The 144,179-nt window shown below is 52.6% G+C and overlaps 1 protein-coding gene and 1 long non-coding RNA gene across 2 annotated transcripts; both read left to right on the plus strand.

Moving 5' to 3' along the window:
* The first annotated feature begins 4,130 nt into the window (after positions 1 to 4,130).
* On the plus strand, positions 4,131 to 6,264 carry LOC140406133 (uncharacterized). Its single transcript, XR_011939054.1, has 2 exons — positions 4,131 to 4,256; positions 6,051 to 6,264. It is a non-coding gene; the product is annotated as an uncharacterized lncRNA (long non-coding RNA).
* A 7,721-nt stretch (positions 6,265 to 13,985) lies between these two features.
* On the plus strand, positions 13,986 to 98,943 carry LOC140406131 (protein tweety homolog 1-like; the record flags this gene model as incomplete). The annotated part of the gene is made up of 3 exons (XM_072494276.1): positions 13,986 to 14,324; positions 55,899 to 56,071; positions 98,832 to 98,943. Coding segments are annotated over exons 1-3 (624 nt in total), but the record flags the coding sequence as incomplete, so codon positions are not given.
* Positions 98,944 to 144,179: the final 45,236 nt, after the last annotated feature.

The raw sequence follows: 144,179 nt of genomic DNA on the forward strand, positions 1-144,179 counted from the left end.
GGGAGCTTTACTCAGTATCTAACCCCGTGCTGTACCTGTCCTGGGAGTGTTTGATGGAGACAGTGTAGAGGGATCTTTACTCTGTATCTAATCCCGTGCTGTACCTGTCCTGGGAATATTTGATGGGGACAGTGTAGAGGGAGCTTTACTCTGTATCTAACCCCGTGCTGTACCTATCCTGGGAGTGTTTGATGGGGACAGTGTAGAGGGAGCTTTACTCTGTATCTAACCCCGTGCTGTACCTGTCCTGGGAGTGTTTGATGGGGACAGTGTAGGGGGAGCTTTACTCTGTATCTAAACCCATGCTGTACCTGTCCTGGGAGTGTTTGATGGGGACAGTGTAGAGGGAGCTTTACTCTGTATCTAACCCCGTGCTGTACCTGTCCTGGGAGTGTTTGATGTAGACAGTGTAGAGGGAGCTTTACTCTGTATCTAACCCCGTGCTGTACCTGTCCTGGGAGTGTTTGATGGGGAAAGTGTAGAGGGAGCTTTACTCTGTATCTAACCCCGTGCTGTACCTGTCCTGGGAGTGTTTGATGGGGACAGTGTAGAGGGAGCTTTACTCTGTATCTAACCCCGTGCTGTACCTGCCCTGGGAGTGTTTGATGGGGACAGTGTAGAGGCAGCTTTACTCTGTATCTAACCCCGTGCTGTACCTGTCCTGGGAGTGTTTGATGGGGACAGTGTAGAGGGAGCTTTACTCTGTATCTAACCCCGTGCTGTACCTGTCCTGGGAGTGTTTGATGGGGACAGTGTAGAGGGAGTTTTACTCTGTATCTAACCCCGTGCTGTACCTGTCCTGGGAGTGTTTGATGGGGACAGTGTAGAGGGAGCTTTACTCTGTATCTAACCCCGTGCTGTACCTGTGCTGGGAGTGTTTGATGGGGACAGTGTAGAGGGAGCTTTACTCTGTATCTAACCCCGTGCTGTACCTGTCCTGGGAGTGTTTGATGGGGACAGTGTAGAGGGAGCTTTACTCTGTATCTAACCCCGTGCTGTACCTGTCCTGGGAGTGTTTGATGGGGACAGTGTAGAGGGAGCTTTACTCTGTATCTAACCCCGTGCTGTACCTGTCCTGGGAGTGTTTGATGGGGACAGTGTAGAGGGAGCTTTACTCTGTATCTAACCCCGTGCTGTACCTGTCCTGGGAGTGTTTGATGGGGACAGTGTAGAGGGAGCTTTACTCTGCATCTAACCCCGTGCTGTACCTGTCCTGGGAGTGTTTGATGGGGACAGTGTAGAGGGAGCTTTACTCTGTATCTAACCCCGTCCTGTACCTATCCTGGGAGTGTTTGATGGGGACAGTGTAGAGGGAGCTTTACTCTGTATCTAACCCCGTGCTGTACCTGTCCTGGGAGTGTTTGATGGGGACAGTGTAGAGGGAGCTTTACTCTGTATCTAACCCCGTGCTGTACCTGTCCTGGGAGTGTTTGATGGGGACTGTGTAGAGGGAGCTTTACTCTGTATCTAACCCCGTGCTGTACCTGTCCTGGGAGTGTTTGATGGGGACAGTGTAGAGGGAGCTTTACTCTGTATCTAACCCCGTGCTGTACCTGTCCTGGGAGTGTTTGATGGGGGACAGTGTAGAGGGAGCTTTACTCTGTATCTAACACCGTGCTGTACCTGTCCTGGGAGTGATTGATGGGGACAGTGTAGAGGGAGCTTTACTCTGTATCTATCCCCGTGCTGTACCTGTCCTGGGAGTGTTTGATGGGCACAGTGTAGAGGGAGCTTTACTCTGTATCTATCCCCGTGCTGTACCTGTCCTGGGAGTGTTTGATGGGCACAGTATAGGGGGAGCTTTACTCTGTATCTAACCCCGTGCTGTACCTGTCCTGGGAGTGTTTGATGGGGGACAGTGTAGAGGGAGCTTTACTCTGTATCTAACACCGTGCTGTACCTGTCCTGGGAGTGTTTGAGGGGGACAGTGTAGAGAGAGCCCTGCTCGATATCTGACCCCGTGCTGTACCTGTCCTGGGAGTGTTTGATGGGGACAGTGTAGAGGGAGCTTTACTCTGTATCTAACCCCGTGCTGTACCTGTCCTGGGAGTGTTTGATGGGGACAGTGTAGAGGGAGCTTTACTCTGTATCTAACGCCGTGCTGTACCTGTCCTGGGAGTGTTTGATGGGGACAGTGTAGAGGGAGCTTTACTCTGTATCTAACCCCGTGCTGTACATGTCCTGGGAGTGTTTGATGGGGACAGTGTAGAGGGAGCTTTACTCTGTATCTAACCCCGTGCTGTACCTGTCCTGGGAGTGTTTGATGGGGACAGTGTAGAGGGAGCTTTACTCTGTATCTAACCCCGTGCTGTACCTGTCCTGGGAGTGTTTGATGGGGACAGTGTAGAGGGAGCTTCACTCTGTATCTAACCCCGTGCTGTACCTGTACTTGGAATATTTAATGGGGACAGTGTCGAGGGAGCTTTACTCTGTATCTAACCCCGTGCTGTCCCTGTACTTGGAATATTTAATGGGGACAGTGTAGAGGGAGTTTTACTCTGTATCTAACCCCGTGCTGTACCTTTCCTGGGAGTGTTTGATGGGGACAGTGTAGAGGGAGCTTTACTCTGTATCTAACCCCGTGCTGTACCTGGCCTGGGAGTGTTTGATGGGGACAGTGTAGAGGGAGCTTTACTCTGTATCTAACCCCGTGCTGTACCAGTCCTGGGAGTGTTTGATGGGGACAGTGTAGAGGGAGCTTCACTCTTTATCTAACCCCGTGCTGTACCTGCCCTGGGAGTGTTTGATGGGGAGAGTGTAGAGGGAGCTTTACTCTGTATCTAACCCCGTGCTGTACCTGTCATGGGAGTGTTTGATGGGGACAGTGTAGAGGGAGCTTTACTCTGTATCTAACCCCGTGCTGTACCTGTCCTGGGAGTGTTTGATGGGGACAGTGTAGGGGGAGCTTTACTCTGTATCTAACCCCGTGCTGTTCCTGTCCTGGGAGTGTTTGATGGGGACAGTGTAGAGGGAGCTTTACTCTGTATTTAACCCCGTGCTGTACCTGTCCTGGGAGTGTTTGATGTAGACAGTGTAGAGGGAGCTTTACTCAGTATCTAACCCCGTGCTGTACCTGTCCTGGGAGTGTTTGATGGAGACAGTGTAGAGGGATCTTTACTCTGTATCTAATCCCGTGCTGTACCTGTCCTGGGAATATTTGATGGGGACAGTGTAGAGGGAGCTTTACTCTGTATCTAACCCCGTGCTGTACCTATCCTGGGAGTGTTTGATGGGGACAGTGTAGAGGGAGCTTTACTCTGTATCTAACCCCGTGCTGTACCTGTCCTGGGAGTGTTTGATGGGGACAGTGTAGGGGGAGCTTTACTCTGTATCTAACCCCATGCTGTACCTGTCCTGGGAGTGTTTGATGGGGACAGTGTAGAGGGAGCTTTACTCTGTATCTAACCCCGTGCTGTACCTGTCCTGGGAGTGTTTGATGTAGACAGTGTAGAGGGAGCTTTACTCTGTATCTAACCCCGTGCTGTACCTGTCCTGGGAGTGTTTGATGGGGAAAGTGTAGAGGGAGCTTTACTCTGTATCTAACCCCGTGCTGTACCTGTCCTGGGAGTGTTTGATGGGGACAGTGTAGAGGGAGCTTTACTCTGTATCTAACCCCGTGCTGTACCTGCCCTGGGAGTGTTTGATGGGGACAGTGTAGAGGCAGCTTTACTCTGTATCTAACCCCGTGCTGTACCTGTCCTGGGAGTGTTTGATGGGGACAGTGTCGAGGGAGCTTTACTCTGTATCTAACCCCTTGCTGTACCTGTCCTGGGAGTGTTTGATGGGGACAGTGTAGAGGGAGCTTTACTCTGTATCTAACCCCGTGCTGTACCTGCCCTGGGAGTGTTTGATGGGGACAGTGTAGAGGGAGCTTTACTCTGTATCTAACCCCGTACTGTACCTGTCCTGGGAGTGTTTGATGGGGACAGTGTAGAGGGAGCTTTACTCTGTATCTAACCCCGTGCTGTACCTGTGCTGGGAGTGTTTGATGGGGACAGTGTAGAGGGAGCTTTACTCTGTACCTAACCCCGTGCTGTACCTGTCCTGGGAGTGTTTCATGGGGACAGTGTAGAGGGAGCTTTACTCTGTACCTAACCCCGTGCTGTACCTGTCCTGGGAGTGTTTGATGGGGACAGTGTAGAGGGAGCTTTACTCTGTATCTAACACCGTGCTGTACCTGTCCTGGGATGTTTGATGGGGACAGTGTAGAGGGAGCTTTACTCTGTATCTAACCCCGTGCTGTACCTGTCCTGGGAGTGTTTGATGGGGACAGTGTAGAGGGACCTTTACTCTGTATCTAACCCCGTGCTGTAACTGTCCTGGGAGTGTTTGATGAGGATAGTGTAGAGGGAGCTTTACTCTGTACCTAACCCCGTGCTGTATCTGTCCTGGGAGTGTTTGATGGGGACAGTGTAGAGGGAGCTTTACTCTGTATCTAACCCCGTGCTGCACCTGTCCTAGGAGTGTTTGATGGGGACAGTGTAGAGGGAGCGTTACTCTGTATCTAACACCGTGCTGTACCTGTCCTGGGAGTGTTTGATGGGGACAGTGTAGAGGGAGCTTTACTCTGTATCTAACCCCGTGCTGTACCTGTCCTGGGAGTGTTTGATGGCGACAGTGTAGAGGGAGCTTTACTCTCTATCTAACCCCGTGCTGTATCTGTCCTGGGAGTGTTTGATGGGGACAGTGTAGAGGGAGCTTTACTCTGTATCTAACCCTGTGCTGTACCTGTCCTGGGAGTGTTTGATGGGGACAGTGTAGTGGGAGCTTTACTCTGTATCTAACCCTATGCTGTACCTGTCCTGGGAGTGTTTGATGGGGACAGTGTAGAGGGAGCTTTACTCTGTATCTAACCCAGTGCTGTACCTGTCCTGGGAGTGTATGATGGGGACAGTGTCGAGGGAGCTTTACTCTGTACCTAACCCTATGCTGTACCTGTCCTGGGAGTGTTTGATGGGGACAGTGTAGAGGGAGCTTTACTCTGTATCTAACCCAGTGCTGTACCTGTCCTGGGAGTGTTTGATGGGGACAGTGTAGATGGAGCTTTACTCTGTATCTAACCCAGTGCTGTACCTGTCCTGGGAGTGTTTGATGGGGACAGTGTAGAGGGAGCTATACTCTGTATCTAACCCCGTGCTGTACCTGTCCCGGGAGTGTTTGATGGGGACAGTGTAGAGGGAGCTTTACTCTGTATCTAACCCAGTGCTGTACCTGTCCTGGGAGTGTTTGATGGGGACAGTGTAGAGGGAGCTATACTCTGTATCTAACCCCGTGCTGTACCTGTCCTGGGTGTGTTTGATGGGGACAGTGTAGAGTGAGCTTTACTCTGTATCTAACCCAGTGCTGTACCTGTCCTGGGAGTGTTTGATGGGGACAGTGTAGAGGGAGCTTTACTCTGTATCTAACCCCGTGCTGTACCTGTCCTGGGAGTGTTTGATGGGGACAGTGTAGAGGGAGCTTTACTCAGTATCTAACCCAGTGCTGTACCTGTCCTGGGAGTGTTTGATGGGGACAGTGTAGAGGGAGCTTTACTCTGTATCAAACCCCGTGCTGTACCTGTCCTGGGAGTGTTTGATGTGGACAGTGTCGAGGGAGCTTTACTCTGTATCTAACCCCGTGCTGTACCTGTCCTGGGAGTGTTTGATGGGGACAGTGTAGAGGGAGCTTTACTCTGTATCTAACCCTTGCTGTACCTGTCCTGGGAGTGTTTGATGGGGACAGTGTAGAGGGAGCTTTACTCTGTATCTAACCCCGTGCTGTACCTGTCCTGGGAGTGTTTGCTGGGGACAGTGTAGAGGGAGCTTTACTCTGTATCTAACCCTGTGCTGTACCTGTCCTGGGAGTGTTTGCTGGGGACAGTGTAGAGGGAGCTTTACTCTGTATCTAACCCCGTGCTGTACCTGTCCTGGGAGTGTTTGATGGGGGACAGTGTAGAGGGAGCTTTACTCTGTGTCTAACCCCGTGCTGTACCTGTCCTGGGAGTGTTTGATGGGGACAGTGTAGATGGAGCTTTACTCTGTATCTAACCCTTGCTGTACCTGTCCTGGGAGTGTTTGATGGGGACTGTGTCTATTCAGACTATTTTCCAATTCATCGGTTCTTCTGCTTTCTGACTCAGATATTTTTGATATGTTGACGGTTTTTGGAATGTATCTTTTATATATCTGTTCAAATGTGTTTATAATCGCTGTCCTATATATCTTGTATATTAAATGACTGTTTTTTTAAAAGAAAGATAGAATTAAATCCTCAGCAATATTTTAACCAGTGGTTGTTGGATTTGATTCGGTGCCTCTCAGAGAGATTTCAAGTTCCCATCTTTTTATTTTTATTTTGAGCATTTAATTATTTTTAACAATTAAGGGGCAATTTAGCGCGGCCAATCCACCTCGCCTGCACATCTTTGGACTGTGGGGGCGAGGCCCACGCAGACACGGGGAGAATGTGCAAACTCCACACGGACAGTAACCCCGAGCCGGGATCGAATCCGGGACCTCGGCGCCGTGAGGCAGCAGTGCTAACCACCAATTCTAATCTGTAGGTAACCGAGATATTCAACAACGGACGCATCGCAGAACTGTTACACAGGAACAGGCGGAGGCCCATTCAGCCCCTCGAGCCTGTTACACAGGAACAGGAGGAGGCCCATTCAGCCCCCTCCTCGAGCCTGTTACACAGGAACAGGATGAGGCCCATTCAGCCCCTCGAGGCTGTTACACAGGAACAGGAGGAGGCCCATTCAGCCCCTCGAGCCTGTTACACAGGAACAGGAGGTGGACCATTCAGCCCCTCGAGCCTGTTACACGGGAACAGGAGGAGGCCCATTCAGCCCCTCGAGCCTGTTACGCAGGAACAGGAGGAGGCCCATTCAGCCCCTCGAGCCTGTTACGCAGGAACAGGAGGAGGCCCATTCAGCCCCTCGAGCCTGTTACACAGGAACAGGAGGAGGCCCATTCAGCCCCTCGAGCCTGTTACACAGGAACAGGAGGAGGCCCGTTCAGCCCCTCCTCGAGTCTGTTACACAGGAACAGGCGGAGGCCCATTCCGCCCACTCCTCGAGTCTGTTACACAGGAACAGGAGGAGGCCCATTCAGCCCCTCGAGCCAGTTACACTGGAACAGGAGGAGGCCCATTCAGCCCCTCGAGCCTGTTACACAGGAACAGGCGGAGGCCCATTCAGCCCCTCGAGCCTGTTACACAGGAACAGGAGGAGGCCCATTCAGCCCCTCGAGCCTGTTACACGGGAACAGGAGGAGGCCCATTCAGCCCCTCCTCGAGTCTGTTACACAGGAACAGGCGGAGGCCCATTCAGCCCCTCGAGTCTGTTACACAGGAACAGGAGGCCCATTCAGCCCCTCGAGTCTGTTACACAGGAACAAGAGGAGGACCATTCAGCCCCTCCTCGACTCTGTTACACAGGAACAGGAGGAGGCCCATTCCGCCCCCTCCTCGAGCCTGTTACACAGGAACAGGAGGAGGCCCATTCAGCCCCTCGAGTCTGTTACACAGGAACAGGAGGAGGCCCATTCAGCCCCTCCTCGACTCTGTTACACAGGAACAAGAGGAGGACCATTCAGCCCCTCCTCGACTCTGTTACGCAGGAACAGGAGGAGGCCCATTCAGCCCCTCGAGTCTGTTACACAGGAACAGGAGGAGGCCCATTCAGCCCCTCGACTCTGTTACACAGGAACAGGAGTAGGCCCATTCAGCCCCCTCCTCGAGCCTGTTAAACAGGAACAGGAGGGGGCCCATTCAGCCCCCTCCTCGAGTCTGTTACACAGGAACAGGCGGAGGCCCATTCAGCCCCTCCTGGAGTCTGTTACACAGGAACAGGAGGAGGCCCATTCAGCCCCCTCCTCGAGCCTGTTACACAAGAACAGGAGGGGGCCCATTCAGCCCCTCGAGTCTGTTACACAGGAACAGTAGGAGGCCCATTCAGCCCCCTCCTCGAGTCTGTTACGCAGGAACAGGCGGAGGCCCATTCAGCCCCTCCTCGAGTCTGTTACACAGGAACAGGAGGGGGGCCATTCAGCCCCTTGAGCCTGTTACACAGGAACAGGAGGAGGCCCATTCAGCCCCTCGAGCCTGTTAAACAGGAACAGGAGGAGGCCTATTCCGCCCCCTCCTTGAGCCTCTTACACTGGAACAGGAGGAGGCCCATTCAGCCCCTCCTCGAGTCTGTTACACAGGACCAAGCGGAGGAACATGCAGCCCCTCGAGCCTGTTACACAGGAACAGGAGGAGGCTCATTCAGCCCCTCGAGTCTGTTGCACAGGAACAGGAGGAGGCCCATTCAGCCCCTCGAGTCTGTTACACAGGAACAGGAGGGGGCCCATTCAGCCCCTCGAGCCTGTTACACAGGAACAGGTGGAGGCCCATTCAGCCCCTCGAGTCTGTTACACAGGAACAGGAGGAGGCCCATTCAGCCCCTCGTGTCTGTTACACAGGAACAGGAGGTGGCCCATTCAGCCCCTCGAGCCTTTTACACAGAAACACGTGGAGGCCCATTCAGCCCCTCGTGCCTGTTACACAGGAACAGGAGGAGGCCCATTCAGCCCCCTGCTCGAGTCTGTTTCACAGGAACAGGAGGAGGCCCATTCAGCCCCTCGTGTCTGTTACACAGGAACAGGAGGAGGCCCATTCAGCCCCTCGAACCTGTTACACAGGAACAGGAGGAGGCTCATTCAGCCCCCTCCTCGAGCCTGTTACATAGAAACAGGAGGAGGCCCATTCAGCCCCCTCCTCGAGCCTGTTACACAGAAACAGGAGGAGGCCCATTCAGCCCCTCGAGCCTTTTACACAGAAACAGGAGGAGGCTCATTCAGCCCCTCGAGTCTGTTGCACAGGAACAGGAGGAGGCCCATTCAGCCCCTCGAGTCTGTTACACAGGAACAGGAGGGGGCCCATTCAGCCCCTCGAGCCTGTTACACAGGAACAGGTGGAGGCCCATTCAGCCCCTCGAGTCTGTTACACAGGAACAGGAGGAGGCCCATTCAGCCCCCTGCTCGAGTCTGTTACACAGGAACAGGTGGAGGCCCATTCAGCCCCTCGAGTCTGTTACACAGGAACAGGAGGAGGCCCATTCAGCCCCTCGAGCCTGTTACACAGGAACAGGAGGAGGCCCATTCAGCCCCTCGAGCCTGTTTCACAGGAACAGGAGGAGGCCCATTCAGCCCCTCGAGTCTGTTACACAGGAACAGGAGGAGGCCCATTCAGCCCCCTGCTCGAGTCTGTTACACAGGAACAGGTGGAGGCCCATTCAGCCCCTCGAGTCTGTTACACAGGAACAGGAGGAGGCTCATTCCGCCCACTCCTCGAGTCTGTTACACAGGAACAGGAGGAGGCCCATTCAACCCCTCGTGTCTGTTACACAGGAACAGGAGGAGGCCCATTCAGCCCCTCGAGCCTGTTACACAGGAACAGGAGGAGGCCCATTCAGCCCCTCGAGCCTGTTACACAGGAACAGGAGGAGGCCCATTCAGCCCCTCAAGCCTGTTACACAGGAACAGGAGGAGGCCCATTCAGCCCCCTCCTCGAGCCTGTTACACAGAAACAGGAGGAGGCCCATTCAGCCCCTCGAGCCTGTTACACAGGAACAGGAGGAGGCCCATTCAGCCCCTCGAGCCTGTTACACAGGAACAGGAGGAGGCCCATTCAGCCCCTCCTCGAATCTGTTACACAGGAACAGGTGGAGGCCCATTCAGCCCCTCGAGTCTGTTACACAGGAACAGGAGGAGGCCCATTCAGCCCCTCGTGTCTGTTACACAGGAACAGGAGGTGGCCCATTCAGCCCCTCGAGCCTTTTACACAGAAACACGTGGAGGCCCATTCAGCCCCTCGTGCCTGTTACACAGGAACAGGAGGAGGCCCATTCAGCCCCCTGCTCGAGTCTGTTTCACAGGAACAGGAGGAGGCCCATTCAGCCCCTCGTGTCTGTTACACAGGAACAGGAGGAGGCCCATTCAGCCCCTCGAACCTGTTACACAGGAACAGGAGGAGGCTCATTCAGCCCCCTCCTCGAGCCTGTTACATAGAAACAGGAGGAGGCCCATTCAGCCCCCTCCTCGAGCCTGTTACACAGAAACAGGAGGAGGCCCATTCAGCCCCTCGAGCCTTTTACACAGAAACAGGAGGAGGCTCATTCAGCCCCTCGAGTCTGTTGCACAGGAACAGGAGGAGGCCCATTCAGCCCCTCGAGTCTGTTACACAGGAACAGGAGGGGGCCCATTCAGCCCCTCGAGCCTGTTACACAGGAACAGGTGGAGGCCCATTCAGCCCCTCGAGTCTGTTACACAGGAACAGGAGGAGGCCCATTCAGCCCCCTGCTCGAGTCTGTTACACAGGAACAGGTGGAGGCCCATTCAGCCCCTCGAGTCTGTTACACAGGAACAGGAGGAGGCCCATTCAGCCCCTCGAGCCTGTTACACAGGAACAGGAGGAGGCCCATTCAGCCCCTCGAGCCTGTTTCACAGGAACAGGAGGAGGCCCATTCAGCCCCTCGAGTCTGTTACACAGGAACAGGAGGAGGCCCATTCAGCCCCCTGCTCGAGTCTGTTACACAGGAACAGGTGGAGGCCCATTCAGCCCCTCGAGTCTGTTACACAGGAACAGGAGGAGGCTCATTCCGCCCACTCCTCGAGTCTGTTACACAGGAACAGGAGGAGGCCCATTCAACCCCTCGTGTCTGTTACACAGGAACAGGAGGAGGCCCATTCAGCCCCTCGAGCCTGTTACACAGGAACAGGAGGAGGCCCATTCAGCCCCTCGAGCCTGTTACACAGGAACAGGAGGAGGCCCATTCAGCCCCTCGAGTCTGTTACACAGGAACAGGAGGAGGCCCATTCAGCCCCCTGCTCGAGTCTGTTACACAGGAACAGGTGGAGGCCCATTCAGCCCCTCGAGTCTGTTACACAGGAACAGGAGGAGGCCCATTCAGCCCCTCGAGCCTGTTACACAGGAACAGGAGGAGGCCCATTCAGCCCCTCGAGCCTGTTTCACAGGAACAGGAGGAGGCCCATTCAGCCCCTCGAGTCTGTTACACAGGAACAGGAGGAGGCCCATTCAGCCCCCTGCTCGAGTCTGTTACACAGGAACAGGTGGAGGCCCATTCAGCCCCTCGAGTCTGTTACACAGGAACAGGAGGAGGCTCATTCCGCCCACTCCTCGAGTCTGTTACACAGGAACAGGAGGAGGCCCATTCAACCCCTCGTGTCTGTTACACAGGAACAGGAGGAGGCCCATTCAGCCCCTCGAGCCTGTTACACAGGAACAGGAGGAGGCCCATTCAGCCCCTCGAGTCTGTTACACAGGAACAGGAGGAGGCCCATTCAGCCCCTCAAGCCTGTTACACAGGAACAGGAGGAGGCCCATTCAGCCCCTCGAGCCTGTTACACAGGAACAGGAGGAGGCCCATTCAGCCCCTCGAGCCTGTTACACAGGAACAGGAGGCCCATATGGTGGTGTGATGTGATCAGATGTCAGAAGGCTACGGCACTGTTGTCAGTGCGGGAAGTGTGGGGGACGGTGACACATCCATTGAACAATGCAATGAGAGTTAGTGGCAGACAGAAATGGGAAAGAAGAGTTGGGGAAAAGTTTGGAAGAGTGGATTGTCGGTGAACTCTCTGACGGAACTTAACAGCTGCCTTTAGCCACCTTGCTGCAGCTGTTCAGCGAGGAAGTTACTATCACGATAATCCAGTCACTTGCTGATTTATTTTTACTGAAGTATTTCCCCTCAGCTCCTGATATCAGGAGGGGAATATCAGGAACACCGCTTGGTGACATAGAGTCCCAGAACTCCAACCACAGTCTCGCAGAATGAAAATGGAGGAGGAAGGATCGATTCCCGCTTGGGTCACTCTCTGTGCGGAGTCTGCACGTTCTCCCCGTGTCTGCGTGGGTTTCCTCCGGGTGCTCCGGTTTCCTCCCACAGTCCAAAGATGTACAGGTTAGGTGGATTGGCCGTGTTAAATTGTCCCTTAGTGTCCAAAGATGTGCAGGTTAGGTGGAGTGGCCGTGTTAAATTGTCCCTTAGTGTCCAAAGATGTGCAGGTTAGGTGGATTGGCCGTGTTAAATTGTCCCTTAGTGTCCAAAGATGTGCAGGTTAGGTGGATTGGCCGTGTTAAATTGTCCCTTAGTGTCCAAAGATGTGCAGGTTAGGTGGATTGGCCGTGTTAAATTGTCCCTTAGTGTCCAAAGATGTGCAGGTTAGGGGGATTGGCCGTGTTAAATTGTCCCTTAGTGTCCAAAGATGTGCAGGTTAGATGGATTGGCCGTGTTAAATTGTCCCTTAGTGTCCAAAGATGTACAGGTTAGGGGGATTGGCCGTGTTAAATTGTCCCTTAGTGTCCAAAGATGTGCAGGTTAGGTGGATTGGCCGTGTTAAATTGTCCCTTAGTGTCCAAAGATGTGCAGCTTAGGTGGATTGGCCGTGTTAAATTGTCCCTTAGTGCCCAAAGATGTGCAGGTTAGGTGGATTGGCCATGTTAAATTGTCCCTTAGTGTCCAAAGATGTACAGGTTAGGTGGATTGGCCATGTTAAATTGCCCCTTAGTGTCCAAAGATGTGCAGCTTAGGTGGATTGGCCGTGTTAAATTGTCCCTTAGTGTCCAAAGATGTGCAGGTTAGGTGGATTGGCCGTGTTAAATTGTCCCTTAGTGTCCAAAGATGTGCAGGTTAGGTAGATTGGCCGTGTTAAATTGTCCCTTAGTGACCAAAGATGTGCAGGTTAGGTGGATTGGCCGTGTTAAATTGTCCCTTAGTGTCCAAAGATGTACAGGTTAGGTGGATTGGCCGTGTTAAATTGTCCCTTCGTGTCCAAAGATGTGCAGGTTAGGTGGATTGGCCGTGTTAAATTGTCCCTTAGTGTCCAAAGATGTACAGGTTAGGTGGATTGGCCGTGTTAAATTGTCCCTTAGTGTCCAAAGATGTACAGGTTAGGTGGATTGGCCATGTTAAATTGTACCTTAGTGTCCAAAGATGTACAGGTTAGGTGGATTGGCCGTGTTAAATTGTCACTTAGTGTCCAAAGATGTACAGGTTAGGTGGATTGGCCGTGTTAAATTGTCCCTTCGTGTCCAAAGATGTGCAGGTTAGGTGGATTGGCCGTGATAAATTGTCCCATAGTGTCCAAAGATGTGCAGGTTAGGTAGATTGGCCGTGTTAAATTGTCCCTTAGTGACCAAAGATGTGCAGGTTAGGTGGATTGGCCGTGTTAAATTGTCCCTTAGTGTCCAAAGATGTACAGGTTAGGTGGATTGGCCGTGTTAAATTGTCCCTTAGTGACCAAAGATGTGCAGGTTAGGTGGATTGGCCGTGTTAAATTGTCCCTTAGTGACCAAAGATGTGCAGGTTAGGTGGATTGGCCGTGTTAAATTGTCCCATAGTGTCCAAAGATGTGCAGGTTAGGTAGATTGGCCGTGTTAAATTGTCCCTTAGTGACCAAAGATGTACAGGTTAGGTGGATTGGCCGTGTTAAATTGTCCCTTAATGTCCAAAGATGTACAGGTTAGGTGGATTGGCCGTGTTAAATTGTCCCTTAGTGTCCAAAGATGTACAGGTTAGGGGGATTGGCCGTGTTAAACTGTCCCTTAGTGTCCAAAGATGTACAGGTTAGGTGGATTGGCCGTGTTAAATTGTCTCTTAGTGTCCAAAGATGTGCAGGTTAGGTGGATTGGCCGTGTTAAGGGGAGGAGATGCGATGATGGAGCCCTGTGTGAAGGGTTGATGAGGGGGCTGCACAGACAGTGAGCAGACTCAGGGGGTGGGGTAGGTTTTTGAAGATTGACATTGTGTGTTTATTGCTTGTCTCTTTCTGCTGGGCACGGTGCCAAGCATCTCGTCCTTCCATTGGGCACTGAATATCGATACTCACACAAGTATAAAAAGCCCCAGTGTCTGTGTGTTTGTGTGCGGGAGGGAGGGAGGGAGGGAGTGCACTGTTCCACAGGACAATAGTATATTCTGTGTGGGTGACAGCCAGATGCCATCTCCAAGTCGGGGACAGGCACGCTCTCAGGGAGCGAGCGAGTTGGGGGAACGGAGAAAGGCAGCAGATTCGTGGGCACTCGGAGGTGGTCGAGGGGAGCTCTCTGCTACCTCGCAACCTTTCAACCCACGATCAGGCTCCCCCCTGCACCCGCTGGTTGCAGAACCTGAGATCCTAACAGTGCCAACAACCACTGCGCCTCATGCCATGGACAATACCTTGGGATACTCACCCTCGCGCTGGGCACACTTCCTCCACGGGCTCCCCCACGTCAACCTGCACCTCGAGCCTGTCGACAACCGCTTTTCACCTCGGGAGTGGCAGTACCAGCAGGTAAGGAGCGACGGAGAGGGAGGGAGGCGCTCTCTCAGGACTGACCCTCTGACAGTGTGGCACTCTCTCAGAACTGACCCTCTGACAGTGCGGCACTCCCTCAGTACTGACCCTCTGACAGTGCGGCACTCTCTCAGAACTGACCCTCTGACAGTGCAGCACTCCCTCAGTACTGACCCTCTGACAGTGCAGCGCTCTCTCAGGACTGACCCTCTGACAGTGTGGCACTCTCTCAGAACTGACCCTCTGACAGTGCGGCACTCCCTCAGTACTGACCCTCTGACAGTGCAGCACTCCCTCAGTACTGACCCTCTGACAGTGCAGCACTCCCTCAGTACTGACACTCTGACAGTGCGGCACTCCCTCAGTACTGACCCTCTGACAGTGCGGCACTCCCTCAGTACTGACCCTCTGACAGTGCAGCACTCCCTCAGTACTGACCCACTGACAGTGCGGCACTCCCTCAGTACTGACCCTCTGACAGTGCGGGACTCCCTCAGTACTGATCCTCTGACAGTGCAGCTCTCCCTCAGTACTGACCCTCTGACAGTGCGGCACTCCCTCAGTACTGACCCTCAGACAGTGCGGCACTCCCTCAGTACTGACCCTCTGACAGTGCGGGACTCCCTCAGTACTGATCCTCTGACAGTGCGGCACTCCCTCAGTACTGACCCTCTGACAGTGCGGGACTCCCTCAGTACTGACCCTCTGACAGTGCGGGACTCCCTCAGTACTGATCCTCTGACAGTGCAGCACTCCCTCAGGACTGACCCTCTGACAGTGCAGCACTCCCTCAGTACTGACGCCCTGACAGTGCCGCACTCCCTCAGTATTGACCCTCTGACAGTGCAGGAATTCCGCACTGTCGGAGGGTCAGTACTGAGGGAGTGCTGCACTGTCAGAGGGTCAGTACTGAGGGAGTGCCGCACTGTCAGAGGGTCAGTACTGAGGGAGTGCCGCACTGTCAGAGGGTCAGTACTGAGGGAGTGCTGCACTGTCAGAGGGTCAGTACTGAGGGAGTGCCGCACTGTCAGAGGGTCAGTACTGAGGGAGTGCCGCACTATCAGAGGGTCAGCACTGAGAGAGTGCTGCACTGTCAGAGGGTCAGTACTGAGGGAGTGCCGCACTGTCAAAGGGTCAGTACTGAGGGAGTGCTGCACTGTCAGAGGGTCAGTACTGAGGGAGTGCCGCACTGTCAGAGTGTCAGTACTGAGGGAGTGCCGCACTGTCAGAGGGTCAGTACTGAGGGAGTGCTGCACTGCCAGAGGGTCAGTACTGAGGGAGTGCTGCACTGTCAGAGGGTCAGTACTGAGGGAGTGCCGCACTGTCAGAGGGTCAGTACTGAGGGAGTGCCGCACTGTCAGAGGGTCAGTACTGAGGGAATGCTTCACTGTCAGAGGGTCAGTACTGAGGGAGTGCCGCACTGTCAGAGGGTCAGTACTGAGGGAGTGCCGCACTGTCAGAGGGTCAGTACCGAGGGAGCGCTGCACTGTCAGAGGGTCAGTGCTGAGGGAGTGCTGCACTGTCAGAGGGTCAGTGCTGAGGGAGTGCTGCACTGTCAGAGGGTCAGTACTGAGGGAGTGCCGCACTGTCAGAGGGTCAGTACTGAGTGAGTGCCGCACTGTCAGAGGGTCAGTACTGAGGGAGTGCTGCACTGTCAGGGGGTCAGTACTGAGGGAGTGCTGCACTGTCAGAGGGTCAGTACTGAGGGAGTGCCGCACTGTCAGAGGGTCAGTACTGAGGGAGTGCCGCACTGTCAGAGGGTCAGTACTGAGGGAGTGCTGCACTGTCAGTGGGTCAGTACTGAGGGAGTGCCGCACTGTCAGAGGGTCAGTACTGAGGGAGTGCTGCACTGTCAGTGGGTCAGTACTGAGGGAGTGCCGCACTGTCAGAGGGTCAGTACTGAGGGAGTGCCGCACTGTCAGAGGGTCGGTACTGAGGGAGTGCTGCACTGTCGGAGGGTCAGTACTGAGGGAGTGCCGCACTGTCAGAGGGTCAGTACTGAGGGAGTGCTGCACTGTCAGAGGGTCAGTACTGAGGGAGTGCTGCACTGTCAGAGGGTCAGTACTGAGGGAGTGCCGCACTGTCAGAGGGTCAGTACTGAGGGAGCGCCGCACTGTCAGAGGGTCAGTACTGAGGGAGTGCTGCACTGTCAGAGGGTCAGTACTGAGGGAGTGCCGCACTGTCAGAGGGTCAGTACTGAGGGAGTGCCGCACTGTCAGAGGGTCAGTACTGAGGGAGTGCTGCACTGTCAGAGGGTCAGTACTGAGGGAGTGCTGCACGGTCAGAGGGTCAGTACTGAGGGAGCGCCGCACTGTCAGAGGGTCAGTACTGAGGGAGTGCTGCACTGTCAGAGGGTCAGTACTGAGGGAGTGCCGCACTGTCAGAGGGTCAGTACTGAGGGAGCGCTGCACTGTCAGAGGGTCAGTACTGAGGGAGTGCTGCACTGTCAGAGGGTCCGTACTGAGGGAGTGCCGCACTGTCAGAGGGTCAGTACTGAGAGAGTGCTGCACTGTCAGAGGGTCAGTACTGAGGGAGTGCCGCACTGTCAGAGGGTCAGTACTGAGGGAGTGCCGCACTGTCAGAGGGTCAGTACTGAGGGAGTGCCACACTGTCAGAGGGTCAGTACTGAGGGAGTGCTGCACTGTCAGAGGGTCAGTACTGAGGGAGTGCCGCACTGTCAGAGGGTCAGTACTGAGGGAGTGCCACACTGTCAGAGGGTCAGTACTGAGGGAGTGCTGCATTGTCAGTGGGTCAGTACTGAGGGAGTGCCGCACTGTCAGAGGGTCAGTACTGAGGGAGTGCCACACTGTCAGAGGGTCACTACTGAGGGAGCACCGCACTGTCAGAGAGTCAGTACTGAGGGAGCGCTGCACTGTCAGAGGGTCAGTACTGAGGGAGCACCGCACTGTCAGAGGGTCAGTACTGAGGGAATGCCGCACTGTCAGAGGGTCAGTACTGAGGGAGTGCCGCACTGTCAGAGGGTCAGTACTGAGGGAGTGCTGTACTGTCAGCGGGTCAGTACTGAGGGAGTGCTGCACTGTCAGAGGGTCAGTACTGAGGGAGCACCGCACTGTCAGAGTGTCAGTAATGAGGGAGTGCCGCACTGTCAGAGGGTCAGTACTGAGGGAGTGCTGCACTGTCAGAGGGTCAGTACTGAGGGAGCGCCGCACTGTCAGAGGGTCAGTACTGAGGGAGTGCCGCACTGTCAGAGGGTCAGTACAGAGGGAGTGCCGCACTGTCAGAGGGTCAGTACTGAGGGAGTGCTGCACTGTCAGAGGGTCAGTACTGAGGGAGTGCCGCACTGTCAGAGGGTCAGTACTGAGGGAGTGCTGCACTGTCAGAGGGTCAGTACTGAGGGAGTGCCGCACTGTGAGAGGGTCAGTACTGAGGGAGCACCGCACTGTCAGAGGGTCAGTACTGAAGGAGTGCTGCACTGTCAGAGGGTCAGTACTGAGGGAGTGCTGCACTGTCAGAGGGTCAGTACTGAGGGAGTGCCGCACTGTCAGAGGGTCAGTACTGAGGGAGTGCTGCACTGTCAGAGGGTCAGTACTGAGGGAGCGCCGCACTGTCAGAGGGTCAGTACTGAGGGAGTGCCGCACTGTCAGAGGGTCAGTACTGAGGGAGTGCTGCACTGTCAGAGGGTCAGTACTGAGGGAGTGCCGCACTGTCAGAGGGTCAGTACTGAGGGAGTGCCGCACTATCAGAGGGTCAGCACTGAGAGAGTGCTGCACTGTCAGAGGGTCAGTACTGAGGGAGTGCCGCACTGTCAAAGGGTCAGTACTGAGGGAGTGCTGCACTGTCAGAGGGTCAGTACTGAGGGAGTGCCGCACTGTCAGAGGGTCAGTACTGTGGGAATGCTGCACTGTCAGACGGTCAGTACTGAGGGAGTGCTGCACTGCCAGAGGGTCAGTGCTGAGGGAGTGCTGCACTGTCAGAGGGTCAGTACTGAGGGAGTGCCGCACTGTCAGAGGGTCAGTACTGAGGGAGTGCTGCACTGTCAGAGGGTCAGTGCTGAGGGAGTGCTGCACTGTCAGAGGGTCAGTGCTGAGGGAGTGCTGCACTGTCAGAGGGTCAGTACTGAGGGAGTGCCGCACTGTCAGAGGGTCAGTACTGAGTGAGTGCCGCACTGTCAGAGGGTCAGTACTGAGGGAGTGCTGCACTGTCAGGGGGTCAGTACTGAGGGAGTGCTGCACTGTCAGAGGGTCAGTACTGAGTGAGTGCCGCACTGTCAGAGGGTCAGTACTGAGGGAGTGCTGCACTGTCAGAGGGTCAGTACTGAGGGAGTGCTGCACTGTCAGAGGGTCAGTACTGAGGGAGTGCCGCACTGTCAGAGGGTCAGTACTGAGGGAGTGCCGCACTGTCAGAGGGTCAGTACTGAGGGAGTGCCGCACTGTCAGAGGGTCAGTACTGAGGGAGTGCTGCACTGTCAGTGGGTCAGTACTGAGGGAGTGCCGCACTGTCAGAGGGTCAGTACTGAGGGAGTGCTGCACTGTCAGTGGGTCAGTACTGAGGGAGTGCCGCACTGTCAGAGGGTCAGTACTGAGGGAGTGCCGCACTGTCGGAGGGTCGGTACTGAGGGAGTGCTGCACTGTCGGAGGGTCAGTACTGAGGGAGTGCCGCACTGTCAGAGGGTCAGTACTGAGGGAGTGCTGCACTGTCAGAGGGTCAGTACTGAGGGAGTGCTGCACTGTCAGAGGGTCAGTACTGAGGGAGTGCCGCACTGTCAGAGGGTCAGTACTGAGGGAGCGCCGCACTGTCAGAGGGTCAGTACTGAGGGAGTGCTGCACTGTCAGAGGGTCAGTACTGAGGGAGTGCCGCACTGTCAGAGGGTCAGTACTGAGGGAGTGCCGCACTGTCAGAGGGTCAGTACTGAGGGAGTGCTGCACTGTCAGAGGGTCAGTACTGAGGGAGTGCTGCACGGTCAGAGGGTCAGTACTGAGGGAGCGCCGCACTGTCAGAGGGTCAGTACTGAGGGAGTGCTGCACTGTCAGAGGGTCAGTACTGAGGGAGTGCCGCACTGTCAGAGGGTCAGTACTGAGGGAGTGCCGCACTGTCAGAGGGTCAGTACTGAGAGAGTGCTGCACTGTCAGAGGGTCAGTACTGAGGGAGTGCCGCACTGTCAGAGGGTCAGTACTGAGGGAGTGCCGCACTGTCAGAGGGTCAGTACTGAGGGAGTGCCACACTGTCAGAGGGTCAGTACTGAGGGAGTGCTGCACTGTCAGAGGGTCAGTACTGAGGGAGTGCCGCACTGTCAGAGGGTCAGTACTGAGGGAGTGCCACACTGTCAGAGGGTCAGTACTGAGGGAGTGCTGCATTGTCAGTGGGTCAGTACTGAGGGAGTGCCGCACTGTCAGAGGGTCAGTACTGAGGGAGTGCCACACTGTCAGAGGGTCACTACTGAGGGAGCACCGCACTGTCAGAGAGTCAGTACTGAGGGAGCGCTGCACTGTCAGAGGGTCAGTACTGAGGGAGTGCCGCACTGTCAGAGGGTCAGTACTGAGGGAGCACCGCACTGTCAGAGGGTCAGTACTGAGGGAATGCCGCACTGTCAGAGGGTCAGTACTGAGGGAGTGCCGCACTGTCAGAGGGTCAGTACTGAGGGAGTGCTGTACTGTCAGCGGGTCAGTACTGAGGGAGTGCTGCACTGTCAGAGGGTCAGTACTGAGGGAGCACCGCACTGTCAGAGTGTCAGTAATGAGGGAGTGCCGCACTGTCAGAGGGTCAGTACTGAGGGAGTGCTGCACTGTCAGAGGGTCAGTACTGAGGGAGCGCCGCACTGTCAGAGGGTCAGTACTGAGGGAGTGCCGCACTGTCAGAGGGTCAGTACAGAGGGAGTGCCGCACTGTCAGAGGGTCAGTACTGAGGGAGTGCTGCACTGTCAGAGGGTCAGTACTGAGGGAGTGCCGCACTGTCAGAGGGTCAGTACTGAGGGAGTGCTGCACTGTCAGAGGGTCAGTACTGAGGGAGTGCCGCACTGTGAGAGGGTCAGTACTGAGGGAGCACCGCACTGTCAGAGGGTCAGTACTGAAGGAGTGCTGCACTGTCAGAGGGTCAGTACTGAGGGAGTGCTGCACTGTCAGAGGGTCAGTACTGAGGGAGTGCCGCACTGTCAGAGGGTCAGTACTGAGGGAGTGCTGCACTGTCAGAGGGTCAGTACTGAGGGAGCGCCGCACTGTCAGAGGGTCAGTACTGAGGGAGTGCCGCACTGTCAGAGGGTCAGTACTGAGGGAGTGCTGCACTGTCAGAGGGTCAGTACTGAGGGAGTGCCGCACTGTCAGAGGGTCAGTACTGAGGGAATGCCGCACTGTCAGAGTGTCAGTAATGAGGGAGTGCCGCACTGTCAGAGGGTCAGTACTGAGGGAGTGCTGCACTGTCAGAGGGTCAGTACTGAGGGAGTGCCGCACTGTCAGAGGGTCAGTACTGAGGGAGTGCTGCACTGTCAGAGGGTCAGTACTGAGGGAGTGCCGCACTGTGAGAGGGTCAGTACTGAGGGAGCACCGCACTGTCAGAGGGTCAGTACTGAAGGAGTGCTGCACTGTCAGAGGGTCAGTACTGAGGGAGTGCTGCACTGTCAGAGGGTCAGTACTGAGGGAGTGCCGCACTGTCAGAGGGTCAGTACTGAGGGAGCGCCGCACTGTCAGAGGGTCAGTACTGAGGGAGTGCTGCACTGTCAGAGGGTCAGTACTGAGGGATTGCCGCACTGTCAGGGGGTCAGTACTGAGGGAGTGCTGCACTGTCAGATGGTCAGTACTGAGGGAGTGCCGCACTGTCAGAGTGTCAGTACTGAGGGAGTGCCGCACTGTCAGAGGGTCAGTACTGAGGCAGCGCCGCACTGTCAGAGGGTCAGTACTGAGGGGGTGCCGCACTGTCAGAGGGTCAGTACTGAGGGAGTGCCGCACTGTCAGAGGGTCAGTACTGAGGGAGCGCCGCACTGTCAGAGGGTCAGTACTGAGGGAGCGCTGCACTGTCAGAGGGTCAGTACTGAGGGAGTGCTGCACTGTCAGAGGGTCAGTACTGAGGGAGTGCTGCACTGTCAGAGGGTCAGTACTGAGGGAGTGCCGCACTGTCAGAGGGTCAGTACTGAGGGAGTGCCGCACTGTCAGAGGGTCAGTACTGAGGGAGTGCCACACTGTCAGAGGGTCAGTACTGAGGGAGTGCTGCACTGTCAGAGGGTCAGTACTGAGGGAGTGCCGCACTGTCAGAGGGTCAGTACTGAGGGAGTGCCACACTGTCAGAGGGTCAGTACTGAGGGAGTGCTGCATTGTCAGTGGGTCAGTACTGAGGGAGTGCCGCACTGTCAGAGGGTCAGTACTGAGGGAGTGCCACACTGTCAGAGGGTCACTACTGAGGGAGCACCGCACTGTCAGAGAGTCAGTACTGAGGGAGCGCTGCACTGTCAGAGGGTCAGTACTGAGGGAGCACCGCACTGTCAGAGGGTCAGTACTGAGGGAATGCCGCACTGTCAGAGGGTCAGTACTGAGGGAGTGCCGCACTGTCAGAGGGTCAGTACTGAGGGAGTGCTGTACTGTCAGCGGGTCAGTACTGAGGGAGTGCTGCACTGTCAGAGGGTCAGTACTGAGGGAGCACCGCACTGTCAGAGTGTCAGTAATGAGGGAGTGCCGCACTGTCAGAGGGTCAGTACTGAGGGAGTGCTGCACTGTCAGAGGGTCAGTACTGAGGGAGCGCCGCACTGTCAGAGGGTCAGTACTGAGGGAGTGCCGCACTGTCAGAGGGTCAGTACAGAGGGAGTGCCGCACTGTCAGAGGGTCAGTACTGAGGGAGTGCTGCACTGTCAGAGGGTCAGTACTGAGGGAGTGCCGCACTGTCAGAGGGTCAGTACTGAGGGAGTGCTGCACTGTCAGAGGGTCAGTACTGAGGGAGTGCCGCACTGTGAGAGGGTCAGTACTGAGGGAGCACCGCACTGTCAGAGGGTCAGTACTGAAGGAGTGCTGCACTGTCAGAGGGTCAGTACTGAGGGAGTGCTGCACTGTCAGAGGGTCAGTACTGAGGGAGTGCCGCACTGTCAGAGGGTCAGTACTGAGGGAGTGCTGCACTGTCAGAGGGTCAGTACTGAGGGAGCGCCGCACTGTCAGAGGGTCAGTACTGAGGGAGTGCCGCACTGTCAGAGGGTCAGTACTGAGGGAGTGCTGCACTGTCAGAGGGTCAGTACTGAGGGAGTGCCGCACTGTCAGAGGGTCAGTACTGAGGGAGTGCTGCACTGTCAGAGGGTCAGTACTGAGGGAGTGCCGCACTGTCAGAGGGTCAGTACTGAGGGAGTGCCGCACTATCAGAGGGTCAGCACTGAGAGAGTGCTGCACTGTCAGAGGGTCAGTACTGAGGGAGTGCCGCACTGTCAAAGGGTCAGTACTGAGGGAGTGCTGCACTGTCAGAGGGTCAGTACTGAGGGAGTGCCGCACTGTCAGAGGGTCAGTACTGTGGGAATGCTGCACTGTCAGACGGTCAGTACTGAGGGAGTGCTGCACTGCCAGAGGGTCAGTGCTGAGGGAGTGCTGCACTGTCAGAGGGTCAGTACTGAGGGAGTGCCGCACTGTCAGAGGGTCAGTACTGAGGGAGTGCTGCACTGTCAGAGGGTCAGTGCTGAGGGAGTGCTGCACTGTCAGAGGGTCAGTGCTGAGGGAGTGCTGCACTGTCAGAGGGTCAGTACTGAGGGAGTGCCGCACTGTCAGAGGGTCAGTACTGAGTGAGTGCCGCACTGTCAGAGGGTCAGTACTGAGGGAGTGCTGCACTGTCAGGGGGTCAGTACTGAGGGAGTGCTGCACTGTCAGAGGGTCAGTACTGAGTGAGTGCCGCACTGTCAGAGGGTCAGTACTGAGGGAGTGCTGCACTGTCAGAGGGTCAGTACTGAGGGAGTGCTGCACTGTCAGAGGGTCAGTACTGAGGGAGTGCCGCACTGTCAGAGGGTCAGTACTGAGGGAGTGCCGCACTGTCAGAGGGTCAGTACTGAGGGAGTGCCGCACTGTCAGAGGGTCAGTACTGAGGGAGTGCTGCACTGTCAGTGGGTCAGTACTGAGGGAGTGCCGCACTGTCAGAGGGTCAGTACTGAGGGAGTGCTGCACTGTCAGTGGGTCAGTACTGAGGGAGTGCCGCACTGTCAGAGGGTCAGTACTGAGGGAGTGCCGCACTGTCGGAGGGTCGGTACTGAGGGAGTGCTGCACTGTCGGAGGGTCAGTACTGAGGGAGTGCCGCACTGTCAGAGGGTCAGTACTGAGGGAGTGCTGCACTGTCAGAGGGTCAGTACTGAGGGAGTGCTGCACTGTCAGAGGGTCAGTACTGAGGGAGTGCCGCACTGTCAGAGGGTCAGTACTGAGGGAGCGCCGCACTGTCAGAGGGTCAGTACTGAGGGAGTGCTGCACTGTCAGAGGGTCAGTACTGAGGGAGTGCCGCACTGTCAGAGGGTCAGTACTGAGGGAGTGCCGCACTGTCAGAGGGTCAGTACTGAGGGAGTGCTGCACTGTCAGAGGGTCAGTACTGAGGGAGTGCTGCACGGTCAGAGGGTCAGTACTGAGGGAGCGCCGCACTGTCAGAGGGTCAGTACTGAGGGAGTGCTGCACTGTCAGAGGGTCAGTACTGAGGGAGTGCCGCACTGTCAGAGGGTCAGTACTGAGGGAGTGCCGCACTGTCAGAGGGTCAGTACTGAGAGAGTGCTGCACTGTCAGAGGGTCAGTACTGAGGGAGTGCCGCACTGTCAGAGGGTCAGTACTGAGGGAGTGCCGCACTGTCAGAGGGTCAGTACTGAGGGAGTGCCACACTGTCAGAGGGTCAGTACTGAGGGAGTGCTGCACTGTCAGAGGGTCAGTACTGAGGGAGTGCCGCACTGTCAGAGGGTCAGTACTGAGGGAGTGCCACACTGTCAGAGGGTCAGTACTGAGGGAGTGCTGCATTGTCAGTGGGTCAGTACTGAGGGAGTGCCGCACTGTCAGAGGGTCAGTACTGAGGGAGTGCCACACTGTCAGAGGGTCACTACTGAGGGAGCACCGCACTGTCAGAGAGTCAGTACTGAGGGAGCGCTGCACTGTCAGAGGGTCAGTACTGAGGGAGTGCCGCACTGTCAGAGGGTCAGTACTGAGGGAGCACCGCACTGTCAGAGGGTCAGTACTGAGGGAATGCCGCACTGTCAGAGGGTCAGTACTGAGGGAGTGCCGCACTGTCAGAGGGTCAGTACTGAGGGAGTGCTGTACTGTCAGCGGGTCAGTACTGAGGGAGTGCTGCACTGTCAGAGGGTCAGTACTGAGGGAGCACCGCACTGTCAGAGTGTCAGTAATGAGGGAGTGCCGCACTGTCAGAGGGTCAGTACTGAGGGAGTGCTGCACTGTCAGAGGGTCAGTACTGAGGGAGCGCCGCACTGTCAGAGGGTCAGTACTGAGGGAGTGCCGCACTGTCAGAGGGTCAGTACAGAGGGAGTGCCGCACTGTCAGAGGGTCAGTACTGAGGGAGTGCTGCACTGTCAGAGGGTCAGTACTGAGGGAGTGCCGCACTGTCAGAGGGTCAGTACTGAGGGAGTGCTGCACTGTCAGAGGGTCAGTACTGAGGGAGTGCCGCACTGTGAGAGGGTCAGTACTGAGGGAGCACCGCACTGTCAGAGGGTCAGTACTGAAGGAGTGCTGCACTGTCAGAGGGTCAGTACTGAGGGAGTGCTGCACTGTCAGAGGGTCAGTACTGAGGGAGTGCCGCACTGTCAGAGGGTCAGTACTGAGGGAGTGCTGCACTGTCAGAGGGTCAGTACTGAGGGAGCGCCGCACTGTCAGAGGGTCAGTACTGAGGGAGTGCCGCACTGTCAGAGGGTCAGTACTGAGGGAGTGCTGCACTGTCAGAGGGTCAGTACTGAGGGAGTGCCGCACTGTCAGAGGGTCAGTACTGAGGGAATGCCGCACTGTCAGAGTGTCAGTAATGAGGGAGTGCCGCACTGTCAGAGGGTCAGTACTGAGGGAGTGCTGCACTGTCAGAGGGTCAGTACTGAGGGAGTGCCGCACTGTCAGAGGGTCAGTACTGAGGGAGTGCTGCACTGTCAGAGGGTCAGTACTGAGGGAGTGCCGCACTGTGAGAGGGTCAGTACTGAGGGAGCACCGCACTGTCAGAGGGTCAGTACTGAAGGAGTGCTGCACTGTCAGAGGGTCAGTACTGAGGGAGTGCTGCACTGTCAGAGGGTCAGTACTGAGGGAGTGCCGCACTGTCAGAGGGTCAGTACTGAGGGAGCGCCGCACTGTCAGAGGGTCAGTACTGAGGGAGTGCTGCACTGTCAGAGGGTCAGTACTGAGGGATTGCCGCACTGTCAGGGGGTCAGTACTGAGGGAGTGCTGCACTGTCAGATGGTCAGTACTGAGGGAGTGCCGCACTGTCAGAGTGTCAGTACTGAGGGAGTGCCGCACTGTCAGAGGGTCAGTACTGAGGCAGCGCCGCACTGTCAGAGGGTCAGTACTGAGGGGGTGCCGCACTGTCAGAGGGTCAGTACTGAGGGAGTGCCGCACTGTCAGAGGGTCAGTACTGAGGGAGCGCCGCACTGTCAGAGGGTCAGTACTGAGGGAGCGCTGCACTGTCAGAGGGTCAGTACTGAGGGAGTGCTGCACTGTCAGAGGGTCAGTACTGAGGGAGTGCTGCACTGTCAGAGGGTCAGTACTGAGGGAGTGCCGCACTGTCAGAGGGTCAGTACTGAGGGAGCGCTGCACTGTCAGAGGGTCAGTACTGAGGGAGTGCCGCACTGTCAGAGGGTCAATACTGAGGGAGTGCCGCACTGTCAGAGGGTCAGTACTGAGGGAGTGCCGCACTGTCAGAGGGTCAGTACTGAGGGAGTGCCGCACTGTCAGAGGGTCAGTACTGAGGGAGTGCCGCACTGTCAGAGGGTCAGTCCTGAGGGAGTGCTGCACTGTCAGAGGGTCAGCGCTGAGGGAGTGCTGCACTGTCACAGGGTCAGTACTGAGGGAGTGCCGCACTGTCAGAGGCTCAGTACTGAGGGAGTGCCGCACTGTCAGAGGGTCAGTACTGAGGGAATGCCGCACTGTCAGAGGGTCAGTACTGAGAGAGTGCTGCACTATCAGAGGGTCAGTACTGAGGGAGTGCTGCACTGTCAGAGGGTCAGTACTGAGGGAGAGCCGCACTGTCAGAGGGTCAGTACTGAGGGAGTGCCGCACTGTCGGAGGGTCTGTACTGAGGGAGTGCTGCACTGTCAGAGGGTCAGTACTGAGGGAGAGCCGCACTGTCAGAGGGTCAGTACTGAGGGATTGCCGCACTATCAGGGGGTCAGTACTGAGGGAGTGCTGCACTGTCAGAGGGTCAGTACTGAGGGAGTGCCGCACTGTCAGAGGGTCAGTACTGAGGGAGTGCCGCACTGTCAGAGGGTCAGTACTGAGGGATTGCCGCACTATCAGGGGGTCAGTACTGAGGGAGTTCAGCACTGTCAGTGGGTCAGTACTGAGGGAGCGCCGCACTGTCAGAGGGTCAGTACTGAGGGATTGCCGCACTATCAGGGGGTCAGTACTGAGGGAATGCCGCACTGTCAGTGGGTCAGTACTGAGGGAGCGCCGCACTGTCAGAGGGTCAGTACTGAGGGATTGCCGCACTATCAGGGGGTCAGTACTGAGGGAGTGCTGCACTGTCAGAGGGTCAGTACTGAGGGAGTGCTGCACTGTCAGAGGGTCAGTACTGAGGGAGTGCTGCACTGTCAGAGGGTCAGTACTGAGGGAGTGCTGCAGTGTCAGAGGGTCAGTACTGAGGGAGTGCCGCACTGTCAGAGGGTCAGTACTGAGGGAGTGCCGCACTGTCAGAGGGTCAGTACTGAGGGAGTGCTGCACTGTCAGAGGGTCAGTACTGAGGGAGTGCTGCAGTGTCAGAGGGTCAGTACTGAGGGAGTGCCGCACTGTCAGAGGGTCAGTACTGAGGGAGTGCTGCACTGTCAGTGGGTCAGTACTGAGGGAGTGCTGCACTGTCAGTGGGTCAGTACTGAGGGAGTGCTGCACTGTCGGAGGGTCAGTACTGAGGGAGTGCCGCACTGTCAGAGTGTCAGTACTGAGGGAGCCCCGCACTGTCAGAGGGTCAGTACTGAGTGAGTGTGGCACTGTCAGAGGGTCAGTACTGAGGGAGTGCTGCACTGTCAGAGGGTCAGTACTGAGGGAGTGCTGCACTGTCAAAGGGTCAGTACTGAGGGAGCGCCGCACTGTCAGAGGGTCAGTACTGAGGGAGTGCCGCACTGTCAGAGAGTCAGTACTGAGGGAGCGCTGCACTGTCAGAGGGTCAGTACTGAGGGAGTGCTGCACTGTCAGAGGGTCAGTACTGAGGGAGTGCCGCACTGTCAGAGGGTCAGTACTGAGGGAGTGCCGCACTGTCACAGGGTCAGTACTGAGGGAGTGCTGCACTGTCAGAGGGTCAGTACTGAGGGAGTGCTGCACTGTCAGAGGGTCAGTACTGAGGGAGTGCCACACTGTCAGAGGGTCAGAACTGAGGGAGTGCTGCACTGTCAGAGGGTCAGTACTGAGGGAGTGCTGCACTGTCGGAGGGTCAGTACTGAGGGAGCGCTGCACTGTCAGAGGGTCAGTATTGAGGGAGTGTTGCACTGTCAGAGGGTCAGTACTGAGGGAGTGTTGCACTGTCAGAGAGTCAGTACTGAGGGAGTGTTGCACTGTCAGAGGGTCAGTACTGAGGGAGTGCTGCACTGTCAGAGAGTCAGTACTGAGGGAGTGCCGCACTGTCAGAGGGTCAGTACTGAGGGAGTGCTGTACTGTCAGAGGGTCAGTACTGAGGGAGTGCCGCACTGTCAGAGGGTCAGTACTGAGGGAGTGCTGCACTGTAAGAGGGTCAGTACTGAGGGAGTGCTGCACTGTCAGAGGGTCAGTACTGAGGGAGCGCCGCACTGTCAGAGGGTCAGTACTGAGGGAGTGCTGCACTGTCAGAGAGTCAGTACTGAGGGAGTGCCGCACTGTCAGAGGGTCAGTGCTGAGGGAGTGCCGCACTGTCAGAGGGTCAGTACTGAGGGAGTGCCGCACTGTCAGAGGGTCAGTACTGAGGGATTGCCGCACTGTCAGAGGGTCAGTACTGAGGGAGTGCCGCACTGTCAGAGGGTCAGTACTGAGGGAGTGCCGCACTGTCAGAGGGTCAGTACTGAGGGAGGGCGGCACTGTCAGAGGGTCAGTACTGAGGGAGTGCCACACTGTCAGAGGGTCAGCACTGAGGGAGTGCTGTACTGTCAGAGGGTCAGTACTGAGGGAGTGCTGCACTGTCAGAGGGTCAGTACTGAGGGAGTGCCGCACTGTCAGAGGGTCAGTACTGAGGGAGTGCCGCACTGTCAGAGGGTCAGTACTGAGGGAGTGCCGCACTGTCAGAGGGTCAGTACTGAGGGAGTGCTGCACTGTCAGAGGGTCAGTACTGAGGGAGAGCTGCACTGTCAGAGGGTCAGTACTGAGGGAGTGCCACACTGTCAGAGGGTCACTACTGAGGGAGTGCCGCACTGTCAGAGGGTCAGTACTGAGGGAGTGCTGTACTGTCAGCGGGTCAGTACTGAGGGAGTGCTGCACTGTCAGAGGGTCAGTACTGAGGGAGCACCGCACTGTCAGAGTGTCAGTAATGAGGGAGTGCCGCACTGTCAGAGGGTCAGTACTGAGGGAGTGCTGCACTGTCAGAGGGTCAGTACTGAGGGAATGCCGCACTGTCAGAGTGTCAGTAATGAGGGAGTGCCGCACTGTCAGAGGGTCAGTACTGAGGGAGTGCTGCACTGTCAGAGGGTCAGTACTGAGGGAGTGCCGCACTGTCAGAGGGTCAGTACTGAGGGAGTGCTGCACTGTCAGAGGGTCAGTACTGAGGGAGTGCCGCACTGTGAGAGGGTCAGTACTGAGGGAGCACCGCACTGTCAGAGGGTCAGTACTGAAGGAGTGCTGCACTGTCAGAGGGTCAGTACTGAGGGAGTGCTGCACTGTCAGAGGGTCAGTACTGAGGGAGTGCCGCACTGTCAGAGGGTCAGTACTGAGGGAGCGCCGCACTGTCAGAGGGTCAGTACTGAGGGATTGCCGCACTGTCAGGGGGTCAGTACTGAGGGAGTGCTGCACTGTCAGAGGGTCAGTACTGAGGGAGTACTGCACTCTCAGTGGGTCAGTACTGAGGGAGTGCCGCACTGTCAGAGGGTCAGTACTGAGGGAGTGCCGCACTGTCAGAGGGTCAGTACTGAGGGAGTGCCGCACTGTCAGAGGGTCAGTACTGAGGGAGTGCTGCACTGTCAGAGGGTCAGTACTGAGGGAGTGCTGCACTGTCAGAGGGTCAGTACTGAGGGAGCGCTGCACTGTCAGAGGGTCAGTACTGAGGGAGTGCTGCACTGTCAGAGGGTCAGTACTGAGGGAGTGCCGCACTGTCAGAGGGTCAGTACTGAGGGAGTGCTGCACTGTCAGAGGGTCAGTACTGAGTGAGTGCTGCACTGTCAGTGGGTCAGTACTGAGGGAGTGCCGCACTGTCAGAGGGTCAGTACTGAGGGAGTGCTGCACTGTCAGAGGGTCAGTACTGAGGGAGTGCTGCACTGTCAGAGGGTCAGTACTGAGGGAGTGCCGCACTGTCAGAGGGTCAGCACAGAGGGAGTGCCACACTGTCAGAGGGTCAGTACTGAAGGAGTGCTGCACTGTCAGAGGGTCAGTACTGAGGGAGTGCCGCAGTGTCAGAGGGTCAGAACTGAGAGAGTGCCGCACTGTCAGAGGGTCAGTACTGAGGGAGTGCCGCACTGTCAGAGGGTCAGTACTGAGGGAGTGCCGCACTGTCAGAGGGTCAGTCCTGAGGGAGTGCTGCTCTGTCAGAGGGTCAGTACTGAGGGAGTGCCGCACTGTCAGAGGGTCAGTACTGAGGGAGTGCTGCACTGTCAGAGGGTCAGTACTGAGGGAGTGCCGCACTGTCAGAGGGTCAGTACTGAGGGAGCGCTGCACTGTCAGAGGGTCAATACTGAGGGAGGGCTGCACTGTCAGAGGGTCAGTACTGAGGGAGTGCCGCACTGTCAGAGGGTCAGTACTGAGGGAGCGCTGCACTGTCAGAGAGTCAGTACTGAGGGAGTGCCGCACTGTCAGAGGGTCAGTACTGAGGGAGTGCCGCACTGTCAGAGAGTCAGTACTGAGGGAGTGCCGCACTGTCAGAGAGTCAGTACTGAGGGAGTGCTGCACTGTCAGAGGGTCAGTACTGAGGGAGTGCTGCACTGTCAGAGGGTCAGTACTGAGGTAGTGCCGCACTGTCAGTGGGTCAGTACTGAGGGAGCGCCGCACTGTCAGAGGGTCAGTACTGAGGGATTGCCGCACTATCAGGGGGTCAGTACTGAGGGATTGCCGCACTGTCAGGGGGTCAGTACCGAGGGAGTGCTGCACTGTCAGAGGGTCAGTACTGAGGGAGTGCCGCACTGTCAGAGGGTCAGTACTGAGGGAGTGCTGCACTATCAGGGGGTCAGTACTGAGGGAGTGCCGCACTGTCAGAGGGTCAGTACTGAGGGAGCGCCGCACTGTCAGAGGGTCAGTACTGAGGGTGTGCCGCACTGTCAGAGGGTCAGTGCTGAGGGAGTGCTGCACTGTCAGAGGGTCAGTCCTGAGGGAGTGCTGCACTGTCAGAGGGTCAGTACTGAGGGAGTGCTGCACTGTCAGAGGGTCAGTACTGAGGGAGTGCTGCACTGTCCGAGGGTCAGGACTGAGGGAGTGCTGCACTGTCAGAGGGTCAGTACTGAGGGAGTGCTGCACTGTCAGAGGGTCAGTACTGAGGGAGTGCTGCAGTGTCAGAGGGTCAGTACTGAGGGAGTGCCGCACTGTCAGAGGGTCAGTACTGAGGGAGTGCCGCACTGTCAGAGGGTCAGTACTGAGGGAGTGCTGCACTGTCAGAGGGTCAGTACTGAGGGAGTGTTGCAGTGTCAGAGGGTCAGTACTGAGGGAGTGCCGCACTGTCAGAGGGTCAGTACTGAGGGAGTGCTGCACTGTCAGTGGGTCAGTACTGAGGGAGTGCTGCACTGTCAGAGGGTCAGTACTGAGGGAGTGCCGCACTGTCAGAGGGACAGTACTGAGGGAGCGACGCACTGTCAGAGGGTCAGTACTGAGGGAGTGCCGCACTGTCAGAGGGTCAGTACTGAGGGAGTGCTGCACTGTCAGTGGGTCAGTACTGAGGGAGTGCCGCACTGTCAGAGGGTCAGTACTGAGGGAGTGCTGCACTGTCAGAGGGTCAGTACTGAGGGAGCCCCGCACTGTCAGAGGGTCAGTACTGAGGGAGTGCCGCACTGTCAGTGGGTCAGTACTGAGGGAGTGCTGCACTGTCAGAGGGTCAGTACTGAGGGAGTGCCACACTGTCAGAGGGTCAGAACTGAGGGAGTGCTGCACTGTCAGAGGGTCAGTACTGAGGGAGTGTTGCACTGTCAGAGGGTCAGTACTGAGCGAGTGCTGCACTGTCAGAGAGTCAGTACTGAGGGAGTGTTGCACTGTCAGAGGGTCAGTACTGAGGGAGTGCTGCACTGTCAGAGAGTCAGTACTGAGGGAGTGCTGTACTGTCAGAGGGTCAGTACTGAGGGAGTGCCGCACTGTCAGAGGGTCAGTACTGAGGGAGTGCTGCACTGTCAGAGGGTCAGTACTGAGGGAGTGCCGCACTGTCAGAGGGTCAGTGCTGAGGGAGTGCCGCACTGTCAGTGGGTCAGTACTGAGGGAGCGCCGCACTGTCAGAGGGTCAGTACTGAGGGATTGCCGCACTATCAGGGGGTCAGTACTGAGGGAGTGCTGCACTGTCAGAGGGTCAGTACTGAGGGAGTGCTGCACTGTCAGAGGGTCAGTACTGAGGGAGTGCTGCACTGTCAGAGGGTCAGTACTGAGGGAGTGCTGCAGTGTCAGAGGGTCAGTACTGAGGGAGTGCCGCACTGTCAGAGGGTCAGTACTGAGGGAGTGCCGCACTGTCAGAGGGTCAGTACTGAGGGAGTGCTGCACTGTCAGAGGGTCAGTACTGAGGGAGTGCTGCAGTGTCAGAGGGTCAGTACTGAGGGAGTGCCGCACTGTCAGAGGGTCAGTACTGAGGGAGTGCTGCACTGTCAGTGGGTCAGTACTGAGGGAGTGTCGCACTGTCAGAGGGTCAGTACTGAGGGAGTGCCGCACTGTCAGAGGGTCAGTACTGAGGGAGTGCCGCACCTTTAGAGGGTCAGTACTGAGGGAGTGCTGCACTGTGAGAGGGTCAGTACTGAGGGAGCCCCGCACTGTCAGAGGGTCAGTACTGAGTGAGTGTGGCACTGTCAGAGGGTCAGTACTGAGGGAGTGCCGCACTGTCGCAGGGTCAGTACTGAGGGAGTGCCGCACTGTCAGAGGGTCAGTACTGAGGGAGTGCCGCACTGTCAGAGCGTCAGTACTGAGGGAGCGCTGCACTGTCAGAGGGTATGTACTGAGGGAGTGCTGCACTGTCAGAGGGTCAGTACTGAGGGAGTGCCACACTGTCAGAGGGTCAGAACTGAGGGAGTGCTGCACTGTCAGAGGGTCAGTACTGAGGGAGTGTTGCACTGTCAGAGGGTCAGTACTGAGCGAGTGCTGCACTGTCAGAGAGTCAGTACTGAGGGAGTGTTGCACTGTCAGAGGGTCAGTACTGAGGGAGTGCTGCACTGTCAGAGAGTCAGTACTGAGGGAGTGCTGTACTGTCAGAGGGTCAGTACTGAGGGAGTGCCGCACTGTCAGAGGGTCAGTACTGAGGGAGCGTTGCACTGTCAGAGGGTCAGTACTGAGGGAGTGCCGCACTGTCAGAGGGTCAGTACTGAGGGAGTGCCGCACTGTCAGAGGGTCAGTACTGAGGGAGGGCGGCACTGTCAGAGGGTCAGTACTGAGGGAGTGCCGCACTTTCAGAGGGTCAGTACTGAGGGAGTGCTGTACTGTCAGAGGGTCAGTACTGAGGGAGTGCTGCACTGTCAGAGGGTCAGTACTGAGGGAGTGCCGCACTGTCAGAGGGTCAGTACTGAGGGAGTGCTGCACTGTCAGAGGGTCAGTACTGAGGGAGTGCCGCACTGTCAGAGGGTCAGTACTGAGGGAGAGCTGCACTGTCAGAGGGTCAGTACTGAGGGAGTGCTGCACTATCAGAGGGTCAGTACTGAGGGAGCGCTGCACTGTCAGAGAGTCAGTACTGAGGGAGTGCTGCACTGTCAGAGGGTCAGTACTGAGGGAGTGCTGCACTGTCAGAGAGTCAGTACTGAGGGAGTGCTGCACTGTCAGAGGGTCAGTACTGAGGGAGCGCCGCACTGTCAGAGGGTCAGTGCTGAGGGAGTGCCGCACTGTCAGAGGGTCAGTACTGAGGGAGTGCTGCACTGTCAGAGGGTCAGTACTGAGGGAGTGCCGCACTGTCAGAGGGTCAGTACTGAGGGAGCGCCGCACTGTCAGAGTGTCAGTGCTGAGGGAGTGCCGCATTGTCAGAGAGTCAGTACTGGGGGTGTGCTGCACTGTCTGAGGGTCAGTACTGGGGGAGTGCTGCACTGTCAGAGGGTGAGTACTGAGGGAGTGCCGCACTGTCAGAGGGTCAGTACTGAGGGAGCGCTGCACTGTCAGAGGGTCAGTACTGAGGGAGTGCCGCACTGTCAGAGGGTCAGTACTGAGGGAGTGCCGCACTGTCAGAGGGTCAGTACTGAGGGAGTGTCGCACTGTCAGAGGGTCAGTACTGAGGGAGTGCCGCACTGTCAGAGGGTCAGTACTGAGGGAGTGCCGCACCTTTAGAGGGTCAGTACTGAGGGAGTGCCGCACTGTCAGAGGGTCAGTACTGAGGGAGTGCCGCACTGTCAGAGGGTCAGTACTGAGGGAATGCTGCACTGTCAGAGGGTCAGTACTGAGGGAGTGCCGCACTGTCAGAGGGTCAGTACTGAGGGAGTGCCGCACTGTCAGAGAGTCAGTATTGAGGGAGTGCCGCACTGTCAGAGGGTCAGTACTGAGGGAGTGCCGCACTGTCAGAGGGTCAGTACTGAGGGAGTGCCGCACTGTCAGAGAGTCAGTACTGAGGGAGCGCCGCACTGTCAGAGGGTCAGTACTGAGGGAGTGCAGCACTGTCAGAGGGTCAGTACTGAGGGTGTGCTGCACTGTCAGAGGGTCAGTACTGAGGGAGTGCCGCACTGTCAGAGGGTCAGTACTGAGGGAGTGCCGCACTGTCAGGGGGTCAGTACTGAGGGTGTGCTGCACTGTCAGAGGGTCAGTACTGAGGGAGTGCCACACTGTCAGAGGGTCAGTACTGAGGGAGTGCAGCACTGTCAGAGGGTCAGTACTGAGGGAGTGCCGCACTGTCAGAGGGTCAGTACTGAGGGAGTGCTGCACTGTCAGAGGGTCAGTACTGAGGGAGTGCCGCACTGTCAGAGGGTCAGTACTGAGGGAGTGCAGCACTGTCAGAGGGTCAGTACTGAGGGAGTGCCGCACCTTTAGAGGGTCAGTACTGAGGGAGTGCCGCACTGTCAGAGGGTCAGTACTGAGGGAGTGCCGCACTGTCAGAGGGTCAGTACTGAGAGAGTGCTGCACTGTCAGAGGGTCAGTACTGAGGGAGTGCTGCACTGTCAGTGGGTCAGTACTGAGGGAGCGCCGCACTGTCAGAGGGGCAGTACTGAGGGAGTGCCGCACTGTCAGAGGGTCAGTACTGAGGGAGTGCCGCACTGTCAGAGGGTCAGTACTGAGAGACTGCTGCACTGTCAGAGGGTCAGTACTGAGGGAGCGCCGCACTGTCATAGGGTCAGTACTGAGGGAGTGCCGCACTGTCAGAGGGTCAGTACTGAGGGAGTGCCGCACTGTCAGAGGGTCAGTACTGAGGGAGTGCTGCACTGTCAGAGGGTCAGTACTGAGGGAGCGCCGCACTGTCAGAGAGTCAGTACTGAGGGAGCGCCGCACTGTCAGAGGGTCAGTACTGAGGGAGTGCCGCACTGTCAGAGAGTCAGTACTGAGGGAGTGCTGCACTGTCAGAGGGTCAGTACTGAGGGAGTGCTGCACTGTCAGAGGGTCAGTACTGAGGGAGTGCCGCACTGTCATAGGGTCAGTACTGAGGGAGTGCCGCACTGTCAGAGGGTCAGTACTGAGGGAGCACCGCACTGTCAGAGAGTCAGTACTGAGGGAGTGCTGCACTGTCAGAGGGTCAGTACTGAGGGAGCGCCGCACTGTCAGAGGGTCAGTACTGAGGGAGTGCCGCACTGTCAGAGGGTCAGTACTGAGGGAGTGCCGCACTGTCAGAGGGTCAGTACTGAGGGAGAGCTGCACTGTCAGAGGGTCAGTACTGAGGGAGCACCGCACTGTCAGAGGGTCAGTACTGAGGGAGTGCCGCACTGTCAGAGGGTCAGTACTGAGGGAGTGCCGCACTGTCAGAGGGTCAGTACTGAGAGAGTGCTGCACTGTCAGAGGGTCAGTGCTGAGGGAGTGCCGCACTGTCAGAGGGTCAGTACTGAGGGAGTGCTGCACTGTCAGAGGGTCAGTACTGAGGGAGTGCCGCATTGTCAGAGAGTCAGTACTGGGGGAGTGCTGCACTGTCAGAGGGTCAGGACTGGGGGAGTGCTGCACTGTCAGAGGGTGAGTACTGAGGGAGTGCCGCACTGTCAGAGGGTCAGTACTGAGGGAGTGCTGCACTGTCAGAGGGTGAGTACTGAGGGAGTGCCGCACTGTCAGAGGGTCAGTACTGAGGGAGTGCTGCACTGTCAGAGGGTCAGTACTGAGGGAGTGCCGCACTGTCAGAGGGTCAGGACTGAGGGAGTGCTGTACTGTCAGCGGGTCAGTACTGAGGGAGTGCTGCACTGTCAGAGGGTCAGTACTGAGGGAGTGTCGCACTGTCAGAGGGTCAGTACTGAGGGAGTGCCGCACTGTCAGAGGGTCAGTACTGAGGGAGTGCTGCACTGTCAGAGGGTCAGTATTGAGGGAGTGCCGCACCTTTAGAGGGTCAGTACTGAGGGAGTGCCGCACTGTCAGAGGGTCAGTACTGAGGGAGTGCTGCACTGACAGAGGGTCAGTAATGAGGGAGTGCCGCACTGTCATAGGGTCAGTACTGAGGGAGTGCTGCACTGTCAGAGGGTCAGTACTGAGGGAGTGCTGCACTGTCAGAGGGTCAGTACTGAGGGAGCGCCGCACTGTCAGAGGGTCAGTACTGTCAGAGGGTCAGTACTGAGGGAGTGCTGCACTGTCAGAGGGTCAGTATTGAGGGAGTGCCGCACCTTTAGAGGGTCAGTACTGAGGGAGTGCCGCACTGTCAGAGGGTCAGTACTGAGGGAGTGCTGCACTGTCAGAGGGTCAGTACTGAGGGAGCGCCGCACTGTCAGAGGGTCAGTACTGAGGGAGTGCTGCACTGTCAGAGGGTCAGTACTGAGGGAGTGCTGCACTGTCAGAGGGTCAGTACTGAGGGAGTGCTGCACTGTCAGAGGGTCAGTATTGAGGGAGTGCCGCACCTTTAGAGGGTCAGTACTGAGGGAGTGCCGCACTGTCAGAGGGTCAGTACTGAGGGAGTGCTGCACTGTCAGAGGGTCAGTACTGAGGGAGTGCTGCACTGTCATAGGGTCAGTACTGAGGGAGTGCTGCACTGTCAGAGGGTCAGTACTGAGGGAGTGCTGCACTGTCAGAGGGTCAGTACTGAGGGAGCGCCGCACTGTCAGAGGGTCAGTACTGTCAGAGGGTCAGCACTGAGGGAGTGCCGTACTGTCAGAGGGTCAGTACTGAGGGAGTGCTGCACTGTCAGAGGGTCAGTTCTGAGGGAGTGCCGCACTGTCAGAGGGTCAGTACTGAGGGAGTGCCGCACTGTCAGAGGGTCAGTACTGAGGGAGTGCTGCACGGTCAGAGGGTCAGTACTGAGGGAGTGCCGCACTGTCAGAGGGTCAGTACTGAGGGAGTGCCGCACTGTCAGAGGGTCAGTACTGAGGGAGTGCCGCACTGTCAGAGGGTCAGTACTGAGGGAGTGCCGCACTGTCAGAGGGTCAGTACTGAGGGAGTGCCGCACTGTCAGAGGGTCAGTATTGAGGGAGTGCCGCACTGTCAGAGGGTCAGTACTGAGGGAGTGCCGCACTGTCAGAGGGTCAGTACTGAGGGAGTGCAGCACTGTCAGAGGGTCAGTACTGAGGGAGTGCCGCACCTTTAGAGGGTCAGTACTGAGGGAGTGCCGCACTGTCAGAGGGTCAGTACTGAGGGAGTGCTGCACTGACAGAGGGTCAGTAATGAGGGAGTGCCGCACTGTCAGAGGGTCAGTACTGAGGGAGAGCCGCACTGTCATAGGGTCAGTACTGAGGGAGTGCCGCTCTGTCAGAGGGTCAGTACTGAGGGAGAGCCGCACTGTCATAGGGTCAGTACTGAGGGAGTGCCGCACTGTCAGAGGGTCAGTACTGAGGGAGTGCTGCACTGTCAGAGGGTCAGTACTGAGGGAGTGCCGCACTGTCAGAGGGTCAGTACTGAGGGAGTGCTGCACTGTCAGTGGGTCAGTACTGAGGGAGTGCCGCACTGTCAGAGGATCAGTACTGAGGGAGCGCCGCACTGTCAGAGGGTCAGTACTGAGGGAGTGCCGCACTGTCAGAGGGTCAGTACTGAGGGAGTGCCGCACTGTCAGAGGGTCAGTACTGAGGGATTGCCGCACTGTCAGAGGGTCAGTACTGAGGGAGTGCCGCACTGTCAGAGGGTCAGTACTGAGGGAGTGCCGCACTGTCAGAGAGTCAGTACTGAGGGAGCGCCGCACTGTCAGAGGGTCAGTACTGAGGGAGTGCCGCACTGTCAGAGAGTCAGTACTGAGGGAGTGCTGCACTGTCAGAGGGTCAGTACTGAGAGAGCGCCGCACTGTGGTATGGTCAGTACTGAGGGAGTGCTGCACTGTCAGAGGGTCAGTACTGAGGGAGTGCCGCACTGTCAGAGGGTCAGTACTGAGGGAGTGCCGCACTGTCAGAGGGTCAGTACTGAGGGAGTGCTGCACTGTCAGAGGGTCAGTACTGAGGGAGTGCTGCACTGTCAGAGGGTCAGTACTGAGGGAGCGCCGCACTGTCAGAGGGTCAGTACTGAGGGAGTGCCGCACTGTCAGAGGGTCAGTACTGAGGGAGCGCCGCACTGTCAGAGGGTCAGTACTGAGGGAGTGCCGCACTGTCAGAGGGTCAGTACTGAGGGAGTGCCGCACTGTCAGAGGGTCAGTACTGAGGGATTGCCGCACTGTCAGAGGGTCAGTACTGAGGGAGTGCCGCACTGTCAGAGGGTCAGTACTGAGGGAGTGCCGCACTGTCAGAGAGTCAGTACTGAGGGAGCGCCGCACTGTCAGAGGGTCAGTACTGAGGGAGTGCCGCACTGTCAGAGAGTCAGTACTGAGGGAGTGCTGCACTGTCAGAGGGTCAGTACTGAGAGAGCGCCGCACTGTGGTATGGTCAGTACTGAGGGAGTGCTGCACTGTCAGAGGGTCAGTACTGAGGGAGTGCCGCACTGTCAGAGGGTCAGTACTGAGGGAGTGCTGCACTGTCAGAGGGTCAGTACTGAGGGAGTGCTGCACTGTCAGAGGGTCAGTACTGAGGGAGTGCCGCACTGTCAGAGGGTCAGTACTGAGGGAGTGCTGCACTGTCAGAGGGTCAGTACTGAGGGAGTGCCGCACTGTCAGAGGGTCAGTACTGAGGGAGTGCCGCACTGTCAGAGGGTCAGTACTGAGGGAGCACCGCACTGTCAGAGAGTCAGTACTGAGGGAGTGCTGCACTGTCAGAGGGTCAGTACTGAGGGAGCGCCGCACTGTCAGAGGGTCAGTACTGAGGGAGTGCCGCACTGTCAGAGGGTCAGTACTGAGGGAGTGCCGCACTGTCAGAGGGTCAGTACTGAGGGAGAGCTGCACTGTCAGAGGGTCAGTACTGAGGGAGTGCCGCACTGACAGAGGGTCAGTAATGAGGGAGTGCTGTACTGTCAGAGGGTCAGTACTGAGGGAGCGCCGCACTGTCAGAGGGTCAGTACTGAGGGAGTGCTGCACTGTCAGAGGGTCAGTACTGAGGGAGTGCCGCACTGTCAGAGGGTCAGTACTGAGTGAGTGCCGCACTGTCAGAGGGTCAGTACTGAGGGAGTGCCGCACTGTCAGAGGGTCAGTACTGAGGGAGCGCCGCACTGTCAGAGGGTCAGTACTGAGGGAGTGCCGCACTGTCAGAGGGTCAGTACTGAGGGAGTGCCGCACTGTCAGAGGGTCAGTGCTGAGGGAGTGCTGCACTGTCAGAGGGTCAGTACTGAGCGAGTGCCGCACTGTCAGAGGGTCAGTACTGAGGGAGTGCCACACTGTCAGAGGGTCAGTACTGAGGGAGTGCCGCACTGTCATAGGGTCAGTACTGAGGGAGTGCCGCACTGTCAGAGGGTCAGTACTGAGGGAGTGCCGCACTGTCAGAGGGTCAGTACTGAGGGAGTGCCGCACTGTCAGAGGGTCAGTACTGAGGGAGCGCCGCACTGTCAGAGGGTCAGTACTGAGGGAGTGCCGCACTGTCAGAGGGTCAGTACTGAGGGAGTGCCGCACTGTCAGAGGGTCAGTACTGAGGGAGCGCTGCACTGTCAGAGGGTCAGTACTGAGGGAGTGCTGCACTGTCAGAGGGTCAGTACTGAGGGAGCGCCGCACTGTCAGAGGGTCAGTACTGAGGGAGTGCTGCACTGTCAGAGGGTCAGTACTGAGGGAGCGCTGCACTGTCAGAGGGTCAGTACTGAGGGAGAGCCGCACTGTCAGATGGTCAGTACTGAGGGAGTGCTGCACTGTCAGAGGGTCAGTACTGAGGGAGTGCTGCACTGTGGGAGGGTCAGTACTGAGGGAGTGCTTCACTGTCAGAGGGTCAGTACTGAGGGAGTGCTGTACTGTCAGAGGGTCAGTACTGAGGGAGTGCTGCACTGTCAGAGGGTCAGTACTGAGGGAGTGCCGCACTGTCAGAGGGTCAGTACTGAGGGAGTGCTGCTCTGTCAGAGGGTCAGTACTGAGGGAGTGCTGTACTGTCAGAGGGTCAGTACTGAGGGAGTGCTGCACTGTCAGAGGGTCAGTACTGAGGGAGTGCTGTACTGTCAGAGGGTCAGTACTGAGGGAGTGCTGCACTGTCAGAGGGTCAGTACTGAGGGAGTGCCGCACTGTCAGAGGGTCAGTACTGAGGGAGTGCCGCACTGTCAGAGGGTCAGTACTGAGGGAGTGCTGCTCTGTCAGAGGGTCAGTACTGAGGGAGCGCCGCTCTGTCAGAGGGTCAGTACTGAGGGAGTGCTGCACTGTCAGAGGGTCAGTACTGAGGGAGTGCCGCACTGTCAGAGGGTCAGTACTGAGGGAGTGCCTTTGCCGTTAGAAGAAGCCATAAACCTTTGCGAGCCAGCGAGCGAGCCACAAACGTGTGTGCGTAGTACCGAGCTAAAGAATAAAACACAAACTTGCGCAATGTGGTCGCCGCCATCAACCCGGTGTCGCAGTTCAGAGGGCAGTGCGCCACTGATGGCGGCCATTTTGAATGTGACATTAGCAGCGCGAGGCACGTGCGCGCTCCGACGTGCATCCTGACGTGCGCATGATATCAGAATGGGACACAAAGTGCTCGACGGGCCACACGGAAAAAATCTCCTCTCACTCACGGGAGCCACAGTGACGCAAAGCGAGGCCTCCGATCGTTTGGACCGTGTCATGACACACACAGGTATATGACGGTGCACGCACAGGCAGTGATTGACGCACAGGATGACCAGTGAACACACAGCCGCCAACCACCAGACAGGGCACGGCCGCTATAAAGCCAGAGGGTACTAGTTTTCCCGCTCTCTCGGGATGCAGCCTCTGAGACAGTCAGAGCCCGTGAGCAGCAACTGGAACAAGTACCATGTGGTAGTACGATAGTCTGGTCAGGTTAGCCTCAGCTCTCCAGTCAAGAACCTTCTGCACTGTAAATCCTATGAGTCTATGAATGTCAGCATCGTGTCCATAGGATTTACAGTGCAGAAGGAGGCCATTCGGCCCATCGAGTCTGCACCGGCTCTTGGAAAGAGCACCCTACCCAAGGTCAACACCTACACCCTATCCCCATAACCCAGTAACCCCACCCAACACTGGGGGCAATTTTGGACACTAAGGGCAATTAATCATGGCCAATCCACCTAACTTGCACATCTTTGGATTGTGGGAGGAAACCGGAGCACCCGGAGGAAACCCACGCACACACGGGGAGGATGTGCAGACTCCGCACAGACAGTGACCCAAGCCGGAATCGAACCCGGGACCCTGGAGCTGTGAAGCAACTGTGCTATCCACAATGCTCCCGTGTCAACCCACAGTTAAAGTCTGTACGATCGTTAAGAGTTCAATAAAATTGTGTTGCACGTCTTCAAGTGTTGGAAGCCTGTCTCTCTCACTGCTGCAGTAACCGCAGTCCTCGCAGACCCGGCACACCCAATACATCATGGTACCCGTGAGTCATGCTCGAGTTTGACGCTATCCACGTCTCCAACTCCCTCACCTTCGCTGAAGGCGAGGACAAGGCAAAGTTTAAATCAGTCCTGCTGAAGTTCGACGGCCACTGTGACATCGAAGTCACCGAGAGCTTTGAACGCGATGTGTTCCAGCAGAGGCTGTCGGGTGAGGATGAACCTTCCCAGTCCTTATTAACCCATCTCCGTATCCTCGCGCAGTCCTGCAACTACGGCTCCACTTCCGACTCCATGACCCGCGACCAGATCGTTTTCGGGGTCCACTCCGACCTCCTTCGCCAGCAGCGCCTTAAAGTTAAGCAGCTCGCCCCCACCATCGCCATCGAAACCTGCGTCCTCCACGAGCGCGCTAACAACCGGTACTCCCATATCAAGGCGGCTGTCTCCGGTGTGGCGAGCTTGGCCCGCTACGCAGCCCTGTGCAGGTCTGCTCAACTGCCCCATACACAGCGATCCCGGTCGCAGCGCAGGATCGCCCGGTCAGTACAGCCACCCGTTGCAGACTCCGACTCCGAATTGGTTCCAGATTCCGACACCGAGGGGCCTCACATCCCCAGTCCGGGTGGGCACCACCACCAAGCACACGATGCCTCCAGCGAAGAAGGTGAAAGAACCCCCAGCGATGAGCATTGATCCGGACGACGAGCGGTGCGCCACCCTCACGGTCAACGAGGCTCGCATACTGGACACCGGCGCTTCAGCGAACCTCATTTCAAAGTCTGCCCTTGGCACCGTCAATGGTAATGCCAGCTTGCGGTGTTCTTCAAAAGCAACCCTGCGTTTTGAAATTGTCGGAACCAACAAGAGCTTCCCTGCTCGGTGCTCGGGCCTGCAAAACCCTGAATCTTGTGCAGCGGGTTCACTCCATGTCGTCCGCAGAGGCAACGGCCTCGCCAGGTGCCAACTTCCAAGCCCAATTAGAGGACATCATACCACGATACCACAGCGTCTTCGAAGGTATGGGTACTCTACCTTACCCATGTGGAAGCTTTGGAAAAGGTGCAAAGAAGATTTACCAGGATGTTGCCTGGAATGGAGAGTAGGTCTTACGAGGAAAGGTTGAGGGTGCTAGGCCTTTTCTCATTAGAGCGGAGAAGGATGAGGGGCGACTTGATAGAGGTTTATAAGATGATCAGGGGAATAGGTAGAGTAGACAGTCAGAGACTTTTTCCCCGGGTGGAACAAACCATTACAAGGGGACATAAATTTAAGGTGAAAGGTGGAAGATATAGGAGGGATGTCAGAGGTAGGTTCTTTACCCAGAGAGTAGTGGGGGCATGGAATGCACTGCCTGTGGAAGTAGTTGAGTCGGAAACATTAGGGACCTTCAAGCAGCTGTTGGATAGGTACATGGATTACGGTTAAATGATAGAGTGTAGATTTATTTGTTCTTAAGGGCAGCACGGTAGCATTGTGGATAGCACAATTGTTTCACAGCTCCAGGGTCCCAGGTTCGAATCCGGCTTGGGTCACTGTCTGTGCGGAGTCTGCACGTCCTCCCCGTGTCTGCGTGGGTTTCCTCCGGGTGCTCCGGTTTCCTCCCACAGTCCAAAGATGTGCAGGTTAGTTGGATTGGCCAATGATAAATTGCCCTTAGTGTCCAAAATTGCCCTTAGTGTTGGGTGGAGGTGTTGACCTTGGGTAGGGTGCTCTTTCCAAGAGTCGGTGCAGACTCAAAGGGCCGAATGGCCTCCTTCTGCACTGTAAATTCAATGATAATCTATGATTAATTTAGGACAAAGGTTCGGCACAACATCGTGGGCCGAAGGGCCTGTTCTGTGTGGCGGGTGCCGGCGCCCCTTAAGGACCGCCTCAAGCAACAGCTGCAAGACCTCCAGGACCAAGGCCTCATTTCTAAGGTCACTGAACCCACGGACTGGGTTAGCTCCATGGCCTGTGTCAAAAAAACCGTCAGGGGAGCTTCACATTTGTATGGGCCCCAAAAACGTGAACCGTAACATCATGAGGGAACACTACCCTACCCCTAAACGAGAAGAGCTCACCAGCGAAATGGCTCGCGCCAAGCTTTTCACCAAGCTGGATGCCTCCAAGGGGTTTGGGCAAATACAGCTGGACGCGTCCCGTCGAAAGTTGTGCACATTTAACACCCCGTTCGGTCGCTACTGTTACAACCGGATGCCCTTTGGCATCACCTCCGCCTCGGAGGTGTTCCACTGCGTAATGGAGCAAATGATGGAGGGCATCGAGGGGGTGCGAGTGTACGTCGATGATATTATTATCTGGTCCACAACTCCTCAGGGGCACATCGATCGCCTCAAGCGAGTGTTCCACAGGATCCACGAGCCTGGCCTCCGACTCAATAGAGCCAAATGCTCGTTCGGTCGAGCAGAAATAAAGTTCCTTTGGCGACCATATTTCGCAGCTCGGTGAGCGGCCAGACGCAGACAAGGTGGCGGCGACCATCGCCATGAAGACCCCGGAGGACAAGAAGGCGGTCCTCCGCTTCCCGGGGATGGTCAATTTCCTTGGGAAGTTCATCCCCAACCTCGCATCTCACACCACCGCTCTCCGCAATCTTGTCAAAAAAACCACGGACTTCCAGTGGCTCCCCACTCATGAGCGAGAGTGGCGTGAGCTCAGGGCGAAACTCACCAAGGCCCCGGGACTGGCGTTTTTCGACTCCGCCAAGGAGACGGAGATCTCCACCGACGCGAGCCAGGCTGGCATTGGGGCAGTACTCCTCCAGGGGGACGAATCCTCCTCCTGGGCCCCAGTCGCATATACCTCAAGAGCCCTGACGCCTACTGAGCAACAATAGGCTCAGATTGAAAAAGAATGCCTGGGCCTCCTCACAGGGATTGACAAATTCCATGATTACGTGGATGGACTCCCCAAATTCACGGTCGAGACGGACCACAGGCCATTGGTTCACATCGTCCAAAAAGACCTCAACGATATGACGCCACGGCTACAACGTATCCTCCTCAAACTCCGCCGCTACGACTTCGACCTGGTCTACACTCCGAGCAAAGAGCTCATTGTGGCCGACGCACTCTCTATATCCATCACCACGCCGTGTGAGCAGTCGGACTTTGTCTGTCAGATGGACGCTGAGGTGATGTTTTGTGCATCCAACGTTCCGGCCACTGATGAAAGGGTCGTGCAAATTGGTCAGGAGACGGCCAGGGATCCTTTACTCCAGCGGGTAATGCGACATCTCACGGAGGGTTGGCAAAAGGGGCAGTGCCCCCAGTTTTATAATATAAAGGACGATCTAGCCATAGTGGACGGCATATTGATGAAGCTGGACAGGATAGTAACCCACAGAGCATTCGAGAACTGGTCCTCGGCCAGATCCACGAGGGTCACCTGGGGGTCGAAAAGTGTCGCCGTCGAGCCCGAGAGGCAGTATAGTACATAGAACATAGAACGATACAGCGCAGTACAGGCCCTTCGGCCCACGATGTTGCACCGAAACAAAAGCCATCTAACCTACACTGTGCCATTATCATCCATATGTTTATCCAATAAACTTTTAAATGCCCTCAATGTTGGCGAGTTCACTACTGCAGGTAGGGCATTCCACGGCCTCACTACTCTTTGGCAGGCATCAGTCAGGATATCGCCAAAGCGGTCCTCAGTTGCCCGACGTGTCAAAGGTTCCGGCCGGCTCAGCCCAAAGAGACTCTACAGCCGCATGAACTGGTGTCCTCCCCTTGGTCCAAAGTTGGTCTTGGCCTCTTTCGTGCAAAGGGCCGAGACTATGTCCTCCTCGCGGACTACTTTTCCAACTTATCCACGTTCCGGACCTTGAGGATGCAACAGTCTCGGGCTCAATGCAAGTCGGCGTACCACGCCCACGCCACGGATCTCCCCGCTCCGGCTCCTGCCGACCGAGTCCGTGTTCAGCGACCTGACGGTGGCCGGTCGGCCGCGGCTGTGGTGGTCAAGCAAGTGGCCCCCGAGGTCGTTCCTCGTTCGCACGCGTGGTGGCTCCTTTCTTCGGCGTAGTAGGCAGGCACCGCGGCTACTTCCACGCCCGCCAGCTGAACGTGATGTCCCGCCTCGCAAGCTGCTTCCTCAGGACGCGCCCTTCCACCAGGCCACCGATCTGCCAGTTCTTTTACCGCCCTCTACATTGGCGGCACGTCCGCCCGTTCAAGTGCAGGCGACCCCTGACCCACCCTTGAGGCGGTCAACCTGAATTCGCCGCCCGCCACAGAGACTGAGTTTATAGACTGAATGGTGCATTACCTCGCGATCCGTTTACACATCTGTACGTATTGGTTCTTCCGAATTTGTTATCTGCCCTCTATCTGCGCTAGACACCTTCCCATGTGAATACGTCAACCTACTTTGTATATGGTCAGGCTCCACACACACACTCACTATTTATTGACCTACACACATTTTTTAGTAAGTAAAAAAAAAAAAGGGGGGGAGAGATGTCAGAATATACACACAGGTATATGACGGTGCACACACAGGCTGTGATTGACACACAGGATGACCAGTGAACACAGCAGCCAATCACCAGACAGGACACGGCCACTATAAAGCCAGAGGGTACTAGTTTTCCCGCTCTCTCGGGATGCAGCCTCTGAGACAGTCAGAGCCCGTGAGCAGCAACTGGAACAAGTACCATGTGGCAGTACGATAGTCTGGTCAGGTTAGCCTCAGGTCTCCAGTCAAGTCAGGATAGTGTCAACCCACAGTTAAAGTATGTATGATCGTTAAGAGTTCAATAACATCGAGTTGCATTTCTTCAAGTGTTGGAAGCCTGTCTCTCTCTCTCTGCTGCAGCAAACGCTGTCCCCACAGACCCGGCCCACCCAACACATCGCACCCGACCACGGAGCACATGGTAGAAGAATTACTGGGCGTCCGTCACTCCGTTGATGAAAGAACATAGAATTTGCAGAGCAGAAGGAGGCCATTCGGCCCATCAAGTCTGCACCGGCCCTTGGAAAGAGCATCCTACCCAAGCCCACATCTCCAGCCTATCCCCGAACCCAGCAACTCCATCTAATGTTTTTTTGCACACAAAGGGACAATTTACACGGCCGATCCACCTAACCTGTACATCTTTGGACACGAAGGGACAATTTAACACGGCCAATCCACCTAACCTGTACAAGTTTGGACACGAAGGGACAATTTAACACGGCCAATCCACCTAACCTGCACATCTTTGGACACTAAGGGACAATTTAACACGGCCAATCCACCTAACCTGCACATCTTTGGACACTAAGGGACAATTTAACACGGCCAATCCACCTAACCTGCACATCTTTGGACACTAAGGGACAATTTAACACGGCCAATCCACCTAACCTGTACATCTTTGGACACTAAGGGACAATTTAACACGGCCAATCCACCTAACCTGCACATCTTTGGACACTAAGGGACAATTTAACACGGCCAATCCACCTAACCTGTACATCTTTGGACACTGAGGGACAATTTAACACGGCCAGTCCACCTAACCTGTACATCTTTGGACACTAAGGGACAATTTAACACGGCCAATCCACCTAACCTGTACATCTTTGGACACGAAGGGACAATTTATCACGGCCAGTCCACCTAACCTGTACATCTTTGGACACTAAGGGACAATTTAACATGGCCGATCCACCTAACCTGTACATCTTTGGACACTAAGGGACAATTTAACACGGCCGATCCACCTAACCTGTACATCTTTGGACACTAAGGGACAATTTAACACGGCCAATCCACCCAACCTGTACATCTTTGGACAATACGGGACAATTTAACACGGCCAATCCCCCTAACCTGTACATCTTTGGACACTCAGGGACAAGTTAACACGGCCAATCCCCCTAACCTGTACATCTTTGGACACTAAGGGACAATTTAACACGGCCAATCCACCTAACCTGTACATCTTTGGACACTAAGGGACAATTTAACACGGCCAATCCACCTAACCTGTACAAGTTTGGACCGAAGGGACAATTTAACACGGTCAATCCACCTAACCTGTACATCTTTGGACACTAAGGGGCAATTTAACACGGCCAATCCACCTAACCTGGACATCTTTGGACACTAAGGGACAATTTAACACGGCCAATCCACCTAACCTGCACATCTTTGGACACTAAGGGACAATTTAACACGGCCAATCCACCTAACCTGCACATCTTTGGACACTAAGGGACAATTTAACACGGCCAATCCACCTAACCTGCACATCTTTGGACACTAAGGGACAATTTAACACGGCCAATCCACCTAACCTGCACATCTTTGGACACTAAGGGACAATTTAACACGGCCAATCCACCTAACCTGCACATCTTTGGACACTAAGGGACAATTTAACACGGCCAATCCACCTAACCTGCACATCTTTGGACACTAAGGGACAATTTAACACGGCCAATCCACCTAACCTGCACATGTTTGGACACTAAGGGACAATTTAACACGGCCAATCCACCTAACCTGCACATCTTTGGACACTAAGGGACAATTTAACACGGCCAATCCACCTAACCTGCACATCTTTGGACACTAAGGGACAATTTAACACGGCCAATCCACCTAACCTGTACATCTTTGGACACTGAGGGACAATTTAACACGGCCAGTCCACCTAACCTGTACATCTTTGGACACTAAGGGACAATTTAACACGGCCAATCCACCTAACCTGTACATCTTTGGACACGAAGGGACAATTTATCACGGCCAGTCCACCTAACCTGTACATCTTTGGACACTAAGGGACAATTTAACACGGCCGATCCACCTAACCTGTACATCTTTGGACACTAAGGGACAATTTAACACGGCCGATCCACCTAACCTGTACATCTTTGGACACTAAGGGACAATTTAACACGCCGATCCACCTAACCTGTACATCTTTGGACACTAAGGGACAATTTAACACGGCCAATCCACCTAACCTGTACAAGTTTGGACACTAAGGGACAATTTAACACGGCCAATCCCCCTAACCTGTACAAGTTTGGACACTAAGGGACAATTTAACATGGCCAATCCACCTAACCTGTACAAGTTTGGACACTAAGGGACAATTTAACACGGCCAATCCACCTAACCTGTACAAGTTTGGACACTAAGGGACAATTTAACACGTCCAATCCACCTAACCTGTACATCTTTGGACACTAAGGGACAATTTAACACGGCCAATCCACCTAACCTGTACATCTTTGGACACGAAGGGACAATTTAACACGTCCAATCCACCTAACCTGTACATCTTTGGACACTAAGGGACAATTTAACACGGCCAATCCACCTAACCTGTACATCTTTGGACACTAAGGGACAATTTAACACGGTCAATCCACCTAACCTGTACATCTTTGGACACTAAGGGACAATTTAACACGGCCAATCCACCTAACCTGTACAAGTTTGGACACTAAGGGACAATTTAACACGGCCAATCCCCCTAACCTGTACAAGTTTGGACACTAAGGGACAATTTAACATGGCCAATCCACCTAACCTGTACAAGTTTGGACATTAAGGGACAATTTAACACGGCCAATCCACCTAACCTGTACAAGTTTGGACACTAAGGGACAATTTAACACGTCCAATCCACCTAACCTGTACATCTTTGGACACTAAGGGACAATTTAACACGGCCAATCCACCTAACCTGTACATCTTTGGACACTAAGGGACAATTTAACACGGCCAATCCACCTAACCTGTACATCTTTGGACACTGAGGGACAATTTAACACGGCCAGTCCACCTAACCTGTACATCTTTGGACACTGAGGGACAATTTAACACGGCCAGTCCACCTAACCTGTACATCTTTGGACACTAAGGGACAATTTATCACGGCCAGTCCACCTAACCTGTACATCTTTGGACACTAAGGGACAATTTAACACGGCCAATCCACCTAACCTGTACATCTTTGGACACTAAGGGACAATTTAACACGGCCAATCCACCTAACCTGTACATCTTTGGACACTAAGGGACAATTTAACACGGCCGATCCACCTAACCTGTACATCTTTGGACACTAAGGGACAATTTAACACGGCCGATCCACCTAACCTGTACATCTTTGGACACTAAGGGACAATTTAACACGGCCAATCCACCTAACCTGTACATCTTTGGACACTAAGGGACAATTTAACATGGCCAATCCACCTAACCTGTACAAGTTTGGACACTAAGGGACAATTTAACGCGCCCAATCCACCTAACCTGTACATCTTTGGACACTAAGGGACAATTTAACACGGCCAATCCACCTAACCTGTACAAGTTTGGACACTAAGGGACAATTTAACACGTCCAATCCACCTAACCTGTACATCTTTGGACACTAAGGGACAATTTAACACGGCCAATCCACCTAACGTGCACATCTTTGGACACTAAGGGACAATTTAACACGGCCAATCCACCGAACCTGCACATCTTTGGGACACTAAGGGACAATTTAACACGGCCAATCCACCTAACCTGTACATCTTTGGACACTAAGGGACAATTTAACGCGGCCAATCCCCCTAACCTGTACAAGTTTGGACACTAAGGGACAATTTAACACGCCCAATCCACCTAACCTGTACATCTTTGGACACTAAGGGACAATTTACACGGCCGATCCACCTAACCTGTACATCTTTGGACACTAAGGGACAATTTAACACAGCCAATCCACCTAACCTGTACAAGTTTGGACACTAAGGGACAATTTAACACACCCAATCCACCTAACCTGTACATCTTTGGACACTAAGGGACAATTTAACATGGCCAATCCACCTAAACTGTACATCTTTGGACACTAAGGGACAATTTAACACGCCAATCCACCTAACCTGTACATCTTTGGACACTAAGGGACAATTTAACACGGCCAATCCACCTAACCTGTACATCTTTGGACACTAAGAGACAATTTAACACGGCCAATCCACCTAACCTGTACAAGTTTGGACACTAAGGGACAATTTAACACGCCCAATCCACCTAACCTGTACATCTTTGGACACTAAGGGACAATTTAACACGGCCAATCCACCTAACCTGCACATCTTTGGACACTAAGGGACAATTTAACACGGCCAATCCACCTAACCTGCACATCTTTGGACACTAAGGGACAATTTAACACGGCCAATCCACCTAACCTGTACATCTTTGGACACTGAGGGACAATTTAACACGGCCAGTCCACCTAACCTGTACATCTTTGGACACTAAGGGACAATTTAACACGGCCAATCCACCTAACCTGTACATCTTTGGACACGAAGGGACAATTTATCACGGCCAGTCCACCTAACCTGTACATCTTTGGACACTAAGGGACAATTTAACATGGCCGATCCACCTAACCTGTACATCTTTGGACACTAAGGGACAATTTAACACGGCCAATCCACCTAACCTGTACAAGTTTGGACACTAAGGGACAATTTAACACGCCCAATCCACCTAACCTGTACATCTTTGGACACTAAGGGACAATTTAACACGGCCAATCCACCTAACCTGTACAAGTTTGGACACTAAGGGACAATTTAACACGGCCAATCCACCTAACCTGTACAAGTTTGGACACTAAGGGACAATTTAACACGTCCAATCCACCTAACCTGTACATCTTTGGACACTAAGGGACAATTTAACACGGCCAATCCACCTAACCTGTACATCTTTGGACACTAAGGGACAATTTAACACGTCCAATCCACCTAACCTGTACATCTTTGGACACTAAGGGACAATTTAACACGGCCAATCCACCTAACCTGTACATCTTTGGACACTAAGGGACAATTTAACACGGTCAATCCACCTAACCTGTACATCTTTGGACACTAAGGGACAATTTAACACGGCCAATCCACCTAACCTGTACAAGTTTGGACACTAAGGGACAATTTAACACGGCCAATCCCCCTAACCTGTACAAGTTTGGACACTAAGGGACAATTTAACATGGCCAATCCACCTAACCTGTACAAGTTTGGACACTAAGGGACAATTTAACACGGCCAATCCACCTAACCTGTACAAGTTTGGACACTAAGGGACAATTTAACACGTCCAATCCACCTAACCTGTACATCTTTGGACACTAAGGGACAATTTAACACGGCCAATCCACCTAACCTGTACATCTTTGGACACTAAGGGACAATTTAACACGGCCAATCCACCTAACCTGTACATCTTTGGACACTAAGGGACAATTTAACACGGCCAATCCACCTAACCTGTACATCTTTGGACACTGAGGGACAATTTAACACGGCCAGTCCACCTAACCTGTACATCTTTGGACACTGAGGGACAATTTAACACGGCCAGTCCACCTAACCTGTACATCTTTGGACACTAAGGGACAATTTATCACGGCCAGTCCACCTAACCTGTACATCTTTGGACACTAAGGGACAATTTAACACGGCCAATCCACCTAACCTGTACATCTTTGGACACTAAGGGACAATTTAACACGGCCAATCCACCTAACCTGTACATCTTTGGACACTAAGGGACAATTTAACACGGCCGATCCACCTAACCTGTACATCTTTGGACACTAAGGGACAATTTAACACGGCCGATCCACCTAACCTGTACATCTTTGGACACTAAGGGACAATTTAACACGGCCAATCCACCTAACCTGTACATCTTTGGACACTAAGGGACAATTTAACATGGCCAATCCACCTAACCTGTACAAGTTTGGACACTAAGGGACAATTTAACGCGCCCAATCCACCTAACCTGTACATCTTTGGACACTAAGGGACAATTTAACACGGCCAATCCACCTAACCTGTACAAGTTTGGACACTAAGGGACAATTTAACACGTCCAATCCACCTAACCTGTACATCTTTGGACACTAAGGGACAATTTAACACGGCCAATCCACCTAACGTGCACATCTTTGGACACTAAGGGACAATTTAACACGGCCAATCCACCGAACCTGCACATCTTTGGGACACTAAGGGACAATTTAACACGGCCAATCCACCTAACCTGTACATCTTTGGACACTAAGGGACAATTTAACGCGGCCAATCCCCCTAACCTGTACAAGTTTGGACACTAAGGGACAATTTAACACGCCCAATCCACCTAACCTGTACATCTTTGGACACTAAGGGACAATTTACACGGCCGATCCACCTAACCTGTACATCTTTGGACACTAAGGGACAATTTAACACAGCCAATCCACCTAACCTGTACAAGTTTGGACACTAAGGGACAATTTAACACACCCAATCCACCTAACCTGTACATCTTTGGACACTAAGGGACAATTTAACATGGCCAATCCACCTAAACTGTACATCTTTGGACACTAAGGGACAATTTAACACGGCCAATCCACCTAACCTGTACATCTTTGGACACTAAGGGACAATTTAACACGGCCAATCCACCTAACCTGTACATCTTTGGACACTAAGAGACAATTTAACACGGCCAATCCACCTAACCTGTACAAGTTTGGACACTAAGGGACAATTTAACACGCCCAATCCACCTAACCTGTACATCTTTGGACACTAAGGGACAATTTAACACGGCCAATCCACCTAACCTGTACAAGTTTGGACACTAAGGGACAATTTAACATGGCCAATCCACCTAAACTGTACATCTTTGGACACTAAGGGACAATTTAACACGGCCAATCCACCTAACCTGTACATCTTTGGACACTAAGGGACAATTTAACACGGCCAATCCACCTAACCTGTACATCTTTGGACACTAAGAGACAATTTAACACGGCCAATCCACCTAACCTGTACAAGTTTGGACACTAAGGGACAATTTAACACGCCCAATCCACCTAACCTGTACATCTTTGGACACTAAGGGACAATTTAACACGGCCAATCCACCTAACCTGTACAAGTTTGGACACTAAGGGACAATTTAACACGGCCAATCCCCCTAACCTGTACAAGTTTGGACACTAAGGGACAATTTAACACGGCCAATCCACCTAACCTGTACATCTTTGGACACTAAGGGACAATTTAACACGGCCAATCCACCTAACCTGTACATCTTTGGACACTAAGAGACAATTTAACACGGCCAATCCACCTAACCTGTACAAGTTTGGACACTAAGGGACAATTTAATACGCCCAATCCACCTAACCTGTACATCTTTGGACACTAAGGGACAATTTAACACGGCCAATCCACCTAACCTGTACAAGTTTGGACACTAAGGGACAATTTAACACGGCCAATCCCCCTAACCTGTACAAGTTTGGACACTAAGGGACAATTTAACACGGCCAATCCACCTAACCTGCATATCTTTGGACACTAAGGGACAATTTAACACGGCCAATCCACCTAACCTGCATATCTTTGGACACTAAGGGACAATTTAACACGGCCAATCCACCTAACCTGTACAAGTTTGGACACTAAGGGACAATTTAACACGGCCAATCCACCTAACCTGTACAAGTTTGGACACTAAGGGACAATTTAACACGGCCAATCCACCTAACCTGTACAAGTTTCGACACTAAGGGACAATTTAACACGGCCAATCCACCTAACCTGTACATCTTTGGACACTAAGGGACAATTTAACACGGCCAATCCCCCTAACCTGTACATCTTTGGACACTAAGGGACAATTTAACACGGCCAATCCACCTAACCTGCACACCTTTGGACACTAAGGGACAATTTAACACGGCCAATCCACCTAACCTGCACATCTTTGGACTGTGGGAGGAAACCGGAGCACCCGGAGGAAACCCACGCACACACGGGGAGGACGTGCAGACTCCGCACAGACAGTGACCCAAGCCGGAATCGAACCTGGGACCCTGGCGCTGAGGAGTAACTGTGCTAACCACTGTGGTACCGTGCTGCCCTCGACTCCAGCCATTTCAGCCGGGGGGTGGGGGGGGGGGTCACTGTCAGAATCGAGGATGCCAGCAAGAACGGATCGGTCAAACTATCCACGGTGCCGCTGGGGGCAGCTCCACAGGCGTCCATAGTCATGCCTGGGGATGGGTCGATCCCGCGGAGGAACAGAAGAGAGTTGCTAAACGCGCTGAACCCAGTGGAAAAGTCGGGGTGCGATTCCCAAATCTGAGGCCGAGATGATGCGCAGGACGGAGCGTGGTGATCAGCGAGGAATCAGCTGCAGAAAATATAGAAAGAGCCGATCGGCCAGCAGCAGACGAAAGTGCGATGTGTTCACGTAGTCAGCCAATACTCGGAAGGTCGACCAGGAGCAAGCTGAACTTACACCAGCATTTCTAACACCATCAAGCCTCGGTAAATCTCAATGCAAAGGATGTCTCTGCATATTAGAAATCATGGGCGACATGCCCCGTTCCAGTAACTAAGTGTTGACACCAGCGGGTCATCTGTGGTCTTTTACGACCAAAGTTCTGCGTTAAAGTGGCGAGGGGCTAGCTCGGGCGGCGAGTGAGACATCTGGCTCCCGCCCCGATAACGGCCGCTTCCCGGGCTGCGCATAACGACCGACGACCTGCAGCGCTCGCGCCGTACAACATGGCGCTGGCCGTGTCCAGAACCGACCCCCCCCCCCACATCCGCGACCCCATAGCCCACCCCCTGGGGAACCCCCCCCCCCCCCCCCACCAGTCCCCTCCAAGCCCTGACGGAAGCCCCTCCCACCCCCGGCCCAGTGGCATCGATTCCCGACCGATGAGGCGACACGTGTCCTCGCGGGAGGGGCGGCCGGCGGCGCCACAACGCCGCTACAGTCGCGCGCGGCGTGCGATGATGCCGTTTCCGAGAGGGCGCAGCATGGCCCCGATTTGGAGTCCATTCTCCGCCCGTTCGCCGGTTACGATATCGGCGTCGCGCAACAAAGAATCAAACCCTGGGTTTCTGCATTTAAACGGCGACATTTTCAAAGAAAGGGGGATGTGGTGATATGTTGGAGAATGAAACGGCATGTTGCTAGTATTGCGACCTCCAACCAGTTGGGGGGGGTCAGACCTTTGTCATGTGATGTGGGACACTGGCCAGTTGGTGATAGGACGTACAACAGGACAGTCTGTATATATATTTCTGTCAGTTATACTTCCACGTGTCTGAGAATAAATCATGGTGCTAGTTGAACACAGATGCGTTATGTGCCTATGGTTATGAGTGGTGGATCCACAATAGTATCCGCAGTCTACCTTTCTGTCTATTTTGCTCCATTACCCCCCCGCATGCTGTGCCCACAGGCTCTACTCTTCCTGGCTGGATTTGCCATTCTCTGCCTGGTTCTCAACCTGCTCCTGATCCTCATTTACTTTCTCCGACTGTGTTGCTGTTCCCAGCGGGAGCGGGACGGGAGCTCGGAGCAGCCATCCCGCTGTTTAACCTGGAGCAGTATGGCAGCACTGATAATCTGCTGGTGAGTGCGGCGTTCGGGGTGGTTTCTATACAGAATAACTGATACCCGGGACTGAGTTACAGACTGGAATCTAATCGAGGGATTCAGGGTGGTTTATATATAGAATAACAGATACCCGGGAGTGAGTTGCAGACTGGAATCTAATCGAGGGGTTCAGGGTGGTTTATATATAGAATAACAGATACCCGGGAGAGAGTTACAGACTGGAATCTAATCGAGGGGTTCGGGGTGGTTTATATATAGAATAACAGATACCCGGGAGTGAGTTACAGACTGGAATCTAATCGAGGGGTTCGGGGTGGTTTATATATAGAATAACAGATACCCGGGAGTGAGGTACAGACTGGAATCTAATCAAGGGGTTCAGGGTGGTTTATATATAGAATAACAGGTACCCGGGAGTGAGTTACAGACTGGAATCTAATCAAGGGGTTCGGGGTGGTTTATATATAGAATAACAGATACCCCGGAGTGAGTTACAGACTGGAATCTAATCGAGGGGTTCGGGGTGGTTTATATATAGAATAACAGATACCCGGGAGTGAGTTACAGACTGGAATCTAATCGAGGGGTTCAGGATGGTTTATATATAGAATAACAGATACCCGGGAGTGAGTTACAGACTGGAATCTAATCGAGGGGTTCAGGGTGGTTTATATATAGAATAACAGATACCCGGGAGTGAGTTACAGACTGGAATCTAATCGAGGGGTTCAGGGTGGTTTATATATAGAATAACAGATACCCGGGAGTGAGTTACAGACTGGAATCTAATCGAGGGGTTCGGGGTGGTTTATATATAGAATAACAGATACCCGGGAGTGAGTTACAGACTGGAATCTAATCGAGGGGTTCAGGGTGGTTTATATATAGAATAACAGATACCCGGGAGTGAGTTGCAGACTGGAATCTAATCGAGGGGTTCGGGGTGGTTTATATATAGAATAACAGATACCCGGGAGTGAGTTACAGACTGGAATCTAATCGAGGGGTTCAGGATAGTTTATATATAGAATAACAGATACCCGGGAGTGAGTTACAGACTGGAATCTAATCGAGGGGTTCGGGGTGGTTTATATATAGAATAACAGATACCCGGGAGTGAGTTACACACTGGAATCTAATCGAGGGGTTCAGGGTGGTTTATATATAGAATAACAGATACCCGGGAGTGAGTTACAGACTGGAATCTAATCGAGGGGTTCAGGGTGGTTTATATATAGAATAACAGATACCCGGGAGTGAGTTACACACTGGAATCTAATCGAGGGGTTCAGGGTGGTTTATATATAGAATAACAGGTACCCGGGAGTGAGTTACACACTGGAATCTAATCGAGGGGTTCAGGATAGTTTATATATAGAATAACAGTTACACGGGAGTGAGTTACAGACTGGAATCTAATCGAGGGGTTCGGGGTGGTTTATATATAGAATAACAGATACCCGGGAGTGAGTTACAGACTGGAATCTAATCGAGGGGTTCGGGGAGGTTTATATATAGAATAACAGATACCCGGGAGTGAGTTACAGACTGGAATCTAATCGGGGGGGTTCAGGGTGGTTTATATATAGAATAACAGATACCCGGGAGGGAGTTACAGACTGTAATCTAATCGAGGTGTTCAGGATGGATTATATATAGAATAACAGATACCCGGGAGTGAGTTACAGACTGGAATCTAATGGAGGGGTTCGGGGTGGTTTATATATAGAATAACAGATACCCGGGAGTGAGTTACAGACTGGAATCTAATCGAGGGGTTCAGGGTGGTTTATATATGGAATAACAGAGACCCGGGAGTGAGTTACAGACTGGAATCTAATCGAGGGGTTCAGGGTGGTTTATATATAGAATAACAGATACCCGGGAGTGAGTTACAGACTGGAATCTAATCGAGGGGTTCGGGGTGTTTTATATATAGAATAACAGATACCCGGGAGTGAGTTACAGACTGGAATCTAATCGAGGGGTTCGGGGTGGTTTATATATAGAATAACAGATACCCGTGAGTGAGTTACAGACTGGAATCTAATTGAGGGGTTCAGGGTTGTTTATATATAGAATAACAGATACCCGGGAGTGAGTTACAGACTGGAATCTAATCGAGGGGTTCGGGGTGGTTTATATATAGAATAACAGATACCCGGGAGTGAGTTACAGACTGGAATCTAATCGAGGGGTTCAGGGTGGTTTATATTTGGAATAACAGATACCCGGGAGTGAGTTACAGACTGGAATCTAATCGAGGGGTTCAGGGTGGTTTATATATAGAATAACAGATACCCGGGAGTGAGTTTCAGACTGTAATCTAATCGAGGGGTTCGGGGTGGTTTATATATAGAATAACAGAGACCCGGGAGTGAGTTACAGACTGGAATCTAATTGAGGGGTTCGGGGTGGTTTATATATAGAATAACAGATACCCGGGAGTGAGTTACAGATTGGAATCTAATCGAGGGGTTCGGGATGGTTTATATATAGAATAACAGGTACCCGGGAGTGAGTTACACACTGGAATCTAATCGAGGGGTTCAGGGTGGTTTATATATAGAATAACAGATACCCGGGAGTGAGTTTCAGACTGGAATCTAATCGAGGGGTTCGGGGTGGTTTATATATAGAATAACAGAGACCCGGGAGTGAGTTACAGACTGGAATCTAATTGAGGGGTTCGGGGTGGTTTATATATAGAATAACAGATACCCGGGAGTGAGTTACAGATTGGAATCTAATCGAGGGGTTCGGGATGGTTTATATATAGAATAACAGGTACCCGGGAGTGAGTTACACACTGGAATCTAATCGAGGGGTTCAGGGTGGTTTATATATAGAATAACAGATACCCGGGAGTGAGTTTCAGACTGGAATCTAATCGAGGGGTTCGGGGTGGTTTATATATAGAATAACAGAGACCCGGGAGTGAGTTACAGACTGGAATCTAATCGAGGGGTTCAGGGTGGTTTATATATAGAATAACAGATACCCGGGAGTGAGTTACAGACTGGAATCTAATCGAGGGGTTTGGGTGGTTTATATATAGAATAACAGATACCCGGGAGTGAGTTACAGACTGGAATCTAATCGAGGGGTTCGGGGTGGTTTATATATAGAATAACAGATACCCGGGAGTGAGTTACAGACTGGAATCTAATCGAGGGGTTCAGGGTGGTTTATATATAGAATAACAGATACCCGGGAGTGAGTTACAGACGTGAATCTAATCGAGGGGTTCAGGGTGGTTTATATATAGAGTAACAGATACCCGGGACTGAGTTACAGACTGGAATCTAATCGAGGGGTTCGGGGTGGTTTATATATAGAATAACAGATACCCGGGAGTGAGTTACAGACTGGAATCTAATCGAGGGGTTCAGGATAGTTTATATATAGAATAACAGATACCCGGGAGTGAGTTCCAGACTGGAATCTAATCGAGGGGTTCGGGGTGGTTTATATATAGAATAACAGATACCCGGGAGTGAGTTACAGACTGGAATCTAATCGAGTGGTTCGGGATAGTTTATATATAGAATAACAGATACCCGGGAGTGAGTTACAGACTGGAATCTAATCGAGGGATTCAGGATCGTTTATATATAGAATAACAGATACCCGGGAGTGAGTTACAGACTGGAATCTAATCGAGGGGTTCAGGGTGGTTTATATATAGAATAACAGATACCCGGGAGTGAGTTACACACTGGAATCTAATCGAGGGGTTCAGGGTGGTTTATATATAGAATAACAGATACCCGGGAGTGAGTTACAGACTGGAATCTAATCGAGGGGTTCAGGGTGGTTTATATATAGAATAACAGGTACCCGGGAGTGAGTTACACACTGGAATCTAATCGAGGGGTTCAGGATAGTTTATATATAGAATAACAGTTAGCCGGGAGTGAGTTACAGACTGGAATCTAATCGAGGGGTTCAGTGTGGTTTATATATAGAATAACAGATACCCGGGAGTGAGTTACAGACTGGAATCTAATCGAGGGGTTCGGGGAGGTTTATATATAGAATAACAGATACCCGGGAGTGAGTTACAGACTGGAATCTAATCGAGGGGTTCGGGGTGGTTTATATATAGAATAACAGATACCCGGGAGGGAGTTACAGACTGGAATCTAATCGAGGGGTTCGGGGAGGTTTATATATAGAATAACAGATACCCGGGAGTGAGTTACAGACTGGAATCTAATCGAGGGGTTCGGGGTGGTTTATATATAGAATAACAGATACCCGGGAGTGAGTTACAGACTGGAATCTAATCGAGGGGTTCAGGGTGGTTTATATATAGAATAACAGATACCCGGGAGTGAGTTACAGACTGGAACCTAATCGAGGGGTTCGGGGTGGTTTATATATAAAATAACAGATACCTGGAAGTGAGTTACAGACTGGAATCTAATCGAGGGGTTCGGGGTGGTTTATATATAAAATAACAGATACCTGGAAGTGAGTTACAGACTGGAGTCTAATCGAGGGGTTTGGGGTGGTTTATATATAGAATAACAGAGACCCGGGAGTGAGTTACAGACTGGAATCTAATCGAGGGGTTCGGGGTGGTTTATATATAGAATAACAGATACCCGGGAGTGAGTTACAGACTGGAATCTAATGGAGGGGTTCGGGGTGGTTTATATATAGAATAACAGATACCCGGGAGTGAGTTACAGACTGGAATCTAATCGAGGGGTTCAGCGTGGTTTATATATAGAATAACAGATACTCGGGAGTGAGTTACAGACTGGAATCTAATCGAGGGGTTCGGGGTGGTTTATATATAGAATAACAGATACCCGGGAGAGAGTTACAGACTGGAATGTAATCGAGGTGTTCAGGATGGATTATATATAGAATAACAGATACCCGGGAGTGAGTTACAGACTGGAATCTAATGGAGGGGTTCGGGGTGGTTTATATATAGAATAACAGATACCCGGGAGTGAGTTACAGACTGGAATCTAATCGAGGGGTTCAGGGTGGTTTATATATGGAATAACAGATACCCGGGAGTGAGTTACAGACTGGAATCTAATCGAGGGGTTCAGGGTGGTTTATATATAGAATAACAGATACCCGGGAGTGAGTTACAGACTGGAATCTAATCGAGGAGTTCGGGGTGTTTTATATATAGAATAACAGATACCCGGGAGTGAGTTACAGACTGGAATCTAATCGAGGGGTTCGGGGTGGTTTATATATAGAATAACAGATACCCGGGAGTGAGTTACAGACTGGAATCTAATTGAGGGGTTCAGGGTGGTTTATATATAGAATAACAGATACCCGGGAGTGAGTTACAGACTGGAATCTAATCGAGGGGTTCGGGGTGGTTTATATATAGAATAACAGATACCCGGGAGTGAGTTACAGACTGGAATCTAATCGAGGGGTTCAGGGTGGTTTATATATAGAATAACAGATACCCGGGAGTGAGTTACAGACTGGAATCTAATCGAGGGGTTCAGGGTGGTTTATATATAGAATAACAGATACCCGGGAGTGAGTTACAGACTGGAATCTAATCGAGGGGTTCAGGGTGGTTTATATATAGAATAACAGATACCCGGGAGTGAGTTTCAGACTGGAATCTAATCGAGGGGTTCGGGGTGGTTTATATATAGAATAACAGAGACCCGGGAGTGAGTTACAGACTGGAATCTAATTGAGGGGTTCGGGGTGGTTTATATATAGAATAACAGATACCCGGGAGTGAGTTACAGATTGGAATCTAATCGAGGGGTTCGGGATGGTTTATATATAGAATAACAGGTAACCGGGAGTGAGTTACACACTGGAATCTAATCGAGGGGTTCAGGGTGGTTTATATATAGAATAACAGATACCCGGGAGTGAGTTACAGACTGGAATCTAATCGAGGGGTTCAGGGTGGTTTCTATACAGAATAACAGATACCCGGGAGTGAGTTTCAGACTGGAATCTAATCGAGGGGTTCGGGGTGGTTTATATATAGAATAACAGATACTCGGGAGTGAGTTACAGACTGGAATCTAATCGAGGGGTTCGGGGTGGTTTATATATAGAATAACAGAGACCCGGGAGTGAGTTACAGACTGGAATCTAATCGAGGGGTTCAGTGTGGTTTATATATAGAATATCAGATACCCGGGAGTGAGTTACAGACTGGAATCTAATCGAGGGGTTCGGGGAGGTTTATATATAGAATAACAGATACCCGGGAGTGAGTTACAGACTGGAATCTAATCGGGGGGGTTCAGGGTGGTTTATATATAGAATAACAGATACCCGGGAGTGAGTTACAGACTGGAATCTAATCGAGGGGTTCGGGGTGGTTTATATATAGAATAACAGATACCCGGGAGGGAGTTACAGACTGGAATCTAATCGAGGGGTTCGGGGAGGTTTATATATAGAATAACAGATACCCGGGAGTGAGTTACAGACTGGAATCTAATCGAGGGGTTCGGGGTGGTTTATATATAGAATAACAGATACCCGGGAGTGAGTTACAGACTGGAATCTAATCGAGGGGTTCGGGGTGGTTTATATATAAAATAACAGATACCTGGAAGTGAGTTACAGACTGGAGTCTAATCGAGGGGTTTGGGGTGGTTTATATATAGAATAACAGAGACCCGGGAGTGAGTTACAGACTGGAATCTAATCGAGGGGTTCGGGTGGTTTATATATAGAATAACAGATACCCGGGAGTGAGTTACAGACTGGAATGTAATCGAGGTGTTCAGGATGGATTATATATAGAATAACAGATACCCGGGAGTGAGTTACAGACTGGAATCTAATCGAGGGGTTCAGGGTGGTTTATATATAGAATAACAGATACCCGGGAGTGAGTTACAGACTGGAATCTAATCGAGGGGTTCAGGGTGGTTTATATATAGAATAACAGATACCCGGGAGTGAGTTACAGACTGGAATCTAATGGAGGGGTTCGGGGTGGTTTATATATAGAATAACAGATACCCGGGAGTGAGTTACAGACTGGAATCTAATCGAGGGGTTCAGGGTGGTTTATATATGGAATAACAGATACCCGGGAGTGAGTTACAGACTGGAATCTAATCGAGGAGTTCGGGGTGGTTTATATATAGAATAACAGATACCCGGGAGTGAGTTACAGACTGGAATCTAATCGAGGGGTTCGGGGTGTTTTATATATAGAATAACAGATACCCGGGAGTGAGTTACAGACTGGAATCTAATCGAGGTGTTCAGGGTGGTTTATATATAGAATAACAGATACCCAGGAGTGAGTTACAGATTGGAATCTAATCGAGGGGTTCAGGGTGGTTTATATATAGAATAACAGATACCCAGGAGTGAGTTACAGATTGGAATCTAATCGAGGGGTTCAGGGTGGTTTATATATAGAATAACAGATACCCGGGAGTGAGTTACAGACTGGAATCTAATCGAGGGTTCAGGGTGGTTTATTTATAGAATAACAGATACCCGGGAGTGAGTTACAGACTGGAATCTAATCGAGGGGTTCGGGGTGGTTTATATATAGAATAACAGATACCCGGGAGTGAGTTACAGGCTGGAATCTAATCGAGGGGTTCAGGGTGGTTTATATATAGAATAACAGATACCCGGGAGTGAGTTACAGACTGGAATCTAATCGAGGGGTTCGGGGTGGTTTATATATAGAATAACAGATACCCGGGAGTGAGTTACAGACTGGAATCTAATCGAGGGGTTCGGGGTGGTTTATATATAGAATAACAGATACCCGGGAGTGAGTTACAGACTGGAATCTAATCGAGGGGTTCGGGGTGGTTTATATATAGAATAACAGATACCCGGGAGTGAGTTACAGACTGGAATCTAATTGAGGGGTTCAGGGTGGTTTATATATAGAATAACAGATACCTGGGAGTGAGTTACAGACTGGAATCTAATTGAGGGGTTCGGGGTGGTTTACATATAGAATAACAGATACCCGGGAGTGAGTTACAGACTGGAATCTAATCGAGGGGTTCAGGATGGTTTACATATAGAATAACAGATACCCGGGAGTGAGTTACAGACTGGAATCTAATCGAGGGGTTCGGGGTGGTTTATATATAGAATAACAGATACCCGGGAGTGAGTTACAGACTGGAATCTAATCGAGGGGTTCAGGGTGGTTTATATATAGAATAACAGATACCCGGGAGTGAGTTACAGACTGGAATCTAATCGAGGGGTTCAGGGTGGTTTATGTATAGAATAACAGATACCCGGGAGTGAGTTACAGACTGGAATCTAATCGAGGGGTTCAGGGTGGTTTATATATAGAATAACAGATACCCGGGAGTGAGTTTCAGACTGGAATCTAATCGAGGGGTTCGGGGTGGTTTATATATAGAATAACAGAGACCCGGGAGTGAGTTACAGACTGGAATCTAATTGAGGGGTTCGGGGTGGTTTATATATAGAAAAACAGATACCCGGGAGTGAGTTACAGATTGGAATCTAATCGAGGGGTTCGGGATGGTTTATATATAGAATAACAGGTACCCGGGAGTGAGTTACACACTGGAATCTAATCGAGGGGTTCAGGGTGGTTTATATATAGAATAACAGATACCCGGGAGTGAGTTACAGACTGGAATCTAATCGAGGGGTTCAGGGTGGTTTCTATACAGAATAACAGATACCCGGGAGTGAGTTTCAGACTGGAATCTAATCGAGGGGTTCGGGGTGGTTTATATATAGAATAACAGAGACCCGGGAGTGAGTTACAGACTGGAATCTAATCGAGGGGTTCAGGGTGGTTTATATATAGAATAACAGATACCCGGGAGTGAGTTACAGACTGGAATCTAATCGAGGGGTTCGGGTGGTTTATATATAGAATAACAGATACCCGGGAGTGAGTTACAGACTGGAATCTAATCGAGGGGTTCGGGGTGGTTTATATATAGAATAACAGATACCCGGGAGTGAGTTACAGACTGGAATCTAATCGAAGGGTTCAGGGTGGTTTATATATAGAATAACAGATACCCGGGAGTGAGTTACAGACGTGAATCTAATCGAGGGGTTCAGGGTGGTTTATATATAGAGTAACAGATACCCGGGACTGAGTTACAGACTGGAATCTAATCGAGGGGTTCAGGGTGGTTTATATATAGAATAACAGATACCCGGGAGTGAGTTACAGTCTGGAATCTAATCGGGGGGTTCAGGGTGGTTTATTATAGAATAACAGATACCCGGGAGTGAGTTACAGACTGGAATCTAATCGAGGGGTTCGGGGTGGTTTATATATAGAATAACAGATACCCGGGAGTGAGTTACAGACTGGAATCTAATCGAGGGGTTCAGGGTGGTTTATATATAGAATAACAGATACCCGGGAGTGAGTTACAGACTGGAATCTAATCGAGGGGTCAGGGTGGTTTATATATAGAATAACAGATACCCGGGAGGGAGTTACAGACTGGAATCTAATTGAGGGCTTCAGGATGGTTTATATATAGAATAACAGAGACCCGGGAGTGAGTTACAGACTGGAATCTAATCGAGGGGTTCAGGATTGTTTATATATAGAATAACAGATACCCGGGAGTGAGTTACAGTCTGGAATCTAATTGAGGGGTTCAGGATGGTTTATATATAGAATAACAGAGACCCGGGAGTGAGTTACAGACTGGAATCTAATCGAGGGGTTCGGGATGGTTTATATATAGAATAACAGATACCCGGGAGTGAGTTACAGACTGGAATCTCATCGAGGGGTTCGGGGTGGTTTATATATAGAATAACAGATACCCGGGAGTGAGTTACAGACTGGAATCTAATCGAGGGGTTCAGGGTGGTTTATATACAGAATAACAGATACCCGGGAGTGAGTTACAGACTGGAATCTAATCGAGGGGTTCAGGGTGGTTTATATATAGAATAACAGATACCCGGGAGTGAGTTACAGTCTGGAATCTAATCGAGTGGTTCGGGGTGGTTTATATATAGAATAACAGATACCCGGGAGTGAGTTACAGTCTGGAATCTAATTGAGGGGTTCAGGATAGTTAATATATAGAATAACAGATATCCGGGAGTGAGTTACAGACTGGAATCTAATCGAGGGGTTCAGGGTGGTTTATATATAGAATAACAGATACCCGGGAGTGAGTTACAGACTGGAATCTAATCGAGGGGTTCAGGGTGGTTTATATATAGAATAACAGATACCTGGGAGTGAGTTACAGACTGGAATCTAATCGAGTGGTTCGGGGTGGTTTATATATAGAATAACAGATACCCGGGAGTGAGTTACAGTCTGGAATCTAATTGAGGGGTTCAGGGTGGTTTATATATAGAATAACAGATACCCGGGAGTGAGTTACAGACTGGAATCTAATCGAGGGGTTCTGGGTGGTTTATATATAGAATAACAGATACCCGGGAGTGAGTTACAGACTGGAATCTAATCGAGGGGTTCGGGGTGGTTAATATATAGAATAACAGATACCCGGGAGTGAGTTACAGACTGGAATCTAATCGAGGGGTTCAGGGTGGTTTATATATAGAATAACAGATACCCGGGAGTGAGTTACAGACTGGAATCTAATCGAGGGGTTCAGGGTGGTTTATATATAGAATAACAGATACCCGGGAGTGAGTTACAGACTGGAATCTAATCGAGGGGTTCGGGGTGGGTTATATATAGAATAACAGATACCCGGGAGTGAGTTACAGACTGGAATCTAATCGAGGGGTTCGGGGTGGTTTATATATAGAATAACAGATACCCGGGAGTAAGTTACAGACTGGAATCTAATCGAGGGGTTCAGGGTGGTTTATATATAGAATAACAGATACCCGGGAGTGAGTTTCAGACTGGAATCTAATCGAGGGGTTCGGGGTGGTTTATATATAGAATAACAGAGACCCGGGAGTGAGTTACAGACTGGAATCTAATCGAGGGGTTCGGGGTGGTTTATATATAGAATAACAGAGACCCGGGAGTGAGTTACAGACTGGAATCTAATTGAGGGGTTCAGGGTGGTTTATATATAGAATAACAGATACCCGGGAGTGAGTTTCAGACTGGAATCTAATCGAGGTGTTCAGGGTGGTTTATATATAGAATAACAGATACCCGGGAGTGAGTTACAGATTGGAATCTAATCGAGGGGTTCGGGATGGTTTATATATAGAATAACAGGTACCCGGGAGTGAGTTACACACTGGAATCTAATCGAGGGGTTCAGGGTGGTTTATATATAGAATAACAGATACCCGGGAGTGAGTTACAGACTGGAATCTAATCGAGGGGTTCAGGGTGGTTTCTATACAGAATAACAGATACCCGGGAGTGAGTTTCAGACTGGAATCTAATCGAGGGGTTCGGGGTGGTTTATATATAGAATAACAGAGACCCGGGAGTGAGTTACAGACTGGAATCTAATCGAGGGGTTCAGGGTGGTTTATATATAGAATAACAGATACCCGGGAGTGAGTTACAGACTGGAATCTAATCGAGGGGTTCGGGTGGTTTATATATAGAATAACAGATACCCGGGAGTGAGTTACAGACTGGAATCTAATCGAGGGGTTCGGGGTGGTTTATATATAGAATAACAGATACCCGGGAGTGAGTTACAGACAGGAATCTAATCGAGGGGTTCAGGGTGGTTTATATATAGAATAACAGATACCCGGGAGTGAGTTACAGACTGGAAACTAATCGAGGGGTTCGGGGTGGTTTATATATAGAATAACAGAGACCCGGGAGTGAGTTACAGACTGGAATCTAATCGAGGGGTTCAGGGTGGTTTATATATAGAATAACAGATACCCGGGAGTGAGTTACAGACTGGAATCTAATCGAGGGGTTCGGGTGGTTTATATATAGAATAACAGATACGCGGGAGTGAGTTACAGACTGGAATCTAATCGAGGGGTTCGGGGTGGTTTATATATAGAATAACAGATACCCGGGAGTGAGTTACAGACGTGAATCTAATCGAGGGGTTCAGGGTGGTTTATATATAGAGTAACAGATACCCGGGACTGAGTTACAGACTGGAATCTAATCGAGGGGTTCAGGGTGGTTTATATATAGAATAACAGATACCCGGGAGTGAGTTACAGACTGGAATCTAATCGAGGGGTTCAGGGTGGTTTATTATAGAATAACAGATACCCGGGAGTGAGTTACAGTCTGGAATCTAATCGGGGGGTTCAGGGTGGTTTATTATAGAATAACAGATACCCGGGAGTGAGTTACAGACTGGAATCTAATCGAGGGGTTCAGGGTGGTTTATATATAGAATAACAGATACCCGGGAGTGAGTTACAGACTGGAATCTAATCGAGGGGTCAGGGTGGTTTATATATAGAATAACAGATACCCGGGAGTGAGTTACAGACTGGAATCTAATCGAGTGGTTCGGGGTGGTTTATATATAGAATAACAGATACCCGGGAGTGAGTTACAGTCTGGAATCTAATTGAGGGGTTCAGGGTGGTTTATATATAGAATAACAGATACCCGGGAGTGAGTTACAGACTGGAATCTAATCGAGGGGTTCTGGGTGGTTTATATATAGAATAACAGATACCCGGGAGTGAGTTACAGACTGGAATCTAATCGAGGGGTTCGGGGTGGTTAATATATAGAATAACAGATACCCGGGAGTGAGTTACAGACTGGAATCTAATCGAGGGGTTCAGGGTGGTTTATATATAGAATAACAGATACCCGAGAGTGAGTTACAGACTGGAATCTAATCGAGGGGTTCGGGGTGGTTTATATATAGAATAACAGATACCCGGGAGTGAGTTACAGACTGGAATCTAATCGAGGGGTTCGTGGTGGTTTATATATAGAATAACAGATACCCGGGAGTGAGTTACAGACTGGAATCTAATCGAGGGGTTCGGGGTGGTTTATATATAGAATAACAGATACCCAGGAGTGAGTTACAGACTGGAATCTAATCGAGGGGTTCAGGGCGGTTTATATATAGAATAACAGGTACCCGGGAGTGAGTTACAGACTGGAATCTAATTGAGGGGTTCAGGGTGGTTTATATATAGAATAACAGATACCCGGGAGTGAGTTACAGACGTGAATTTAATCGAGGGGTTCAGGGTGGTTTATATATAGAGTAACAGATACCCGGGACTGAGTTACAGACTGGAATCTAATCGAGGGGTTCAGGGTGGTTTGTATATAGAATAACAGATACCTGGGAGTGAGTTACAGACTGGAATCTAATCGAGGGGTTCGGGGTGGTTTATTATAGAATAACAGATACCCGGGAGTGAGTTACAGACTGGAATCTAATCGAGGGGTTCAGGGTGTTTTATATATAGAATAACAGATACCCGGGAGTGAGTTACAGACTGGAATCTAATCGAGGGGTTCAGGATGGTTTATATATAGAATAACAGATACCCGGGAGTGAGTTACACACTGGAATCTAATCGAGGGGTTCGGGGTGGTTTATATATAGAATAACAGATACCCGGGAGTGAGTTACAGACTGGAATCTAATTGAGGGGTTCAGGATGGTTTATATATAGAATAACAGATACCCGGGAGTGAGTTACAGACTGGAATCTAATCGAGGGGTTCGGGGTGGTTTATATATAGAATAACAGATACCCGGGAGTAAGTTACAGACTGGAATCTAATTGAGGAGTTCGGAGTGGTTTCTATACAGAATAACAGATACCCGGGAGTGAGTTACAGACTGGAATCTAATCGAGGGGTTCGGGGTGGTTTATATATAGAATAACAGATACCCGGGAGTGAGTTACAGACTGGAATCTAATCGAGGGGTTCGGAGTGGTTTCTATATAGAATAACAGATACCCGGGAGTGAGTTACAGACTGGAATCTAATCGAGGGATTCGGGGTGGTTTATATATAGAATAACAGATACCCGGAAGTGAGTTACAGACTGGAATCTAATCGAGGGATTCGGGGTGGTTTATATATAGAATAACAGATACCCAGGAGTGAGTTACAGACTGGAATCTAATCGAGGGGTTCAGGGTGGTTTATATATAGAATAACAGATACCCGGGAGTGAGTTACAGACTGGAATCTAATCGAGGGTTCAGGATGGTTTATATATAGAATAACAGATACCCGGGAGTGAGTTAGACAGACTGGAATCTAATCGAGGAGTTCGGAGTGGTTTCTATAAAGAATAACAGATACCCGGGAGTGAGTTACAGACTGGAATCTAATCGAGGGGTTCGGGGTGGTTTATATATAGAATAACAGATACCCGGGAGTGAGTTACAGACTGGAATCTAATCGAGGGGTTCGGAGTGGTTTCTATACAGAATAACAGATACCCGGAAGTGAGTTACAGACTGGAATCTAATCGAGGGGTTCGGGGTGGTTTATATACAGAATAACAGTTACCCGGGAGTGAGTTACAGACTGGAATCTAATCGAGGGGTTCAGGATAGTTTATATATAGAATAACAGATACCCGGGAGTGAGTTACAGAATGGAATCTAATCGAGGGGTTCATGGTGGTTTATATATAGAATAACAGATACCCGGGAGTGAGTTACATACTGGAATCTAATCGAGGGGTTCAGGGTTGTTTATATATAGAATAACAGATACCCGGGAGTGAGTTACACACTGGAATCTAATCGAGGGGTTCAGGATAGTTTATATATAGAATAACAGATACCCGGGAGTGAGTTACAGACTGGAATCTAATCGAGGGGTTCAGGGTGGTTTATATATAGAATAACAGATTCCCGGGAGTGAGGTACAGACTGGAATCTAATCGAGGGGTTCAGGGTGGTTTATATACAGAATAAAAGATACCTGGGAGTGAGTTACAGACTGGAATCTAACCGAGGTGTTCGGGATGGTTTATATATAGAATAACAGATACCTGGGAGTGAGTTACAGACGGGAATCTAATCGAGGGGTTCGGGGTGGTTTATATATAGAATAACAGATACCCGGGAGTGAGTTACACACTGGAATCTAATCGAGGGGTTCGGGGTGGTTTATATATAGAATAACAGATACCCGGGAGTGAGTTACAGAATGGAATCTAATCGAGGGGTTCAGGCTGGTTTATATATAGAATAACAGATACCCGGGAGTGAGTTACAGACTGGAATCTAATTGAGGGGTTCGGGGTGGTTTATTTGTAAAATAACAGATACCCGGGAGTGAGTTACAGACTGGAATCTAATCGAGGGGTTCAGGGTGGATTATATATAGAATAACAGATACCCGGGCGTGAGTTACAGACTGGAATCTAATCGAGGGGTTCAGGGTGGTTTATATATAGAATAACAGATACCCGGGAGTGAGTTACAGACTGGAATCTAATCGAGGGGTTCGGAGTGGTTTATATATAGAATAACAGATATCCAGGAGTGAGTTACAGACCGGAATCTAATCGAGGGGTTCAGGGTGGTTTATATACAGAATAACAGATCCCCGGGAGTGAGTTACAGACTGGAATCTAATCGAGGGGTTCAGGGTGGTTTATATATAGAATAACAGATACCCGGGAGTGAGTTACAGACTGGAATCTAATCGAGGGGTTCGGGGTGCTTTATATACAGAATAACAGACCTGGGAGTGAGTTACAGACTTGAATCTAATCGAGGGGTTCAGGGTGGTTTATATATAGAATAACAGATACCCGGGAGGGAGTTACAGACAGGAATCTAATCGAGGGATTCAGGGTGGTTTATATATAGAATAACAGATACCCGGGAGTGAGTTACAGACTGGAATCTAATCGAGGGGTTCAGCGTGGTTTATATATAGAATAACAGATACCCGGGAGTGAGTTACAGACTGGAATCTAATCGAGTGTTTAAGGATAGTTTATATATAGAATAACAGATACCCGGGAGTGAGTTACAGACTGGAATCTAATCGAGGGGTTCAGGGTGGTTTATATATAGAATAACAGATACCCGGGAGTGAGTTACAGACTGGAATCTAATCGAGTGTTTCAGTATAGTTGATATATAGAAGAACAGATACCCGGGAGTGAGTTACAGTCTGGAATCTAATCGAGGGGTTCGGGGGGGTTTATATATAGAATAACAGATACCTGGGAGTGAGTTACAGTGGAATCTAATTGAGGGGTTCAGGGTGGTTTATATATAGAATAACAGATACCCGGGAGTGAGTTACAGACAGGAATCTAATCGAGGGGTTCAGGATAGTTTATATATAGAATAACAGATACCCGGGAGTGAGTTACACACTGGAATCTAATCGAGGGGTTCAGGGTGGTTTATATATAGAATAACAGATACCCGGGAGTGAGTTACAGACTGGAATCTAATCGAGGGGTTCGGGGTGGTTTATATATAGAATAACAGATCCCCGGGAGTGAGTTACAGACTGGAATCTAATCGAGGGGTTCGGAGTGGTTTATATATAGAATATCAGATACCCAGGAGTGAGTTACAGACTGGAATCTAATCGAGGGGTTCAGGGAGGTTTATTATAGAATAACAGATACCCGGGAGCGAGTTACAGACTGGAATCTAATCGAGGTGTTCGGGGTGGTTTATATACAGAATAACAGATACCCAGGAGTGAGTTACAGACTGGAATCTAATCGAGGGGTTCAGGATAGTTTATATATAGTATAACAGATACCCGGGAGTGAGTTGCAGACTGGAATCTAATCGAGGGGTTCGGAGTGGTTTATATATAGAATAACAGATACCCGGGAGTGAGTTACAGACTGGAATCTAATCGAGAGGTTCGGGGTGGTTTATATATAGAATAACAGATACCCGGGAGTGAGTTACAGACTGGAATCTAACCAAGGGGTTCAGGGAGGTTTATACATAGAATAACAGATACCCAGGAGTGAGTTACAGACTGGAATCTAATCGAGGGGTTCAGTGTGGTTTATATATAGAATAACAGATACCCGGGAGTGAGTTACAGACTGGAATCTAATCGAGGGGTTCGGGGTTGTTTATATATAGAATAACAGATACCCGGGAGTGAGTTACAGACTGGAATCTAATCGAGGGGTTCAGGATGGTTTATATATAGAATAACAGATACCCGGGAGTGAGTTACAGACTGGAATCTAATCGAGGGGTTCGGGGTGGTTTATATATAGAATAACAGATACCCGGGAGTGAGTTACAGACTGGAATCTAATCGAGGGGTTCGGGGTGGTTTATATATAGAATAACAGATACCCGGGAGTGAGTTACAGACTGGAATCTAATCGAGGGGTTCAGGGTGGTTTATTATAGAATAACAGAGACCCGGGAGTGAGTTACAGACTGGAATCTCATCGAGGGGTTCGGGGTGGTTTATATATAGAATAACAGATACCCGGGAGTGAGTTACAGACTGGAATCTAATCGAGTGGTTCGGGGTGGTTTATATATAGAATAACAGATACCCGGGAGTGAGTTACAGACTGGAATCTAATCAAGGGGTTCGGGGTGGTTTATATATAGAATAACAGATACCCGGGAGTGAGTTACAGACTGGAATCTAATCGAGTGGTTCGGGGTGGTTTATATATAGAATAACAGATACCCGGGAGTGAGTTACAGTCTGGAATCTAATCGAGGGGTTCAGGGTGGTTTATATATAGAATAACAGATACCCGGGAGTGAGTTACAGACTGGAATCTAATCGAGGGGTTCGGGGTGGTTTATATATAGAATAACAGAGACCAGGGAGTGAGTTACAGACTGGAATCTAATCGAGGGGTTCAGGGTGGTTTATATATAGAATAACAGATACCCGAGAGTGAGTTACAGACTGGAATCTAATCGAGCAGTTCGGGGGGGTTTATATATAGAATAACAGATACCCGGGAGTGAGTTACAGACTGGAATCTAATCGAGGGGTTCGGGGTGGTTTATATATAGAATAACAGATACCCGGGAGTGAGTTACAGACTGGAATCTAATCGAGGGGTCCGGGGTGGTTTATATATAGAATAACAGATACCCGGGAGTGAGTTACAGACTGGAATCTAATCGAGGGGTTCAGGGAGGTTTATTATAGAATAACAGATACCCGGGAGTGAGTTACAGACTGGAATCTAATCGAGGGGTTCGGGGTGGTTTATATATAGAATAACAGATACCCGGGAGTGAGTTACACACTGGAATCTAATCGAGGGGTTCGGGGTGGTTTATATATAGAATAACAGTTACCCGGGAGTGATTTACAGACTGGAATCGAATCGAGGGGTTCGGGGTGGTTTATATATAGAATAACAGATACCCGGGAGTGAGTTACAGACTGGAATCTAATCGAGGGGTTCGGAGTGGTTTATATATAGAATAACAGATACCCGGGAGTGAGTTACAGACTGGAATCTAATCGAGAGGTTCGGGGTGGTTTATATATAGAATAACAGATACCCGGGAGTGAGTTACACACTGGAATCTAATCGAGGGTTCAGGATGGTTTATATATAGAATAACAGATACCCGGGAGTGAGTTACAGACTGGAATCTAATCGAGGGGTTCGGAGTGGTTTCTATACAGAATAACAGATATCCGGAAGTGAGTTACAGACTGGAATCTAATCGAGGGATTCGGGGTGGTTTATATATAGAATAACAGATACCCGGGAGTGAGTTACAGACTGGAATCTAATCGAGGGGTTCAGGGTGGTTTATATATAGAATAACAGATACCCGGGAGTGAGTTACAGACTGGAATCTAAACGAGGGGTTCGGGGTGGTTTATATACAGAATAACAGTTACCCGGGAGTGAGTTACAGACTGGAATCTAATCGAGGGGTTCAGTGTGGTTTATATATAGAATAACAGATACCCGGGTGTGAGTTACAGACTGGAATCTAATCGAGGGGTTCAGGATAGTTTATATATAGAATAACAGATACCCGGGAGTGAGTTACAGAATGGAATCTAATCGAGGGGTTCATGGTGGTTTATATATAGAATAACAGATACCCGGGAGTGAGTTACAGACTGGAATCTAATCGAGGGGTTCAGGGTGGTTTATATATAGAATAACAGATACCCGGGAGTGAGGTACAGACTGGAATCTAATCGAGGGGTTCAGGGTGGTTTATATACAGAATAAAAGATACCTGGGAGTGAGTTACAGACTGGAATCTAATCGAGGGGTTCGTGGTGGTTTATATATAGAATAACAGATACCCGGGAGTGAGTTACAGACTGGAATCTAATCGAGGGGTTCGGGGTGGTTTATATATAGAATAACAGATACCCAGGAGTGAGTTACAGACTGGAATCTAATCGAGGGGTTCAGGGCGGTTTATATATAGAATAACAGGTACCCGGGAGTGAGTTACAGACTGGAATCTAATTGAGGGGTTCAGGGTGGTTTATATATAGAATAACAGATACCCGGGAGTGAGTTACAGACGTGAATTTAATCGAGGGGTTCAGGGTGGTTTATATATAGAGTAACAGATACCCGGGACTGAGTTACAGACTGGAATCTAATCGAGGGGTTCAGGGTGGTTTGTATATAGAATAACAGATACCTGGGAGTGAGTTACAGACTGGAATCTAATCGAGGGGTTCGGGGTGGTTTATTATAGAATAACAGATACCCGGGAGTGAGTTACAGACTGGAATCTAATCGAGGGGTTCAGGGTGTTTTATATATAGAATAACAGATACCCGGGAGTGAGTTACAGACTGGAATCTAATCGAGGGGTTCAGGATGGTTTATATATAGAATAACAGATACCCGGGAGTGAGTTACACACTGGAATCTAATCGAGGGGTTCGGGGTGGTTTATATATAGAATAACAGATACCCGGGAGTGAGTTACAGACTGGAATCTAATTGAGGGGTTCAGGATGGTTTATATATAGAATAACAGATACCCGGGAGTGAGTTACAGACTGGAATCTAATCGAGGGGTTCGGGGTGGTTTATATATAGAATAACAGATACCCGGGAGTAAGTTACAGACTGGAATCTAATTGAGGAGTTCGGAGTGGTTTCTATACAGAATAACAGATACCCGGGAGTGAGTTACAGACTGGAATCTAATCGAGGGGTTCGGGGTGGTTTATATATAGAATAACAGATACCCGGGAGTGAGTTACAGACTGGAATCTAATCGAGGGGTTCGGAGTGGTTTCTATATAGAATAACAGATACCCGGGAGTGAGTTACAGACTGGAATCTAATCGAGGGATTCGGGGTGGTTTATATATAGAATAACAGATACCCGGAAGTGAGTTACAGACTGGAATCTAATCGAGGGATTCGGGGTGGTTTATATATAGAATAACAGATACCCAGGAGTGAGTTACAGACTGGAATCTAATCGAGGGGTTCAGGGTGGTTTATATATAGAATAACAGATACCCGGGAGTGAGTTACAGACTGGAATCTAATCGAGGGTTCAGGATGGTTTATTGATACAATAACAGATACCCGGGAGTGAGTTAGACAGACTGGAATCTAATCGAGGAGTTCGGAGTGGTTTCTATAAAGAATAACAGATACCCGGGAGTGAGTTACAGACTGGAATCTAATCGAGGGGTTCGGGGTGGTTTATATATAGAATAACAGATACCCGGGAGTGAGTTACAGACTGGAATCTAATCGAGGGGTTCGGAGTGGTTTCTATACAGAATAACAGATACCCGGAAGTGAGTTACAGACTGGAATCTAATCGAGGGGTTCGGGGTGGTTTATATACAGAATAACAGTTACCCGGGAGTGAGTTACAGACTGGAATCTAATCGAGGGGTTCAGGATAGTTTATATATAGAATAACAGATACCCGGGAGTGAGTTACAGAATGGAATCTAATCGAGGGGTTCATGGTGGTTTATATATAGAATAACAGATACCCGGGAGTGAGTTACACACTGGAATCTAATCGAGGGGTTCAGGGTTGTTTATATATAGAATAACAGATACCCGGGAGTGAGTTACACACTGGAATCTAATCGAGGGGTTCAGGATAGTTTATATATAGAATAACAGATACCCGGGAGTGAGTTACAGACTGGAATCTAATCGAGGGGTTCAGGGTGGTTTATATATAGAATAACAGATTCCCGGGAGTGAGGTACAGACTGGAATCTAATCGAGGGGTTCAGGGTGGTTTATATACAGAATAAAAGATACCTGGGAGTGAGTTACAGACTGGAATCTAACCGAGGTGTTCGGGATGGTTTATATATAGAATAACAGATACCTGGGAGTGAGTTACAGACGGGAATCTAATCGAGGGGTTCGGGGTGGTTTATATATAGAATAACAGATACCCGGGAGTGAGTTACACACTGGAATCTAATCGAGGGGTTCGGGGTGGTTTATATATAGAATAACAGATACCCGGGAGTGAGTTACAGAATGGAATCTAATCGAGGGGTTCAGGCTGGTTTATATATAGAATAACAGATACCCTGGAGTGAGTTACAGACTGGAATCTAATTGAGGGGTTCGGGGTGGTTTATTTGTAAAATAACAGATACCCGGGAGTGAGTTACAGACTGGAATCTAATCGAGGGGTTCAGGGTGGATTATATATAGAATAACAGATACCCGGGCGTGAGTTACAGACTGGAATCTAATCGAGGGGTTCAGGGTGGTTTATATATAGAATAACAGATACCCGGGAGTGAGTTACAGACTGGAATCTAATCGAGGGGTTCGGAGTGGTTTATATATAGAATAACAGATATCCAGGAGTGAGTTACAGACCGGAATCTAATCGAGGGGTTCAGGGTGGTTTATATACAGAATAACAGATCCCCGGGAGTGAGTTACAGACTGGAATCTAATCGAGGGGTTCAGGGTGGTTTATATATAGAATAACAGATACCCGGGAGTGAGTTACAGACTGGAATCTAATCGAGGGGTTCGGGGTGCTTTATATACAGAATAACAGACCTGGGAGTGAGTTACAGACTTGAATCTAATCGAGGGGTTCAGGGTGGTTTATATATAGAATAACAGATACCCGGGAGGGAGTTACAGACTGGAATCTAATCGAGGGGTTCAGGGTGGTTTATAAATAGAATAACAGATACCCGGGAGGGAGTTACAGACAGGAATCTAATCGAGGGATTCAGGGTGGTTTATATATAGAATAACAGATACCCGGGAGTGAGTTACAGACTGGAATCTAATCGAGGGGTTCAGCGTGGTTTATATATAGAATAACAGATACCCGGGAGTGAGTTACAGACTGGAATCTAATCGAGTGTTTAAGGATAGTTTATATATAGAATAACAGATACCCGGGAGTGAGTTACAGACTGGAATCTAATCGAGGGGTTCAGGGTGGTTTATATATAGAATAACAGATACCCGGGAGTGAGTTACAGACTGGAATCTAATCGAGTGTTTCAGTATAGTTGATATATAGAAGAACAGATACCCGGGAGTGAGTTACAGTCTGGAATCTAATCGAGGGGTTCGGGGGGGTTTATATATAGAATAACAGATACCTGGGAGTGAGTTACAGTGGAATCTAATTGAGGGGTTCAGGGTGGTTTATATATAGAATAACAGATACCCGGGAGTGAGTTACAGACAGGAATCTAATCGAGGGGTTCAGGATAGTTTATATATCGAATAACAGGTACCCGGGAGTGAGTTACAGACTGGAATCTAATCGAGGGGTTCGGAGTGGTTTATATATAGAATAACAGATACCCGGGAGTGAGTTACAGACTGGAATCTAATCGAGGGGTTCAGGGTGGTTTATATATAGAATAACAGATACCCGGGAGCGAGTTACAGACTGGAATCTAATCGAGGTGTTCGGGGTGGTTTATATACAGAATAACAGATACCCAGGAGTGAGTTACAGACTGGAATCTAATCGAGGGGTTCAGGATAGTTTATATATAGTATAACAGATACCCGGGAGTGAGTTGCAGACTGGAATCTAATCGAGGGGTTCGGAGTGGTTTATATATAGAATAACAGATACCCGGGAGTGAGTTACAGACTGGAATCTAATCGAGAGGTTCGGGGTGGTTTATATATAGAATAACAGATACCCGGGAGTGAGTTACAGACTGGAATCTAACCAAGGGGTTCAGTGAGGTTTATACATAGAATAACAGATACCCAGGAGTGAGTTACAGACTGGAATCTAATCGAGGGGTTCAGTGTGGTTTATATATAGAATGACAGATACCCGGGAGTGAGTTACAGACTGGAATCTAATCGAGGGGTTCGGGGTGGTTTATATATAGAATAACAGATACCCGGGAGTGAGTTACAGACTGGAATCTAATCGAGGGGTTCGGGGTGGTTTATATATAAAATAACAGATACCTGGAAGTGAGTTACAGACTGGAGTCTAATCGAGGGGTTTGGGGTGGTTTATATATAGAATAACAGAGACCCGGGAGTGAGTTACAGACTGGAATCTAATCGAGGGGTTCGGGTGGTTTATATATAGAATAACAGATACCCGGGAGTGAGTTACAGACTGGAATGTAATCGAGGTGTTCAGGATGGATTATATATAGAATAACAGATACCCGGGAGTGAGTTACAGACTGGAATCTAATCGAGGGGTTCAGGGTGGTTTATATATAGAATAACAGATACCCGGGAGTGAGTTACAGACTGGAATCTAATCGAGGGGTTCAGGGTGGTTTATATATAGAATAACAGATACCCGGGAGTGAGTTACAGACTGGAATCTAATCGAGGGGTTCAGGGTGGTTTATATATAGAATAACAGATACCCGGGAGTGAGTTACAGACTGGAATCTAATCGAGGGGTTCGGGGTTGTTTACATATAGAATAACAGATACCCGGGAGTGAGTTACAGACTGGAATCTAATCGAGGGGTTCAGGATGGTTTATATATAGAATAACAGATACCCGGGAGTGAGTTACAGACTGGAATCTAATCGAGGCGTTCGGGGTGGTTTATATATAGAATAACAGATACCCGGGAGTGAGTTACAGACTGGAATCTAATCGAGGGGTTCGGTGTGGTTTATATATAGAATAACAGATACCCGGGAGTGAGTTACAGACTGGAATCTAATCGAGGGGTTCGGGGTGGTTTATATATAGAATAACAGATACCCGGGAGTGAGTTACAGACTGGAATCCAATCGAGGGGTTCGGGGTGGTTTATATATAGAATAACAGATACCCGAGAGTGAGTTACACACTGGAATCTAATCGAGGGGTTCGGGGTGGTTTATATACAGAATAACAGATACCCGGGAGTGTGTTACAGACTGGAATCTAATCGAGGGGTTCAGGGTGGTTTATATATAGAATAACAGATACCCGGGAGTGAGTTACAGACTGGAATCTAATCGAGGGGTTCAGGGTGGTTTATTATAGAATAACAGAGACCCGGGAGTGAGTTACAGACTGGAATCTCATCGAGGGGTTCGGGGTGGTTTATATATAGAATAACAGATACCCGGGAGTGAGTTACAGACTGGAATCTAATCGAGTGGTTCGGGGTGGTTTATATATAGAATAACAGATACCCGGGAGTGAGTTACAGACTGGAATCTAATCAAGGGGTTCGGGGTGGTTTATATATAGAATAACAGATACCCGGGAGTGAGTTACAGACTGGAATCTAATCGAGTGGTTCGGGGTGGTTTATATATAGAATAACAGATACCCGGGAGTGAGTTACAGTCTGGAATCTAATCGAGGGGTTCAGGGTGGTTTATATATAGAATAACAGATACCCGGGAGTGAGTTACAGACTGGAATCTAATCGAGGGGTTCGGGGTGGTTTATATATAGAATAACAGAGACCAGGGAGTGAGTTACAGACTGGAATCTAATCGAGGGGTTCAGGGTGGTTTATATATAGAATAACAGATACCCGAGAGTGAGTTACAGACTGGAATCTAATCGAGCAGTTCGGGGGGGGTTTATATATAGAATAACAGATACCCGGGAGTGAGTTACAGACTGGAATCTAATCGAGGGGTTCGGGGTGGTTTATATATAGAATAACAGATACCCGGGAGTGAGTTACAGACTGGAATCTAATCGAGGGGTCCGGGGTGGTTTATATATAGAATAACAGATACCCGGGAGTGAGTTACAGACTGGAATCTAATCGAGGGGTTCAGGGAGGTTTATTATAGAATAACAGATACCCGGGAGTGAGTTACAGACTGGAATCTAATCGAGGGGTTCGGGGTGGTTTATATATAGAATAACAGATACCCGGGAGTGAGTTACACACTGGAATCTAATCGAGGGGTTCGGGGTGGTTTATATATAGAATAACAGATACCCGGGAGTGAGTTACAGACTGGAATCGAATCGAGGGGTTCGGGGTGGTTTATATATAGAATAACAGATACCCGGGTGTGAGTTACAGACTGGAATCTAATCGAGGGTTCAGGATGGTTTATATATAGAATAACAGATACCCGGGAGTGAGTTACAGACTGGAATCTAATCGAGGGGTTCGGAGTGGTTTCTATACAGAATAACAGATATCCGGAAGTGAGTTACAGACTGGAATCTAATTGAGGGATTCGGGGTGGTTTATATATAGAATAACAGATACCCGGGAGTGAGTTACAGACTGGAATCTAAACGAGGGGTTCGGGGTGGTTTATATACAGAATAACAGTTACCCGGGAGTGAGTTACAGACTGGAATCTAATCGAGGGGTTCAGGGTGGTTTATATATAGAATAACAGATACCCGGGTGTGAGTTACAGACTGGAATCTAATCGAGGGGTTCAGGATAGTTTATATATAGAATAACAGATACCCGGGAGTGAGTTACAGAATGGAATCTAATCGAGGGGTTCATGGTGGTTTATATATAGAATAACAGATACCCGGGAGTGAGTTACAGACTGGAATCTAATCGAGGGGTTCAGGGTGGTTTATATATAGAATAACAGATACCCGGGAGTGAGGTACAGACTGGAATCTAATCGAGGGGTTCAGGGTGGTTTATATACAGAATAAAAGATACCTGGGAGTGAGTTACAGACTGGAATCTAATCGAGGTGTTCGGGATGGGTTATATATAGAATAACAGATACCTGGGAGTGAGTTTCAGACTGGAATCTAATCGAGGGGTTCGGGGTGGTTTATATACAGAATAACAGATACCGGGAGTGAGTTACAGACTGGAATCTAATCGAGGGGTTCAGGATGGTTTATATATAGAATAACAGATACCCGGGAGTGAGTTACAGACTGGAGTCTAATCGAGGGGTTCAGGATGGTTTATATATAGAATAACAGATACCCGGGAGTGAGTTACACACTGGAATCTAATCGAGGGGTTCGGAGTGGTTTATATATAGAATAACAGATACCCGGGAGTGAGTTACTGACTGGAATCTAATCGAGGGGTTCGGGGTGGTTTATATATAGAATAACATATACCCGGGAGTGAGTTACAGAATGGAATCTAATCGAGGGGTTCAGGCTGGTTTATATATAGAATAACAGATACCCGAGAGTGAGTTACAGACTGGAATCTAATCGAGGGGTTCAGGATGGTTTATATATAGAATAACAGATACCCGGGAGTGAGTTACAGACTGGAATCTAATTGAGGGGTTCGGGGTGGTTTATGTGTAAAATAACAGATACCAGGGAGTGAGTTACAGACTGGAATCTAATCGAGGGGTTCAGGGTGGTTTATAAATAGAATAACAGATACCCGGGAGGGAGTTACAGACTGGAATCTAATCGAGGGGTTATGGGTGGTTTATATATAGAATAACAGATACCTGGGAGTGAGTTACAGACTGGAATCTAATCGAGGGGTTCGGGGTGGTTTATATATAGAATAACAGATACCCGGGAGTGAGTTACAGACTGGAATCTAATCGAGGGGTTCAGGGTGGTTTATATATAGAATAACAGATACCCGGGAGTGAATTACAGACTGGAATCTAATCGAGGAGTTCGGGGTGGTTTATATATAGAATAACAGATACCCGGGAGTGAGTTACAGACTGGAATCTAATCGAGGGGTTCGGGGGGGTTTATATATAGAATAACAGATACCCGGGAGTGAGTTACAGACTGGAATCTAATCGAGGGGTTCGGGGTGGTTTATATATAGAATAACAGATACCCGGGAGTGAGTTACAGACTGGAATCTAATCGAGGGGTTCGGGGTGGTTTATATATAGAATAACAGATACCCGGGAGTGAGTTACAGACTGGAATCTAATCAAGGGGTTCGGGGTGGTATATATATAGAATAACAGATACCCGGGAGTGAGTTACAGACTGGAATCTAATCGAGGGATTCAGGGTGGTTTATATATAGAATAACAGATACCCGGGAGTGAGTTACAGACTGGAATCTAATCGAGGGGTTCAGGATGGTTTATATATAGAATAACAGATACCCGGGAGTGAGTTACAGACTGGAATCTAATCGAGGGATTCAGGGTGGTTGATATATAGAATAACAGATACCCGGGAGTGAGTTACAGACTGGAATCTAATCGAGGTGTTCGGGGTGGTTTATACATAGAATAACAGATACCTGGGAGTGAATTACAGACTGGAATCTAATCGAGGAGTTCGGGGTGGTTTATATATAGAATAACAGATACCCGGGAGTGAGTTACAGACTGGAATCTAATCGAGGGGTTCGGGGGGGTTTATATATAGAATAACAGATACCCGGGAGTGAGTTACAGACTGGAATCTAATCGAGGGGTTCGGGGTGGTTTATATATAGAATAACAGATACCCGGGAGTGAGTTACAGACTGGAATCTAATCGAGGGGTTCGGGGTGGTTTATATATAGAATAACAGAGACCAGGGAGTGAGTTACAGACTGGAATCTAATCGAGGGGTTCAGGGTGGTTTATATATAGAATAACAGATACCCGAGAGTGAGTTACAGACTGGAATCTAATCGAGGAGTTCGGGGGGGTTTATATATAGAATAACAGATACCCGGGAGTGAGTTACAGACTGGAATCTAATCGCGGGGTTCGGGGTGGTTTATATATAGAATAACAGATACCCGGGAGTGAGTTACAGACTGGAATCTAATCGAGGGGTCCGGGGTGGTTTATATATAGAATAACAGATACCCGGGAGTGAGTTACAGACTGGAATCTAATCGAGGGGTTCAGGGAGGTTTATTATAGAATAACAGATACCCGGGAGTGAGTTACAGACTGGAATCTAATCGAGGGGTTCGGGGTGGTTTATATATAGAATAACAGATACCCGGGAGTGAGTTACACACTGGAATCTAATCGAGGGGTTCGGGGTGGTTTATATATAGAATAACAGATACCCGGGAGTGAGTTACAGACTGGAATCGAATCGAGGGGTTCGGGGTGGTTTATATATAGAATAACAGATACCCGGGAGTGAGTTACAGACTGGAATCTAATCGAGGGTTCAGGATGGTTTATATATAGAATAACAGATACCCGGGAGTGAGTTACAGACTGGAATCTAATCGAGGGGTTCGGAGTGGTTTCTATACAGAATAACAGATATCCGGAAGTGAGTTACAGACTGGAATCTAATCGAGGGATTCGGGGTGGTTTATATATAGAATAACAGATACCCGGGAGTGAGTTACAGACTGGAATCTAATCGAGGGGTTCAGGGTGGTTTATATATAGAATAACAGATACCCGGGAGTGAGTTACAGACTGGAATCTAATCGAGGGGTTCAGGATAGTTTATATATAGAATAACAGATACCCGGGAGTGAGTTACACAATGGAATCTAATCGAGGGGTTCATGGTGGTTTATATATAGAATAACAGATACCCGGGAGTGAGTTACAGACTGGAATCTAATCGAGGGGTTCAGGGTGGTTTATATATAGAATAACAGATACCCGGGAGTGAGGTACAGACTGGAATCTAATCGAGGGGTTCAGGGTGGTTTATATATAGAATAACAGATACCCGGGAGTGAGTTACAGACTGGAATCTAATCGAGGGGTTCAGGGTGGTTTATATATAGAATAACAGATACCCGGGAGTGAGGTACAGAATGGAATCTAATCGAGGGGTTCATGGTGGTTTATATATAGAATAACAGATACCCGGGAGTGAGTTACAGACTGGAATCTAATCGAGGGGTTCAGGGTGGTTTATATATAGAATAACAGATACCCGGGAGTGAGGTACAGACTGGAATCTAATCGAGGGGTTCAGGGTGGTTTATATACAGAATAAAAGATACCTGGGAGTGAGTTACAGACTGGAATCTAATCGAGGTGTTCGGGATGGTTTATATATAGAATAACAGATACCTGGGAGTGAGTTTCAGACTGGAATCTAATCGAGGGGTTCGGGGTGGTTTATATACAGAATAACAGATACCGGGAGTGAGTTACAGACTGGAATCTAATAGAGGGGTTCAGGATGGTTTATATATAGAATAACAGATACCCGGGAGTGAGTTACAGACTGGAGTCTAATCGAGGGGTTCAGGATGGTTTATATATAGAATAACAGATACCCGGGAGTGAGTTACACACTGGAATCTAATCGAGGGGTTCGGGGTGGTTTATATATAGAATAACAGATACCCGGGAGTGAGTTACTGACTGGAATCTAATCGAGGGGTTCGGGGTGGTTTATATATAGAATAACATATACCCGGGAGTGAGTTACAGAATGGAATCTAATCGAGGGGTTCAGGCTGGTTTATATATAGAATAACAGATACCCGAGAGTGAGTTACAGACTGGAATCTAATCGAGGGGTTCAGGATGGTTTATATATAGAATAACAGATACCCGGGAGTGAGTTACAGACTGGAATCTAATTGAGGGGTTCGGGGTGGTTTATATGTAAAATAACAGATACCAGGGAGTGAGTTACAGACTGGAATCTAATCGAGGGGTTCAGGGTGGTTTATAAATAGAATAACAGATACCCGGGAGGGAGTTACAGACTGGAATCTAATCGAGGGGTTATGGGTGGTTTATATATAGAATAACAGATACCCGGGAGTGAGTTACAGACTGGAATCTAATCGAGGGGTTCAGGGTGGTTTATAAATAGAATAACAGATACCCGGGAGGGAGTTACAGACTGGAATCTAATCGAGGGGTTATGGGTGGTTTATATATAGAATAACAGATACCCGGGAGGGAGTTACAGACTGGAATCTAATCGAGGGGTTCAGGGTGGTTTATATATAGAATAACCGATACCCGGGAGTGAGTTACAGACTGGAATCTAATCAAGGGGTTTGGGGTGGTTTATATATAGAATAACAGATACCCGGGAGTGAGTTACAGACTGGAATCTAATCGAGGGGTTCAGGGTGGTTTGTATATAGAATAACAGATACCTGGGAGTGAGTTACAGACTGGAATCTAATCGAGGGGTTCAGGGTGGTTTATATATAGAATAACAGATACCCGGGAGTGAATTACAGACTGGAATCTAATCGAGGAGTTCGGGGTGGTTTATATATAGAATAACAGATACCCGGGAGTGAGTTACAGACTGGAATCTAATCGAGGGGTTCGGGGTGGTTTATATATAGAATAACAGATACCCGGGAGTGAGTTACAGACTGGAATCTAATCAAGGGGTTCGGGGTGGTATATATATAGAATAACAGATACCCGGGAGTGAGTTACAGACTGGAATCTAATCGAGGGGTTCAGGCTGGTTTATATATAGAATAACAGATACCCGGGAGTGAGTTACAGACTGGAATCTAATCAAGGGGTTCGGGGTGGTATATATATATAGAATAATAGATACCCGGGAGTGAGTTACAGACTGGAATCTAATCGAGGGGTTCGGGGTGGTTTATATATAGAATAACAGATACCCGGGAGTGAGTTACAGACTGGAATCTAATCGAGGGGTTCAGGATGGTTTATATATAGAATAACAGATACCCGGGAGTGAGTTACAGACTGGAATCTAATCGAGGGATTCAGGGTGGTTTATATATAGAATAACAGATACCCAGGAGTGAGTTACAGACTGGAATCGAATCGAGGGGTTCGGGGTGGTTTATATATAGAATAACAGATACCCGGGAGTGAGTTACAGACTGGAATCTAATCGAGGGGTTCGGGGTGGTTTATATATAGAATAACAGATACCCGGGAGTGAGTTACAGACTGGAATCTAATCGAGGGGTTCGGGGTGGTATATATATAGAATAACAGATACCCGGGAGTGAGTTACAGACTGGAATCTAATCGAGGGGTTCAGGCTGGTTTATATATAGAATAACAGATACCCGGGAGTGAGTTACAGACTGGAATCTAATCGAGGGGTTCGGGGGGGTTTATATATAGAATAACAGATACCCGGGAGTGAGTTACAGACTGGAATCTAATCGAGGGGTTCGGGGTGGTTTATATATAGAATAACAGATACCCGGGAGTGAGTTACAGACTGGAATCTAATCGAGGGGTTCGGGGTGGTTTATATATAGAATAACAGATACCCGGGAGTGAGTTACAGACTGGAATCTAATCGAGGGGTTCAGGATGGTTTATATATAGAATAACAGATACCCGGGAGTGAGTTACAGACTGGAATATAATCGAGGGGTTCGGGGTGGTTTATATATAGAATAACAGATACCCGGGAGTGAGTTACAGACTGGAATCTAATCGAGGGGTTCAGGATAGTTTATATATAGAATAACAGATACCCAGGAGTGAGTTACAGACTGGAATCTAATCGAGGGGTTCGGGGTGGTTTATATATAGTATCACAGATACCCGGGAGTGAGTTACAGACTGGAATCTAATCGAGGGGTTCGGGATAGTTTATATATAGAGAATAACAGATACCCGGGAGTGAGTTACAGACTGGAATCTAATCGAGGGGTTCAGGGTGGTTTATATATAGTATCACAGATACCCGGGAGTGAGTTACAGACTGGAATCTAATCGAGGGGTTCGGGATAGTTTATATATAGAGAATAACAGATACCCGGGAGTGAGTTACAGACTGGAATCTAATCGAGGGGTTCAGGGTGGTTTATATATAGAATAACAGATACCCGGGAGTGAGTTACAGACTGGAATCTAATCGAGGGGTTCAGGGTGGTTTATATATAGAATAACAGATACCCGGGAGTGAGGTACAGACTGGAATCTAATCGAGGGGTTCGGGATAGTTTATATATAGAATAACAGATATCCGGGAGTGAGTTACAGACTGGAATCTAATCGAGGGGTTCGGGGTGGTTTATATATAGAATAACAGATACCGGGAGTGAGTTACAGACTGGAATCTAATCGATGGGTTCGGGATAGTTTATATATAGAATAACAGATATCCGGGAGTGAGTTACAGACTGGAATCTAATCGAGGGGTTCGGGGTGGTTTATATACAGAATAACAGATACCCGGGAGTGAGTTACAGACTGGAATCTAATCGAGGGGTTCGGGGTGGTTTATATATAGAATAACAGATACCCGGGAGTGAGTTACAGACTGGAATCTAATCGAGGGGTTCGGGGTGGTTTATATATAGAATAACAGATACCGGGAGTGAGTTACAGACTGGAATCTAATCGAGGGGTTCAGGGTGGTTTATATATAGAATAACAGATACCCGGGAGTGAGGTACAGACTGGAATCTTATCGAGGGGTTCGGGGTGGTTTATATATAGAATAACAGATACCGGGAGTGAGTTACAGACTGGAATCTAATCGAGGGGTTCAGGGTGGTTTATATATAGAATAACAGATACCTGGGAGTGAGGTACAGACTGGAATCTAATCGAGGGATTCGGGGTGGTTTATATATAGAATAACAGATACCCAGGAGTGAGTTCCAGACTGGAATCTAATCGAGGGGTTCAGGATAGTTTATACATAGAATAACAGATACCCGGGAGTGAGTTACAGACTGGAATCTAATCGAGGGGTTCAGGATAGTTTATATATAGAATAACAGATACCCGGGAGTGAGTTACAGACTGGAATCTAATCGAGGGGTTCAGGATGGTTTATATATAGAATTACAGAGACCCGGGAGAGAGTTACAGACTGGAATCTAATCGAGGGGTTCAGGATGGTTTATATATAGAATAACAGATACCCGGGAGTGAGTTACAGACTGGAATCTAATCGAGGGGTTCAGGGTGGTTTATTTATAGAATAACAGATACCCGGGAGTGAGTTACAGACTGGAATCTAATCGAGGGGTTCAGGGTGGTTTATTTATAGAATAACAGATACCCGGGAGAGAGTTACAGACTGGAATCTAATCGAGAGGTTCGGGGTGGTTTATATATAGAATAACAGATACCCGGGAGGGAGTTACAGACTGGAATCTAATCGAGGGGTTATGGGTGGTTTATATATAGAATAACAGATACCTGGGAGTGAGTTACAGACTGGAATCTAATCGAGGGGTTCAGGGTGGTTTATATATAGAATAACAGATACCCGGGAGTGAATTACAGACTGGAATCTAATCGAGGAGTTCGGGGTGGTTTATATATAGAATAACAGATACCCGGGAGTGAGTTACAGACTGGTATCTAATCGAGGGGTTCGGGGTGGTTTATATATAGAATAACAGATACCCGGGAGTGAGTTACAGACTGGAATCTAATCGAGGGGTTCGGGGTGGTTTATATATAGAATAACAGATACCCGGGAGTGAGTTACAGACTGGAATCTAATCAAGGGGTTCGGGGTGGTATATATATAGAATAACAGATACCCGGGAGTGAGTTACAGACTGGAATCTAATCGAGGGGTTCGGGGTGGTTTATATATAGAATAACAGATACCCGGGAGTGAGTTACAGACTGGAATCTAATCGAGGGGTTCAGGATAGTTTATATATAGAATAACAGATACCCGGGAGTGAGTTACAGACTGGAATCTAATCGAGGGGTTCGGGGTGGTTTATATATAGAATAACAGATACCCGGGAGTGAGTTACAGACTGGAATCTAATCGAGGGGTTCAGGCTGGTTTATATATAGAATAACAGATACCCGGGAGTGAGTTACAGACTGGAATCTAATCAAGGGGTTCGGGGTGGTATATATATAGAATAATAGATACCCGGGAGTGAGTTACAGACTGGAATCTAATCGAGGGGTTCGGGGTGGTTTATATATAGAATAACAGATACCCGGGAGTGAGTTACAGACTGGAATCTTATCGAGGGGTTCAGGGTGGTTTATATATAGAATAACAGATACGCGGGAGTGAGTTACAGACTGGAATCTAATCGAGGGGTTCAGGATGGTTTATATATAGAATAACAGATACCCGGGAGTGAGTTACAGACTGGAATCTAATCGAGGGATTCAGGGTGGTTTATATATAGAATAACAGATACCCGGGAGTGAGTTACAGACTGGAATCTAATCGAGGGGTTCGGGGTGGTTTATATATAGAATAACAGATACCCAGGAGTGAGTTACAGACTGGAATCTAATCGAGGTGTTCGGGGTGGTTTATACATAGAATAACAGATACCCGGGAGTGAATTACAGACTGGAATCTAATCGAGGAGTTCGGGGTGGTTTATATATAGAATAACAGATACCCGGGAGTGAGTTACAGACTGGAATCTAATCGAGGGGTTCGGGGGGGTTTATATATAGAATAACAGATACCCGGGAGTGAGTTACAGACTGGAATCTAATCGAGGGGTTCGGGGTGGTTTATATATAGAATAACAGATACCCGGGAGTGAGTTACAGACTGGAATCTAATCGAGGGGTTCGGGGTGGTTTATATATAGAATAACAGATACCCGGGAGTGAGTTACAGACTGGAATCTAATCGAGGGGTTCAGGATCGTTTATATATAGAATAACAGATACCCGGGAGTGAGTTACAGACTGGAATCTAATCGAGGGGTTCAGGGTGGTTTATATATAGAATAACAGATACCCGGGAGTGAGTTACAGACTGGAATCTAATCGAGGGGTTTGGGGTGGTATATATATAGAATAACAGATACCCGGGAGTGAGTTACAGACTGGAATCTAATCGAGGGGTTCAGGGTGGTTTATATATAGAATAACAGATACCCGGGAGTGAGTTACAGACTGGAATCTAATCGAGGGGTTCGGGGTGGTTTATATATAGAATAACAGATACCCGGGAGTGAGTGACTGACTGGGATCTAATCGAGGGGTTCAGGGTGGTTTATATATAGAATAACAGATACCCGGGAGTGAGTTACAGACTGGAATCTAATCGAGGGGTTGAGGATGGTTTATATATAGAACAACAGATACCCGGGAGTGAGTTACAGACTGGAATCTAATCGAGGGGTTCAGGATGGTTTATATATAGAATAACAGATTCCCGGGAGTGAGTTACAGACTGGAATCTTATCGAGGGGTTCAGGGTGGTTTATATATAGAATAACAGATACCCGGGAGTGAGTTACAGACTGGAATCTAATCGAGGGGTTCAGGGTGGTTTATATATAGAATAACAGATACCCGGGAGTGAGTTACAGACTGGAATCAAATCGAGGGGTTCGGGGTGGTTTATATATTGAATAACAGATACCCGGGAGTGAGTTACAGACTGGAATCTAATCGAGGTGTTCAGGGTGGTTTATATATAGAATAACAGATACCCGGGAGTGAGTTACAGACTGGAATCTAATCGAGGGGTTCAGGGTGGTTTATATATAGAATAACAGATACCCGGGAGTGAGTTACAGACTGGAATCTAATCGAGGGGTTCGGGGTGGTTTATATATAGAATAACAGATACCCGGGAGTGAATTACAGACTGGAATCTAATCGAGGTTCGGGGTGGTTTATATATAGAGTAACAGATACCCGGGAGTGAGTTGCAGATTGGAATCTAATCGCGGGGTTCGGGGTGGTTTATATATAGAATATCAGAGACCCGGGAGTGAGTTACAGACTGGAATCTAATCGAGGGGTTCGGGGAGGTTTATATATCGAATAACAGAGACCCGGGAGTGAGTTACAGACTGGAATCTAATCGAGGGGTTCAGGGTGGTTTATAAATAGAATAACAGATACCCGGGAGTTACAGACTGGAATCTAATCGAGGTGTTCGGGGTGGTTTATATATAGAATAACAGATACCCGGGAGTGAGTTACAGACTGGAATCTAATCGAGGGGTTCGGGGTGGTTTATGTATAGAATAACAGATACCCGGGAGTGAGTTACAGACTGGAATCTAATCGAGGTGTTCGGGGTGGTTTATATCAAGAATAACAGATACCCGGGAGTGAGTTACAGACTGGAATCTAATCGAGGGGTTCAGGATAGTTTATATATAGAATAACAGATACCCGGGAGTGAGTTACAGACTTGAATATAATTGAGGGTTTCAGGATATTTTATATATAGAATAACAGATACCCGGGAGTGAGTTACAGACTGGAATCTAATCGAGGGGTTCAGGTGGTTTATTTAGAGAATAACAGATACCCGGGAGTGAGTTACAGACTGAAATCTAATCGAGGGGTTCGGGGTGGTTTATATATAGAATAACAGATACCCGGGAGTGAGTTACAGACTGGAATCTAATCGAGGGGTTCGGGGTTATTTATATATAGAATAACAGACACCCGGGAGTGAGTTACAGACTGGAATCAAATCGAGGGGTTCAGGGTGGTTTATATACAGAATAACAGATACTCGGGAGTGAGTTACACACTGGAATCTAATCGAGGGGTTCAGGGTGGTTTATATACAGAATAACAGATACTCGGGAGGGAGTTACAGACTGGAATCTAATCGAGGGGTTCAGGGTGGTTTATATATAGAATAACAGATACCCGGGAGTGAGTTACAGACTGGAATCTAATCGAGGGGTTCGGGGTGGTTTATATTTAGAATAACAGATACCCGGGAGTGAGTTACAGACTGGAATCTAATCGAGGGGTTCGGGGTGGTTTATATATAGAATAACAGATACCCGGGAGTGAGTTACAGACTGGAATCTAATCGAGGGGTTCAGGATAGTTTATATATAGAATAACAGATACTCGAGAGGGAGTTACAGACTGGAATCTAATCGAGGGGTTCAGGGTGGTTTATATATAGAATAACATATACCCGGGAGTGAGTTACAGACTGGAATCTAATCGAGGTGTTCAGGGTGGTTTATATATAGAATAACAGATACCCGGGAGTGAGGTACAGACTGGAATCTAATCGAGGGGTTCGGGATAGTTTATATATAGAATAACAGATACTCGAGAGGGAGTTACAGACTGGAATCTAATCGAGGGGTTCAGGGTGGTTTATATATAGAATAACAGATACCCGGGAGTGAGTACAGACTGGAATCTAATCGAGGGGTTCAGGATGGTTTATATATAGAATAACAGATATCCGGGAGTGAGTTACAGACTGGAATCTAATCGAGGGGTTCGGGGTGGTTTATATATAGAATAACAGATACCGGGAGTGAGTTACAGACTGGAATCTAATCGAGGGGTTCGGGATAGTTTATATATAGAATAACAGATATCCGGGAGTGAGTTACAGACTGGAATCTAATCGAGGGGTTCGGGGTGGTTTATATATAGAATAACAGATACCGGGAGTGAGTTACAGACTGGAATCTAATCGAGGGGTTCAGGGTGGTTTATATATAGAATAACAGATACCCGGGAGTGAGGTACAGACTGGAATCTTATCGAGGGGTTCGGGGTGGTTTATATATAGAATAACAGATACCGGGAGTGAGTTACAGACTGGAATCTAATCGAGGGGTTCAGGGTGGTTTATATATAGAATAACAGATACCCGGGAGTGAGGTACAGACTGGAATCTAATCGAGGGATTCGGGGTGGTTTATATATAGAATAACAGATACCCAGGAGTGAGTTCCAGACTGGAATCTAATCGAGGGGTTCAGGATAGTTTATACATAGAATAACAGATACCCGGGAGTGAGTTACAGACTGGAATCTAATCGAGGGGTTCAGGATAGTTTATATATAGAATAACAGATACCCGGGAGTGAGTTACAGACTGGAATCTAATCGAGGGGTTCAGGATGGTTTATATATAGAATTACAGAGACCCGGGAGAGAGTTACAGACTGGAATCTAATCGAGGGGTTCAGGATGGTTTATATATAGAATAACAGATACCCGGGAGTGAGTTACAGACTGGAATCTAATCGAGGGGTTCAGGGTGGTTTATTTATAGAATAACAGATACCCGGGAGTGAGTTACAGACTGGAATCTAATCGAGGGGTTCAGGGTGGTTTATTTATAGAATAACAGATACCCGGGAGAGAGTTACAGACTGGAATCTAATCGAGGGGTTCAGGGTGGTTTATATATAGAATAACAGATACCCGGGAGTGAGTTATAGACTGGAATCTAATCAAGGAGTTCGGGGTGGTTTATATATAGAATAACAGATACCCGGGAGTGAGTTACAGACTGGAATCTAATCGAGGGGTTTGGGGTGGTTTATATATAGAATAACAGATACCCGGGAGTGAGTTACAGACTGGAATCTAATCGAGGGGTTCAGGATGGTTTATATATAGAATAACAGATACCCGGGAGTGAGTTACAGACTGGAATCTAATCGAGGGGTTCGGGGTGGTTTATATATAGAATAACAGATACCCGGGAGTGAGTTACAGACTGGAATCTAATCGAGGGGTTCAGGATGGTTTATATATAGAATAACAGATACCCGGGAGTGAGTTACAGACTGGAATCTAATCGAGGGGTTCGGGGTGGTTTATATATAGAATAACAGATACCCGGGAGTGAGTTACAGACTGGAATCTAATCGAGGGGTTCGGGATGGTTTATATATAGAATAACAGATACCCGGGAGTGAGTTACAGACTGGAATCTAATCGAGGGGATCGGGGTGGTTTTATATAGAATAACAGATACCCGGGAGTGAGTTACAGACTGGAATCTAATCGAGGGGTTTGGGGTGGTTTATATATAGAATAACAGATACCCGGGAGTGAGTTACAGACTGGAATCTAATCGGGGGTTCAGGATGGTTTATATATAGAATAACAGATACCGGGAGTGAGTTACAGACTGGAATCTAATCGAGGGATTTGGGGTGGTTTATATATAGAATAACAGATACCCGGGAGTGAGGTACAGACTGGAATCTAATCGAGGGATTCGGGGTGGTTTATATATAGAATAACAGATACCCAGGAGTGAGTTCCAGACTGGAATCTAATCGAGGGGTTCAGGATAGTTTATATATAGAATAACAGATACCCGGGAGTGAGTTACAGACTGGAATCTAATCGAGGGGTTCAGGATAGTTTATATATAGAATAACAGATACCCGGGAGTGAGTTACAGACTGGAATCTAATCGAGGGGTTCAGGATGGTTTATATATAGAATTACAGAGACCCGGGAGAGAGTTACAGACTGGAATCTAATCGAGGGGTTCAGGATGGTTTATATATAGAATAACAGATACCCGGGAGTGAGTTACAGACTGGAATCTAATCGAGGGGTTCAGGATGGTTTATATATAGAATAACAGATTCCTGGGAGTGAGTTACAGACTGGAATCTAATCGAGGGGTTCAGGGTGGTTTATTTATAGAATAACAGATACCCGGGAGTGAGTTACAGACTGGAATCTAATCAAGGGGTTCAGGGTGGTTTATTTATAGAATAACAGATACCCGGGAGAGAGTTACAGACTGGAATCTAATCGAGGGGTTCAGGGTGGTTTATTTATAGAATAACAGATACCCGGGAGAGAGTTACAGACTGGAATCTAATCGAGGGGTTCAGGGTGGTTTATATATAGAATAACAGATACCCGGGAGTGAGTTAGAGACTGGAATCTAATCAAGGAGTTCGGGGTGGTTTATATATAGAATAACAGATACCCGGGAGTGAGTTACAGACTGGAATCTAATCGGGGGTTCAGGATGGTTTATATATAGAATAACTGATACCGGGAGTGAGTTACAGACTGGAATCTAATCGAGGGATTTGGGGTGGTTTATATATAGAATAACAGATACCCGGGAGTGAGTTACAGACTGGAATCTAATCGAGGGGTTCAGGGTGGTTTATATATAGAATAACAGATACCGGGAGTGAGTTACAGACTGGAATCTAATCGAGGGGTTAGGGGTGGTTTATATATAGAATAACAGATACCCGGGAGGGAGTTACAGACTGGAATCTAATCGAGGGGTTCAGGGTGGTTTATATATAGAATAACAGATACCCGGGAGTGAGTTACAGACTGGAATCTAATCGAGGGGTTCGGGGTGGTTTATATATAGAATAACAGATACCCGGGAGTGAGTTACAGACTGGAATCTAATCGAGGGGTTCAGGGTGGTTTATATATAGAATAACAGATACCCGGGAGTGAGTTACAGACTGGAATCTAATCGAGGGGTTCGGGGTGGTTTATATATAGAATAACAGATACCCGGGAGTGAGTTACAGACTGGAATCTAATCGAGGGGTTCGGGGTGGTTTATATATAGCATAACAGATACCCCGGAGTGAGTTACAGACTGGAATCTAATCGAGGGGTTCGTGGTGGTTTATATATAGAATAACAGATACCCGGGAGTGAGTTACAGACTGGAATCTAATCGGGGGTACAGGATGGTTTATATATAGAATAACAGATAACCGGGAGTGAGTTACAGACTGGAATCTAATCGAGGGGTTCGGGGTGGTTTATATATAGAATAACAGATACCCGGGAGGGAGTTACAGACTGGAATCTAATCGAGGGGTTCAGGGTGGTTTATATATAGAATAACAGATACCCGGGAGTGAGTTACAGACTGGAATCTAATCGAGGGGTTCGGGGTGGTTTATATATAGAATAACAGAAAACCGGGAGTGAGTTACAGACTGGAATCTAATCGAGGGGTTCGGGGTGGTTTATATATAGAATAACAGATACCCGGGAGTGAGTTACAGACTGGAATCTAATCGAGGGGTTCAGGATGGTTTATATATAGAATAACAGATACCCGGGAGGGAGTTACAGACTGGAATCTAATCGAGGGGTTCAGGGTGGTTTATATATAGAATAACAGATACCCGGGAGTGAGTTCCAGACTGGAATCTAATCGAGGGGTTCGGGGGGGTTTATATATAGAATAACAGATACCCGGGAGTGAGTTACAGACTGGAATCTAATCGGGGGTTCGGGGTGGTTTATATATAGAATAACAGATACCCGGGAGTGAGTTACAGACTGGAATCTAATCGAGGGGTTCGGGGTGGTTTATATACAGAATAACAGATACCCGGGAGTGAGTTACAGACTGGAATCTAATCGAGGGGTTCAGGGTGGTTTATATATAGAATAACCGACACCCGGGAGTGAGTTACAGACTGGAATCTAATCGAGGGGTTCAGGGTGGTTTATATATAGAATAACAGATACCCGGGATGGAGTTACAGACTGGAATCTAATCGAGGGGTTCGGGGTGGTTTATATACAGAATAACAGATACCCGGGAGTGAGTTACAGACTGGAATCTAATCGAGGGGTTCAGGGTGGTTTATATATAGAATAACCGACACCCGGGAGTGAGTTACAGACTGGAATCTAATCGAGGGGTTCAGGGTGGTTTATATATAGAATAACAGATACCCGAGAGTGAGTTACAGAATGGAATCTAATCGAGGGGTTCAGGGTGGTTCATATATAGAATAACAGATACCCGGGAGTGAGTTACAGACTGGAATCTAATCGAGGGGTTCGGGGTGGTTTATATATAGAATAACAGATACCCGGGAGTGAGTTACAGTCTGGAATCTAATCGAGGGGTCCAGGATGGTTTATATATAGAGTAACAGATACCCGGGAGTGAGTTACAAACTGGAATCTAATCGAGGGGTTCAGGGTGGTTTATATATAGAATAACAGATACCCGGGAGTGAGTTACAGACTGGAATCTAATCGAGGGGTTCAGGATAGTTTATATATAGAATAACAGATACCCGGGAGTGAGTTACAGACTGCAATCTAATCGAGGGGTTCTGGGTGGTTTATATATAGAATAACAGATACCCGGGAGTGAGTTCCAGACTGGAATCTAATCGAGGGGTTCAGGGTGGTTTATATATAGAATAACAGATACCCGGGAGTGAGTTACAGACTGGAATCTAATCGAGGGGTTCAGGGTGGTTTATATATAGAATAACAGATACCCGGGAGTGAGTTACAGACTGGAATCTAATCGAGTGGTTCGGGGTGGTTTATATATAGAATAACAGATACCCGGGAGTGAGTTACAGACTGGAATCTAATCGAGGGGTTCAGGATAGTTTATATATAGAATAACAGATACCCGGGAGTGAGTTACAGACTGCAATCTAATCGAGGGGTTCTGGGTGGTTTATATATAGAATAACAGATACCCGGGAGTGAGTTCCAGACTGGAATCTAATTGAGGGGTTCAGGGTGGTTTATATATAGAATAACAGATACCCGGGAGTGAGTTACAGACTGGAATCTAATCGAGGGGTTCAGGGTGGTTTATATATAGAATAACAGATACCCGGGAGTGAGTTCCAGACTGGAATCTAATTGAGGGGTTCAGGGTGGTTTATATATAGAATAACAGATACCCGGGAGTGAGTTACAGACTGGAATCTAATCGAGGGGTTCAGGGTGGTTTATATATAGAATAACAGATACCCGGGAGTGAGTTACAGACTGGAATCTAATCGAGGGGTTCAGGGTGGTTTATATATAGAATAACAGATACCCGGGAGTGAGTTACAGACTGGAATCTAATCGAGGGGTTCAGGTGGTATATTTATAGAATAACAGATACCCGGGAGTGATTTTGTGAATGCCTTTAACTGAATTGAACCCATTTGTTTCTGGATTGTAGTACAGGAGTTGGAATCGGTTTCTATGGAAACAGCGAGATTAATGATGGGATGTACCAAGCAGCATTATCACTCGCTCAGATGAACCACACCCTGCTTACCATGGAGACTCTGGTAAGAGTGTCAGAGTATAGCTCATCCACCCAGTCACCCACCCAATCAATCCACTGGCAAGGTACACGATCGCCAATCACAAAGGCATCAGGGGAGAAGGTGGGTAGGTGGGGTATTGGGGGATACGGGGAGAAGGTGGGTCAGTGGGGGATTGAGGGATACGGGGAGAAGGTGGGTAGGTGGGGGATTCAGAGGTACGGGGAGAAGGTGGGTAGGTGGGGGATTCAGAGGTACGGGGAGAAGGTGGGTAGGTGGGGGATTCAGAGGTACGGGGAGAAGGTGGGTAGGTGGGGATTGAGAGGTACGGGGAGAAGGTGGGTAGGTGGGGATTGAGGGATACGGGGAGAAGGTGGGTAGGTGGGGATTGAGGGAGACGGGGAGAAGGTGGGTAGGTGGGGGATTGAGGGAGACGGGGAGAAGGTGGGTAGGTGGGGATTGAGAGGTTCGGGGAGAAGGTGGGTGGGTGGGGAATTGAGGGATACGGGGAGAAGGTGGGTAGGTGGGGGATTGAGGGATACGGGGAGAAGGTGGGTAGGTGGGGGATTGAGGGATACGGGGAGAAGGTGGGTAGGTGGGGATTGAGGGAGACGAGGAGAAGGTGGGTAGGTGGGGATTGAGGGATACGGGGAGAAGGTGGGTAGGTGGGGGGTTGAGGGATACGGGGAGAAGGTGGGTAGGTGGGGGATTGAGGGATACGGGGAGAAGGTGGGGAGGTGGGGATTGAGGGATACGGGGAGCAGGTGGGTAGGTGGGGATTGAGGGATTCGGGGAAAAGGTGGGTAGGTCGGGATTGAGGGATACGGGGAGAAGGTGGGTAGAACAAAGAACAAAGAGAACAAAGAACAAAGAAATGTACAGCACAGGAACAGGCCCTTCGGCCCTCCAAGCCCGTGCCGACCATACTGCCCGACTAAACTACAATCTTCTACACTTCCTGGGTCCGTATCCTTCTATTCCTATCCTATTCATATATTTGTCAAGATGCCCCTTAAATGTCCCTATCGTCCCTGCCTCCACTACCTCCTCCGGTAGTGAGTTCCAGGCACCCACTACCCTCTGCGTAAAAAACTTGCCTCGTACATCTACTCTAAACTTTGCCCCTCTCACCTTAAACCTATGCCCCCTAGTAATTGACCCCTCTACCCTGGGGAAAAGCCTCTGACTATCCACTCTGTCTATGCCCCTCATAATTTTGTATACCTCTATCAGGTCGCCCCTCAACCTCCTTCGTTCCAGTGAGAACAAACCGAGTTTATTCAATCGCTCCTCATAGCTTATGCCCTCCATACCAGGCAACATTCTGGTAAATCTCTTCTGCACCCTCTCTAAAGCCTCCACATCCTTCTGGTAGTGTGGCGACCAGAATTGAACACTATACTCCAAGTGTGGCCTAACTAAGGTTCTATACAGCTGCAACATGACTTGCCAATTCTTATACTCAATGCCCCGGCCAATGAAGGCAAGCATGCCGTATGCCTTCTTGACTACCTTCTCCACCTGTGTAGCCCCTTTCAGTGATCTGTGGACCTGTACTCCTAGATCTCTTTGACTTTCAATACTCTTGAGGGTTCTACCATTCACTGTATATTCCCTACCTGCATTAGCCCTTCCAAAATGCATTACCTCACATTTGTCCAGGTTAAACTCCATCTGCCATCTCTCCGCCCAAGTCTCCAGACAATCTAAATCCTGCTGTATCCTCAGACAGTCCTCATCGCTATCCGCAATTCCACCAACCTTTGTGTCGTCTGCAAACTTACTAATCAGACCAGTTACATTTTCCTCCAAATCATTTATATATACTACAAAGAGCAAAGGTCCCAGCACTGATCCCTGTGGAACACCACTGGTCACAGCCCTCCAATTAGAAAAGCATCCCTCCATTGCTACCCTCTGCCTTCTATGGCCTAGCCAGTTCTGTATCCACCTTGCCAGTTCACCCCTGATCCCGTGTGACTTCACCTTTTGTACTAGTCTACCATGAGGGACCTTGTCAAAGGCCTTACTGAAGTCCATATAGACAACATCTACTGCCCTACCTGCATCAATCATCTTAGTGACCTCCTCGAAAAACTCTATCAAGTTAGTGAGACACGACCTCCCCTTCACAAAACCGTGCTGCCTCTCACTAATACGTCCATTTGCTTCCAAATGGGAGTAGATCCTGTCTCGAAGAATTCTCTCCAGTAATTTCCCTACCACTGAAGTAAGGCTCACCGGCCTGTAGTTCCCGGGATTATCCCTGCCACCCTTCTTAAACAGAGGAACAACATTGGCTATTCTCCAGTCCTCCGGGACATCCCCTGAAGACAGCGAGGATCCAAAGATTTCTGTCAAGGCCTCAGCAATTTCCTCTCCAGCCTCCTTCAGTATTCTGGGGTAGATCCCATCCGGCCCTGGGGACTTATCTACCTTAATATTTTTTAAGACACCCAACACCTCGTCTTTTTGGATCACAATGTGACCCAGGCTATCTACACCCCCTTCTCCAGACTCAACATCTACCAATTCCCTCTCTTTGGTGAATACTGATGCAAAGTATTCATTTAGTACCTCGCCCATTTCCTCTGGCTCCACACATAGATTCCCTTGCCTATCCTTCAGTGGGCCAACCCTTTCCCTGGCTACCCTCTTGCTTTTTATGTAAGTGTAAAAAGCCTTGGGATTTTCCTTAACCCTATTTGCCAATGACTTTTCATGACCCCTTCTAGCCCTCCTGACTCCTTGCTTAAGTTCCTTCCTACTTTCCTTATATGCCACACAGGCTTCGTCTGTTCCCAGCCTTTTAGCCCTGACAAATGCCTCCTTTTTCTTTTTGACGAGGCCTACAATATCACTCGTCATCCAAGGTTCCCGAAAATTGCCGTATTTATCTTTCTTCCTCACAGGAACATGCCTGTCCTGTATTCCTTTCAACTGACACTTGAAAGCCTCCCACATGTCAGATGTTGATTTGCCCTCAAACATCCGCCCCCAATCTATGTTCTTCAGTTCCCGCCTAATATTGTTATAATTAGCCTTCCCCCAATTTAGCACATTCATCCTCGGACCACTCTTATCCTTGTCCACCAGTACTTTAAAACTTACTGAATTGTGGTCACTGTTACCGAAATGCTCCCCTACTGAAACATCTACCACCTGGCCGGGCTCATTCCCCAATACCAGGTCCAGTACCGCCCCTTCCCTAGTTGGACTGTTTACATATTGTTTTAAGAAGCCCTCCTGGATGCTCCTTACAAACTCTGCCCCGTCTAAGCCCCTGGCACTAAGTGAGTCCCAGTCAATATTGGGGAAGTTGAAGTCTCCCATCACCACAACCCTGTTGTTTTTACTCTTTTCCAAAATCTGTCTACCTATCTGCTCCTCTATCTCCCGCTGGCTGTTGGGAGGCCTGTAGTATACCCCCAACATTGTGACTGCACCCTTCTTATTCCTGATCTCTACCCATATAGCCTCACTGCCCTCTGAGGTGTCCTCTCGCTGTATAGCTGTGATACTCTCCTGAACAAGTAGCGCAACTCCGCCTCCCCTTTTACATCCCCCTCTATCCCGCCTGAAACATCTAAATCCTGGAACGTTTAGCTGCCAATCCTGCCCTTCCCTCAACCAGGTCTCTGTAATGGCAACAACATCATAGTTCCAAGTAGTAATCCAAGCTCTAAGTTCATCTGCCTTACCCGTAATGCTCCTTGCATTAAAACATATGCACTTCAGGCCACCAGACCCGCTGTGTTCAGCAACTTCTCCCCGTCTGCGCTGCCTCAGAGCCACACTGTCCCTATTCCCTAGTTCTCCCTCAATGCTCTCACCTTCTGACCTATTGCTCCCGTGCCCACCCCCCTGCCATACTAGTTTAAACCCTCCCGTGTGACACTAGCAAACCTCGCGGCCAGGATATTTATGCCTCTCCGGTTTAGATGCAACCCGTCCATCTTATACAGGTCACACCTGCCCCGGAAGAGCTCCCAGTGGTCCAGATAACAGAAACCCTCCCTCCTACACCAGCTGTTTAGCCACGTGTTTGTCTGCTCTATCTTCCTATTTCTAGCCTCACTGGCACGTGGCACAGGGAGTAATCCCGAGATTACAACCCTCGAGGTCCTGTCTTTTAACTTTCTGCCTAGCTCCCTGAACTCCTGCTGCAGGACCTCATGCCCCTTCCTGCCTATGTCGTTAGTACTAATATGTACAACGACCTCTGCCTGTTTGCCCTCTCCCTTCAGAATTCCCTCTACCCGTTCGGAGACATCCTGGACCCTGGCACCAGGGAGGCAACATACCATCCTGGAGTCTCTTTCACGTCCACAGAAGCGCCTATCTGTGCCCCTGACTATAGAGTCCCCTATAACTATTACTCTTCTGCGCTTTGACCCTCCCTTCTGAACATCAGAGCCAGCCGTGGTGCCACTGCTCTGGCTGCTGCTGTTTTCCCCTGATAGGCTATCCCCCCCGACAGTATCCAAAGGGGTATATCTGTTCGAGAGGGGGACAACCACAGGGGATTCCTGCACTGACTGCCTGCCCTTTCTGGTGGTCACCCATTTCTCTGCCTGCACCTTGGGTGTGACCACACTTACATAACTGCGATCTATGACGCTTTCCGCCACCTGCATGCTCCTAAGTGCATCCAATTGCTGCTCCAACCGAACCATGCGGTCTGTGAGGAGCTGCAGTTGGGTGCACTTTCTGCAGATGAAGCCATCCGGGACGCTGGAAGCCTCCCGGACCTGCCACATCTCACAGTCAGAGCACAGCACCCCTCTAACTGACATTGCGTCAATTAATTAAAATTAAAATTTGTCTTTTTTTTTTTTTTATAAATACTTTTTTTAAATTTCAAAGTTACTGTCAACTATCTGTTTCCTAGCACTAGATTTCTAATAGAAATGCGATAGCCAACTATAATATTCTCCGATCTCTGGCTTAGATATCCTCTAAATTATAATTAAGTTATTATGTTTAATTAGTTCCCAAATACTCAAAAAAATTTAGGTTAGAATCCCAACCAGCCACTCAGGTCACAGCTTTTCTGTGATGTCACTTCAGTTTCCCCCCGACACACACAATTTGAAAAACAGGTATAAAAGTAAAAATCACTTGCTTACCTTCTGAGATGTTCTCAGGTTCTCTCGCTGACAGAGACTGCTCCTCCACCTCCAATCCTTGACCTGCACAATGCTAATAATATAATAATATAATATGGCACTTACCTTACACCAATGGGTCTTATTATTAGGTTAGAGGAGGAGGGCGGGTGGGAGACACTACACGTGTAGTGTCTCGGGTTTCCTCTCCACCAGAATTTATTGGTGGGGGGGGGGGACTTGCCAGAGGTCGAACTTCCGGTTCCCGCCGAAATCCAAAGGGCTGCTCCTGTAAAGGTAAGTGCTTTTAAACTCACTACTCACCTCCCAGAAGGCCCCTGCGCACCGCTGCCGCCGAAATCCAAAGGGCTGCTCCTGTAAAGGTAAGGCTTTTTAAATTCACTACTCACCTCCAAGAAGGCCCCTGCGCACCGCTGCCGCCGAAATCCAAAGGGCTGCTCCTGTAAAGGTAAGTGCTTTTAAATTCACTACTCACCTCCCAGAAGGCCCCTCCGCACCGCTGCCGCCGAAATCCAAAGGTGCGGGATTGAGGGATACGGGGAGAAGGTGGGGAGGTGGGGATTGAGGGATACGGGGAGAAGATGGGTAGGTGGGGAATTGACGGATACAGGGAGAAGGTGGGTAGGTGGGGGTTTGAGGAATACGGGGAGAAGGTGGGTAGGTGGGGGATTGAGGGATACGGGGAGAAGGTGGGTAGGTGGGGGATTGAGGGATACGGGGAGAAGGTGGGTAGGTGGGGGATTGAGGGATACGGGGAGAAGGTGGGTAGGTGGGGGGTTGAGGGATACGGGTAGAAGGTGGGTAGGTGGAGGGTTGAGGGATACGGGTAGAAGGTGGGTAGGTGGAGGATTGAGGGATACGGGGAGAAGGTGGGTAGGTGAGGGATTGAGGGATACGGGGAGAAGGTGGGTAGGTGGGGATTGAGGGATACGCGGAGAAGATGGGTAGGTGGGGGATTGACGGATACAGGGAGAAGGTGGGTAGGTGGGGGTTTGAGGAATACGGGAGAAGGTGGGTAGGTGGGGGTTTGAGGAATACGGGAGAAGGTGGGTAGGTGGGGGATTGAGGAATAAGGGAGAAGGTGGGTAGGTGGGGGATTGAGGAATAAGGGAGAACGTGGGTAGGTGGGGATTGAGGGATACGGGGAGAAGTTGGGTAGGTGGGGATTGAGGGATACGGGGAGAAGGTGGGTAGGTGGGGATTGAGGGATACGGGGAGAAGGTGGGTAGGTGGGGGATTGAGAGATACGGGGAGAAGTTGGGTAGCTGGGCATTGAGGGATACGGGGAGAAAGTGGGTAGGTGGGGTATTGGGGGATACGGGGAGAAAGTGGGTAGGTGGGGGATTGAGGGATACGGGGAGAAGGTGGGTGGTGGGGGATTGAGGGATACGGGGAGAAGTTGGGTAGCTGGGCATTGAGGGATACGGGGAGAAAGTGGGTAGGTGGGGTATTGGGGGATACGGGGAGAAAGTGGGTAGGTGGGGGATTGAGAGATACGGGGAGAAGGTGGGTAGGTGGGGGATTGAGGGATACGGGGAGAAGGTGGGTAGGTGGGGGATTGAGGGACACGGGGAGAAGGTGGGTAGCTGGGGGATTGAGGGATACGGGGAGAAGGTGGGTGGATGGGGGTTTGAGGGATACGGGGAGAAGGTGGGTAGGTGGGGGTTTGAGGGATACGGGGAGAAGGTGGGTAGGTGGGGGATTAAGTGATACGGGGAGAAGGTGGGTAGGTGTGGGATTGAGGGATACGGCGAGAAATTGGGTAGGTGGGAGATTGAGGGATACGGGGAGAAGGTGGGTAGGTGGGGGATTGAGGGATACGGGGAGAAGGTGGGTAGGTGGGGGGTTGAGGGATACGGGGAGAAGGTGGGTAGGTGGGGATTGAGGGATACGGGGAGAAGGTGGGGAGGTGGGGATTGAGGGATACGGGGAGCAGGTGGGTAGGTGGGGATTGAGGGATTCGGGGAAAAGGTGGGTAGGTCGGGATTGAGGGATACGGGGAGAAGGTGGGTAGGTGAGGGATTGAGGGATACGGGGAGAAGGTGGGGAGGTGGGGATTGAGGGATACGGGGAGAAGGTGGGGGATTGAGGGATACGGGGAGAAGGTGGGTAGGTGGGGGATTGAGGGAGACGAGGAGAAGGTGGGTAGGTGGGGGATTGAGGGATACGGGGAGAAGGTGGGTAGGTGGGAGATTGAGGGAGACGAGGAGAAGGTGGGTAGGTGGGGATTGAGGGATACGGGGAGAAGGTGGGGGATTGAGGGATACGGGGAGAAGTTGGGTAGGTGGGGGGTTGAGGGATACGGGGAGAAGGTGGGTAGGTGGGGATTGAGGGATACGGGGAGAAGGTGGGGAGGTGGGGATTGAGGGATACGGGGAGCAGGTGGGTAGGTGGGGATTGAGGGATTCGGGGAAAAGGTGGGTAGGTCGGGATTGAGGGATACGGGGAGGAGGTGTGTAGGTGGGGGATTGAGGGATACGGGGAGAAGGTGGGTAGGTGGGGGATTGAGGGATACGGGGAGAAGGTGGGTAGGTGGGGATTGAGGGATACGGGGAGAAGGTGGGTAGGTGGGGGATTGAGGGATACGGGGAGAAGGTGGGTAGGTGGGGGATTGAGGGATACGGGGAGAAGGTGGGTAGGTGGGGATTGAGGGATACGGGGAGAAGGTGGGTAGGTGGGGGATTGAGGGATACGGGGAGAAGGTGGGTAGGTGGGGGATTGAGGGATACGGGGAGAAGGTGTGTAGGTGGGGGGTTGAGGGATACGGGGAGAAGGTGGGTAGGTGGGGATTGAGGGAAACGGGGAGAAGGTGGGTAGGTGGGGATTGATGGAGACGGGGAGAATGTGGGTAGGTGGAGCATTGAGGGATACGGGGAGCAGGTGGGTAGGTGGGGATTGAGGGATTCGGGGAGAAGGTGGGGAGGTGGGGATTGAGGGATACGGGGAGAAGGTGGGGAGGTGGGGATTGAGGGATACGGGGAGAAGGTGGGTAGGTGGGGATTGATGGAGACGGGGAGAATGTGGGTAGGTGGAGGATTGAGGGATACGGGGAGCAGGTGGGTAGGTGGGGATTGAGGGATTCGGGGAGAAGGTGGGTAGGTGAGGGATTGAGGGATACGGGGAGAAGGTGGGTAGGTGGGGATTGAGGGATACGGGGAGAAGGTGGGTAGGTGGGGGATTGAGGGATACGGGGAGAAGGTGGGTAGGTGAGGGATTGAGGGATACGGGGAGAAGGTGAGTAGGTGAGGGATTGAGGGATACGGGGAGAAGGTGGGTAGGTGGGGATTGAGGGATACGGGGAGAAGGTGGGTAGGTGGGGATTGAGGGATACGGGGAGAAGGTGGGTAGGTGGGGATTGAGGGATACGGGGAGAAGATGGGTAGGTCGGGGATTGACGGATACAGGGAGAAGGTGGGTAGGTGGGGGTTTGAGGGATACGGGGAGAAGGTGGGTAGGTGGGGGATTGAGGGATACGGGGAGAAGGTGGGTAGGTGAGGGATTGAGGGATACGGGGAGAAGGTGGGTAGGTGAGGGATTGAGGGATACGGGGAGAAGGTGGGTAGGTGGGGATTGAGGGATACGGGGAGAAGGTGGGTAGGTGAGGGATTGAGGGATACGGGGAGAAGGTGGGTAGGTGGGGATTGAGGGATACGGGGAGAAGATGGGTAGGTCGGGGATTGACGGATACAGGGAGAAGGTGGGTAGGTGGGGGTTTGAGGGATACGGGGAGAAGGTGGGTAGGTGGGGGATTGAGGGATACGGGGAGAAGGTGGGTAGGTGGGGGATTGAGGGATACGGGGAGAAGGTGGGTAGGTGGGTATTGAGTGATACGGGGAGAAGGTGGGTAGGTGGGGATTGAGGGAGACGAGGAGAAGGTGGGTAGGTGGGGGATTGAGGGACACGGGGAGAAGGTGGGTAGGTGGGGGATTGAGGGATACGGGGAGAAGGTGGGGGATTGAGGGATATGGGGAGAAGGTGGGTAGGTGGGGGGTTGAGGGATACGGGGAGAAGGTGGGTAGTTGGGGATTGAGGGATACGGGGAGAAGGTGGGGAGGTGGGGATTGAGGGATACGGGGAGCAGGTGGGTAGGTGGGGATTGAGGGATTCGGGGAAAAGGTGGGTAGGTCGGGATTGAGGGATACGGGGAGAAGGTGGGTAGGTGAGGGATTGAGGGATACGGGGAGAAGGTGGGCAGGTGGGGATTGAGGGATACGGGGAGAAGGTGGGGGATTGAGGGATACGGGGAGAAGGTGGGTAGGTGGGGGATTGAGGGAGACGAGGAGAAGGTGGGTAGGTGGGGGATTGAGGGATACGGGAAGAAGGTGGGTAGGTGGGGGATTGAGGGATACGGGGAGAAGGTGGGGAGGTGGGGATTGAGGGATACGGGGAGAAGATGGGTAGGTGGGGGATTGACGGATACAGGGAGAAGGTGGGTAGGTGGGGGTTTGAGGAATACGGGGAGAAGGTGGGTAGGTGGAGGATTGAGGGATACGGGGAGAAGGTGGGTAGGTGGGGATTGAGGGATACGGGGAGAAGGTGGGTAGGTCGCGATTGAGGGATACGGGGACAACGTGGGTAGGTGGGGATTGAGGGATACGGGGAGAAGGTGGGTAGGTGGGGATTGAGGGATACGGGGAGAAGGTGGGTAGGTGGGGGATTGAGGGATACGGGGAGAAGGTGGGTAGGTGGGGGATTGAGGGATACGGGGAGAAGGTGGGTAGGTGGGGGGTTGAGGGATACGGGTAGAAGGTGGGTAGGTGGAGGATTGAGGGATACGGGGAGAAGGTGGGGAGGTGGGGATTGAGGGACACGGGGTGAAGGTGGGTAGGTGGGGATTGAGGGATACGGGGAGAAGGTGGGTAGGTGGGGATTGAGGGATACGGGGAGAAGGTGGGTAGGTGGGGGATTGATGGATACGAGGAGAAGGTGGGTAGATGGGGGATTGAGGGATACGGGGAGCAGGTGGGTAGGTGGGGGATTGAGGGATACGGGGAGCAGGTGGGTAGGTGGGGACTGAGGGATACGGGGAGAAGGTGGGTAGGTGAGGGATTGAGGGATACGGGGAGAAGGTGGGTAGGTGGGGATTGAGGGATACGGGGAGAAGATGGGTAGGTGGGGGATTGATGGATACAGGGAGAAGGTGGGTAGGTGGGGATTGAGGGATACGGGGAGAAGGTGGGTAGGTGGGGGGTTGAGGGTTACGGGTAGAAGGTGGGTAGGTGGAGGATTGAGGGATACGGGGAGAAGGTGGGGAGGTGGGGATTGAGGGATACGGGGAGCAGGTGGGTAGGTGGGGATTGAGGGATTCGGGGAGAAGGTGGGTAGGTGGGGATTGAGGGATACGGGGAGAAGGTGGGTAGGTGAGGGATTGAGGGATACGGGGAGAAGGTGGGTAGGTGGGGGATTGAGGGACACGGGGAGAAGGTGGGTAGCTGGGGGATTGAGGGATACGGGGAGAAGGTGGGTGGATGGGGGTTTGAGGGATACGGGGAGAAGGTGGGTAGGTGGGGGTTTGAGGGATACGGGGAGAAGGTGGGTAGGTGGGGGATTAAGTGATACGGGGAGAAGGTGGGTAGGTGTGGGATTGAGGGATACGGCGAGAAATTGGGTAGGTGGGAGATTGAGGGATACGGGGAGAAGGTGGGTAGGTGGGGGATTGAGGGATACGGGGAGAAGGTGGGTAGGTGGGGGGTTGAGGGATACGGGGAGAAGGTGGGTAGGTGGGGATTGAGGGATACGGGGAGAAGGTGGGGAGGTGGGGATTGAGGGATACGGGGAGCAGGTGGGTAGGTGGGGATTGAGGGATTCGGGGAAAAGGTGGGTAGGTCGGGATTGAGGGATACGGGGAGAAGGTGGGTAGGTGAGGGATTGAGGGATACGGGGAGAAGGTGGGGAGGTGGGGATTGAGGGATACGGGGAGAAGGTGGGGGATTGAGGGATACGGGGAGAAGGTGGGTAGGTGGGGGATTGAGGGAGACGAGGAGAAGGTGGGTAGGTGGGGGATTGAGGGATACGGGGAGAAGGTGGGTAGGTGGGAGATTGAGGGAGACGAGGAGAAGGTGGGTAGGTGGGGATTGAGGGATACGGGGAGAAGGTGGGGGATTGAGGGATACGGGGAGAAGTTGGGTAGGTGGGGGGTTGAGGGATACGGGGAGAAGGTGGGTAGGTGGGGATTGAGGGATACGGGGAGAAGGTGGGGAGGTGGGGATTGAGGGATACGGGGAGCAGGTGGGTAGGTGGGGATTGAGGGATTCGGGGAAAAGGTGGGTAGGTCGGGATTGAGGGATACGGGGAGGAGGTGTGTAGGTGGGGGATTGAGGGATACGGGGAGAAGGTGGGTAGGTGGGGGATTGAGGGATACGGGGAGAAGGTGGGTAGGTGGGGATTGAGGGATACGGGGAGAAGGTGGGTAGGTGGGGGATTGAGGGATACGGGGAGAAGGTGGGTAGGTGGGGGATTGAGGGATACGGGGAGAAGGTGGGTAGGTGGGGATTGAGGGATACGGGGAGAAGGTGGGTAGGTGGGGGATTGAGGGATACGGGGAGAAGGTGGGTAGGTGGGGGATTGAGGGATACGGGGAGAAGGTGTGTAGGTGGGGGGTTGAGGGATACGGGGAGAAGGTGGGTAGGTGGGGATTGAGGGAAACGGGGAGAAGGTGGGTAGGTGGGGATTGATGGAGACGGGGAGAATGTGGGTAGGTGGAGCATTGAGGGATACGGGGAGCAGGTGGGTAGGTGGGGATTGAGGGATTCGGGGAGAAGGTGGGGAGGTGGGGATTGAGGGATACGGGGAGAAGGTGGGGAGGTGGGGATTGAGGGATACGGGGAGAAGGTGGGTAGGTGGGGATTGATGGAGACGGGGAGAATGTGGGTAGGTGGAGGATTGAGGGATACGGGGAGCAGGTGGGTAGGTGGGGATTGAGGGATTCGGGGAGAAGGTGGGTAGGTGAGGGATTGAGGGATACGGGGAGAAGGTGGGTAGGTGGGGATTGAGGGATACGGGGAGAAGGTGGGTAGGTGGGGGATTGAGGGATACGGGGAGAAGGTGGGTAGGTGAGGGATTGAGGGATACGGGGAGAAGGTGAGTAGGTGAGGGATTGAGGGATACGGGGAGAAGGTGGGTAGGTGGGGATTGAGGGATACGGGGAGAAGGTGGGTAGGTGGGGATTGAGGGATACGGGGAGAAGGTGGGTAGGTGGGGATTGAGGGATACGGGGAGAAGATGGGTAGGTCGGGGATTGACGGATACAGGGAGAAGGTGGGTAGGTGGGGGTTTGAGGGATACGGGGAGAAGGTGGGTAGGTGGGGGATTGAGGGATACGGGGAGAAGGTGGGTAGGTGAGGGATTGAGGGATACGGGGAGAAGGTGGGTAGGTGAGGGATTGAGGGATACGGGGAGAAGGTGGGTAGGTGGGGATTGAGGGATACGGGGAGAAGGTGGGTAGGTGAGGGATTGAGGGATACGGGGAGAAGGTGGGTAGGTGGGGATTGAGGGATACGGGGAGAAGATGGGTAGGTCGGGGATTGACGGATACAGGGAGAAGGTGGGTAGGTGGGGGTTTGAGGGATACGGGGAGAAGGTGGGTAGGTGGGGGATTGAGGGATACGGGGAGAAGGTGGGTAGGTGGGGGATTGAGGGATACGGGGAGAAGGTGGGTAGGTGGGTATTGAGTGATACGGGGAGAAGGTGGGTAGGTGGGGATTGAGGGAGACGAGGAGAAGGTGGGTAGGTGGGGGATTGAGGGACACGGGGAGAAGGTGGGTAGGTGGGGGATTGAGGGATACGGGGAGAAGGTGGGGGATTGAGGGATATGGGGAGAAGGTGGGTAGGTGGGGGGTTGAGGGATACGGGGAGAAGGTGGGTAGTTGGGGATTGAGGGATACGGGGAGAAGGTGGGGAGGTGGGGATTGAGGGATACGGGGAGCAGGTGGGTAGGTGGGGATTGAGGGATTCGGGGAAAAGGTGGGTAGGTCGGGATTGAGGGATACGGGGAGAAGGTGGGTAGGTGAGGGATTGAGGGATACGGGGAGAAGGTGGGCAGGTGGGGATTGAGGGATACGGGGAGAAGGTGGGGGATTGAGGGATACGGGGAGAAGGTGGGTAGGTGGGGGATTGAGGGAGACGAGGAGAAGGTGGGTAGGTGGGGGATTGAGGGATACGGGAAGAAGGTGGGTAGGTGGGGGATTGAGGGATACGGGGAGAAGGTGGGGAGGTGGGGATTGAGGGATACGGGGAGAAGATGGGTAGGTGGGGGATTGACGGATACAGGGAGAAGGTGGGTAGGTGGGGGTTTGAGGAATACGGGGAGAAGGTGGGTAGGTGGAGGATTGAGGGATACGGGGAGAAGGTGGGTAGGTGGGGATTGAGGGATACGGGGAGAAGGTGGGTAGGTCGCGATTGAGGGATACGGGGACAACGTGGGTAGGTGGGGATTGAGGGATACGGGGAGAAGGTGGGTAGGTGGGGATTGAGGGATACGGGGAGAAGGTGGGTAGGTGGGGGATTGAGGGATACGGGGAGAAGGTGGGTAGGTGGGGGATTGAGGGATACGGGGAGAAGGTGGGTAGGTGGGGGGTTGAGGGATACGGGTAGAAGGTGGGTAGGTGGAGGATTGAGGGATACGGGGAGAAGGTGGGGAGGTGGGGATTGAGGGACACGGGGTGAAGGTGGGTAGGTGGGGATTGAGGGATACGGGGAGAAGGTGGGTAGGTGGGGATTGAGGGATACGGGGAGAAGGTGGGTAGGTGGGGGATTGATGGATACGAGGAGAAGGTGGGTAGATGGGGGATTGAGGGATACGGGGAGCAGGTGGGTAGGTGGGGGATTGAGGGATACGGGGAGCAGGTGGGTAGGTGGGGACTGAGGGATACGGGGAGAAGGTGGGTAGGTGAGGGATTGAGGGATACGGGGAGAAGGTGGGTAGGTGGGGATTGAGGGATACGGGGAGAAGATGGGTAGGTGGGGGATTGATGGATACAGGGAGAAGGTGGGTAGGTGGGGATTGAGGGATACGGGGAGAAGGTGGGTAGGTGGGGGGTTGAGGGTTACGGGTAGAAGGTGGGTAGGTGGAGGATTGAGGGATACGGGGAGAAGGTGGGGAGGTGGGGATTGAGGGATACGGGGAGCAGGTGGGTAGGTGGGGATTGAGGGATTCGGGGAGAAGGTGGGTAGGTGGGGATTGAGGGATACGGGGAGAAGGTGGGTAGGTGAGGGATTGAGGGATACGGGGAGAAGGTGGGTAGGTGGGGATTGAGGGATACGGGGAGTAGATGGGTAGGTGGGGGATTGACGGATACAGGGAGAAGGTGGGTAGGTGGGGGTTTGAGGAATACGGGAGAAGGTGGGTAGGTGGGGGATTGAGGAATAAGGGAGAAGGTGGGTAGGTGGGGATTGAAGGATACAGGGAGAACGTGGGTAGGTGGGGATTGTGGGATACGGGGAGAAGGTGGGTAGGTGCGGGAATGAGGGAGTCGGGGAGAAGGTGGGTAGGTGGGGGATTGAGAGATACGGGGAGAAGTTGGGTAGCTGGGCATTGAGGGATACGGGGAGAAGGTGGGTAGGTGGGGGATTGAGGGAGTCGGGGAGAAGGTGGGTAGTTGGGGGATTGAGGGATACGGGGAGAAGGTGGGTAGGTGGGGGATTGAGGGATACGGGGAGAAGGTGGGTAGGTGGGGATTGAGGGATACGGGGAGAAGGTGGGTAGCTGGGCATTGAGGGATACGGGGAGAAGGTGGGGAGGTGGGGGATTGAGGGATACGGGGAGAAGTGGGTAGTTGGGGGATTGAGGGATACGGGGAGAAGGTGGGTAGGTGGGGGATTGAGGGATACGGGGAGAAGGTGGGTAGGTGGGGGATTGAGGGATACGGGGAGAAGTTGGGTAGGTGGGGGATTGAGGGATACGGGGAGGAGGTGGGAAGGTGGGGGATTGAGGGATACGGGGAGAAGGTGGGTAGGTGGGGGGTTGAGGGATACGGGGAGAAGGTGGGTAGGTGGGGATTGAGGGATACGGGGAGAAGGTGGGGAGGTGGGGATTGAGGGATACGGGGAGCAGGTGGGTAGGTGGGGATTGAGGGATTCGGGGAAAAGGTGGGTAGGTCGGGATTGAGGGATACGGGGAGGAGGTGTGTAGGCGGGGGATTGAGGGATACGGGGAGATGGTGGGGAGGTGGGGATTGAGGGATACGGGGAGAAGATGGGTAGGTGGGGGATTGACGGATACAGGGAGAAGGTGGGTAGGTGGGGGTTTGAGGAATACGGGGAGAAGGTGGGTAGGTGGGGGATTGAGGGATACGGGGAGAAGGTGGGTAGGTGGGGATTGAGGGATACGGGGAGAAGGTGGGTAGGTGGGGGATTGAGGGATACGGGGAGAAGGTGGGTAGGTGGGGGATTGAGGGATACGGGGAGAAGGTGGGTAGGTGGGGGGTTGAGGGATACGGGTAGAAGGTGGGTAGGTGGAGGATTGAGGGATACGGGGAGAAGGTGGGGAGGTGGGGATTGAGGGATACGGGGAGCAGGTGGGTAGGTGGGGATTGAGGGATTCGGGGAGAAGGTGGGTAGGTGGGGATTGAGGGATACGGGGAGAAGGTGGGTAGGTGAGGGATTGAGGGATACGGGGAGAAGGTGGGTAGGTGGGGATTGAGGGATACGGGGAGAAGATGGGTAGGTGGGGGATTGACCGATACAGGGAGAAGGTGGGTAGGTGGGGATTGAGGGATACGGGGAGAAGGTGGGTAGGTGGGGGGTTGAGGGTTACGGGTAGAAGGTGGGTAGGTGGAGGATTGAGGGATACGGGGAGAAGGTGGGGAGGTGGGGATTGAGGGATACGGGGAGCAGGTGGGTAGGTGGGGATTGAGGGATTCGGGGAGAAGGTGGGTAGGTGGGGATTGAGGGATACGGGGAGAAGGTGGGTAGGTGAGGGATTGAGGGATACGGGGAGAAGGTGGGTAGGTGGGGATTGAGGGATACGGGGAGTAGATGGGTAGGTGGGGGATTGACGGATACAGGGAGAAGGTGGGTAGGTGGGGGTTTGAGGAATACGGGAGAAGGTGGGTAGGTGGGGGATTGAGGAATAAGGGAGAAGGTGGGTAGGTGGGGATTGAAGGATACAGGGAGAACGTGGGTAGGTGGGGATTGTGGGATACATGGAGAAGGTGGGTAGGTGCGGGAATGAGGGAGTCGGGGAGAAGGTGGGTAGGTGGGGGATTGAGAGATACGGGGAGAAGTTGGGTAGCTGGGCATTGAGGGATACGGGGAGAAGGTGGGTAGGTGGGGGATTGAGGGAGTCGGGGAGAAGGTGGGTAGTTGGGGGATTGAGGGATACGGGGAGAAGGTGGGTAGGTGGGGGATTGAGGGATACGGGGAGAAGGTGGGTAGGTGGGGATTGAGGGATACGGGGAGAAGGTGGGTAGCTGGGCATTGAGGGATACGGGGAGAAGGTGGGGAGGTGGGGGATTGAGCGATACGGGGAGAAGTTGGGTAGCTGGGCATTGAGGGATACGGGGAGAAGGTGGGGAGGTGGGGGATTGAGGGATACGGGGAGAAGTGGGTAGTTGGGGGATTGAGGGATACGGGGAGAAGGTGGGTAGGTGGGGGATTGAGGGATACGGGGAGAAGGTGGGTAGGTGGGGATTGAGGGATACGGGGAGAAGGTGGGTAGCTGGGCATTGAGGGATACGGGGAGAAAGTGGGTAGGTGGGGTATTGGGGGATACGGGGAGAAAGTGGGTAGGTGGGGGATTGAGAGATACGGGGAGAAGGTGGGTAGGTGGGGGATTGAGGGAGACGGGGAGAAGGTGGGTACGTGGGGGATTGAGGGATACGGGGAGAAGGTGGGTAGGTGGGGGATTGAGGGATACGGGGAGAAGGTGGGTAGGTGGGGGATTGAGGGATACGGGGAGAAGGTGGGGAGGTGGGGATTGAGGGATACGGGGAGAAGGTGGGTAGGTGGCGATTGAGGGATACGGGGACAACGTGGGTAGGTGGGGATTGAGGGATACGGGGAGAAGGTGGGTAGGTGGGGATTGAGGGATACGGGGAGAAGGTGGGTAGGTGGGGGATTGAGGGATACGGGGAGAAGGTGGGTAGGTGGGGGATTGAGGGATACGGGGAGAAGGTGGGTAGGTGGGGGGTTGAGGGATACGGGTAGAAGGTGGGTAGGTGGAGGATTGAGGGATACGGGGAGAAGGTGGGGAGGTGGGGATTGAGGGACACGGGGTGAAGGTGGGTAGGTGGGGATTGAGGGATACGGGGAGAAGGTGGGTAGGTGGGGATTGAGGGATACGGGGAGAAGGTGGGTAGGTGGGGGATTGATGGATACGAGGAGAAGGTGGGTAGATGGGGGATTGAGGGATACGGGGAGCAGGTGGGTAGGTGGGGGATTGAGGGATACGGGGAGCAGGTGGGTAGGTGGGGACTGAGGGATACGGGGAGAAGGTGGGTAGGTGAGGGATTGAGGGATACGGGGAGAAGGTGGGTAGGTGGGGATTGAGGGATACGGGGAGAAGATGGGTAGGTGGGGGATTGACGGATACAGGGAGAAGGTGGGTAGGTGGGGATTGAGGGATACGGGGAGAAGGTGGGTAGGTGGGGGGTTGAGGGTTACGGGTAGAAGGTGGGTAGGTGGAGGATTGAGGGATACGGGGAGAAGGTGGGGAGGTGGGGATTGAGGGATACGGGGAGCAGGTGGGTAGGTGGGGATTGAGGGATTCGGGGAGAAGGTGGGTAGGTGGGGATTGAGGGATACGGGGAGAAGGTGGGTAGGTGGGGATTGAGGGATACGGGGAGTAGATGGGTAGGTGGGGGATTGACGGATACAGGGAGAAGGTGGGTAGGTGGGGGTTTGAGGAATACGGGAGAAGGTGGGTAGGTGGGGGATTGAGGAATAAGGGAGAAGGTGGGTAGGTGGGGATTGAAGGATACAGGGAGAACGTGGGTAGGTGGGGATTGTGGGATACGGGGAGAAGGTGGGTAGGTGCGGGAATGAGGGAGTCGGGGAGAAGGTGGGTAGGTGGGGGATTGAGAGATAGGCGGAGAAGTTGGGTAGCTGTGCATTGAGGGATACGGGGAGAAGGTGGGTAGGTGGGGGATTGAGGGAGTCGGGGAGAAGGTGGGTAGTTGGGGGATTGAGGGATACGGGGAGAAGGTGGGTAGGTGGGGGATTGAGGGATACGGGGAGAAGGTGGGTAGGTGGGGATTGAGGGATACGGGGAGAAGGTGGGTAGCTGGGCATTGAGGGATACGGGGAGAAGGTGGGGAGGTGGGGGATTGAGGGATACGGGGAGAAGTGGGTAGTTGGGGGATTGAGGGATACGGGGAGAAGGTGGGTAGGTGGGGGATTGAGGGATACGGGGAGAAGGTGGGTAGGTGGGGGATTGAGGGATACGGGGAGAAGTTGGGTAGGTGGGGGATTGAGGGATACGGGGAGGAGGTGGGAAGGTGGGGGATTGAGGGATACGGGGAGAAGGTGGGTAGGTGGGGGGTTGAGGGATACGGGGAGAAGGTGGGTAGGTGGGGATTGAGGGATACGGGGAGAAGGTGGGGAGGTGGGGATTGAGGGATACGGGGAGCAGGTGGGTAGGTGGGGATTGAGGGATTCGGGGAAAAGGTGGGTAGGTCGGGATTGAGGGATACGGGGAGGAGGTGTGTAGGCGGGGGATTGAGGGATACGGGGAGATGGTGGGGAGGTGGGGATTGAGGGATACGGGGAGAAGATGGGTAGGTGGGGGATTGACGGATACAGGGAGAAGGTGGGTAGGTGGGGGTTTGAGGAATACGGGGAGAAGGTGGGTAGGTGGGGGATTGAGGGATACGGGGAGAAGGTGGGTAGGTGGGGATTGAGGGATACGGGGAGAAGGTGGGTAGGTGGGGGATTGAGGGATACGGGGAGAAGGTGGGTAGGTGGGGGATTGAGGGATACGGGGAGAAGGTGGGTAGGTGGGGGGTTGAGGGATACGGGTAGAAGGTGGGTAGGTGGAGGATTGAGGGATACGGGGAGAAGGTGGGGAGGTGGGGATTGAGGGATACGGGGAGCAGGTGGGTAGGTGGGGATTGAGGGATTCGGGGAGAAGGTGGGTAGGTGGGGATTGAGGGATACGGGGAGAAGGTGGGTAGGTGAGGGATTGAGGGATACGGGGAGAAGGTGGGTAGGTGGGGATTGAGGGATACGGGGAGAAGATGGGTAGGTGGGGGATTGACCGATACAGGGAGAAGGTGGGTAGGTGGGGATTGAGGGATACGGGGAGAAGGTGGGTAGGTGGGGGGTTGAGGGTTACGGGTAGAAGGTGGGTAGGTGGAGGATTGAGGGATACGGGGAGAAGGTGGGGAGGTGGGGATTGAGGGATACGGGGAGCAGGTGGGTAGGTGGGGATTGAGGAATTCGGGGAGAAGGTGGGTAGGTGGGGATTGAGGGATACGGGGAGAAGGTGGGTAGGTGAGGGATTGAGGGATACGGGGAGAAGGTGGGTAGGTGGGGATTGAGGGATACGGGGAGTAGATGGGTAGGTGGGGGATTGACGGATACAGGGAGAAGGTGGGTAGGTGGGGGTTTGAGGAATACGGGAGAAGGTGGGTAGGTGGGGGATTGAGGAATAAGGGAGAAGGTGGGTAGGTGGGGATTGAAGGATACAGGGAGAACGTGGGTAGGTGGGGATTGTGGGATACATGGAGAAGGTGGGTAGGTGCGGGAATGAGGGAGTCGGGGAGAAGGTGGGTAGGTGGGGGATTGAGAGATACGGGGAGAAGTTGGGTAGCTGGGCATTGAGGGATACGGGGAGAAGGTGGGTAGGTGGGGGATTGAGGGAGTCGGGGAGAAGGTGGGTAGTTGGGGGATTGAGGGATACGGGGAGAAGGTGGGTAGGTGGGGGATTGAGGGATACGGGGAGAAGGTGGGTAGGTGGGGATTGAGGGATACGGGGAGAAGGTGGGTAGCTGGGCATTGAGGGATACGGGGAGAAGGTGGGGAGGTGGGGGATTGAGCGATACGGGGAGAAGTTGGGTAGCTGGGCATTGAGGGATACGGGGAGAAGGTGGGGAGGTGGGGGATTGAGGGATACGGGGAGAAGTGGGTAGTTGGGGGATTGAGGGATACGGGGAGAAGGTGGGTAGGTGGGGGTTTGAGGGATACGGGGAGAAGGTGGGTAGGTGGGGATTGAGGGATACGGGGAGAAGGTGGGTAGCTGGGCATTGAGGGATACGGGGAGAAAGTGGGTAGGTGGGGTATTGGGGGATACGGGGAGAAAGTGGGTAGGTGGGGGATTGAGAGATACGGGGAGAAGGTGGGTAGGTGGGGGATTGAGGGAGACGGGGAGAAGGTGGGTACGTGGGGGATTGAGGGATACGGGTAGAAGGTGGGTAGGTGGGGGATTGAGGGATACGGGGAGAAGTTGGGTAGCTGGGCATTGAGGGATACGGGGAGAAAGTGGGTAGGTGGGTTATTGGGGGATACGGGGAGAAAGTGGGTAGGTGGGGGATTGAGAGATACGGGGAGAAGGTGGGTAGGTGGGGGATTGAGGGACACGGGGAGAAGATGGGTAGCTGGGGGATGGAGGGATATGGGGAGAAGGTGGAGGATTGAGGGATATGGGGAGAAGGTGGGTAGGTGGGGGATTGCGGGATATGGGGAGAAGGTGGGTAGGCGGGGGATTGAGGGATACGGGAGGAAGGTGGGTAGGTGGGGATTGAGAGATACGGGGAGAAGGTGGGTAGGTGGGGGATTGAGGGATACGGGGAGAAGATGGGGATTGAGGGATACGGGGAGAAGGTGGGTAGGTGGGGGATTGAGGGATACGGGGAGAAGGTGGGTAGGTGGGGGGTTGAGGGATACGGGTAGAAGGTGGGTAGGTGGAGGATTGAGGGATACGGGGAGAAGGTGGGGAGGTAGGGATTGAGGGATACGGGGAGCAGGTGGGTAGGTGGGGATTGAGGGATTCGGGGAGAAGGTGGGTAGGTGGGGATTGAGGGATACGGGGAGAAGGTGGGTAGGTGAGGGATTGAGGGATACGGGGAGAAGGTGGGTAGGTGGGGATTGAGGGATACGGGGAGAAGATGGGTAGGTGGGGGATTGACGGATACAGGGAGAAGGTGGGTAGGTGGGGGTTTGAGGAATACGGGAGAAGGTGGGTAGGTGGGGATTGAGGGATACGGGGAGAAGGTGGGTAGGTGGGGGATTGAGGGATACGGGGAGAAGGTGGGTAGGTGGGGGATTGAGGGATACGGGGAGAAGGTGGGTAGGTGGGTATTGAGTGATACGGGGAGAAGGTGGGGAGGTGGGGATTGAGGGATACGGGGAGAAGGTGGGTAGGTGGGAGATTGAGGGAGACGAGGAGAAGGTGGGTAGGTGGGGATTGAGGGATACGGGGAGAAGGTGGGGGATTGAGGGATACGGGGAGAAGGTGGGTAGGTGGGGGGTTGAGGGATACGGGGAGAAGGTGGGTAGGTGGGGATTGAGGGATACGGGGAGAAGGTGGGGAGGTGGGGATTGAGGGATACGGGGAGCAGGTGGGTAGGTGGGGATTGAGGGATTCGGGGAAAAGGTGGGTAGGTCGGGATTGAGGGATACGGGGAGAAGGTGGGTAGGTGAGGGATTGAGGGATACGGGGAGAAGGTGGGGAGGTGGGGATTGAGGGATACGGGGAGAAAGTGGGGGATTGAGGGATACGGGGAGAAGGTGGGTAGGTGGGGGATTGAGGGAGACGAGGAGAAGGTGGGTAGGTGGGGGATTGAGGGATACGGGGAGAAGGTGGGTAGGTGGGAGATTGAGGGAGACGAGGAGAAGGTGGGTAGGTGGGGGATTGAGGGATACGGGGAGAAGGTGGGTAGGTGGGGATTGAGGGATACAGGGAGAAGGTGGGTAGGTGGGGGATTGAGGGATACGGGGAGAAGTTGGGTAGGTGGGGGATTGAGGGATACGGGGAGGAGGTGGGAAGGTGGGGGATTGAGGGATACGGGGAGAAGGTGGGTAGGTGGGGGGTTGAGGGATACGGGGAGAAGGTGGGTAGGTGGCGATTGAGGGATACGGGGAGAAGGTGGGTAGGTGGCGATTGAGGGATACGGGGAGAAGGTGGGTAGGTGAGGGATTGAGGGATACGGGGAGCAGGTGGGTAGGTGGGGATTGAGGGATTCGGGGAGGAGGTGTGTAGGCGGGGGATTGAGGGATACGGGGAGAAGGTGGGGAGGTGGGGATTGAGGGATACGGGGAGAAGATGGGTAGGTGGGGGATTGACGGATACGGGGAGAAGGTGGGTAGGTGGTGGATTGAGGGATACGGGGAGAAGGTGGGTAGGTGGGGGTTTGAGGAATACGGGGAGAAGGTGGGTAGGTGGGGGATTGAGGGATACGGGGAGAAGGTGGGTAGGTGGGGATTGAGGGATACGGGGAGAAGGTGGGTAGGTGGGGGATTGAGGGATACGGGGAGAAGGTGGGTAGGTGGGGATTGAGGGATACGGGGAGACGGTGCGTAGGTGGGGGATTGAGGGATACGGGGAGAAGGTGGGTAGGTGGGGGATTGAGGGATACGGGGAGAAGGTGGGTAGGTGGGGGGTTGAGGGATACGGGTAGAAGGTGGGTAGGTGGAGGATTGAGGGATACGGGGAGAAGGTGGGGAGGTGGGGATTGAGGGATACGGGGAGAAGGTGGGTAGGTGAGGGATTGAGGGATACGGGGAGAAGGTGGGTAGGTGGGGGATTGAGGGATACGGGGTGAAGGTGGGTAGGTGGGGATTGAGGGATTCGGGGAGAAGGTGGGTAGGTGGGGATTGAGGGATACGGGGAGAAGGTGGGTAGGTGAGGGATTGAGGGATACGGGGAGAAGATGGGTAGGTGGGGGATTGACGGATACAGGGAGAAGGTGGGTAGGTGGGGGATTGAGGGATACGGGGAGAAGGTGGGTAGGTGGGGGGTTGAGGGTTACGGGTAGAAGGTGGGTAGGTGGAGGATTGAGGGATACGGGGAGAAGGTGGGGAGGTGGGGATTGAGGGATACGGGGAGCAGGTGGGTAGGTGGGGATTGAGGGATTCGGGGAGAAGGTGGGTAGGTGGGGATTGAGGGATACGGGGAGAAGGTGGGTAGGTGAGGGATTGAGGGATACGGGGAGAAGGTGGGTAGGTGGGGATTGAGGGATACGGGGAGTAGATGGGTAGGTGGGGGATTGACGGATACAGGGAGAAGGTGGGTAGGTGGGGGTTTGAGGAATACGGGAGAAGGTGGGTAGGTGGGGGATTGAGGAATAAGGGAGAAGGTGGGTAGGTGGGGATTGAAGGATACAGGGAGAACGTGGGTAGGTGGGGATTGTGGGATACGGGGAGAAGGTGGGTAGGTGCGGGAATGAGGGAGTCGGGGAGAAGGTGGGTAGGTGGGGGATTGAGAGATACGGGGAGAAGTTGGGTAGCTGGGCATTGAGGGATACGGGGAGAAGGTGGGTAGGTGGGGGATTGAGGGAGTCGGGGAGAAGGTGGGTAGTTGGGGGATTGAGGGATACGGGGAGAAGGTGGGTAGGTGGGGGATTGAGGGATACGGGGAGAAGGTGGGTAGGTGGGGATTGAGGGATACGGGGAGAAGGTGGGTAGCTGGGCATTGAGGGATACGGGGAGAAGGTGGGGAGGTGGGGGATTGAGCGATACGGGGAGAAGTTGGGTAGCTGGGCATTGAGGGATACGGGGAGAAGGTGGGGAGGTGGGGGATTGAGGGATACGGGGAGAAGTGGGTAGTTGGGGGATTGAGGGATACGGGGAGAAGGTGGGTAGGTGGGGGATTGAGGGATACGGGGAGAAGGTGGGTAGGTGGGGATTGAGGGATACGGGGAGAAGGTGGGTAGCTGGGCATTGAGGGATACGGGGAGAAAGTGGGTAGGTGGGGTATTGGGGGATACGGGGAGAAAGTGGGTAGGTGGGGGATTGAGAGATACGGGGAGAAGGTGGGTAGGTGGGGGATTGAGGGAGACGGGGAGAAGGTGGGTACGTGGGGGATTGAGGGATACGGGGAGAAGGTGGGTAGGTGGGGGATTGAGGGATACGGGGAGAAGTTGGGTAGCTGGGCATTGAGGGATACGGGGAGAAAGTGGGTAGGTGGGGTATTGGGGGATACGGGGAGAAAGTGGGTAGGTGGGGGATTGAGAGATACGGGGAGAAGGTGGGTAGGTGGGGGATTGAGGGACACGGGGAGAAGGTGGGTAGCTGGGGGATGGAGGGATATGGGGAGAAGGTGGAGGATTGAGGGATATGGGGAGAAGGTGGGTAGGTGGGGGATTGCGGGATATGGGGAGAAGGTGGGTAGGCGGGGGATTGAGGGATACGGGAGGAAGGTGGGTAGGTGGGGATTGAGAGATACGGGGAGAAGGTGGGTAGGTGGGGGATTGAGGGATACGGGGAGAAGGTGGGGATTGAGGGATACGGGGAGAAGGTGGGTAGGTGGGGGATTGAGGGAGACAGGGAGAACGTGGGTAGGTGGGGGATTGAGGGATACGGGGAGAAGGTGGGTAGGTGGGGGATAGAGAGATACGGGGAGAAGGTGGGTAGGTGGGGGATAGAGAGATACGGGGAGAAGGTGGGGAGGTGGGGAGTGAGGGATACGGGGAGAAGGTGGGTAGGTGGGGATTGAGGGAGACGAGGAGAAGGTGGGTAGGTGGGGGATTGAGGGATACGGGAAGAAGGTGGGTAGGTGGGGGATTGAGAGGTACGGGGAGAAGGTGGGTAGGTGTGGGATTGAGGGATACGGGGAGAAGGTGGGTAGGTGGGGGATTGAGGGATACGGGGAGAAGGTGGGTAGGTGGGGGATTGAGGGAGTCGGGAAGAAGGTGGGTAGGTGGGGGGTTGAGGGATACGGGGAGAAGGTGGGTAGGTCGGGATTGAGGGATACGGGGAGAAGGTGGGTAGGTGGGGGATTGAGGGATACGGGGAGAAGGTGGGGAGGTGGGGATTGAGGGATACGGGGAGCAGGTGGGTAGGTGGGGATTGAGGGATACGGGGAGAAGGTGGGTAGGTGGGGATTGAGGGAGACGGGGAGAAGGTGGGTAGGTGGGGGGTTGAGGGATACGGGGAGAAGGTGGGTAGGTGGGGGATTGAGGGATACGGGGAGAAGGTGGGGAGGTGGGGATTGAGGGAGACGGGGAGCAGGTGGGTAGGTGGGGGATTGAGGGATTCGGGGAAAAGGTGGGTAGGTGGGGATTGAGGGATACGGGGAGAAGGTGGGGAGGTGGGGATTGAGGGATACGGGGAGAAGGTGGGTAGCTGGGCATTGAGGGATACGGGGAGAAAGTGGGTAGGTGGGGTATTGGGGGATACGGGGAGAAAGTGGGTAGGTGGGGGATTGAGAGATACGGGGAGAAGGTGGGTAGGTGGGGGATTGAGGGAGACGGGGAGAAGGTGGGTACGTGGGGGATTGAGGGATACGGGGAGAAGGTGGGTAGGTGGGGGATTGAGGGATACGGGGAGAAGTTGGGTAGCTGGGCATTGAGGGATACGGGGAGAAAGTGGGTAGGTGGGGTATTGGGGGATACGGGGAGAAAGTGGGTAGGTGGGGGATTGAGAGATACGGGGAGAAGGTGGGTAGGTGGGGGATTGAGGGACACGGGGAGAAGGTGGGTAGCTGGGGGATGGAGGGATATGGGGAGAAGGTGGAGGATTGAGGGATATGGGGAGAAGGTGGGTAGGTGGGGGATTGCGGGATATGGGGAGAAGGTGGGTAGGCGGGGGATTGAGGGATACGGGAGGAAGGTGGGTAGGTGGGGATTGAGAGATACGGGGAGAAGGTGGGTAGGTGGGGGATTGAGGGATACGGGGAGAAGGTGGGGATTGAGGGATATGGGGAGAAGGTGGGTAGGTGGGGGATTGAGGGAGACAGGGAGAACGTGGGTAGGTGGGGGATTGAGGGATACGGGGAGAAGGTGGGTAGGTGGGGGATAGAGAGATACGGGGAGAAGGTGGGTAGGTGGGGATTGAGGGATACGGGGAGAAGGTGTGTAGGTGGGGGATTGAGGGATACGGGGAGAAGGTGGGTAGGTGGGGGAGTGAGGGATACGGGGAGAAGGTGGGTAGGTGGGGATTGAGGGAGACGAGGAGAAGGTGGGTAGGTGGGGGATTGAGGGATACGGGGAGAAGGTGGGTAGGTGGGGGATTGAGGGATACGGGAAGAAGGTGGGTAGGTGGGGGATTGAGAGGTACGGGGAGAAGGTGGGTAGGTGTGGGATTGAGGGATACGGGGAGAAGGTGGGTAGGTGGGGGATTGAGGGATACGGGGAGAAGGTGGGTAGGTGGGGGATTGAGGGATACGGGGAGAAGGTGGGTAGGTGGGGGATTGAGGGATACGGGAAGAAGGTGGGTAGGTGGGGGATTGAGAGGTACGGGGAGAAGGTGGGTAGGTGTGGGATTGAGGGATACGGGGAGAAGGTGGGTAGGTGGGGGATTGAGGGATAAGGGGAGAAGGTGGGTAGGTGGGGGATTGAGGGAGTCGTGAAGAAGGTGGGTAGGTGGGGGGTTGAGGGATACGGGGAGAAGGTGGGTAGGTCGGGATTGAGGGATACGGGGAGAAGGTGGGTAGGTGGGGGATTGAGGGATACGGGGAGAAGGTGGGGAGGTGGGGATTGAGGGATACGGGGAGCAGGTGGGTAGGTGGGGATTGAGGGATACGGGGAGAAGGTGGGTAGGTGGGGATTGAGGGAGACGGGGAGAAGGTGGGTAGGTGGGGGGTTGAGGGATACGGGGAGAAGGTGGGTAGGTGGGGGATTGAGGGATACGGGGAGAAGGTGGGGAGGTGGGGATTGAGTGATACGGGGAGAAGGTGGGTAGGTGGGGGAGTGAGGGATACGGGGAGAAGGTGGGTAGGTGGGGATTGAGGGATACGGGGAGAAGGTGGGTAGGTGGGGATTGAGGGATACGGGGAGAAGGTGGGTAGGTGAGGGATTGAGGGATACGGGGAGAAGATGGGTAGGTGGGGGATTGACGGATACAGGGAGAAGGTGGGTAGGTGGGGGATTGAGGGAGTCGGGAAGAATGTGGGGGATTGAGGGATACGGGGAGAAGGTGGGTAGGTGTGGGATTGAGGGATACGGGGAGAAGGTGGGTAGGTGGGGGGTTGAGGGATACGGGTAGAAGGTGGGTAGGTGGAGGATTGAGGGATACGGGGAGAAGGTGGGTAGGCGGGAGATTGAGGGATACGGGGAGAAGGTGGGTAGGTGGGGATTGAGGGATACGGGGAGAAGGTGGGTAGGTGAGGGATTGAGGGATACGGGGAGAAGATGGGTAGGTGGGGGATTGACGGATACAGGGAGAAGGTGGGTAGGTGGGGGATTGAGGGAGTCGGGAAGAAGGTGGGGGATTGAGGGATACGGGGAGAAGGTGGGTAGGTGGGGGATTGACGGATACAGGGAGAAGGTGGGTAGGTGGGGGATTGAGGGAGTCGGGAAGAAGGTGGGGGATTGAGGGATACGGGGAGAAGGTGGGTAGGTGTGGGATTGAGGGATACGGGGAGAAGGTGGGTAGGTGGGGGGTTGAGGGATACGGGTAGAAGGTGGGTAGGTGGAGGATTGAGGGATACGGGGTGAAGGTGGGGAGGTGGGGATTGAGGGATACGGGGAGCAGGTGGGTAGGTGGGGATTGAGGAATTCGGGGAGAAGGTGGGTAGGTGGCGATTGAGGGATACGGGGAGAAGGTGGGTAGGTGAGGGATTGAGGGATACGGGGAGAAGGTGGGTAGGTGGGGATTGAGGGATACGGGGAGAAGATGGGTAGGTGGGGGATTGACGGATACAGGGAGAAGGTGGGTAGGTGGGGGTTTGAGGAATACGGGAGAAGGTGGGTAGGTGGGGGATTGAGGAATAAGGGAGAAGGTGGGTAGGTGGGGATTGAAGGATACAGGGAGAACGTGGGTAGGTGGGGATTGAGGGATACGTGGAGAAGGTGGGTAGGTGCGGGATTGAGGGAGTCGGGGAGAAGGTGGGTAGTTGGGGGATTGAGGGATACGGGGAGAAGGTGGGTAGGTGGGGGATTGAGGGATACGGGGAGAAGGTGGGTAGGTGGGGGATTGAGGGATACGGGGAGAAGGTGGGTAGGTGGGGGATTGAGGGATACGGGGAGAAGGTGGGGAGGTGGGGATTGAGGGATACGGGGAGTAGGTGGGTAGGTGGGGGATTGAGAGGTATGGGGAGAAGGTGGGTAGGTGGGGGATTGAGAGGTACGGGGAGAAGGTGGGTAGGTGGGGGATTGAGAGATACGGGGAGAAGGTGGGGAGGTGGGGATTGAGGGATACAGGGAGTAGGTGGGTAGGTGGGGGATTGAGAGGTACGGGGAGAAGTTGGGTAGGTGGGGATTGAGGGATACGGGGAGAAGGTGGGTAGGTGGGGTATTGGGGGATACGGGGAGAAGGTGGGTAGGTGGGGGATTGAGGGATACGGGGAGAAAGTGGGTAGGTGGGGTATTGGGGGATACGGGGAGAAGGTGGGTAGGTGGGGGATTGAGGGATACGGGGAGAAGGTGGGTAGGTGGGGGATTGAGGGATACGGGGAGAAAGTGGGTAGGTGGGGTATTGGGGGATACGGGGAGAAGGTGGGTAGGTGGGGGATTGAGTGAGACGAGGAGAAGGTGGGTAGGTGGGGATTGAAGGATACGGGGAGAAGGTGGCTAGATGGGGGATTGAGGGATACGGGGAGAAGTTGGGTAGCTGGGCATTGAGGGATACGGGGAGAAGGTGGGGAGGTGGGGGATTGAGGGATACGAGGAGAAGTGGGTAGTTGGGGGATTGAGGGATACGGGGAGAAGGTGGGTAGGTGGGGGATTGAGGGATACGGGGAGAAGTTGGGTAGCTGGGCATTGAGGGATACGGGGAGAAGGTGGGGAGGTGGGGGATTGAGGGATACGGGGAGAAGGTGGGTAGTTGGGGGATTGAGGGATACGGGGAGAAGGTGGGTAGGTGGGGGATTAAGGGATACGGGGAGAAGGTGGGTAGGTGGGGATTGAGGGATACGGGGAGAAGGTGGGTAGGTGGGGGATTGAGGGATACGTGGAGAAGGTGGGTAGGTGCGGGATTGAGAGATACGGGGAGAATGTGGGTAGGTGGGGGATTGAGGGATACGGGGAGAAGGTGGGTAGGTGGGGGTTTGAGAGATACGGGGAGAAGGTGGGTAGGTGGGGATTGAGGGATACGGGGAGAAGGTGGGAGGTGGGGATTGAGGGATACGGGGAGAAGGTGGGTAGGTGGGGATTGAGGGATACGGGGAGAAGGTGGGAGGTGGGGATTGAGAGATACGGGGAGAATGTGGGTAGGTGGGGGATTGAGGGATACGGCGAGAAGGTGGGTAGGTGGGGATTGAGCGATACGGGGAAAAGGTGGGTAGGTGGGGATTGAGGGATACGGGGAGAAGTGGGTAGGTGGGGTATTGGGGGATACGGGGAGAAGGTGGGTAGGTGGGGGATTGAGGGCGACGAGGAGAAGGTGGGTAGGTGGGGGATTAAGGGATACGGGGAGAAGGTGGGTAGGTGGGGGATTAAGGGATACGGGGAGAAGGTGGGTAGGTGGGGATTGAGGGATAGGGGGAGAAGGTGGGGAGGTGGGGATTAAGGGATACGGGGAGAAGGTGGGTAGGTGCGGGATTGAGGGAGTCGGGGAGAAGGTGGGTAGCTCGGGGATTGAGGGATACGGGGAGAAGGTGGGGAGGTGGGGATTGAGGGATACGGGGAGTAGGTGGGTAGGTGGGGGATTGAGAGGTACGGGGAGAAGGTGTGTAGGTGGGGGATTGAGAGGTACGGGGAGAAGGTGGGTAGGTGGTGATTGAGGGATACAGGGAGTAGGTGGGTAGGTGGGGGATTGAGAGGTACGGGGAGAGGTTGGGTAGGTGGGGATTGAGGGATACGGGGAGAAGGTGGGTAGGTGGGGATTGAGGGATACGGGGAGAAGGTGGGTAGGTGGGGGATTGAGGGATACGGGGAGAAAGTGGGTAGTTGGGGTATTGGGGGATACGGGGAGAAGGTGGGTAGGTGGGGGATTGAGGGAGACGAGGAGAAGGTGGGTAGGTGGGGGATTGAGGGATACGGGGAGAAGTTGGGTAGCTGGGCATTGAGGGATACGGGGAGAAGGTGGGGAGGTGGGGGATTGAGGGATACAGGGAGAAGTGGGTAGTTAGGGGATTGAGGGACACGGGGAGAAGGTGGGTAGGTGGGGGATTGAGGGATACGGGGAGAAGATGGGTAGCTGGGCATTGAGGGATACGGGGAGAAGGTGGGGAGCTGGGGGATTGAGGGATACGGGGAGAAGTGGGTAGTTGGGGGATTGAGGGATACGGGGAGAAGGTGGGTAGGTGGGGGATTGAGGGATACGGGGAGAAGTTGGGTAGGTGGGGTATTGGGCAATACGGGGAAAAAGTGGGTAAGTGGGGGATTGAGAGGTACGGGGAGAAGGTGGGTAGGTGGGGGATTGAGGGACACGGGGAGAAGGTGGGTAGCTGGGGGATGGAGGGATACGGGGAGAAGGTGGAGGATTGAGGGATATGGGGAGAAGGTGGGTAGGTGGGGGATTGAGGGATATGGGGAGAAGGTGGGTAGGCGGGGGATTGAGGGATACGGGAGGAAGGTGCGTAGGTGGGGGATTGAGGGATACGGGGAGAAGGTGGGGATTGAGGGATACGGGGAGAAGGTGGGTAGGTGGTGGATTGAGGGAGACAGGGAGAACGTGGGTAGGTGGGGGATTGAGGGATACGGGGAGAAGGTGGGTAGGTGGGGGATTGAGAGGTACGGGGAGAAGGTGGGTAGGTGGGGGAGTGAGGGATTCGGTGAGAAGGTGGGTAGGTGGGGGATTGAGGGAGACGAGGAGAAGGTGGGTAGGTGGGGGATTGAGAGGTACGGGGAGAAGGTGGGTAGGTGGGGGATTGAGGGATACGGGGAGAAGGTGGGTAGGTGGGGGATTGAGGGATACGGGAAGAAGGTGGGTAGGTGGGGGATTGAGGGATACGGGGAGAAGTTGGGTAGGTGGGGGATTGAGGGAGTCGGGAAGAAGGTGGGTAGGTGGGGGGTTGAGGGATACGGGGAGAAGGTGGGTAGGTGGGGGATTGAGGGATACGGGGAGAAGGTGGGGAGGTGGGGGATTGAGGGTTACGGGGAGAAGGTGGGTAGGTGGGGGATTGAGGGTTACGGGGAGAAGGTGGGTAGGTGCGGGATTCAGGGAGTCGGGGAGAAGGTGGGTAGGTGGGGGATTGAGGGTTACGGGGAGAAGGTGGGTATGTGGGGATTGAGGGATACGGGGAGCAGGTGGGTAGGTGGGGATTGAGGGATTCGGGGAAAAGGTGGGTAGGTGGGGATTGAGGGATACGGGGAGAAGGTGGGTAGGTGAGGGATTGAGGGATACGGCGAGAAGGTGGGTCGGTAGGGATTGAGGGATACGGGGAGAAGATGGGTAGGTGGGGATTGAGAGATACGGGGAGAAGGTGGGTAGGCGGGGAATTGAGGGATACGGGGAGAAGGTGGGTAGGTGAGGGATTGAGGGATACGGGGAGAAGGTGGGTAGGTGGGGGATTGAGGGATACGGGGAGAAGGTGGGTAGGTGGGGATTGAGAGATACGGGGAGAAGGTGGGTAGGCGGGGGATTGAGGGATACGGGGAGAAGGTGGGTAGGTGAGGGATTGAGGGATACGGGGAGAAGGTGGGTAGGTGGGGATTGAGGGATACGGGGAGAAGGTGGGTAGGTGGGGATTGAGGGATACGGGGAGAAGGTGGGTAGGTGGGGATTGAGGGATACGGGGAGAAGGTGGGTAGGTGGGGATTGAGGGATACGGGGAGAAGGTGGGTAGGTGGGGGAGTGAGGGATACGGGGGAGAAGGTGGGTAGGTGGGGATTGAGGGATACGGGGAGAAGGTGGGTAGGTGGGGATTGAGGGATACGGGGAGAAGGTGGGTAGGTGGGGATTGAGGGATACGGGGAGAAGGTGGGTAGGTGGGGATTGAGGGATACGGGGAGAAGGTGGGTAGGTGGGGATTGAGAGATACGTGGAGAAGGTGGGTAGGCGGGGGATTGAGGGATACGGGGAGAAGGTGGGTAGGTGAGGGATTGAGGGATACGGGGAGAAGGTGGGTAGGTGGGGATTGAGGGATACGGGGAGAAGGTGGGTAGGTGGGGATTGAGGGATACGGGGAGAAGGTGGGTAGGTGGGGATTGAGGGATACGGGGAGAAGGTGGGTAGGTGGGGATTGAGGGATACGGGGAGAAGGTGGGTAGGTGGGGGAGTGAGGGATACGGGGAAGAAGGTGGGTAGGTGGGGATTGAGGGATACGGGGAGAAGGTGGGTAGGTGGGGATTGAGGGATACGGGGAGAAGGTGGGTAGGTGGGGATTGAGGGATACGGGGAGAAGGTGGGTAGGCGGGGGATTGAGGGATACGGGAGGAAGGTGCGTAGGTGGGGATTGAGAGATACGGGGAGAAGGTGGGTAGGTGGGGGATTGAGGGATACGGGGAGAAGGTGGGTAGGTGGTGGATTGAGGGAGACAGGGAGAACGTGGGTAGGTGGGGGATTGAGGGATACGGGGAGAAGGTGGGTAGGTGGGGGATTGAGAGGTACGGGGAGAAGGTGGGTAGGTGGGGGAGTGAGGGATTCGGTGAGAAGGTGGGTAGGTGGGGGATTGAGGGAGACGAGGAGAAGGTGGGTAGGTGGGGGATTGAGAGGTACGGGGAGAAGGTGGGTAGGTGGGGGATTGAGGGATACGGGGAGAAGGTGGGTAGGTGGGGGATTGAGGGATACGGGAAGAAGGTGGGTAGGTGGGGGATTGAGGGATACGGGGAGAAGTTGGGTAGGTGGGGGATTGAGGGAGTCGGGAAGAAGGTGGGTAGGTGGGGGGTTGAGGGATACGGGGAGAAGGTGGGTAGGTGGGGGATTGAGGGATACGGGGAGAAGGTGGGGAGGTGGGGGATTGAGGGTTACGGGGAGAAGGTGGGTAGGTGGGGGATTGAGGGTTACGGGGAGAAGGTGGGTAGGTGCGGGATTCAGGGAGTCGGGGAGAAGGTGGGTAGGTGGGGGATTGAGGGTTACGGGGAGAAGGTGGGTATGTGGGGATTGAGGGATACGGGGAGCAGGTGGGTAGGTGGGGATTGAGGGATTCGGGGAAAAGGTGGGTAGGTGGGGATTGAGGGATACGGGGAGAAGGTGGGTAGGTGAGGGATTGAGGGATACGGCGAGAAGGTGGGTCGGTAGGGATTGAGGGATACGGGGAGAAGATGGGTAGGTGGGGATTGAGAGATACGGGGAGAAGGTGGGTAGGCGGGGAATTGAGGGATACGGGGAGAAGGTGGGTAGGTGAGGGATTGAGGGATACGGGGAGAAGGTGGGTAGGTGGGGGATTGAGGGATACGGGGAGAAGGTGGGTAGGTGGGGATTGAGAGATACGGGGAGAAGGTGGGTAGGCGGGGGATTGAGGGATACGGGGAGAAGGTGGGTAGGTGAGGGATTGAGGGATACGGGGAGAAGGTGGGTAGGTGGGGATTGAGGGATACGGGGAGAAGGTGGGTAGGTGGGGATTGAGGGATACGGGGAGAAGGTGGGTAGGTGGGGATTGAGGGATACGGGGAGAAGGTGGGTAGGTGGGGATTGAGGGATACGGGGAGAAGGTGGGTAGGTGGGGGAGTGAGGGATACGGGGGAGAAGGTGGGTAGGTGGGGATTGAGGGATACGGGGAGAAGGTGGGTAGGTGGGGATTGAGGGATACGGGGAGAAGGTGGGTAGGTGGGGATTGAGGGATACGGGGAGAAGGTGGGTAGGTGGGGATTGAGGGATACGGGGAGAAGGTGGGTAGGTGGGGATTGAGAGATACGTGGAGAAGGTGGGTAGGCGGGGGATTGAGGGATACGGGGAGAAGGTGGGTAGGTGAGGGATTGAGGGATACGGGGAGAAGGTGGGTAGGTGGGGATTGAGGGATACGGGGAGAAGGTGGGTAGGTGGGGATTGAGGGATACGGGGAGAAGGTGGGTAGGTGGGGATTGAGGGATACGGGGAGAAGGTGGGTAGGTGGGGATTGAGGGATACGGGGAGAAGGTGGGTAGGTGGGGGAGTGAGGGATACGGGGAAGAAGGTGGGTAGGTGGGGATTGAGGGATACGGGGAGAAGGTGGGTAGGTGGGGATTGAGGGATACGGGGAGAAGGTGGGTAGGTGGGGATTGAGGGATACGGGGAGAAGGTGGGTAGGTGGGGATTGAGGGATACGGGGAGAAGGTGGGTAGGTGGGGATTGAGGGATACGGGGAGAAGGTGGGTAGGTGGGGATTGAGGGATACGGGGAGAAGGTGGGTAGGTGGGGGAGTGAGGGATACGGGGGAGAAGGTGGGTAGGTGGGGATTGAGGGATACGGGGAGAAGGTGGGTAGGTGGGGATTGAGGGATACGGGGAGAAGGTGGGTAGGTGGGGATTGAGGGATACGGGGAGAAGGTGGGTAGGTGAGGGATTGAGGGATACGGGGAGAAGGTGGGTAGGTGGGGGATTGAGAGATACGGGGAGAAGGTGGGTAGGCGGGGGATTGAGGGATACGGGGAGAAGGTGGGTAGGTGGGGGATTGAGGGAGTCGGGAAGAAGGTGGGGGATTGAGGGATACGGGGAGAAGGTGGGTAGGTGGGGGGTTGAGGGATACGGGTAGAAGGTGGGTAGGTGGAGGATTGAGGGATACGGGGAGAAGGTGGGGAGGTGGGGATTGAGGGATACGGGAGCAGGTGGGTAGGTGGGGATTGAGGGATTCGGGGAGAAGGTGGGTAGGTGGGGATTGAGGGATACGGGGAGAAGGTGGGTAGGTGAGGGATTGAGGGATACGTGGAGAAGGTGGGTCGTGGGGATTGAGGGATACGGGGAGAAGATGGGTAGGTGGGGGATTGACGGATACAGGGAGAAGGTGGGTAGGTGGGGTATTGGGGGATACGGGGAGAAGGTGGGTAGGTGGGGGATTGAGGGATACGGGGAGAAAGTGGGTAGGTGGGGTATTGGGGGATACGGGGAGAAGGTGGGTAGGTGGGGGATTGAGGGATACGGTGAGAAGGTGGGTAGGTGGGGGATTGAGGGATACGGGGAGAAAGTGGGTAGGTGGGGTATTGGGGGATACGGGGAGAAGGTGGGTAGGTGGGGGATTGAGTGAGACGAGGAGAAGGTGGGTAGGTGGGGATTGAAGGATACGGGGAGAAGGTGGCTAGATGGGGGATTGAGGGATACGGGGAGAAGTTGGGTAGCTGGGCATTGAGGGATACGGGGAGAAGGTGGGGAGGTGGGGGATTGAGGGATACGAGGAGAAGTGGGTAGTTGGGGGATTGAGGGATACGGGGAGAAGGTGGGTAGGTGGGGATTGAGGGACACGGGGTGAAGGTGGGTAGGTGGGGGATTGAGGGATACGGGGAGAAGTTGGGTAGCTGGGCATTGAGGGATACGGGGAGAAGGTGGGGAGGTGGGGGATTGAGGGATACGGGGAGAAGGTGGGTAGTTGGGGGATTGAGGGATACGGGGAGAAGGTGGGTAGGTGGGGGATTAAGGGATACGGGGAGAAGGTGGGTAGGTGGGGATTGAGGGATACGGGGAGAAGGTGGGTAGGTGGGGGATTGAGGGATACGTGGAGAAGGTGGGTAGGTGCGGGATTGAGAGATACGGGGAGAATGTGGGTAGGTGGGGGATTGAGGGATACGGGGAGAAGGTGGGTAGGTGGGGGTTTGAGAGATACGGGGAGAAGGTGGGTAGGTGGGGATTGAGGGATACGGGTAGAAGGTGGGAGGTGGGGATTGAGGGATACGGGGAGAAGGTGGGTAGGTGGGGATTGAGGGATACGGGGAGAAGGTGGGAGGTGGGGATTGAGAGATACGGGGAGAATGTGGGTAGGTGGGGGATTGAGGGATACGGCGAGAAGGTGGGTAGGTGGGGATTGAGCGATACGGGGAAAAGGTGGGTAGGTGGGGATTGAGGGATACGGGGAGAAGTGGGTAGGTGGGGTATTGGGGGATACGGGGAGAAGGTGGGTAGGTGGGGGATTGAGGGCGACGAGGAGAAGGTGGGTAGGTGGGGGATTAAGGGATACGGGGAGAAGGTGGGTAGGTGGGGGATTAAGGGATACGGGGAGAAGGTGGGTAGGTGGGGATTGAGGGATAGGGGGAGAAGGTGGGGAGGTGGGGATTAAGGGATACGGGGAGAAGGTGGGTAGGTGCGGGATTGAGGGAGTCGGGGAGAAGGTGGGTAGCTCGGGGATTGAGGGATACGGGGAGAAGGTGGGGAGGTGGGGATTGAGGGATACGGGGAGTAGGTGGGTAGGTGGGGGATTGAGAGGTACGGGGAGAAGGTGTGTAGGTGGGGGATTGAGAGGTACGGGGAGAAGGTGGGTAGGTGGGGATTGAGGGATACAGGGAGTAGGTGGGTAGGTGGGGGATTGAGAGGTACGGGGAGAGGTTGGGTAGGTGGGGATTGAGGGATACGGGGAGAAGGTGGGTAGGTGGGGATTGAGGGATACGGGGAGAAGGTGGGTAGGTGGGGGATTGAGGGATACGGGGAGAAAGTGGGTAGTTGGGGTATTGGGGGATACGGGGAGAAGGTGGGTAGGTGGGGGATTGAGGGAGACGAGGAGAAGGTGGGTAGGTGGGGGATTGAGGGATACGGGGAGAAGTTGGGTAGCTGGGCATTGAGGGATACGGGGAGAAGGTGGGGAGGTGGGGGATTGAGGGATACAGGGAGAAGTGGGTAGTTAGGGGATTGAGGGACACGGGGAGAAGGTGGGTAGGTGGGGGATTGAGGGATACGGGGAGAAGATGGGTAGCTGGGCATTGAGGGATACGGGGAGAAGGTGGGGAGCTGGGGGATTGAGGGATACGGGGAGAAGTGGGTAGTTGGGGGATTGAGGGATACGGGGAGAAGGTGGGTAGGTGGGGGATTGAGGGATACGGGGAGAAGTTGGGTAGGTGGGGTATTGGGGGATACGGGGAAAAAGTGGGTAGGTGGGGGATTGAGAGGTACGGGGAGAAGGTGGGTAGGTGGGGGATTGAGGGACACGGGGAGAAGGTGGGTAGCTGGGGGATGGAGGGATACGGGGAGAAGGTGGAGGATTGAGGGATATGGGGAGAAGGTGGGTAGGTGGGGGATTGAGGGATACGGGGAGAAGTTGGGGATTGAGGGATACGGGGAGAAGGTGGGTAGGTGGTGGATTGAGGGAGACAGGGAGAACGTGGGTAGGTGGGGGATTGAGGGATACGGGGAGAAGGTGGGTAGGTGGGGGATTGAGAGGTACGGGGAGAAGGTGGGTAGGTGGGGGAGTGAGGGATTCGGTGAGAAGGTGGGTAGGTGGGGGATTGAGGGAGACGAGGAGAAGGTGGGTAGGTGGGGGATTGAGAGGTACGGGGAGAAGGTGGGTAGGTGGGGGATTGAGGGATACGGGGAGAAGGTGGGTAGGTGGGGGATTGAGGGATACGGGAAGAAGGTGGGTAGGTGGGGGATTGAGGGATACGGGGAGAAGTTGGGTAGGTGGGGGATTGAGGGAGTCGGGAAGAAGGTGGGTAGGTGGGGGGTTGAGGGATACGGGGAGAAGGTGGGTAGGTGGGGGATTGAGGGATACGGGGAGAAGGTGGGGAGGTGGGGATTGAGGGATACGGGGAGCAGGTGGGTAGGTGGGGATTGAGGGATTCGGGGAAAAGGTGGGTAGGTGGGGATTGAGGGATACGGGGAGAAGGTGGGTCGGTAGGGATTGAGGGATACGGGGAGAAGGTGGGTAGGTGGGGATTGAGAGATACGGGGAGAAGGTGGGTAGGCGGGGAATTGAGGGATACGGGGAGAAGGTGGGTAGGTGAGGGATTGAGGGATACGGGGAGAAGGTGGGTAGGTGGGGGATTGAGGGATACGGGGAGAAGGTGGGTAGGTGGGGATTGAGGGATACGGGTAGAAGGTGGGTAGGTGGGGATTGAGGGATACGGGGAGAAGGTGGGTAGGTGGGGATTGAGGGATACGGGGAGAAGGTGGGTAGGTGAGGGATTGAGGGATACGGGGAGAAGGTGGGTAGGTGGGGGATTGAGGGATACGGGGAGAAGGTGGGTAGGTGGGGATTGAGAGATACGGGGAGAAGGTGGGTAGGCGGGGGATTGAGGGATACGGGGAGAAGGTGGGTAGGTGAGGGATTGAGGGATACGGGGAGAAGGTGGGTAGGTGGGGATTGAGGGATACGGGGAGAAGGTGGGTAGGTGGGGGATTGAGCGATACGGGGAGAAGGTGGGTAGGTGGCGGATTGAGGGACACGGGGAGAAGGTGGGTAGGTGTGGGATTGAGGGACACGGGGAGAAGGTGGGTAGGTGGGGGATTGAGGGACACGGGAGAAGGTGGGTAGGTGGGGATTGAGGGATACGGGGAGAAGGTGGGTAGGTGGGGATTGAGGGATACGGGGAGAAGGTGGGTAGGTGGGGGAGTGAGGGATACGGGGGAGAAGGTGGGTAGGTGGGGATTGAGGGATACGGGGAGAAGGTGGGTAGGTTGGGATTGAGGGATACGGGGAGAAGGTGGGTAGGTGGGGATTGAGGGATACGGGGAGAAGGTGGGTAGGTGGGGATTGAGGGATACGGGGAGAAGGTGGGTAGGTGGGGATTGAGAGATACGGGGAGAAGGTGGGTAGGCGGGGGATTGAGGGATACGGGGAGAAGGTGGGTAGGTGAGGGATTGAGGGATACGGGGAGAAGGTGGGTAGGTGGGGATTGAGGGATACGGGGAGAAGGTGGGTAGGTGGGGATTGAGGGATACGGGGAGAAGGTGGGTAGGTGGGGATTGAGGGATACGGGGAGAAGGTGGGTAGGTGGGGATTGAGGGATACGGGGAGAAGGTGGGTAGGTGGGGGAGTGAGGGATACGGGGGAGAAGGTGGGTAGGTGGGGATTGAGGGATACGGGGAGAAGGTGGGTAGGTGGGGATTGAGGGATACGGGGAGAAGGTGGGTAGGTGGGGATTGAGGGATACGGGGAGAAGGTGGGTAGGTGGGGATTGAGGGATACGGGGAGAAGGTGGGTAGGTGGGGATTGAGGGATACGGGGAGAAGGTGGGTAGGTGGGGTTTGAGGGATACGGGGAGAAGGTGGGTAGGTGGGGGAGTGAGGGATACGGGGGAGAAGGTGGGTAGGTGGGGATTGAGGGATACGGGGAGAAGGTGGGTAGGTGGGGATTGAGGGATACGGGGAGAAGGTGGGTAGGTGAGGGATTGAGGGATACGGGGAGAAGGTGGGTAGGTGGGGGATTGAGAGATACGGGGAGAAGGTGGGTAGGCGGGGGATTGAGGGATACGGGGAGAAGGTGGGTAGGTGGGGGATTGAGGGAGTCGGGAAGAAGGTGGGGGATTGAGGGATACGGGGAGAAGGTGGGTAGGTGGGGGGTTGAGGGATACGGGTAGAAGGTGGGTAGGTGGGGGATTGAGGGATACGGGAGCAGGTGGGTAGGTGGGGATTGAGGGATTCGGGGAGAAGGTGGGTAGGTGGGGATTGAGGGATACGGGGAGAAGGTGGGTAGGTGAGGGATTGAGGGATACGTGGAGAAGGTGGGTCGTGGGGATTGAGGGATACGGGGAGAAGATGGGTAGGTGGGGGATTGACGGATACAGGGAGAAGGTGGGTAGGTGGGGGTTTGAGGAATACGGGAGAAGGTGGGTAGGTGGGGAATTGAGGAATAAGGGAGAAGGTGGGTAGGTGTGGATTGAAGGATACAGGGAGAACGTGGGTAGGTGGGGATTGAGGGATACGGGGAGAAGGTGGGTAGGTGCGGGATTGAGGGAGTCGGGGAGAAGGTGGGTAGGAGGGGGATTGAGGGATACGGGGAGAAGTTGGGTAGCTGGGCATTGAGGGATACGGGGAGAAGGTGGGGAGGTGGGGGATTGAGGGATACCGGGAGAAGTGGGTAGTTGGGGGATTGAGGGATACGGGGAGAAGGTGGGTAGGTGGGGGATTGAGGGATAAGGGGAGAAGTTGGGTAGGTGAGGGATTGAGGGATACAGGGAGAAAGTGGGTAGGTGGGGTATTGGGGGATACGGGGAGAAAGTGGGTAGGTGGGGGATTGAGAGATACGGGGAGAAGGTGGGTAGGTGGGGGATTGAGGGACACGGGGAGAAGGTGGGTAGCTGGGGGATGGAGGGAAACGGGGAGAAGGTGGGTAGGCGGGGGATTGAGGGATACGGGAGGAAGGTGGGTAGGTGGGGATTGAGAGATACGGGGAGAAGGTGGGTAGGTGGGGGATTGAGGGATACGGTGAGAAGGTGGGGATTGAGGGATACGGGGAGAAGGTGGGTAGGTGGGGGATTGAGGGAGACAGGGAGAACGTGGGTAGGTGGGGGATTGAGGGATACGGGGAGAAGGTGGGTAGGTGGGGATTGAGGGATACGGGGAGAAGGTGGGTAGGTGAGGGATTGAGGGATACGGGGAGAAGGTGGGTAGATGAGGGATTGAGGGATACGGGGAGAAGGTGGGTAGGTGGGGATTGAGGGATACGGGGAGAAGATGGGTAGGTGGGGGATTGACGGATACAGGGAGAAGGTGGGTAGGTGGGGGTTTGAGGAATACGGGAGAAGGTGGGTAGGTGGGGATTGAAGGATACAGGGAGAACGTGGGTAGGTGGGGATTGAGGGATACGGGGAGAAGGTGGGTAGGTGCGGGATTCAGGGAGTCGGGGAGAAGGTGGGTAGGTGGGGGATTGAGGGATACGGGGAGAAGGTGGGGAGGTGGGGATTGAGGGATACGGGGAGAAGGTGGGTAGGTGGGGGATTGAGAGGTACGGGGAGAAGGTGGGTAGGTGGAGGATTGAGCGAGTCGGGAAGAAGGTGGGTAGGTGGGGGATTGAGGGATACGGGGAGAAGGTGGGTAGGTGTGGGATTGAGGGATACGGGGAGAAGGTGGGTAGGTGGGGGGTTGAGGGATACGGGGAGAAGGTGGGTAGGTGGGGGATTGAGGGATACGGGGAGAAGGTGGGGAGGTGGGGATTGAGGGATACGGGGAGCAGGTGGGTAGGTGGGGATTGAGGGATTCGGGGAAAAGGTGGGTAGGTGGGGATTGAGGGATACGGGGAGAAGGTGGGTAGGTGAGGGATTGAGGGATACGGGGAGAAGGTGGGTAGGTGGGGATTGAGGGATACGGGGAGAAGATGGGTAGGTGGGGGATTGACGGATACAGGGAGAAGGTGTGTAGGTGGGGGTTTGAGGAATACGGGGAGAAGGTGGGTAGGTGGGGGATTGAGGGACACGGGGAGAAGGTGGGTAGGTGGGGGATTGAGGGAGTCGGGAAGAAGGTGGGGGATTGAGGGATACGGGGAGAAGCTGGGTAGGTGGGGGGTTGAGGGATACGGGTAGAAGGTGGGTAGGCGGAGGATTGAGGGATACGGGGAGAAGGTGGGGAGGTGGGGATTGAGGGATACGGGGAGCAGGTGGGTAGGTGGGGATTGAGGGATTCGGGGAGAAGGTGGGTAGGTGGGGATTGAGGGATACGGGGAGAAGGTGGGTAGGTGAGGGATTGAGGGATACGGGGAGAAGGTGGGTAGGTGGGGATTGAGGGATACGGGGAGAAGATGGGTAGGTGGGGGATTGACGGATACAGGGAGAAGGTGGGTAGGTGGGGGTTTGAGGAATACGGGAGAAGGTGGGTAGGTGGGGGATTGAGGAATAAGGGAGAAGGTGGGTAGGTGGGGATTGAAGGATACAGGGAGAACGTGGGTAGGTGGGGATTGAGGGATACGGGGAGAAGGTGGGTAGGTGCGGGATTCAGGGAGTCGGGGAGAAGGTGGGTAGGTGGGGGATTGAGGGATACGGGGAGAAGGTGGGGAGGTGGGGATTGAGGGATACGGGGAGTAGGTGGGTAGGTGGGGGATTGAGAGGTATGGGGAGATGGTGGGTAGGTGGGGGATTGAGAGGTACGGGGAGAAGGTGGGTAGGTGGGGGATTGAGAGATACGGGGAGAAGGTGGGGAGGTGGTGATTGAGGGATACAGGGAGTAGGTGGGTAGGTGGGGGATTGAGAGGTACGGGGAGAAGTTGGGTAGGTGGGGATTGAGGGATACGGGGAGAAGGTGGGTAGGTGGGGTATTGGGGGATACGGGGAGAAGGTGGGTAGGTGGGGGATTGAGGGATACGGGGAGAAAGTGGGTATGTGGGGTATTGGGGGATACGGGGAGAAGGTGGGTAGGTGGGGGATTGAGGGAGACGAGGAGAAGGTGGGTAGGTGGGGGATTGAGGGATACGGGGAGAAGGTGGGTAGGTGGGGGATTGAGGGATACGGGGAGAAGGTGGGTAGGTGGGGGATTGAGGGATACGGGGAGAAGGTGGGTAGATGGGGGATTGAGGGATACGGGAGAAGTTGGGTAGCTGGGCATTGAGGGATACGGGGAGAAGGTGGGGAGGTGGGTGATTGAGGGATACGGGGAGAAGTGGGTAGTTGGGGGATTGAGGGATACGGGGAGAAGGTGGGTAGGTGGGGGATTGAGGGATACGGGGAGAAGTTGGGTAGCTGGGCATTGAGGGATACGGGGAGAAGGTGGGTAGGTGGGGGATTGAGGGATACGGGGAGAAGGTGGGTAGTTGGGGGATTGAGGGATACGGGGAGAAGGTGGGTAGGTGGGGGATTAAGGGATACGGGGAGAAGGTGGGTAGGTGGGGATTGAGGGATACGGGAGAAGGTGGGTAGGTGGGGGATTGAGGGATACGGGGAGAAGGTGGGTAGGTGGGGGATTGAGAGATACGGGGAGAAGGTGGGTAGGTGGGGGATTGATGGATAACGGGAGAAGGTGGGAGGTGGGGATTGAGGGATACGGGGAGAAGGTGGGTAGGTGGGGGTTTGAGAGATACGGGGAGAAGGTGGGTAGGTGGGGGATTGATGGATAACGGGAGAAGGTGGGAGGTGGGGATTGAGGGATACTGGGAGAAGGTAGGGAGGTGGGGGATTGAGGGATACGGGGAGAAGGTGGGGAGGTGGGGATTGAGCGATACGGGGAAAAGGTGGGTAGGTGGGGATTGAGGGATACGGGGAGAAGTGGGTAGGTGGGGTATTGGGGGATACGGGGAGAAGGTGGGTAGGTGGGGGATTGAGGGAGACGAGGAGAAGGTGGGTAGGTGGGGATTGAGGGATACGGGGAGAAGGTGGGTCGGTGGGGGATAAAGGGATACGGGGAGAAGGTGGGTAGGTGGGGATTGAGGGATAGGGGGAGAAGGTGGGGAGGTGGGGGATTAAGGGATACGGGGAGAAGGTGGGTACGTGGGGGATTGAGGGATACGGGGAGAAAGTGGTTAGGTGGGGACTGAGGGATATGGGGAGAAGGTGGGTCGGTGGGGATTGAGGGATACGGGGAGAAGGTGGGTAGGTGGGGATTGAGGGATAGGGGGAGAAGGTGGGTAGGTGGGGGATTGAGGGATACGGGGAGAAGGTGGGTAGGTGGGGATTGAGGGATACGGGGAGAAGTTGGGGAGGTGGGGGATTGAGGGATATGGGGAGAAGGTGGGAAGGTGGGGGATTGAGGGATACGGGGAGAAGGTGGGTAGGTGGGGGATTGAGGGATACGGGGAGAAGGTGGGTAGTTGGGGGATTGAGAGATACGGGGAGAAGGTGGGTAGGTGGGGGATTGATGGATAAGGAAGAAGGTGGGAGGTGGGGATTGAGGGATACGGGGAGAAGGTGGCTAGTTGGGGATTGAGGGATACGGGGAGAAGGTAGGGAGGTGGGGGATTGAGGGATACGGGGAGAAGGTGGGTAGGTGGGGGATTGACTGATAACGGGAGAAGATGGGTAAGTGGGGATTGAGGGATACGGGGAGAATGTGGGTAGGTGGGGGATTGAGGGATACGGGGAGAAGGTGGGTAGGTGGGGATTGAGTGATACGGGGAGAAGGTGGGTAGGTGGGGGATTGAGGGATACGGGGAGAAGGTGGGTAGGTGGGGGATTGAGGGATACGGGGAGAAGATGGGTAGGTGGGGATTGAGGGACACGGGGAGAAGGTGGGTAGGTGGGGGTTTGAGAGATACGGGGAGTAGGTGGGTAGGTGGGGGATTGAGGGATACGGGGAGAAGGTGGGTGGGTGGGTGATTGAGGGAGACAGGGAGAAGGTGGGTAGGTGGGGGATTGAGGGATACGGGGAGAAGGTGGGTAGGTGGGGATTGAGGGATACGGGGAGAAGGTGGGTAGGTGGGGATTGAGGGATACAGGGAGAAGGTGGGTAGGTGGGTGATTGAGGGAGACAGGGAGAAGGTGGGTAGGTGGGGGATTGAGGGATACGGGGAGAAGGTGGGTAGGTGGGGGATTGAGGGAGACGAGGAGAAGGTGGGTAGGTGGGGATTGAGGGATACGGGGAGAAGGTGGGTAGGTGGGGATTGAGGGATACGGGGAGAAGGTGGGTAGGTGGGGATTGAGGGATACGGGGAGAAGTTGGGTAGCTGGGGATTGAGGGATACGGGGAGGTGGGGAGGTGGGGGATTGAGGGTTACGGGGAGAAGTGGGAAGTTGGGGGATTGAGGGAGACGAGAAGGTGGGTAGGTGGGGATTGAGGGATACGGGGAGAAGGTGGGTAGGTGGGGGATTGAGGGATACGGGGAGAAGGTGGGTAGGTGGGGGATTGAGGGATGCGGGGAGAAGGTGGGTAGGTGGGGGATTAGGGGATACGGGGAGAAGGTGTGTAGGTGGGGGATTGAGGGATGCGGGGAGAAGGTGGGTAGGTGGGGGATTGAGGGATACGGGGAGAAGGTGGGTAGGTGGGGGATTGAGGGATGCGGGGAGAAGGTGGGTAGGTGGGGGATTAGGGGATACGGGGAGAAGGTGGGTAGGTGTGGGATTGAGGGATGCGGGGAGAAGGTGGGTAGGTGGGGGATTGAGGGATACGGGGAGAAGGTGGGTAGGTGGGGGATTGAGGGAGTCGGGGAGATGGTGGGTAGGTGGTGGATTGAGGGATACGGGGAGAAGGTGGGTAGGTGGGGGATTGAGGGATACGGGGAGAAGGTGGGGAGGTGGGGGATTGAGGGATACGGGGAGAAGGTGGGTACGTGGGGGATTGAGGGATACGGGGAGAATGTGGTTAGGTGGGGACTGAGGGATATGGGGAGAAGTTGGGTCGGTGGGGATTGAGGGATACGGGGAGAAGGTGGGTAGGTGGGGGATTGAGGGATACGGGGAGAAGGTGGGTAGGTGTGGGATTGAGGGATACGGGGAGAAGGTGGGTAGGTGGGAGATTGAGAGAT

The sequence above is a fragment of the Scyliorhinus torazame genome, unplaced genomic scaffold (genome assembly GCF_047496885.1).
Source record: "Scyliorhinus torazame isolate Kashiwa2021f unplaced genomic scaffold, sScyTor2.1 scaffold_285, whole genome shotgun sequence".
Classification (NCBI taxonomy): Eukaryota; Metazoa; Chordata; class Chondrichthyes; order Carcharhiniformes; family Scyliorhinidae; genus Scyliorhinus; species Scyliorhinus torazame.